Genomic DNA, 144,179 nt, shown 5'->3' with positions numbered 1-144,179 from the left:
TTCTGACGATTTCGGTACTTAGAAAAATTCTGACGATTACGGTACTTAGAAAAATTCTGTTGATACCCCCTAATTGACCTATAGGCTTATTTCTTTTTTAGAAAGCTTTTAAGCTTTTTAGAAGGCTTATTTCTTCATTTTAAGCTTTTCAGAACACTTTATTTGACATAGGCATACATAGTAAACTTTAGGGTCACGCTGTGTACCCTGTAAAATAATACCTGGTCCAATTTAAATATTATGGGTCAATATTAAGGTCTGATATCGCGCCTTGCGTTAGTTAACCATTGAAAGATGTCTTTGCATTTTTAAAGCATTTTAGAACGCTTATTTCTTCATTTTAAGCTTCTCAGAACACTTTATTTCGCATAGGCATACATAGTAAACTTCAGGGTCACGCTGTGTACCCCCTAATTGACCTAAAATTATTTCCTGTGGTAGGGTACACTATTTCCCTGTAATATAATACGTGGTCCAATTTAAAAATTATAGGTCAATATTAAGGTCCGATACCGAGCCGTTATTTAACATAGAAAAATGTCTTTGAATTTTTAAGAAGTTTGCAGTACTTAGAAAATTTCTGACGTTTTCGGTACTTAGAAAAATTCTGATAATTTCGGATCTTAGAAAATTTCTGACCTTTTCGGTACTTAGAAAATTTTTGACGCTTTCGGTACTTAGAAAAATTCTGTCGATTTCGGTACTTAGAAGAATTCTGTTGATTTCGGTACTTGGAAAATTTCTGCCTTTTTCGGTACTTTTAAAAGACTCAAAAGTTTTCGGTACTTAGAAAATTTCTGACGATTTCGGTACTTAGAAAAATTCTGCCGATTTCGGTACTTAGAAAACATTCAGAAGTTTTCGGTACTTAGAAAATTTCTGCCTTTTTCGGTACTTAGAAAACATTCAGAAGTTTTCGGTACTTAGAAAAATTCTGTCGAATTCGGTACTTAGAAAAATTCTGTTGATTTCGGTACTTGGAAAATTTCTGCCTATTTCGGTACTTTGAAAAGACTCAGAAGTTTTCAGTACTTAGAAAATTTCTGACGTTTTTGGTACTTAGAAAATTTCTGACGTTTTCGGTACTTAGAAAAATTCCGACGATTTCGGTACTTAGAAAATTTTGACGATTTCGGTACTTAGAAAAATTCTGTCGAATTCGGTACTTAGAAAAATTCTGTTGATTTCGGTACTTGGAAAATTTCTGCCTATTTCGGTACTTTGAAAAGACTCAGAAGTTTTCAGTACTTAGAAAATTTCTGACGTTTTCGGTACTTAGAAAATTTCTGACGTTTTCGGTACTTAGAAAAATTCTGACGATTTCGGTACTTAGAAAAATTCCGACGATTTCGGTACTTAGAAAATTTTGACGATTTCGGTACTTAGAAAAATTCTGATGATTTCGGTACTTAGAAAAATTCTGACGATTTCGGTACTTTGAAAATTTCTGGCCTTTTCGGTACTTGGAAAATTTCTGACCTTTACGGTACTTAGAAAAATTCTGACGATTTCGGTACTTAGAAAAATTCCGACGATTTCGGTACTTAGAAAATTTTGACGATTTCGGTACTTAGAAAAATTCTGATGATTTCGGTACTTAGAAAAATTCTGACGATTTCGGTACTTAGAAAAATTCTGACGATTACGGTACTTAGAAAAATTCTGTTGATACCCCCTAATTGACCTATAGGCTTATTTCTTTTTTAGAAAGCTTTTAAGCTTTTTAGAAGGCTTATTTCTTCATTTTAAGCTTTTCAGAACACTTTATTTGACATAGGCATACATAGTAAACTTTAGGGTCACGCTGTGTACCCTGTAAAATAATACCTGGTCCAATTTAAATATTATGGGTCAATATTAAGGTCTGATATCGCGCCTTGCGTTAGTTAACCATTGAAAGATGTCTTTGCATTTTTAAAGCATTTTAGAACGCTTATTTCTTCATTTTAAGCTTCTCAGAACACTTTATTTCGCATAGGCATACATAGTAAACTTCAGGGTCACGCTGTGTACCCCCTAATTGACCTATAATTATTTCCTGTGGTAGGGTACACTATTTCCCTGTAATATAATACGTGGTCCAATTTAAAAATTATAGGTCAATATTAAGGTCCGATACCGAGCCGTTATTTAACATAGAAAAATGTCTTTGAATTTTTAAGAAGTTTGCAGTACTTAGAAAATTTCTGACGGTTTCGGTACTTAGAAAAATTCTTTTGATTTCAGTACTTAGAAAAATTCTGACGTTTTCGGTACTTAGAAAAATTCTGACAATTTCGGTACTTAGAAAAATTCCGACGATTTCGGTACTTAGAATATTTCTGACGTTATCGGCACTTAGAAAATTTCTGATGATTTCGGAACTTAGAAAAGTTCTGATGATTTCGGTACTTAGAAAAATTCTGACGATTTCGGTACTTAGAAAATTTCTGACCTTTTCAGTACTTGGAAAATTTCTGACCTTTACGGTACTTAGAAAATTTCTGACGATTTCGGTACTTAGAAAAATTCTGCCGATTTCGGTACTTAGAAAACATTCAGAAGTTTTCGGTACTTAGAAAATTTCTGCCTTTTTCGGTACTTAGAAAACATTCAGAAGTTTTCGGTACTTAGAAAAATTCTGTCGAATTCGGTACTTAGAAAAATTCTGTTGATTTCCGTACTTGGAAAATTTCTGCCTATTTCGGTACTTTGAAAAGACTCAGAAGTTTTCAGTACTTAGAAAGTTTCTGACGTTTTCGGTACTTAGAAAATTTCTGACGTTTTCGGTACTTAGAAAAGTTCTGATGATTTCGGTACTTAGAAAAATTCTGACGATTTCGGTACTTAGAAAATTTCTGACCTTTTCAGTACTTGGAAAATTTCTGACCTTTACGGTACTTAGAAAAATTCTGACGATTTCGGTACTTAGAAAAATTCTGTTGATTTCGGTACTTGGAAAATTTCTGCCTTTTTCGGTACTTTGAAAAGACTCAGAAGTTTTCGGTACTTAGAAAATTTCTGACGTTTTCGGTACTTAGAAAATTTCTGACGTTTTCGGGACTTAGAAAAATTCTGACGATTTCGGTACTTAGAAAAATTCCGACGATTTCGGTACGAAGAAAATTTTGACGATTTCGGTACTTAGAAAAATTCTGATGATTTCGGTACTTAGAAAAATTCCGACGATTTCGGTACTTAGAAAATTTCTGACCTTTTCGGTACTTGGAAAATTTCTGATCTTTACGGTACTTATTAAACATACAGAAGTTTTCGGTACTTAGAAAAATTCTGCCGATTTCGGTACTTAGAAAATTCTGATGATTTCGGATCTTAGAAAATTTCTGACCTTTTCGATACTTAGAAAAATTCTGACGATTACGGTACTTAGAAAAATTCTGATGATACCCCCTAATTGACCTATAGGCTTATTTCTTTTTTAGAAAGCTTTTAAGCTTTTTAGAAGGCTTATTTCTTCATTTTAAGCTTTTCAGAACACTTTATTTGACATAGGCATACATAGTAAACTTTAGGGTCACGCTGTGTACCCTGTAAAATAATACCTGGTCCAATTTAAATATTATGGGTCAATATTAAGGTCTGATATCGCGCCTTGCGTTAGTTAACCATTGAAAGATGTCTTTGCATTTTTAAAGCATTTTAGAACGCTTATTTCTTCATTTTAAGCTTCTCAGAACACTTTATTTCGCATAGGCATACATAGTAAACTTCAGGGTCACGCTGTGTACCCCCTAATTGACCTATAATTATTTCCTGTGGTAGGGTACACTATTTCCCTGTAATATAATACGTGGTCCAATTTAAAAATTATAGGTCAATATTAAGGTCCGATACCGAGCCGTTATTTAACATAGAAAAATGTCTTTGAATTTTTAAGAAGTTTGCAGTACTTAGAAAATTTCTGACGTTTTCGGTACTTAGAAAAATTCTGATAATTTCGGATCTTAGAAAATTTCTGACCTTTTCGGTACTTAGAAAATTTTTGACGCTTTCGGTACTTAGAAAAATTCTGTCGATTTCGGTACTTAGAAGAATTCTGTTGATTTCGGTACTTGGAAAATTTCTGCCTTTTTCGGTACTTTTAAAAGACTCAGAAGTTTTCGGTACTTAGAAAATTTCTGACGATTTCGGTACTTAGAAAAATTCTGCCGATTTCGGTACTTAGAAAACATTCAGAAGTTTTCGGTACTTAGAAAATTTCTGCCTTTTTCGGTACTTAGAAAACATTCAGAAGTTTTCGGTACTTAGAAAAATTCTGTCGAATTCGGTACTTAGAAAAATTCTGTTGATTTCGGTACTTGGAAAATTTCTGCCTATTTCGGTACTTTGAAAAGACTCAGAAGTTTTCAGTACTTAGAAAATTTCTGACGTTTTTGGTACTTAGAAAATTTCTGACGTTTTCGGTACTTAGAAAAATTCCGACGATTTCGGTACTTAGAAAATTTTGACGATTTCGGTACTTAGAAAAATTCTGTCGAATTCGGTACTTAGAAAAATTCTGTTGATTTCGGTACTTGGAAAATTTCTGCCTATTTCGGTACTTTGAAAAGACTCAGAAGTTTTCAGTACTTAGAAAATTTCTGACGTTTTCGGTACTTAGAAAATTTCTGACGTTTTCGGTACTTAGAAAAATTCTGACGATTTCGGTACTTAGAAAAATTCCGACGATTTCGGTACTTAGAAAATTTTGACGATTTCGGTACTTAGAAAAATTCTGATGATTTCGGTACTTAGAAAAATTCTGACGATTTCGGTACTTTGAAAATTTCTGGCCTTTTCGGTACTTGGAAAATTTCTGACCTTTACGGTACTTAGAAAAATTCTGACGATTTCGGTACTTAGAAAATTTTGACGATTTCGGTACTTAGAAAAATTCTGATGATTTCGGTACTTAGAAAAATTCTGACGATTTCGGTACTTAGAAAAATTCTGACGATTACGGTACTTAGAAAAATTCTGTTGATACCCCCTAATTGACCTATAGGCTTATTTCTTTTTTAGAAAGCTTTTAAGCTTTTTAGAAGGCTTATTTCTTCATTTTAAGCTTCTCAGAACACATTATTTGACATAGGCATACATAGTATACTTTAGGGTCACGCTGTGTTCCCTGTAAAATAATACCTGGTCCAATTTAAATATTATGGGTCAATATTAAGGTCTGTTATCGCGCCTTGCGTTAGTTAAACATTGAAAGATGTCTTTGCATTTTTAAAGCATTTTAGAACGCTTATTTCTTCATTTTAAGCTTCTCAGAACACTTTATTTCGCATAGGCATACATAGTAAACTTCAGGGTCACGCTGTGTACCCCCTAATTGACCTATAATTATTTCCTGTGATAGGGTACACTACCTCTCTGTAACATAATACGTGGTCCAATATAAAAATTATGGGTCAATATTAAGGTCTGATATTGCGCCTTGCGTTAGTTAACCATTGAAAGATGTCTTTGAATTTTTAAAGCATTTTAGAACGCTTATTTCTTCATTTTAACCCACTGACGGTTCTGCACGTAAAAAGTCGCATTTTAACCTGCAGACTTCTCTGCATAGCAAAACCGGTTTTCCCATGTTAACTGATAGGGAAACTGTGTGTAGGGGAGAAACATTCTCTCAATTTTGCCCATTTCCATAACCGCCAGTGGGTTAAGCTTCTCAGAACACTTTATTTCGCATAGGCATACATAGTAAACTTCAGGGTCACGCTGTGTACCCCCTAATTGACCTATAATTATTTCCTGTGATAGGGTACACTATTTCCCTGTAATATAATACGTGGTCCAATTTAAAAATTATAGGTCAATATTAAGGTACCGATACCGAGCCGTTATTTAACATAGAAAAATGTCTTTGAATTTTTAAGAAGTTTGCAGTACTTAGAAAATTTCTGACGTTTTCGGGACTTAGAAAAATTCTTTTGATTTCAGTACTTAGAAAATTCTGACGATTTCGGTACTTAGAAAAATTCTGATAATTTCGGATCTTAGAAAATTTCTGACCTTTTCGGTACTTAGAAAATTTCTGACGCTCTCGGTACTTAGAAAAATTCTGTCGATTTCGGTACTTAGAAGAATTCTGTTGATTTCGGTACTTGGAAAATTTCTGCCTTTTTCGGTACTTTTAAAAGACTCAGAAGTTTTCGGTACTTAGAAAATTTCTGACGATTTCGGTACTTAGAAAAATTCTGCCGATTTCGGTACTTAGAAAACATTCAGAAGTTTTCGGTACTTAGAAAATTTCTGCCTTTTTCGGTAATTAGAAAACATTCAGAAGTTTTCGGTACTTAGAAAAATTCCGACGATTTCGGTACTTAGAAAATTTTGACGATTTCGGTACTTAGAAAAATTCTGTCGAATTCGGTACTTAGAAAAATTCTGTTGATTTCGGTACTTGGAAAATTTCTGCCTATTTCGGTACTTTGAAAAGACTCAGAAGTTTTCAGTACTTAGAAAAATTCTGACGATTTCGGTACTTAGAAAAATTCCGACGATTTCGGTACTTAGAAAATTTTGACGATTTCGGTACTTAGAAAAATTCTGATGATTTCGGTACTTAGAAAAATTCTGACGATTTCGGTACTTAGAAAATTTCTGACCTTTTCGGTACTTGGAAAATTTCTGACCTTTACGGTACTTAGAAAAATTCTGACGATTTCGGTACTTAGAAAAATTCCGACGATTTCGGTACTTAGAAAATTTTGACGATTTCGGTACTTAGAAAAATTCTGATGATTTCGGTACTTAGAAAAATTCTGACGATTTCGGTACTTAGAAAAATTCTGACGATTACGGTACTTAGAAAAATTCTGATGATACCCTCTAATTGACCTATAGGCTTATTTCTTTTTTAGAAAGCTTTTAAGCTTTTTAGAAGGCTTATTTCTTCATTTTAAGCTTCTCAGAACACATTATTTGACATAGGCATACATAGTATACTTTAGGGTCACGCTGTGTTCCCTGTAAAATAATACCTGGTCGGTCCAATTTAAATATTATGGGTCAATATTAAGGTCTGTTATCGCGCCTTGCGTTAGTTAACCATTGAAAGATGTCTTTGCATTTTTAAAGCATTTTAGAACGCTTATTTCTTCATTTTAAGCTTCTCAGAACACTTTATTTCGCATAGGCATACATAGTAAACTTCAGGGTCACGCTGTGTACCCCCTAATTGACCTATAATTATTTCCTGTGATAGGGTACACTACCTCTCTGTAATATAATACGTGGTCCAATTTAAAAATTATGGGTCAATATTAAGGTCTGATATTGCGCCTTGCGTTAGTTAACCATTGAAAGATGTCTTTGAATTTTTAAAGCATTTTAGAACGCTTATTTCTTCATTTTAAGCTTCTCAGAACACTTTATTTCGCATAGGCATACATAGTGAACTTCAGGGTCACGCTGTGTACCCCCTAATTGACCTATAATTATTTCCTGTGATAGGGTACACTATTTCCCTGTAATATAATACGTGGTCCAATTTAAAAATTATTGGTCAATATTAAGGTCCGATTCCGAGCCGTTATTTAACATAGAAAAATGTCTTTGAATTTTTAAGAAGTTTGCAGTACTTAGAAAATTTCTGACGTTTTCGGGACTTAGAAAAATTCTTTTGATTTCAGTACTTAGAAAATTCTGACGATTTCGGTACTTAGAAAAATTCTGATAATTTCGGATCTTAGAAAATTTCTGACCTTTTCGGTACTTAGAAAATTTCTGACGCTTTCGGTACTTAGAAAAATTCTGTCGATTTCGGTACTTAGAAGAATTCTGTTGATTTCGGTACTTGGAAAATTTCTGCCTTTTTCGGTACTTTTAAAAGACTCAGAAGTTTTCGATACTTAGAAAATTTCTGACGATTTCGGTACTTAGAAAAATTCTGTCGAATTCGGTACTTAGAAAAATTCTGTTGATTTCGGTACTTGGAAAATTTCTGCCTATTTCGGTACTTTGAAAAGACTCAGAAGTTTTCAGTACTTAGAAAAATTCTGACGATTTCGGTACTTAGAAAAATTCCGACGATTTCGGTACTTAGAAAATTTTGACGATTTCGGTACTTAGAAAAATTCTGATGATTTCGGTACTTAGAAAAATTCTGACGATTTCGGTACTTAGAAAATTTCTGACCTTTTCGGTACTTGGAAAATTTCTGACCTTTACGGTACTTAGAAAAATTCTGACGCTTTCGGTACTTAGAAAAATTCTGTCGATTTCGGTACTTAGAAGAATTTTGTTGATTTCGGTACTTGGAAAATTTCTGCCTTTTTCGGTACTTTTAAAAGACTCAGAAGTTTTCGGTACTTAGAAAATTTCTGACGATTTCGGTACTTAGAAAAATTCTGCCGATTTCGGTACTTAGAAAACATTCAGAAGTTTTCGGTACTTAAAAAATTTCTGCCTTTTTCGGTACTTAGAAAATTTCTGCCTTTTTCGGTACTTAGAAAACATTCAGAAGTTTTCGTTACTTAGAAAAATTCTGTCGAATTTGGTACTTAGAAAAATTCTGTTGATTTCGGTACTTGGAAAATTTTTGCCTTTTTCGGTACTTTGAAAAGACTCAGAAGTTTTCAGTACTTAGAAAATTTCTGACGTTTTCGGTACTTAGAAAATTTCTGACGTTTTCGGTACTTAGAAAAATTCTGACGATTTCGGTACTTAGAAAAATTCCGACGATTTCGGTTCTTAGAAAATTTTGACGATTTCGGTACTTAGAAAAATTCTGATGATTTCGGTACTTAGAAAAAATCTGACGATTTCGGTACTTAGAAAAATTCTGACGATTACGGTACTTAGAAAAATTCTGATGACACCCCCTAATTGACCTATAGGCTTATTTCTTTTTTAGAAAGCTTTTAAGCTTTTTAGAAGGCTTATTTCTTCATTTTAAGCTTCTCAGAACACTTTATTTGACATAGGCATACTTAGTATACTTTAGGGTCACGCTGTGTTCCCTGTAAAATAATACCTGTTCCAATTTAAATATTATGGGTCAATATTAAGGTCTGTTATCGCGCCTTGCGTTAGTTAACCATTGAAAGATGTCTTTGCATTTTTAAAGCATTTTAGAACGCTTATTTCTTCATTTTAAGCTTCTCAGAACACTTTATTTCGCATAGGCATACATAGTAAACTTCAGGGTCACGCTGTGCACCCCCTAATTGACCTATAATTATTTCCTGTGATAGGGTACACTACCTCTCTGTAATATAATACGTGGTCCAATTTAAAAATTATGGGTCAATATTAAGGTCTGATATTGCGCCTTGCGTTAGTTAACCATTGAAAGATGTCTTTGAATTTTTAAAGCATTTTAGAACGCTTATTTCTTCATTTTAAGCTTCTCATAACACTTTATTTCGCATAGGCATACATAGTAAAGTTCAGGGTCACGCTGTGTACCCCCTAATTGACCTATAAATATTTCCTGTGATAGGGTACACTATTTCCCTGTAATATAATACGTGGTCCAATTTAAAAATTATAGGTCAATATTAAGGTCCGATACCGAGCCGTTATTTAACATAGAAAAATGTCTTTGAATTTTTAAGAAGTTTGCAGTACTTAGAAAATTTCTGACGTTTTCGGGACTTAGAAAAATTCTTTTGATTTCAGTATTTAGAAAAATTCTGACGATTTCGGTACTTAGAAATTTCTGACGCTTTCGGTACTTAGAAAAATTCTGTCGATTTCGGTACTTAGAAAAATTCTGTTGATTTCGGTACTCGGAAAATTTCTGCCTTTTTCGGTACTTTGAAAAGACTCAGAAGTTTTCGGTACTTAGAAAATTTCTGACGATTTCGGTACTTAGAAAAATTCTGCCGATTTCGGTACTTAGAAAACATTCAGAAGTTTTCGGTACTTAGAAAATTTCTGCCTTTTTCGGTACTTAGAAAACATTCAGATGTTTTCGGTACTTAGAAAAATTCTGTCGAATTCGGTACTTAGAAAAATTCTGTTGATTTCGGAACTTGGAAAATTTCTGCCTATTTCGGTACTTTGAAAAGACTCAGAAGTTTTCAGTACTTAGAAAATTTCTGACGTTTTCGGTACTTAGAAAAATTCTGATGATTTCGGTACTTAGAAAAATTCTGACGATTTCGGTACTTAGAAAAATTCTGACGATTTCGGTACTTAGAAAAATTCTGATGATACCCCCTAATTAACCTATAGGCTTATTTCTTTTTTAGAAAGCTTTTAAGCTTTTTAGAAGGCTTATTTCTTCATTTTAAGCTTCTCAGAACACTTTATTTGACATAGGCATACATAGTAAACTTTAGGATCACGCTGTGTACCCTGTAAAATAATACCTGGTCCAATTTAAATATTATGGGTCAATATTAAGGTCTGATATCGCGCCTTGCGTTAGTTAACCATTGAAAGATGTCTTTGAATTTTTAATGCATTTTAGAACGCTTATTTCTTCATTTTAAGCTTCTCAGAACACTTTATTTCGCATAGGCATACATAGTAAAGTTCAGGGTCACGCTGTGTACCCCCTAATTGACCTATAAATATTTCCTGTGATAGGGTACACTATTTCCCTGTAATATAATACGTGGTCCAATTTAAAAATTATAGGTCAATATTAAGGTCCGATACCGAGCCGTTATTTAACATAGAAAAATGTCTTTGAATTTTTAAGAAGTTTGCAGTACTTAGAAAATTTCTGACGTTTTCGGGACTTAGAAAAATTCTTTTGATTTCAGTATTTAGAAAAATTCTGACGATTTCGGTACTTAGAAATTTCTGACGCTTTCGGTACTTAGAAAAATTCTGTCGATTTCGGTACTTAGAAAAATTCTGTTGATTTCGGTACTCGGAAAATTTCTGCCTTTTTCGGTACTTTGAAAAGACTCAGAAGTTTTCGGTACTTAGAAAATTTCTGACGATTTCGGTACTTAGAAAAATTCTGCCGATTTCGGTACTTAGAAAACATTCAGAAGTTTTCGGTACTTAGAAAATTTCTGCCTTTTTCGGTACTTAGAAAACATTCAGATGTTTTCGGTACTTAGAAAAATTCTGTCGAATTCGGTACTTAGAAAAATTCTGTTGATTTCGGAACTTGGAAAATTTCTGCCTATTTCGGTACTTTGAAAAGACTCAGAAGTTTTCAGTACTTAGAAAATTTCTGACGTTTTCGGTACTTAGAAAAATTCTGATGATTTCGGTACTTAGAAAAATTCTGACGATTTCGGTACTTAGAAAAATTCTGACGATTACGGTACTTAGAAAAATTCTGATGATACCCCCTAATTAACCTATAGGCTTATTTCTTTTTTAGAAAGCTTTTAAGCTTTTTAGAAGGCTTATTTCTTCATTTTAAGCTTCTCAGAACACTTTATTTGACATAGGCATACATAGTAAACTTTAGGATCACGCTGTGTACCCTGTAAAATAATACCTGGTCCAATTTAAATATTATGGGTCAATATTAAGGTCTGATATCGCGCCTTGCGTTAGTTAACCATTGAAAGATGTCTTTGAATTTTTAATGCATTTTAGAACGCTTATTTCTTCATTTTAAGCTTCTCAGAACACTTTATTTCGCATAGGCATACATAGTAAAGTTCAGGGTCACGCTGTGTACCCCCTAATTGACCTATAAATATTTCCTGTGATAGGGTACACTATTTCCCTGTAATATAATACGTGGTCCAATTTAAAAATTATAGGTCAATATTAAGGTCCGATACCGAGCCGTTAATTAACATAGAAAAATGTCTTTGAATTTTTAAGAAGTTTGCAGTACTTAGAAAATTTCTGACGTTTTCGGGACTTAGAAAAATTCTTTTGATTTCAGTACTTAGAAAAATTCTGACGATTTCGGTACTTAGAAAATTCTGACGATTTCGGTACTTAGAAAAATTCTGACGATTTCGGTACTTAGAAAATTCTGACCTTTTCGGTACTTAGAAAAATTCTGACGATTTCGGTTTTTAGAAAAATTCTGGTGATTTCGGATCTTTGAAAATTTCTGACCTTTTCGGTACTTAGAAAATATCTGACGTTTTCGGTACTTAGAAAAATTCTGTCGATGTCGACTTACTTAAAAAGTTTGGGCACCCCTACAATAAGTTATTGTGTTTTTTCCGGCGGAAATAATATATACTATATGTTTCCCTGAAGGACCGAAATCAAGGGAATGTTGACTTTCACTGGTGAATGTCGACGGTCTCACAGTTTCTTTGGTGAATGTCCGAAATATTTGTTATTTTGTATTTGATATAATTTATTCGTTGATATTATTATATTTATTCGATATTTTGATATCTGCTGAGAATAGATTAGGAGAAAAATCAATGTTCGAAGTATTGGTTAACTGCATGCTGGGCAGTAGTGTTTTACATTAGAAATCATCAGTGTAGTCTATACTGGGCAAATGTAGGTCGGGCAGTGCCACTGATTATCGGAATTATTATATTTAGATTAAAAAAAAAGAATTATTTTTTTAAAATAAAATAAAACATTTTTCATGCTAAAAAATTAATAAACAAATATTTTATTGAAGACTTTATGAATTCAAAATATAAAACTATACATTTTTCAGTTTAAAAAATCAAAATAGGAAATAGAATGCACTCTCGATATCTTCAAGTTGAAGGGACGCTAAAAGAATTTCGAGACAGGAAGTTTTCGAGATAACGAATTCTAATATGTTCTAAATATATGTTCTAAATATGTTGCTCAAAATATGTTCTAAAAAGCAGAAAAATAATGTTCCAAAAAATATTACTCTAAAAACTAGAGACGTGAAATATAAGAATAGCTATGAATAAGTATGTAAAGATAGTTGACAATGAGTTTAAATGCGACAGTGATAATTTTGTTTTTAAAAATAAGACAAAAGTAATTATGCATCAAGTAGAAAAGAATTGGTTTACAATAAACTTACATAGCGATTTTTTTGAAAAAATTCAATTTCTGTTTTGAAAAAAATTGGACAAAACAAGGTTTTAAGAAGAAACTTATTCGACGTAGGGATACAAATTAACATTAGGTGGATATATAGTGCCAAAGGGGAAAAATATTTGTCAGTAGACATGGTCATTTCATCGACAATGTCATTTCGTCGAAAGGGTCATTTTGTCAACGGGGTCATTTCGTCGACAGGGTCATTTCATGGACAATGACATTCGTCGAGATCATTTCCTCGACAGGTTCATTTCATCGACAGGGTTATTTCATGGATAATATCATTTCGTCGACAGGATCATTTCATCAACAGGGTCATTTCGTCGACAATGTCATTTCGTCGACAGGGTCATTTCGTTGATAGTGTCATGCGTAATTCTAAAACTATTTTAGAGATTTAATCTAAATATTTTTATTATTAATTAGAAAAATGCTATTATTTAAGTTTTATACTAAAGTAAAATTCTTTATTGTTGTGTATTGTTCCAATTGCACTAAAAGAAGTTTGCTTTGTAAATTAATTGATAAGTGATTGAGAAGCGTTTAATCGAAAACGGTTGATGTATCAAAATCTACTTTTCTATATCTAAATCGTAATAGCTCGAAACTTATTTACAGGGTAGGTAAGGTTAATTATTAATCATCAATTAAATATTTTTATTTTTAATCCGGATCGGTATAACTTCAGAACATTACCAAGCATGATATCCGGACCGTGGTCAACAGTTAATGTGGTGTGATGTTAGCAATCAAATTATTTTTAATATCAAATCAAATGAATAAAATAAGATATTCTTAGAATTAAAAGTAATAAAAGTATATTACAATGAAAATTTAGACACTATTTCAAGGAGGGAAAAGCTAAATTTATTGCTGTTAAAATTTGCAATATTTTTACATGCATTTTAACAAAAACATAGACTTCAGTCAAATTCTCACAGAAATGAACATAATCATAGACCTAATAATTAGATCTGCATTAAAAAATGAAAAAAATCTAGTTTTTTTTATGGTGGAAAAGTAATTTCTTAATGTTCACTTTAATTGCAATTTAAACTTTTTATTCAGAATCTTTAACATTAGGACAGAAATGTGCTTATTCGAACAATCGAACTCAGTCTTAGTTTCGTTACCACTATTAGAGTTTTCGAAGAACTACAGGAACGCAAACATGATGTTAGATATTTACCGAGGCGGTTGTAGACTCCTACAATATTTAGGAACACAGGTGCAAAGTTGCAAGCGTGTTAGTGTTTGCTCTTCACAAAATAATTTTTTTCTATGGATAGTGAATTTATAATAGTATTAATTATTAAATTCTAATATAATATTATTAAATTATACCATTATTATTATAATTAAGTATAATTTAATAAGAAAAACAATAGTAGTAAATAAATGATGAATTAATGCCTTTTTATTTGCTGGATTTAAATTAGACACATTTTGTTTAAAAGAAAATGAACAAATAATCAAACCTGGAATTTAAACGTAAGAATAAATAACTCTACAAGAAAGAAAAGAAAAATCTTTCAATTAAAATTTGATTAATTTTTGACTAATTCAGTTGCTCAAATTTATAACTGATTTTCTGTGCAGGATGAAAACACAATTTTCAAATGCTTTCTGATCTCTATTAGCAGAACTTATCACCAATAAAAATTTCGATTATTTTTTGCGTGAACAAGCCAGGAGACTCAAAACTAAAATGTAGAAAAAATGAAAATCAAAAATGTATATATATTCAAAATATTATGTTTGTTCAGTAGACCAAAAATGAGAAAAAAATTTCACGCATTGCAAAAACCACAAGGACAAAATTTCACAATAAACTTGTATCAATATTCAAAATTCCCCTGTTTTCGTTTTGGTGACAAAAATTAACATTTCTTTTTCAGTACACTTATCAAACATGATGTTTAAAAACATTTCCGATTACACTTTTCAAAGAACTTTCCTGAGTGCTCGCCTTTAAAATATATACTCTCACTGCAAATTTTATAAATTTAAATAAATTTTTATTCTCAGGAAAATCGAAAAGAAAAGCATTTTAATATTTGAGTAAAAAAATAGGCTTGCTAAACTTATTTTAATTTAACTTTAATGAGAATAAAGTCAGATGCATATGGATAACTCTCCTCAATTATAAACTTAAAAGTCAATTTATTTGTTATATCTTAATAAGTTGCATTTTTTTCCCAAATGTTTTATATCATAAAAACCAATTAGACAGGTTTCCTCCCCTCCTCTGATTTGGAACCATTTTTTACCCTATCATTTCGATTGCATCGCATACCGAGGATGTGCAGTCATTTTGAGTTTTTTTTTTTTTTTTTTTTTTTTTTTTTTTTTTTTTTTTGCATGAGGAAGTTCATTTTATGAGGTAGTAGAACTTATAAATGTTTGGAGAGCACATAGGATAAAATACATATTAAGCATTAAAACGTTATAAATAATTTATTAAATAAGAAATAAAATAAACTGGAAATGCGAGAACAAGATTTTTGTTTCAAATATTTCATTTAAATTTCACAAGAATTGTCAGAAACTTCCCTCTTCAGCAGCATAGCTGACAAAGACATGAGGAAGAAGGTTAGAAAAATTTTTTTTATCAACAATATTTCCCAATATGTTTTCCAAGTTGGATTTTCATTTTATTTTTGCATGAATCCACATGCATTTTTTTCAAGATTTTTATAATACTAGGAAGTTTTGCCCCTGCTCACTTCGCTCACCAACCTTTGTAATAACCACTCATACAACTTAGTTTGTTTTTTCCTATACCAATATTTTTTTTAAAGAGAAAATATATTAATATTGAAATTTTATGTACAAAAATTTTGTTAATATGTGAATAGTAACAAAATTAATGATTACTTGCGTATGAAAAAAAATCAACCGAGCTTGAAAAAATAAATATATAAACACAGGACATATATAAATTCTTGATAAAACAAGAAGTAACTTTACAAGATAACTATCTAAAAGATTTGTGTTCTTCGGTTTAAATTCTTTGTAATCACCACCATTGTCATCATCGTAAAAGCTTGCTCCTTTTCTTTTTTTTGGACAAGATTTTAAACTGTATTAATGCGTATTACTCCATGTGGGGGAACATTATATAAATATAATTTTCTTTTTATCGGCAAAGAATATTTACAGCTGAAATGGCCTCTTAACGAAAAGACCTTGTCATTGAAATTACCTATCTACCACGTGGTTTCATTATCTCATAGATTCATTATATACTGTCTTTTATTCCTTGCTAATTTAACCCGTCATTCACTCCCTACATCAAGAATCATTCACATGAATTAATCTTAGAAATAAATGTGTTAATTTATGACTAGAAAAAAATTGTGTAACATACAACTTAAATGTGTAAAATGCAATTAATGTTTCGTTTCTGCAACGTGATGTGAATAGAGGAGTAGGCAATTTTCAAATAAAAGGTTTCTTTTCTGGTAACTTCAACATACTATTAAGATTTTGCATCAGGCTAGGCTTAAAAGAAATCATCGCAAATATACTGAATTACGAAGAAGTGTCCACACACCAACATTTAACCCCTCTTGCCCTTAAAAGGGCATTTATCGGTTAAGATTGGAAGACGAGACAGATAGAAAAAAGAGAGGAAAAAATAGCAAATAGAAACAAAAAAGAGAAGAAAATAAAAAGAAATATGAAGGAAAAAAAAGAAACGATTATTCTATTTGTTAGGGCATTTGATTAAAAAGTATCCAGAGCTAATTGGCCAAGTTTAGTTGTGGTTGTTGTTCACCATTGCATAATTTTGTCATTTTTTCATGAAAATTATTTCAGGATTTCCTCGTATTCTTCTAGAAAATTAATGAGGTTGGTTGCCTTCTGTTTCAACTTTGGATTCTTATGGATGGATCTCTTCCAGGCTATGAGGAATTCTAGCTTTGGTTGTTCTAGCTTTTGTTTGGAGCCTACTCCTCCACAGGCACATGTATTGTGAGTTGCCAGGCAGAATCGCTTAAGATACGCTTTAAAGGGGCCATGTTCTGTAAAGAAGAGGATTAGCTGCCTAACAAAGAAGTGCAAGGGGCATAACGTTTAACGTAAAAAAAAATCATAAAACTGGTTTCAAAATTACGCATGACTTTGCCTACGAAATAACCTTTTCTTTGTCAACGAAATGGCCTTGTCAATGAAATGATCCCGTCGACGAAATGACCTTGACGATGAAAGGACCTAGTCGGCGTAATATCGATGAAATGACCCTGTCGACGAAATAAATGACCTTGTCGATGAATTGACCCTGTCGAGAAAGCGCCCTGACGTCGAAATGACCTAGTCGATGAATTGACCCTGTCGAGGAAACGCCCTGTCGTCGAAATGACCTAGTCGATGATGTGATTGTCGATGAAATGAATGCAACCCATATATTATAACCGTCGTTGAGGACCGGGATAGCCTGTCTGTAGGGCGCTGGGGCCATGTTCGTGGGTTCGAACCCCGCCGGTCGAAGACTCCCCGTGTAGATGATTGTGACTGATGCACGTTAAATCTGTCGAGTCTCTCGGAACCTGTTCCAGGTTCCCATAGCAAATCATACCTATGGGGGTACTGAATTGGAGATTGATCGTTCTCTGATTCAGGTCAAAATTACGATCCGTGGATGTATGAATGAGTCACACCCGCGTATGGGTGTGGCAGAAGTCGAATTCTTGGCCATAGATGGCGCCACTGGAAAACAAGACCAATCGCACCCCTCTGCCTTAACAGGCATATGCCAACAACAACAACCGTTGTTGAACAGCCGACCCAATTTTGCGTTTAATTTTGCTACTAACGTTCAACTCCGCAGCCTTTTAATTCTCAACCAATCCAGAAGACAAAGAGCCCCCTAGGTCAATGCCCCCAGAGGTATGATTCGTTATGGGAACATGGAGGACTTTGTGACCCGACAGATGTAGCGTGCATTAGTCTTTGGCAGACAGGGATCGAATCCACGACCTCTTGGTCATGGGCCCAGTGCTCTGCCAACCAGGCTATCCCGGCCCTCCTATTCTGAGTGTCAAGTTACGTACGAAGTACGTAACTTAATAAATCGCCCAATCAATAATTCCATCATAAACCATTACATTTTTGATGGTAACGAACATAAGTAACCATCACCCCAATGTAAGAATTTGGTCTGATTTATGATGTCCTGCATAAGAATAGCAACTTGTTTTGATATTTCGTTCAAGTTGAACCATCAGAAATTTCCATCATAGTTTCCTAGAAATCAAATGTTGAGACGATCATGAAAAACCATCATCTTAATGTAAGAATTCGGATTGATTTATGATGGTCTAATATAAACAAATTGTTTTGATGGTTTCCAGAGATCCATCAAGAATTCCCAATATAACATCATGGATTGATGGTTCATAAGAATCAAACTTCTCTCGATGGTAAACCATCATAGTATTAAAGTAACACTTTCCATCAGGGAATGATGGAAATTTGTTGGCATATCAAAAACCATGAACTCAAAATGAAACATGTTGGATGATGGTGTCCATCAAATGATGTTGGATCATCATAAATCGTACTGAAACCAACATAAACCATCAAAATGTTTTGTTGGAACCATCAAGAATTTCGACTTGGGTAAGCGTTCGGCACTTCGCAAAATGCAATGAAATCGTAAATTTGGCGAATGAAATTGTGTTTCGGCAAAAGTATTGACGAAGGATTTTTTCCACTAGAAAGACAAATATATATTTTACTCTATCCTCAAAACTACGTCAAAATGAATTTTTCTAAAAAAAAATCAGTATTTTTATTTGATTGCAGTCACATATTCGTTAGAAACGCTGCATAACCAATTAGGACTCATAACCAATTAGAACTGAATCTAAAATCTTGATACAAACTATCGTAAAATAGTTTGCTATGAGGAAGAAAATTAATAATAAAAAATTGTTAAGACTTGCATTTGGCGAAGACTTTCGAAAATGAGCGAATACTGTTGATATTTGGCAATTTACTGGCTAAATATTTAAAATCCTTCGCGAGGGACCTGAAGATGTACCTGGTAATTATTTGTTGCCAGGCAAGATTTTCAGATAAAAGTATTTTAATATTTGATTTCTAGTCTCGTACTCTGAGTTGACCAATTTTAGAGAGTATCCAGTGCATGGTAGCACTCATTTATGCAGGCATATTCAAAATTATAGTATTGTTAAAACTATTCCTAAAGATAATTTGTAATTTTGAAAATATTCTCCCACTTTCTAAGTGGTCAAGCTGAAATAACTGGTCTTATTTCACTTTAATGCAGAATTTTAATTCACGGAAACTTCAGCAAAGTGGACCCCCTTTGGAAAGCATATTTGCTTAAGAGATCCGCTTAGAAGAACATGCAGATCCAGAAGTCTAATACTTAAAATAATGTAAATATTAACTAAATAAAAATAGGGAATTGCATTGATATTTATTTAAAGTTGATAATGAATGAAATTAAAAGATAACTATCGAAAATTACGATGCATGTGTTTTACTCTCATGCTAAATTTTTCTTGCAAATTAGAGGTTTTTATTACCTCAGCTTAGTGTTTCATGGAAGTATAATGGATAACAGTTTATTGGATTTTCATACATTTGCAAGCTTGTGTGATCAATTTAGGCTTATAAACCTTTGTCAAAATGAAGGACAGCACGAAGATACATCCAGTGTAAAAGCGGGATTCGAACCCGCTACCTTCACGCTTTGCTCAGTGTTTGGTGGAAAATACCGATAACTTTCTATTTTCCCCCTGATCTGTTATAATTTGACCAATCTTTAACAACCAGTCTATCTAGCTCGAACCCACTATCTATATCTCTACTCGAAACCGTTATCATTTGAAAAATTTCCGATCACATTCTTTTCCGATATGTACTCGAACCCACTAACTTTTTCCTGGTGCTTAAACCAACTATACCAGTCTCTTTTGACCAATATTTGAACCCATTAACTTTTCAATCTTTCTGTCATTAAACTAATTTCGAACCTTTTTTTTTTAAATGCTCAGACCCACTATCTTTCAATCCGTAAGTGAACCAGCTGTAATTTGATGAAATTTCAAAACTAGTCTCTTTTAATCCGGTGATAGCGGATTGCTCTAATGGTTTTCTAAAACCTGGTGGACTGCGTTGCTAACTTTTAAGCCCCTTGGAGTGGTGAGCTCAAAACAACCCTTGTGACCATCCCTCTTACTTCAATCATGCAGTAAAATAATTTCTGATAAAATAGTGGTTTCGCCTATAATAATCGTCAGAAGCAAGTATGAGGTGGGAGGATATAGTGCTACTCCATTTTTGGTCAATTATGCAATTTTCATTTAATAGTAATTTTTTATGTTTTAAATAGCTTTTACTTCAGCAATTTTAAAATACAAACTATATTTAAAAGCTGAAAGAAACTTTTTGTCAATTTTAAGGTGACAAGGGATTTTTGAAGTTTTGAAAAAAGGTTTTCAATTTGCACAATGCGATTTTTTTCGAGAATATTGGGAATATTCGAGAAAAAACAAAAAAAAAGCATTTGATGCCCTCTTGTCTCTTTTTGGATAAAAAGTTAAAAAACGAATAAAAAAAAGCATCTTTGCATCTCTTGTCGCCTTAAGTTTGTTAAAAAGTGCAAGTTCTGGGTGCAATACTAAATTTTAATTAAATTGCAAGAACCTTACTTTAAAGTGGTAACATTTAAATGAATTTTAAACCAATCTATATGAACCAAACTTCTGCATATTATTTTTTCAAAAAAATATGCACAGAAAATGTTTGAATTTTTACCGTTCTTCTACTGAAAAGTTAATAATTACAACGCTCACCAGAAGCTGCGGTTTGCAAAAATCATACCTATTTGATTTATATCAGATTTTTTTTTTAAAGTTACCTTCTATAGCATCTGACAAAAGATTTTAATAAGACTTAATATTGTTTAAAAATAATGTAACTAAAACAGTTATTATTTCTTGCAAAAATGGAGGAAGTTATTATTATATACTAATCACCGAGTTGAGAAAAATCGCAGATGTATTTTTCAAGCTCAACTTGCTGACGACTGCTAAAAATTGGAAGACAATTTGTCAACTGGATACCCAAATGAAGAGTAAATTAGTTCAGATCAGAAAACATAACTGGAAAAAAATTGTCACTTTGGATTAAGCAAGTCTTAATACAGGCTAACTTCAGATTTAATAAGCTATAAAAACACTGCATTTTAAAGAACAAAAAACTAAATGGGTATAATTGAAATATGTTTCTAGTCAGAAAGTTATTTTAAATATATTTAATGGAGGATTACAATTTAAAAGTTTCATATCCATCTTATTCGCATTCACTGTAATCATAATTTACAGGCATATCCATTTCGATATTTCTTTGTTAAAAATCCTCATTATCATTAAAATCTGGTTTAAAAGAATCGCTCCCTAAATATTGTATTTATTAATTTTATAGAAGAAAAAAATATTTTATAATTAAATTTTTTTTTAATCGATATCTTTTTTAATTTGTTTAAATTATTGATTTATTTGTTTTAAAATAATAATTTAAATCAATACATTTTTTAAATTCAATGCATATGCCTTTTATTATTTCGTAGTAAAAATTAGCTCCTTAAAAATCAATGATTATCAATAATCAATGAGTATTCATAATCAATGAAATCAGACTTTTCAAAAAATCACACCTTTAAGAATGTATTTATTAATTACATTATATGAAAATATTTTAATCTTAAATAGTAATTTTTTTTACTAAGTATGTTCATATTAAATGTTATGAAAGGAAAATTAAGTTTGTTTAAGTTAATGTTTTTTTTAAAAAAAAATCGCAGCTGATTTAAATCAGTCATTTTTTTTTAAAAAATCAAACGATTTAAATCATGAATATATTCAAAATGCATTATTTTCTAGTTTTAAATCTAATCTTGACTGCAAACTCAAATTTAGTCCTGGCATATTATATTTCGATATATTTTTCGCAGTGCCCGATCACCCATTAGGCAATGGCCCCCTTAAAATGGATTTTTTTGAAAATAAATTTCAAAAAAATACGAAAAACAATGATTTAAAAAAATAAAAAATTTCAAATAAATATTAAATGAATACGATAATTTTGTTACGCAATGTTAATCATATTTATTTATTACTTATTTTAGTTATTATTTATAAGTATTATTATAGTTAATGTATCATAAGATTTATAAATATAACCTGGATGATCTGCTTGCACCTGAGAGTACACCTGACTAATTTTATCTGGTTTTATTTTTTAAACTTTTGGTTTACTGGTTTTAATTTCAATATTTGCTTTTGGTATTTTACCTCGTCACTTACCGTTTCCTTGACTATGTTCTCCCCTTGACCTGAAATCTTCATTACACGTAGGACATTCGAAATGAAATTTTGATCTTGGTGAACACCCTCTGTCTTACCTGGTATCATCTTTGAGTGTTTATCCTTTTTAGAGATACTTTGGTTTACCTTAGAACACTTTTAATCTTAGAGGCACTTAGCCTTGAATGGGGGACACTTTAACTTTTAGTCGACTATTTTAATTATTCTATTCTTATTTGCATTTAATGTGATTTTTCATATTTTTACTATTTGATGTTTTACCTAACCTTACTTATTTTATATGTTTTTACCTGTATTTTTGACACTTTTACTGTTGGTTAATTTTATTCACTTAGATGTTTTAATCACTTTAAATTTTTATTGTTTTCTTTTATCATCTTTTCGATTTTGGGATTTTTCCTATGTGTATCGATCGTTTTAGTTTCGATTTTACTTTTCTGTAGTTTGTTGTGTTTAGTTCACGTGAAGTTTGAAACCCCTATCCACAAACTCCTTTAGGGGTAGATCGTTTACTATTAGTCTTACACGAAGATGATTAATACACTATATATTTGATCTATACAAACATCATTATTTAATAAATTCTTGCAGCTACTGTTATTTGATTAGTATTATATCCCACAATTAATGAAACCAAAATAATTCTAATGGTTATCTAACCTACGACCATCAGGGTGCGTAGCCAAAACTTTCAACAAAAAATAAGCACCTTTAGAGTTAAATTTTAAGCATTAAAAGAATATTTTAAGCACTATATACATTAACCAAATTGTTTTCAAAGACTTTACATGTTCATGACAAAAATAATTAGTTTCTAACAAAGAACTCTTTTCTTAATTATATTAGCCATTATAGAAAGATCAAGAGGTTTTTCGGTTCAAATCAGAGGGTGAAAATGAAGCCTGAAATGGAGATTATCATGCGAAATGCAAAAGCTGCACATGAAAGTGCAAAAATTTCACCGATCTCAGCTTAGTAGACGCACGTGCAAACTCGCAAGTATTTCATCCAACGTGAAAAATGATTGGCTCTTTCATAAGCTATGGACCCACGGTACGCCGAAATGAATTTTGGTTGTGTGAAATGTACAAAAAAATTGAATAGAAAAAATATGAAAAACACGCTTTTGCAAATTACCTCGCGAAAGTAGACGTGGTAAAGAAAAATTCTCATTTTTGAAAAGGGAAAAATAAGCACTTTTTAATGCCACCCAATAAAAAGCACCAATAAAAACGCTACGCACCAGGATCGAATTATAAGTACTCGAAGGCACAATCAGTATTAGTACTTGATTTCATTAATACTTTATATTTATACCGGATTCCTCACTCAGGGTTTTTCAGTCTACATCACGGTTTTTATCATCTTTTATTAATTTCATTATTATTGCTGGAATTCATTTAATATTTGTTACCAGGGAGGAATTAATCAGTCTTTGAGAATGGTAACATTGTCTCATACAATATTGTTCACATTAAAATAAATGAGACATTGGTGAAATTAATTATGTTTTGTACCTACCTAAAACCTTTACCTCAGTTGTTTTAAGCATTAGAATTGTTACAGAATTTGTAATAATAAATTTTAGTACTAATCTGTTTTTAAAATTTACTAAAAACGGTGATTTAAAATTAATCTAACTTTTTTTAACAGAATATAACCAGGCTAAATAGACTCCAGTTTGCAAAACACTGATGTCTCAGTTTATTCTTCCAATATTTAGAATTAAAGCAAATTTAGTCTGCGATAACTTATTTTATATCGTATTTTTCCTTTTAATTTAGTTAATAGATTCACCATTTCTAATTTTAACTGTTGTTTTTAGCATTAGCTTGCTGATATTACATATCTTACTCCTAAGCACTCACCTCTTTTTAGCGAAGATATATTTCCACAATAAGCTGTCCCCTTTACCAATTTTTTATGAATTAAATTTTACAGTAGAGTCCAACTTCAATAAATATGTCTAAAAAGAACCCAATTACTTCCCTATTCAGCTAAAATGTTTTTCTTCTGTTGTAAAAATGAAACACACACAAAATAATTTTTTAATTACATCACTGGCTTAGCATATTCATAGTAATAAAATATAAGATCTGTTATAGTAATCAGGAGGCTTAACCTAAAGAGGCATGTTGATTTACCGTTGAGCCTTTTGTCAATAATAAGATTACTATTATACATTGATGCAGCTTATTTTTTGTGTGCATCGTATTACAAACCTATAGAGTATAAGACAGTAAAAGAAAATTTCCTAAAAGTATGGTTCAGAAGATGTCTTTAAACATGGTTTACAATCGACTAATCTTCTCTATTACCAAATGCGAGTGCTTGAGACCAAGTCCAAACTAAGCAGGATGATTCAACTACTAATAGGTTTAGTGGGCACTGTTGAAAATATTACGTCACATCATTTTCCGGAGGTTGATTTAGAACATGCACCGGTGAGGTAACTTGGCAAATAGTGGTCCACCATTCCCAATGGATTAACTCTAAAATCAGGCGCCGGGTGGACATTTTCGGAGATATCTTCTGTATCAATCGTCGTTGGCTACTGGAGTTCTTCAATAAATGTCTGAAAGCGGGAACTTTTCCAAAAATAATGGAAAATTATATAACGTGGTCGCCCTTATTGGTAAACTAAAGAGATATCTAAGATTGCCTGAATCCTATAGGCTCATCACCCTTGTCTTGGTCTGGGGCAAGATTCTAGATGATTACCAAGAGACTAGTCTATTATCTAGTATCTTCAAATTAATTGATTCGGTAGAGGACGGATGTCTTAGTAGACTTTCGTTACAGCAGCTGAACACCCATGTTGAGGAAGATGTTATCGAAGATGTCAACTTTCACCTCAAATCCATCAATTTCGCATTAGATACTACAACTTCTTCTGATCACTTCTTAAATTTTAATTTGTGTTGGCAACGTATCAAACTTTTCCACAGATTTAACTCCTTTTGTGACAGACCCTGTAACAAAAAGTATATTTTGAATAACTTTTTTAAAATATTACTACAGTTATTTAAATCAAAACTATTATCAAAAAGAATTATGACTTTTTTTCCAAATTACTTACTCTAATGTTTGAAAATAAGCAAAAAACCGACTATGCTGTTCCAACGATTTTCTATACCATTTGAAGGCTAATTTAAAACTTGTGCATTTATAGTCAAAAATTATTTACAGCTTGTTTCATCCATTACTTTTTATTAGCTGTTGAAGTTAAAAGCTTTTGGTTGAGAAGAAAACATACATTTTAAAGTAAAATTCAAACTTGTGTGATTAGAAAAAAATTCAACGTTGCTCATTAGGCTAATGGTGTCGTAATATGGATTAATGCTTGTGAAAAAAGTAAGGATTTTGGTTTGTAGCTCAGAAATTAGCTAAAATGTCTCCTAACCACAAATTTTTTAAGCGGGGTAGCTACCAAAACTTTTTGATGGGTGAATGATTTCCCAAAACGATTTAATAAATGGAGACGGAATTCAAATATCTGTTTTTTTTTGGTTATAAATTCTCTAAATTTGGTTTGGGTTATAACTTCTTTCTTATTTATTCATTTATTTCATAAATACCAGAACATGAAAAAAAAAGTCCTTGGTATCAAGATAATTTAAACTTTTGTTTATGGTAGTTAAATCTTGAAAACTTTTCTGGCATAAGATTTTTATGGAAAAAAAAGCTACAGCACCATAACAGAATCCAGTAAAGTGGTGCATTTTCAAAAACTCATATTTCTCTAATAGCATGATATATATTAACAATTCTTGCACTGTTACCAGTAACGTTAGTGAAAGGTGAAAGAATTAACGCCCCTCCCTCGTGATAACGTAAGTGAAAGAATTAACGCTGAGTAAAATTTCTTCAAAAGTATCTTTCTTCATAATTATATTATTCCACAATAATACTGGCTATCATAAATTAAGGAAAAATTACAAAAACAGCAATAACTCTCCCAAAAATAAGCCAATCCCTATAAAATTTTATTATGTTATAAAAAAATTGCTAAATAGGTAGGTGTTGTTGCTATTTCTCATCCCCACTGGTCCATGAATCCATTCACCCCCAGGAAATCAAAAAACAAGGCCGGGTCGGGCAGAAAATCCTCCTTTTCAAAATCCACACAGCTAAGGAGGTGGGCCGCGCTGGCTGCACTGGAAAAACATTTGTTGCAGGTGGGATCTGCTGCTGTTCATACCTCATGCACTTTATGTGACCGCTGATGAATCTAGTGAGCGCGGTCTGATAGCCTCTATTACCTCTGAAGGTCAAAGCACAATCCGGCTTATCCCCAGAGTACCAGATATGCACCGGGGGAGTCTTCCAGACTAGCTGGACACCTTTCTTTCTAATGGAGTGAATTTCCGAGGATGTGAGTGCCAATCTTTCCGGCAGAGGTTCATTTGTGCCAAGTTTTGCCAGCGAGTTAGCGATCTCATTCCCGTATAGACCAAATATAAATAAATAGGTAGGTACTTTACTTAAGTCGAAGTAGAGCTGCACAATGGGCTATTGGCGACGGTTTGAGAAACATCCCTGAGGAATAAGACATGTCATCGTAATTTTGATCCTCTGCATAGGGGATGGCTCCACTGATTTGATCCCCCGACGACCTGCGCGCGAAGTGGATCATTTTACGGTAGATTTGTAGTTGTAGTTCCTTTACATCGCACTAGAGCTGCACAATGGGCTATTGCCGACTGTCTGGGAAACATCCCTGAGGATGATCCGAAGACATGCCATCACAATTTTGATCCTCTGCAGAGGAGATGGCACCCTTGCATCGGTAGCCCGACGATCTGCACGTGAAGTCGAGCACTTTACGGTAGAACAGTTTAACGAGGACCCATACCGCACTCCCTCTGTCCCTACGCAGACTGATCCAAGTGGTCACGCACCCTCACTCTGACCGCAGCCAGTGATACTTGATTTCGGTGATCTGCTGGGAACCGTGTCTTAACGATCAGTCCACTGCGGGGCCATTTTACGGTAGAACAGTTTAACGAGAACCGATAAAGCGCATTTTCTGTCTCTAAGCAGGCTGATCAAAATGGTCTCTCACACTCTTACTGACCTCAGCCAGTGACGCCTGACTTCGGTGTTCTACTGGGAACCGTGTCTTCACGATCAGTTCACTGCGGGACTCAATTTGGAAGGATTAACGCATGGAAGGACAATACGCGAGACAAATATCACGCAGAGGAATTCTGAGTGACACACTCAAAATTCCTCTGCGTGATACAGTGATGGAGAAAGAGTATGAAGTCTCAGAAAGTAATACTACTTAAGACTAAAGGACTTATATAATTTTTTTTCTAATACTGTCACGGAATGTGTCGGCATGGCCGACCGGCTAAAAGCACTACCCTGGAAACGCGGAGGTCCCGAGTTCGTTTCTCCATGTTATTATTTATTACTTATAGAATGCTTTAGAATATTCACATTGTTACGTCATTTCTGTTTCCTGATTACACTGTATATAAATTCCTTAGTGTCAAGTGGAAAAGGCAGTTATACCATGTTTTGTGTATTTTGGATGTTTATTAACAAACCTATTCTACGCCAGTCGTAAATTCTATTCTTTCTACGTGGAGTCATAGATTATGACATAATAAGAACAATATAACAGAATGAAGTGAATTGCATTACACATTACTCGAGTAAGTAAGAGTAAGTTGAGTATGGAGTACCGCATTAGCCAAAAATATTGACAGCCATCTGATATATCTAAACTTTTTTTTTCATCAGAAATGACCACTTCACTCCAAAAGGTATTTCTTTGCAATATGCTAAACGAGCATTTTCGTGTCATTTAGCAATCTGAGTTTTCCTTGATATTTTTAAATTAAATGTTTGGATTATTACTTAAACCGAGCGGCTTCTGCATGGTATTTGCATTTAATTTGTACCGAGACTAGCAAGCTTCCAGATTCAAATTTCTTGCTGTGAGGATTTCCCCCCCTTCAATACACTATTTACTGCCACAGCTTTCAGGATTCCTGAGATAGCTATTTACTGTAGCCGCATTATATTCTGATTTTTTGAGATTCACTCGAGATCATTCCTTTAAAACCTAAAACTTTTTTCCAAATTGTTTTTCAATGACTATGCCAATTTCGCAAGAGCGATGGGCGCTAGGGGGTTAAAATTCATCGTAAGACTTCCGGTTTACAACTTCTGTCTTTTAAGCCCAAGCTTGAAAAAAAAGCACCATCCATTATTATCATACTTGTAGTGTTTTCAAGTATAACGGGTTCTTTCAACTCAAGTGTCAATGAAACAAATGACAAATTCGGGAAACTACTCAAGCCTGCTATGATACTATCTAAAAAATAACAAACGGTGCTATTTTACACAAATATAGTCAAATAAGGGATAACATTCACAGCACGGCTACCCTTACACTTAGAGCCATGATGGCTCTGGGGATAGAGCGTTCGCCTTTCAATGAGGTGAACCCGGGTTCGAACCCCAGCGAACCCCCATCGAACCCAGGTCGATACGAATCCGCATCCGGCTTGCACCGACCACAGAGCTGACGTGAAATATTCTCAGTGGTAGACCAATAATGGGTTTGAGTCCCTTTGCCACCAGGCTAACCGTGGGAGGCTCTCATGATATAATAAATATAATATAAAATTAATATAAAGGAGGTTCTCGTGATGTAAAACAAATGCTAGTTAGTTTCATCAAAAAGTCCTCCAAGAAGGCAAATTTCTCTAAATACTTGATCCAAGAGTTCCCTTGTCTTCTGGATTGGGTTCAAAATTACAAGGCTACGGAGTTGAACATTAGTAGTCGAAAACCGGAAAATTGGGTCGACTGCTCAGCGACGGTTATAAAATAAAATAAAAGTAACCTTGCCCTTTATTTATGCTATCATATTTTTTAAAATTTATTTTTGGCTCAAGACCTGTTTGAATTTATAAATTACAGAAAACTCTTATGAGTGGTAAAATTTACGTGTAAATTTAAACACAAATCGAAACAATTAAACTTCCTAGAATATTAAGCCTGCTCACACGTCGCCTCGTAAGCGTAACATAAGCGGAGGGATACACCGGAAGTTTCCTAAATTTCTTCCGGTTTTAAGAAGCTTTTCATTGTTTATATTCCCATCCACATGGAATAAACTTGTCATGTTAAGCAATTAGACGCTATATTTGCGAGCAGAAAATAAATTTGTATATTCAGCTATAACAGCGGTGTTTCGGTGACATTCAGCTCGACTTTATACTTGTTTTCCAGCACCATAGACAGCGTTGAATAATGTCAAGAAAGGAGAAAATTTTATTTAATGTTTGTAATGAATTTTTCCTACATAATTTTTGCTTATGAATATTTGTTACTTAACTATTGCTAATCAACGTTATTAAAAACACACCATCGCTGACTGATGAACATTTCAAAAACGTTTAACTTCTTTCACCTTTAGATTCATTATTAACCCTCGCAGAATTAGTATAGACAATATTTTAAGTTACGAGATAACCATAACCGAAGTTAGACACAAAAACGTTCATTTTTTCCCCGTCGAATTCGGATTCTTCGCGATCGAAAGTTTGGATCCCTTTATGTTAATTTAACTTTTGGCGCATATCGTTACATCTTGGGAAATTTTTAAGTGAATCGAAAACATTCCTCCTGATCCCGATCTCAGATGCGACTGGGAGAGGTGGGCGCAAATCAGTTTTAAGAAGATCTTCATCGCCTGTGCCTCTAAATGCTGTCTTTTCCTTTATACACAGATCCCGTCTCCCAACCCTTGGGAAAGTGATTTAGATTAGGTCTATGGAAGCTAGCCTTCTTCTCTAGATAAAATTTAAAAAAAAAATCTTACTTCGAATTCTAGTTGTCAAAAAGTATTGGACCCATTTTGTTCGAACTTAATTTTTGTGATATAAACTGGTGACAACACTTGATGAGACATAGTTTCCTTTCACATTAAAAAAACTGAAAAGTAGAATGAAACCAAACCTGGCCAAAATATCGTTCGACATTAGACCAATATAACAGGAAAAATGTGCAAAATCTGTACCCTAAATAACGAAACTGGTCATTTGTACAGCAAAGAAGCAGACCGACACCCTGTCAGAGAAATACATGTCTAATAGCGTGTATGATCACCTTTAACAGTTACACCACTCTCTCATTGGTTTTTCATATTGTTTACCTGGGTCCTTATCAATCACTGTGGCAACCACACCCACTCATGCACCAAGGCAGACTTGAGCTCATAGCAATTGAACTTTGATTTGCGTCGCATACGTGTTCGATGGAATCCAGATCGGGGGACATCGCAGGGCACGTCAATAGTTGTATGTCATCCGGTTAGAGGCATTCGTTCCGAACTGGGCCCCATGTGTAGGATCGTTATCGTAGATAAAGTTGAAATTTGGTTCATATACTGTGCGGAAAAGTCTCACATGGGGGGGGGGGAGGATAGCGTTCATGCATCGTTGACCTGTACTTCTATCGAACACATGAAGGTCGATATGTCTGTCCAGACCAAGGCATACATCCCACTAGTTTATTTCAAAATTGTTGAGTCACATCTCCTTAATCTCCCTTGTTAGTAGCCCGAAAGCAGTGACATCGTTCCTATTTTTCATCCACTGCGCAGTTTATGTTCTTTATGTCTGAGAACTAAATTGATCCATGCCGAGACCTTTTGTCTAGAAGTTGTTGATCTAACACGCTGAATAACGACTAACCCATGTCGTTTACTGATCATTTACTCCCTGATTTTGAAATTCCAATAATATTTTATATGAGATTGCGACGCTTGAACTTCGAATTATCATTCCGACATATTTAATTTGAGGCATTCAATAATAATTCGACGTCGTTTACTGATTATTTTTAATTAATTTTCTATAGTTTTTATCACGTTTACATTAACCTTGCCTTCGTGCATGTCTGTTCGGATGAAATTTTGTAATCGATTTTAAACTAACTTCCCGACTAGCTACAGACTTCAAATTTGGCATATAGTTCAGAATTGGATGACAATGCATGAAAATGAAGAGAAAGAAGACATACAAAGTAAAATAAAATTGAAATTAAAGAAAAATTAATATTTTCGCAATTGTCTTTTGTTGTCGATTCGATTATTTCAAATGAGTGTCACATGTCAGTTGAAAAGTTTTGTGTACAGTGAGTGAAAAGAGACCTTGGAAGTGAGAACAAAAAAGTAATAATAATATTTTTAAAAACCACGTTTTTGTAGTGAAGAATAATAGTTAAAAAATATAAATTTGAAAAACGAAAAACGTCGGGTGCATGAAATACATAACAGTACATATACTAATTTTCTTACTCATACACATGCACATCCACATACATGCATACACACAAACGTACTCTACATACACATCCACATTCAGATATAATTACAGATTTACATACACATATTCTCATAAGCACACATACACACACTAATAAAACATTACTGTTAAGTATTTCATGCGCCCCACGTTTTTCGTTTTTCAAATTTTTATTTTTTAATTATTATTCTCCACTACAAAAACGTGGTTTTTAAAAATATTATTTTTTATTTTTATTTTCTTATTATAATAAAATTCTGAAATATCCTGTTATTACGTCATGCGAATAGGAAGTTGAATTATCACTTTTTGATATTGCTAATGAAGGTCTTAATACAAATTAAAATCTGTCACTATGCATTTTTTTATGAATTTATTCATCGCTTTTCAACCATTTTCATATGATTTTTTTCGAAATCTTATATTTATATACGAGTTATATAGTTAGATATGAAGCAACTTATTAGCTTAGCAGGAATAAAAAAACATTTTAAATTTATCTTTTCATAAATTCGTATTTTTTCTGACTTATCGAGCAATTTTTTTGTTAAAATAATAGCCACCTTCTCCTCACCTGGAACTTAGTATCAAATAGTCGTATTTTTAAGGCTTTCTCTTAACTCTTAAATAAAGGCAACATCAGCAACCTGAAATTGCAAAAAAATAAATAAATTAATAACTAGAAATCAAATAGATCAAATCTAGAATTGTAATAAGTATTTACAAGAGCACAAGTTAGAAAATTCCCTAAAACAGGGAGAAGGAGAGTATCTTAAAAGAGATGAAGTTCTCAATAAATATTGATAAGAATTTTCTATTTTTGTCTGACAGGCTAACAAAAAATTAGGTGGGTCAACGATTTCCTATAAAAATTTAACGTTTGCACAGTGGGCCAGCATCCTAGGTTTCGTGGCCAAATTTAGTAATTCGATGAAATTTGTTTCAAAATTTAGGTGCCTTTATGTGCAGGTAAATTGAATTCATAGTTGAAATTTTGAAATACACTAAAAATAGCAATAAAACAAAACAAAATGGCGGCTGAAATATGGCGAGCAAAAATAAAAAATAAATAATATAGTACGTTTAAATAATTAAATATAGCATTGAAAATATAATAATTTTCGTAATTTTATATTAAAAATGAAAAGTAAATTATATTTCCGTAGTAATATTACAAAAAAAGCAATTTTTACAACGGGTTAACGTTTTAGGGCATAACCCAAACTTGTGGCGCCAAGGACAAAAATACTGCTAAATTTTTTTTAGCCATTATATTTTTTTAGCAATGACATTTAACATTTGCCAAATTAAAATTTTGATAGTTTAATATGGACTAACGATGTTTTTTGGAGGAAAATTTCAAACCTAACGGTTTTTGTTGTCAGAAATGACTTATATAGCTTGGTTTTGAAAAAATATTTTTTTACCTGTTTAAAGAAGCGATAATTTCAGATGGGTTAACACAAAAGTGACTAACACGTGCCACGAATGACACGCGAAAGCAACGAAGTAAAAAGCCAATCTAGCATTAAAATTTAAAAGAGTGTTTTTTTTTAAAAAAATATTTTGAAACTTTTAAACTTTCTTTTTACTCTTTTTTAAAGACCCAATATCGTTTATCACGGATTAATGGACTTCTTTAAAGACTAAAACTGCTGGAAACTTCAGATTCATCACCGTGTATCATATATGGCAACGTTACTTTTAAAAAGTAACGAGTAAAAGTACAAGTATTTTTAAAAAAAGTAACGAGTAAAAAGTAAAAAGTTCTTATTTTAAAAAGTAACGAGTAAATAGTACAAGTACTAAACAAAAAAAGTAACGACTTAAAAGTACATTTCTAGGAAATCGAAAATTCAAAGTAACCTAAAATTTTATTGAATAATATTCCTATGTTCTTTAATGTTTTTGCAAAATTGTTGTTATTTATTTAATTATTTTTAATTTTGAAAGTTATGGACATTAATTTATTTTTAAATTCGGAAGAATATTATAATATAATTTTATAATATAATCGTATAATATAATTTTAAAATCAAATATAATTTTAATATCAAACTTTTTATGGATTTGCACGAAAAAGAAATTTTATCTAAAATTTGAAAACTGGTTCAAAGAAAAGAAATAAACTGATTAAATATTCACGAGTAAGCAAGTCCCTCTAACTTTAAAATATGGTTGGCGCGACTTATAGTACACAATTATAATTAATAAACCTCAATATAGTTGATTAATGAGAAACGAATATCAAAATTTACGGAAACGACAGCTCTTTCTTCTTTCCCTAGTTTATATGAACTTAAAGAGAGTCTTTTTTTTTATTTAAATAAAAATTTATCTTTGCTAATTCAAAATAAATATTTGTTAACTTATTTAAATGAAAAAAAAAAGATGAAAGTGGTAGAAATCATATTATTACGGAATCAAATCTAATTCGAATGCTAAAAAGCTCCTGCAATAGTGAACATTTGAAATACCCAGGAGCCAAACCAGAAATCAAAATTATCTGTTTACATATAAAAAGGAGCTTAGATTTATGTTAATAATAGAACTATAAAAATTTTTTTTTAATTTTGTTTTTATTTTCGGAAGCTTTATTTTATAAATAAATTACCTTGTTCGACAAATTTGATAAACATTACAACTTATGTTAGAAAATAAATTTTAAAAAAATACATTCATATACAGGAAACCCCTATAAATCCAATAAACTAAAAATTATATTTTGTTTTTAACTATAAATTTTTTTTATTTTAAAATATTTCATAGTGGTAATTTTTGGATTTGTAATAACGATGTGCAAATTATGAACAAATGTTTTATTTTAAAATTTTATGAAATACATAACTAATAACTAATAATCCACGATGTGCAATACTAAATCTAAAAATTATAAACAAATGTTTCATTTTAAAATTTTATGAAATGAATAACTAATACGTTTACGTAATAGTAAATATGTTACGTTTAATATAATTAAAAAAAAAATATTTTGTTGCAAAATTAAAAAAATTATAATATTTTAGATTTTTTTTAATGCATACTACATCTCCATTAAATAAAGCATTGTTTTTATAATTTAATACTTTAACGTTAAAAAATGTAAAACTTGTGTCAAAATTTTTTGTAATAGTAATATGAAATTAGTTATTTAAATTATTTAAAAAAGCATCCAATGGGCACACATTGTTAACAAAATTTTTAATAAACATATTTAAATGAATGAAAAATGTTTCAAATAAATATAAAATGTTATTTTATAAATAGAAAATAATTAGGTATTAAAATTTATATGAAATATAAAATTTTTATGAATAATTAGATATTAAAATTTTTTAGAAAGCTTACTGAGTTTTAGAAAAAAGTAACGATTTCATTCCACATTTCCGTTACAAATACTTGTACTTTTTCCCTGAAAAAGTAACGAAAGTACAAGTAAAAGTACTAAATTTAAAAAGTAACGAAGTACAAGTAAAAGTACGTACTTTTTACTTGTACCGGCGGTACAAGTAACGAAAGTAAAAGTACTGCCATATATGCCGTGTATCTAACAAATGACCAATAGTTTTTTTTGCCTAATGGGCCACCGAAATATTCAGTGAGCTAGTTATTTTGATCAATAGACTAACATTTCGAAGCAAAGTTTAAAGTTTTGGTTTTTAGATTATATATTAATTGAAATTTCATTTTTACTACTTTTTCGAGGATAGTTAACAATGTTCAAAAATTTATTAACTTTCGAGTTAAAATTCCAGCTTGAAGTAATTTAATCAAAAACTAGATAACTGACTTTGGCCATATTTTAATGGTTGGAAAAACGGTTTGATGGGTTAACGATATCCTGTAATGGGGTTAACGTTTTGAGGCATAATACATTCGTGATTTCCAGGTCAGAAATAAACTAAAACTGATTTTGGATGTAAAACATTTTAACAGTCAGGCAAATGGTATTTATTAATGGGAAAAAGGTGCTTCCAAGGTATACTATAAATTGAAATGACGTTTAGAGGTAAAATTCAAAATTGTGGTTTCTAGGTCAAAGATTAACTTAGCCCTTCCTGCTGAATCCCGTCAAAATCAAGGCATGAGCTTTCGTCTCACATTTCTCGTGCCCGTGATATTTCCGGGATAGAGAATGCTCAAAAGTAAAGCACCGAAATGATTTAAACATATCCGTCTCTTGTGCCCCACATTTTTTAAATTATTTTTTTACATAGAAGATGGCTGCACCAGATTATTTTTAATGTAACAAGAGTTTATTTTAAATTTCAAGCTAAGAAAAAATCTCGAAAATCACATAAATATTGTACTTACATCTTTTCTATGTATATAATTTTATTGAATAAGAAATAGGCGCTTTTTTTAACATAGTAAGATTGTTAAGGGGTTTATTCCGACGTAACCATGTATTTATATGGGAGGTTTGGTAAAGAAAAGTTTAGATGGAAAAAGTATATTTCCTACTCTAGCTTTTTTGAAAAAATTGGCCAGCTTCTTCAGAAAAGGCCATTTTTATTGAAAACCTCGTAACGAATGTTTACACTGGACAAATATTTTTAAGTCTTTCTGGTTGGATAATGGTTTGCTACTATGGGCTAACATTTCAAGACAAAGTTCAAATTTATTGCTTCAAGGACAAAGAGGTTTATAGTTTGTTCTTGTTTTTCCATTTTGTCATTTATTAAAATGCACTAATAATTTTATGCACTGTTTGGAAGCAAATTATCTTCTAAGTTAATACATCGTTAAAACTTATTTAATCCTAAACATAATTTGACAAATGGGCAAACAATTATTTTACTTAGGTTAACAATGTCCGAAACTGGGTTTAAATTTGAAGGCGAAAATTAAACTTATTCGTCGAATTAGTTAGAAAAAAATTCGTCGAAAATTAGCTGAAACTTATTTTGAAGAATATTATTATTATTTATTTATTTTTTGTGGACAAATTAACAAAATTCTTATCGGGATAGCGATGATAGATTAAACTTAATACCTTCAGATTGTAAATCCAAATGTTTGCTGATTTGGTCAAAAAATCAGCTACAATTTCTGTGGGGAATTTTTTAGCGGGCAATCAAACAAAAAGTTTGATGGGCAAATGGAGATTACCGAATTTTTCTAATCTTTATTGAAATTTAAAACATTTTTAAAATACTACTAGAACATTTCTCTGTTTGTAAGGTATCATTCAAAATATTCTCAGAAAACATCATGAAAGTAAAGCAATTTTTTAATGATTGTTGACCATTTGGGTAAAAGCTCTTAAATTAATGAGAAAAAAAAATATTGTTTACATCAAAATTCAAGTTTAAAGGAGTCTGATCGCTGAATAATGAGAATTCAGATTACTGAGAGTTTAAGAGAATAGGTTTTGAAATTCACATTTTAACGAGAATAAAAAAGCCAGCAAAAGGGACAGTTAGCATCATTAAGCTGCACTAAGTGTTTTCAAAAAAACTAAAATAGTATTTCTACTGCATCTCGAATAAAAATTAAACTGTTTCGGAATCTTTATTGCGAAGTAAAAAGTGAAGAATTTAATGATTAGTCAGAACACATGGAGATTTTAAAATTAATGGAACATAAAAATGAAATCCGTATCTAAATTATGGTGCATTACATTATTAACGTCATAACTCTTCCCTATAAGGAAACCAAGGCCACACTTGTTCTGTAAAAATTGCAAAGAAAACAATAAGATATAAATGTGATAAGCATTTTCAAATCTCAAAATTAAATAAGAATTTATTAATACATTTAAGACAATTATATTCTACAAAACGAATAAGTGCACTGTGAGAAAGATCACTGGATTAGAGGAAAACGAAGAGAGGAACTTATAGAGTCTATATAAAGACTTATAGTCTACATAAAAACTAGACTAGACTTAAACTTTACCGTCTATATAAAAAACTCCCCTTAGAACAAAATCTATGGCCGTCTGCTGCCACAGAAACCAGCTAAATCCCATCTTAAATAGTGACCCAATACTCTTACTTGAAATAATTAAACCTTGTAACCATAGTCACCGCCACTGCCCTAGACATATGGCTAGGGTAATTCTTCCCATAGACAGACTGTGTAAGAGATAGCTTTATTTTTCATCGTGGTTTAGCAAGACTTGCTTGTTTATTTATTTTAAGATATATATTGATTATTAAAAACAAATTATAAAGCAATTACATGAGTATTGTTTTTGAGTTCATCCAACCCTCACACTGCATGTATCTGATTGGTTAAAAAGGTAGGCATGTAAAACCAGACAGAGATGCAGGTTGGTGTAGATTTTCTTTTGTTGAAAGGGAGAGTTCCAGACGCCGATATGTGTTCTCTTCTTTATTAGATCAAAGGCTCGCTAGGAGTGGGGAAACAAACATGTGGGGATAGTAGTTATCGACAATGTCAACCTTCATATCTATGAAAAGGTACCCCGCCATAGAATCGAGTTAACATGTCTTATATATACTAGTGAATTGGAATTATATTTTTGTAGTGGTAGACACACTACAGTACTCCCCCACCAGAATTTTATCTACGATAGTATACGATGAACGGATACCACTAGCTGATTCATTGCTGTTTTGTGAGAAGCCGGGAGAGCTGTATTAAGATCACCGTACTTTTTGCTTGCTGATTGTGAGAACTGTATAAAGTTCACGGTCGTGGTCGCTCCAGTGCTACCTTTAGCAGTCGAGTCTATACGTTGTGTGTGATCGAGACTCAGTTGCAACAGCGCGAGGTAGATATTGTAACAGTCACAAGTAGAAAATCAACTGTTCAACGGGAACCATCCATCGAAGTAGGCGTGTTCAAATCGAAGTGGGAGTTTCCGTCAAGGTAAGCGTGTTCACATCACGTCCGGGTCACCAATGTGGGGAGAGCAGTTATCGACAATGTCAACCTTCATCTATGAAAAGTTACCCCACCATAGAATCAAGTAACATGTCTTATATACTAGTGAATTGGAATTATATTTTTGTAGTGGTAGACACACTACAAAACATAATTTCTTTAAGGGTTGACTAGAGGAACAATTTAGCTGTATAACAATTTTCCTCTATGTGTTTATGTATAATAGAATGATTTCAAATGTTGTTTCAAATCAAAATTATTAATTCTCAAATTTAATCCATTTAACAGAAGTTGGGTACAAACTGTTTTGGTCGTAACTTTGTTGGCGTTTGTAACAGCAAAATTGGTTGTTGGGTTAACGATTCCCTAATAACTGTTAATATTTGGAGTAAAAACACGTGGTTGTTTAGTCGAAACTTAGTGAAAACTTTTTTTGACCATATCCCTTTTGTTAGATATGGTTAGAAAGGTTTGATTTTCAGTTTAAATTCAAACTTTTTTTTCCTAATTCATAGAGCGGTCAAAAACTGTATGGACAGAACTTTTAGTAGTGTGTGCTTACAATTTATTACAAGTGGCTTACTTTTGACGTAAAGTTCAGTATTGTGTTTTCTAGGTCAGAATCTGGCTAAAACTTGTTTTGACTATAAACGTTTTTGCCTGATGGCCTACAAAAGACTGATGAAGCAAATAATCCACCAACGTTCATTTGCATTTCCTTTAAAGATTTTTTAAAATATTTATGCAACGCATTTTAAGACGAACTTTATATCAAATTAACATAAAACCTCAAAAATCAGCCGAGGCTATGTAATCTCAATTTTTATAAGTTACACGCAATATTACTTTTATGAGCATAGAGCAGTTGTTTTGTTAATTTTTTCACAATATTTCATTTGATCCGTGAAGGCTCAGGGAGGGGGGTACAGCAATCGCCTTCCAATGAGGTGAATCGGGTTCGAATCTCGGTGATGGCTGGTCGAAACGAATTCCGCATCAGGCTTGCGCCTACCACAGTGCTAGCGTAAAATATCCTCAGACGGATCATGGGTTAGAGTCCCCTTGCCGTATGTTGTAAATATTGCGCATATCTTTTCTATTCAATTTTTTATTTATTATTATAACATTTTAATTATACTTTCCTTTATTATTTAATACCTGGAAATCAAAATTTTAATGGAGAACTAAGAAATTTTTTTTTTTTTATTAACCTTTTTTTCTTATTAATTTACTTTTCAAAATTTATTTATTCTCACTTTCTATATCCCATATAGTTTAAAAAAATTCTTGTTTAAACTATAATTGGTATTTCTGTATATTTGTAAACAAAATAATATTTCTGTATATTTATAAACCAAATTGTAACCTCCTTTCTTTTGAAATTTTAAATAATTGGTTGAGGTTGGCTGGAATAGTGGCCAGACGCGGATTATACGGGTAAGGGCTTTACTAACGTAGGTACTTATCCGCGTCTGGAAAGAAAGAAAGTCCCCTTGCCGTTAGGCTAACCGTAGGAGGTTTTCCTCTCGATGTAACACAAATGATTTAAGTTCCATCACAAGGATCTCCAAAGGCAAAATTTCTCCCAATACTTGATTCAGAAGCTCCTTTGTCTTCCTTAATGGGTTCAAAATGACAAGGCTATGGAGTTGAACATTGGTAGACGTAAACCCAAAGTTGGGTCAGCTGTTCAACGATGGTTATAAATTGAAATAAAAAATGATTGCTAAAAGGTCGATTAGTCTGAAAATAAATCCATATATGGTGTTTGATGTAAATCTTATCAAAGAAATCTAAATTTTATATTCCCTTGCAGCTTGGCTAACCGTGGGAGGTTTTCGTGGTTTTTCCCTCCATGTAACGCAAACGCGGGTTAGTTCCGTCAAAAAGTACTCCACAAATGCAAATTCCTCCCAATACTTGATCCAAGAATTCCCTTGTATTCTGGATTAGGTTCAAAATTCAAGACTGCGGAGTTTAACATTAATACTCGTAAACCCCTCCCCCCGCCCCAAATAAAAAAAAATTGGGTCGGCAGTTCAACGGCTGTTATAAAATAAAATATTTTATGAAGTTTCCATAATCCTGGTAAGCAAAACTAGTTTTAATTGATAATTTCGAAAATGGGTACATAAACTATAAGGTACTTCAAGTTCCAAATAAATTATAAAACTTACTTCAAAACAAAGTTTAAGTATAAGTTAGATGAAAAAATTAGAACAAGTTAGATGACAAAATTAGAACTTAAATTTAATATTGCAGCAAAAGTCTCTTTAAATCTCTTCGAAAATTTAAAACCATTTCAGTTGAGAATGTTAGCTTAGTATAAATACCAGATTTATTCGACCTATCCAAATTCAAGATAATTTATTAAAATTTTAAAATATATTTTTAAGGAAGGGATTTAAATCTTTCAACATTCATATGTTTCTAATAAAACGAAATGTGTATTTATATGTTTTAAAAAAATAATAGGTTCAACGTATTCACGTATAAATTAAATGTTGCCAATTTAAGATTTGAAAAATCGTAAGTTTGGTGCTAAGTAAATAAATAGATTTCGACTGAAATGAGTGTTTCAGAAGTTCTCTAACTCTTATTTTTAAACTGAACTATTTCTTTTGACTATACCGATCTTGTGCAAAAGTGCTACAAATATAGGTTCTTGGTCAGAGAGGGCAAAAATTTCGGATAGAAGTTTGAATCTTCTATTTGAACAGATACCCGAATAATCTATAAAGTAAAGTATAAACAAACTTTCTTAATGTGTTCATTTTTATATCTAACAGCAAAATTTTGAATAATTTTCAGATTCTCATAATAAGTTGCAATTGCGTTTAATACATAGATAACAAAAAGCTTGTTTAATCATTAAATGTTGTCTGAAATGCAGATTTGAAAATTCCAAAAAATGATTCATTAATCTTCAAATTTGCATTGATTTGTGTTCTATCCTAAGCGGATCATTGTTAAAACTGGTGAGAAATGTTCTGTGTAAATATAAATTCAATAGAACTAGTAAGCTGCGCCCCCTGCTCGCTAACGCTCTCCAATCCCGAAAATTGCTACGCAATCTTGTATGGTTTGCTTCGCTCGCTACTAACTTAGGTACATTGCAAATGCACAAAATTCTAAGAATTCAAAACAATCATTCAAATCTATATAGCAACTTTTTTTTTTTTTAAAAATTGCATCTTTTTAGTAAATACTAAGTCATTAAAATAAATTTGAATTCAAATAAATGACATGTATTTCGTTAAACCTATTAGAAATGTGCTATAATATAAAATCTTCAGATAAAATTTCTAAAACTGATATCTCTTTAAAAAAGGTTAAAACTTTGGCTAGAATTAAGTCTATTAAAAACTGAAATAAGTGAAATGCAATGAAAAAACCTGCATAAACAAATAAATTCTAGTTAAACAAATAAATTCGTGATATAAATAAAAAATCGTCAAATAAATTCGCAATATATAAATTCGTGAAAAAAAAGCACGAACGTAAACATGTGCAAACCGGTTTCAGTCGTGCGAAAACAAGAAAACTGTAGAGTATTCACCTGATAATTAAGATTTTACATAGAATCTTAGAGTGCCTTTATTAATTTGGGCACGGAATGTATATCGCAAATCTTTGATGTAGTTGAAAAATAAAATTCGCCAACGAAAAAAAAAATTGTTTGCAGATTTGAGTTGAATAAATATGATGCAATGTTTATTTGGATTGAGAAAATTACATGCACTGCACACGAAAAATTCACAAAGTTTTTAAGTTTTACAGGATGGTGCGAAAGTCTGTAAGGATGGGATTCCATGTGTTAATGCCTCGTGTGATAAAAATGTCTTTTACACCATATTAAAAATAAACATTAAAGCGCAAATATTTTCTAATAGGCAAATTCTAGGCTGAATTACTTGCAAGTTTAATTGAGTATGACTTCAATATATAAATGATTTCATTTTATACATCGTAAATCTACAATTTAGTTAACGTACAAAATTTATCAATGAAAAAAGGAAGTTTTCGCAGTGTTGTTTGTGTTGAATAAAGATGTAATGTTTATTTGGATTGTAAAAATCATATGCAATGCGTATAAAAAATTCACAAAATTTTAAATACTGAAATAGGGTGCAAAAGTCTGTACGCATGTATCAAATTTGATTCCATCTGTTTATGTATAGTGTGATATAAATGTCTTGTTTTAGATTATATTAAAAATGAACAATTAAGTGCAAATTCTGAGCTGAATACTTGAAAATTCTCTCATTTTTAGAATTCAAACTTTTCTGGATATTTCATTACTCCTTTATCAGGAAATAAATTTATTTTTTGATGTCTTGTGACACAAACAAGTATTAAAGAAAACACTTTATTACGTTAAAAGTTACTTGCAAAGTTTCCGAGATATGTAAAAACTACGGTGGGGGGAGGTTAATCAAACATAACTCCCTCTATGCTATGTAACTCCCTGTATCACACAGTGAAACATTTCGGTATATTAATTCCGGAAACAACGTCCTCATTTTTTTTTAAAGAAAAATCTTTTATCTATGCCAAAAGCGCAATAATAAATTTATAAATACATGACCTTGATTTTTAAAATAAACTAGAACACAATTTTGTCCGTATAAAGAGAATTAGCGCTTAGTTTTTTCCTCTGCAGTGTTACACATGATCAACCACGTGGTAAATGATTAACTAATAGATATTTAAAAGATTGGAATTACCGCTCATTTAAAAAGAACTTCAATCATAGGTAGGCGAGTCATCCCCTCAAATAGTCTTTCCAACCTGTAAGAGAATATAAAACTATTTTAAGAAATAAAAATGTTGCATTTTTGTTTTTGCATTAGAAATTAAAAATAATTCTTTTCAATCCATTTATTTATTATTATCTAAAAGTGCCTTCCGTCCAATAAGTTGATCGGAAAAAAGTGTAAAATATATTAATTCTAATTATGATATTTTACACTTTTTCCGTTTGCTGCATTGTAATAAAAAAAAAATTCAGGAAAAAGATTGAGCTTATTTTTAGTTACAAAAAGCAATGTCATTAAAATAAACTATTTCAGTAATTCATGCGAGTATCTGAACGAGTAGTTTTATCAAATAATGTACATAGGTAAACAAGTCTAGCTTTCAATGACATAATGTAAACTAGTTCCCCGATGTTAGGCATGGTCCCTGTGTGTAAGGAGAAAACAACGTTTAGGGGCACAGTAACAGAGGTTCTTGTTGTTGTTGCTAATGCTACTTGCCACACGTGCAAGCCTGCTTGGTGAAACCGGGCAAATTTGTGCAGAGTGTGCGTTTCTTGTTTTTCAGTGGCGCCATCTATGGGCAAGAATTAGACTTCTGCCACACCATACGTCGCACCAAAATATAGGGCGGACCCATTCATACATCCATTCATTCATCCGCAGATCGTAATTTTGACCTGAATCAGAGAATGATCGATCTCCAATCCTGTACCCCCAGAGGTACTGATTTGCTGCGGAAACATGTAGGACTTTGTGACCCGGTAGATTTGCACCCTCCTCTCCTCCTAACCAATACTGGGAATAGTGAAGCATTGTGGGAAAGATTTTTTTTCATTATTTTTTTCTCTCTCATTGGTTTGTTCTGTATTTTTACTTTACTGATAAACAGTACTGTACTATTAAGATTTTTCTTTGAATATGCATCTATATCACCCATGTTAATTAAGTGTACTAACACATTTTAACATTGAAATTTTAATAAAATAGCGGTTGGAGATAAGCAGCGTACCCAACTATGCATGTAGAGTTGTCCAACAACCTGAATTGCGAATCCATCCGCCTGATCACCGTTGCATCAATTAGCAGTTTTCCTTTCCTTTTGAAAATTCATCACAGAGATAAGAGAATCAAAATAATGCACCCTCATGGGTCGGAAGTAGAGCGCTACAAGTAGCGAAACTACTGTAGCCGATACTTTTTTTTCGTTGTTCGTAGTCTAGCGTGTAGTGTTATACACAAAAATAGTAGTTTGGAGTGATTTCTGGCAACTACTTTTAAAGTTTATTTCATAACCGTCGTTGAACAGCCGTCCCAATTTTTTGGGTATACGACTAATAATGTTCACCACCGTAGCTTTGAATTCTTGAGCCCAATCCAGAAGACAAGGGAACTCCTGAATCAAGTATTGGTAGAAATTTCCTTCGTGGGGGACTTTTTGGTGGAACTATACTGCATTTACGTTACATGGACAGGAAGACCACGAGAACCTCCCTCTGTTAGCCTGATGGTAAGGGGACTCTAACCTATGATCCGTCTACCAATGAGGATATTTTACGCCAGCACTGTGGTTGGTGCAAGCCGGATGCGAAATTCGTATCAATCAGCCACAGCTGAGATTCCAACCCGGGACACCTCATTGGAAGGCGAAAGCTCTATCACTGAAAAAAATTTTTTTTTCGTCTGATGCTCCAGAGCAGCAAGTTCTTTTAAATTTTTATTTGCAGCAGTTATTTTTTCATGTTCTTAATTTATTTCGTTCATTATTATTGGGAATCTTGTAAACAAAGGAATCATTGGAAATCGAACCATTAAGATGGAGTCCTAGAACGTGAAGATCAGATCATTAAAGATATTCAGGGTGTTCCATTTTTTATTTTGTGCACTTGTACTTCATTTCTAGAGGGCAATCAAAATGCATTAATTCTTAAATCCTAAATATTAGATGATTTCTTATCATTTCCATAATTAAATATTCACTGTCAAGAAGAACATAAGAGTTTAAAGGTTAATAGAATAGATTCGTAAAAAGTGCTTTAGAATAAATAACTATCTCATGTAAAGATGAATTAACATTTCTTAATAACTTCTCATGCTTAACTAAGTCAATTTTTTTATTCAAAACCATTTTGGAACATTTGTGTGAATTATTCTCTCCAGTAAAATTGCCTTTTATCATCAAGAATTTCTTGAACTACAGATGTATCAATTTTTCAGAAGCATAAAATCATTCTGTTTGTATCAGAGACAGTCTTTTAATCGATCATTGAAAAGAGCTATAATATTTCAGCTTTTTAGTGTAAAATGTAATATTTTAGTCTGAAAACTTTTTCTTAAGGAAGTTTCTTTTATTTGATTTTATTATTAAATATTTTATCTGAAACTACTTTTTTTAATCATGCGCTTTAATATCTACTTGCAATAGTTTTTATTCACATTTTACATTGATTAATTAATTAATTTTTTTTAAATACATTGTGGCGTCTCATTAGATACTTTAAAATGAATTGTTTCATTTGGAGGTAAGCATATATTTGTATCAATTCAATATTTGCATGTGATATTTACATTGGGCAACAAATTGATTTATTTAATAAATTAGACTTAAATGTACACGCATGGTTTTATTTTTAGCCCCAAATTTTTGTACTTATTTTCTATTTTAAAAATTAAACGTAAATTTTATCATTGCCTATCAAAAATGAATTATTTTTTTTTTACATTAAACAAATAGTTTCTAGAAACTAAATCATTAAGCTATTATCCGATTAAAACTTTGTTCGCTTCAAAAAATATTCAAACAAGAAATAACAGTATACATGTTTCAAGCGCTCAAAGACAAGCACCCATTTTCAAGACTCCAGCAAATTAAATTGGTAGCAAATAGGCATTGACAAATTTAAATCTTTGATCAAAACAGGTGAAGATTTCAGAATTAATAAAACATAAGAATTATTATCTTACCTGTATTTTGTTGTACTACGTTATACAGCTCAACTGACACCATAACTGTTTCCTATAAAAAAAAATAGTTGCTTTAATAAAATAATAGTTCAAAAAAAATTGAAGTGCTCAAATCAAATCTATATAAAAGAATTCTTATACCATTTGCACATGGTATTAAAAACTCAATTATTTTCAATACACTACGACATTCAGGAACGAACTTAGGGTCTTAGCGGCCCTCAATTAACTTCCTAACTCTTCCCTATTAGAGAAATAGTTACGTCAGTAGAACCATATTTTAAAAAAAGCAGTCTAAATTGTAGATCTCCAGATTTAAATCCCTTATGAGATTAAATCAAAGTATTTATTATTTAGCAGGATTACGATGAAAGGCCACATCCACTACCATTTATAGCGATATATTGTAGCAAGTGTGGGAAGAATTCGAATTCTGCCGCATCACCAAAGATTCACAAATTGAACGTTTCTTAAAAAAAGTCTATTTATCAAGTAAAATTTGTTGATAAGCCTTTCAAACACAGGATGGATTTGTTTCTCACCTTGCATATCACCTTACCATTTAATTTATGTGTTATTTCTATTATTCGAGACAACTTTGTCTTGATTAATAAAAGTAGCACATGAATTAAAAAAATTACATAAAAAGTAATAATAGGGTCCATTATTTGAAAAGTGTGTCAAGCGCTGACCAGTTTGAGCTTGGTATAAAAGATTCCCATCGTATGTTCGTTAATCTTGATTATGTTCCTTTATATACAGATGTCCCAAAACTCATGGTACTTACGTTAGGAGAGGATAGAACAGAACTAAACAGAACAGTAAATCCTAGTAGAATATATGGTTCGAACGTAAGTCGCAACTCACTAGAGCGAGCCTCCCAGCGATCCATAAGAAGGCTGTTCACAGTACTGTCATGCTGTCAAAAAAATCAAACTTAGAATTTTATGCATTTGGAATCAATGTATGGTTGTTAAGCAGAACCTTGCCATTATTATCATTACGGGAAACGTAAATGAGCTGAGATATTTCCCGCGTGCAAGATTCAGTTCTCGCGTTGATACGATGCACAATTTCGTCACCGTTACAGATGGCGTTCTTAGATACCTGCCACGTCCAGTATCCTGCATGTAACTTTATAAAACCTCTAGCCGAGTTGTTGGGGTCTTCGATAAAATATCCTTGCAACAGGAACTACATAGCATAGTAAACTTCTCATCGCCAGAACAATAGATATCAGTTTTTTGGCATTCCATTTTAGCTTTCATAGCATTGAAAATAGAAAAAAAACAGTTGTCTATCCACTTTTCTCGGAATCAATCGTTGTATTTTCAATTGCTCGGCAAAAAGCCGACATGGCTCGGGGGGTAGAGCGTTCGCTTTTCAATGATGTGAACCGGGTTCGAATCCCAGCAGTGGCTGATCGATATCAAATCCTCATCCGCGTTGCACAGACCACAGTATTGACTTAAAAAATCCTCAGTGATAAACGGATCACGGGTTAGAGTCCCTTTGCCATCACGCTAACTGTGGGAGGTTTTCGTGGTTTTCCACTTCATGTAACGCAAATGCGGGTTAGTTTCATCAAAAAGCCGTCCACGGAGACACATTTCTGCCAATACTTGCTCCGGGAAATCCCTTATCTTCTGGATTGAATTCAAAATTAAAAGGCTACTGAGTTGAACATTAGTAGTCGTGAACCCAAAAATTGGGTTGGCTGTTCAATGTCGGTTATTAAATTGCATGACAGAGTAACTATTTTTAATTGCTCTGTGGATCTCCGATCAGATGAATGCTGACTCGAATTAGGAGAAGGCAGATATTACATGTACGGAACTGCAGACGACATTGCAAGAGAAGCTCTAAGATCTGTAACGGACCCAATTGCGCATCGTATCAGTGCGAGAACTGAATCTAGCACGAGGCAAATGTCTCAGGCCGGTTATGTTTCCCGCAATACGTTGTGGCGAATACTACGAGATCAAGGAATACATCTCTACCATGCGCAGAGAGTTCAGGGCCTAGATTATCAGGCACTTATCAATTTTACCACGTGGTTTCTCCAGCAGATGTCTGTGGACCCAAGTCGTTGTGCACAAGTATTGTTCACTGAGGAATGGACATTTACATGCTATGGTATTTCAATATCTACAGCTATCATGATTGGGCAACTGAGAGCCCGCACATATTGCGTTCAAGTTTGTTCCAACAATGTTTTCAGGCTAAATGTTTGGCGGAATGGTGTACGATCATCTGATTGGGCCATACCTACTGCAAACACGCCTGGAGAGAGATTCATACCTTGTGTATTTGCGAGAGGTGTTAGCAGAACTATTTACTTGCGTTCCATTACAAATCAAACAACGCACGTGGTTTCAATACGACGGGACTCCTGATTATATTGTAGATGTGCGTAACGCCTTAGATATCATGTATTGGAGATGACGAATAGGTCGTGGTGGTCCAATCAACTGGTTGATACCTGATTTGTCATTTGCGCACTTTTTTTTCTAGCGTCATAAGAAGTGAGCCTCATCTACGACGATGGTCCCATGGATTTTGTTGAAGTCCTTGTTTCCTCTGATATCAGTAGCTGCTGACACCACAAGACAAATGCATACCCAAGTCTAAATTCTTGATGGTTCCATCAAATTTTTTTGATGGTTTATGTTGGTTTCAGTGCGACTCATGATGGTTACCATCATCCAATATTTTTCATTATGTGTTCATGGTTTTTGATATGCCCACAAGCTTCCATCAATCCATGATGAAAAATGCTACTTAAATTTATGATGGTGAACCATCAAGAGAAGTTTTATTCTCATGAAACAACAATCCATGATGATCCTCGATGGTTCCAACTGTACATTTTCAGGATAGCTTAATGGGAATTCTTGTTGGTTCTCAGGAATCAAATCAATTTGTGTTTTTTAATATTGGACCATCATAAATTAATCTGAATTCCTACATTGGGATGATAGTGGTTCATGATCGCTCTAGCATTTGATTTCTAAGACACTATGATGGAAATTGATAAACATGAACAAACGATCCAAACAAGTTGTTATTCTTATATTGGATCATCATAAATCAGTCACATTGAGATGATGGTTAATTATGTTGGTTACCATAAAAAATATGTTTCATGATGGAATTATTGATCATCAACACAAAGGCAATGTTGGTCCATCAATGGAAAACTATCAAAAATTTTGATTTAGGTGGTGTTTTCGCTAATCCCTGCGTTAATGTTGTCGGTTGCAAGTTAGAGCAGTTCTCGTGATGGGGGTCTTACCGTTTAATTTTATTTTGTTAAAAATACTTTTCTTCATTTTATAGGTTTTTTACCATTCCAGTCTCTGCCTACCTTGTTTCCCATCCTTTCGTGACACAACATGTTTCGTTCTCTAGCGATTTACGATCAAGGATTGTAGGGTGATTCGTGTTTGTATAGTTGTGTTCTATCACCTTCTTACCTATAACCCTCGCATTGTATACACATGCGTAATATAAAAAAATAATCGGACTTTTCACACCGACTCCCTGGAAAGCAATGTTTATTTTTGGTTGCTTTTTGGTTATTTCAATGCAGTTTAAGAAATTTCAGCATTTTGAATATGATGTTATGATACGCGAGTTTTGAATTATCACTTTTTTCACACACTCAAAACGCGACAGTTTCATTGAAAAACCCACTTTTTTTTTTTATCTATTTTTGGTCATTTTCAAAAATAGGTACAAAAAATAGGTTTAAGGTCAAAATATCACATTTAACAAATCACTTTTTTTTTTACCCACAATGCACCGATTCGACGCTTTCATATTTCCTTAGCAGCACATCTTGACTGTTTTTGTCCATTCTGTTTCGTTTCATTTCCGATATTTTGATGTATGATTGGATATTATTACGAGACGCAATTTGTAATTTGAGTGTTTGCTTTTCCGCCATTTCCACATGATTTTTCAAAATTTGATATCTATATATAAATTTGAGAAATAAGGGGCAAATTATTAACTTGGCAACATTTTTTCTTAAATAAATCTTTTTATAAAGTTGTAATTTTTTTAAAAATTGTCACTTTTGAGCTAATTTTTGTTTGTAAAAATAATAGCCATAGTCGCCTTACCTCGAACTTAGTAGCAAATAGTCCTATTTTAGTTGCTATCAGTGGCTTTATCTTCCCTCTTACGAAACTAAAGGCCAAAACCTGAAATAGCAAAGGAAATAGTTAGAAATCAAATATTATATTAAGTATTTCAAAGCGCACAATTTTAGAAATTCCCTAAAGAAATTGAGAAAGAGGATAACTCGAAAGAGATATAGATTAAGTTCTCACTATATTTTGATTAGAATTTTCGATTTTTGCCTGACAGGCTAACAAAAATTGGGTGGGTTAACGATTTCCTATAAAAGTCTAACGTCAGCAGGGAAAATTCTAATTCTTAGTTTTTTGATTAAAAATAAGTTTAAACTATTTCCACTTTTTTGCGGTATGGAATAACTATGAAGAAACAAAGAGCAATTGTTTAGAGGCGAATCTTAATAGTGTTTTCCAGTTAAAAAAATTAAGCTTAAACTTTATTTGGCCATAATTACTTTTTGGTGGAAAAGTTAACGATTTTTTTAGGGGGGGGGAACAAACTCTTTTTACTTGTTTTGTAGCCTATCTTGGTGGATATTTCAACGCAGGATTAAAATTTTTTTTATGGGTTAAGGTTTAGAGGGTCGAGTTCGAGCTTGTTTGCAGTTTATAAAGTAGCTAATATTTGTCTTAATAATTATTTTTTAGACGGTGGGGTAACGATTTCCGAGCATGGATTAACAGCGGTAGGATTGAAATGTTTCGTTTTTTGGTAATATTTCAGACAACTTGCGTCGTTGTAAAGTTTAAGTAGGCTAAAGATTTTCTTAATTGGGTGTATAATCGGTACTGGTTTAATATTTTAAATTAAAAAAAAATGCTTAGATTAATCAAATGTGTATAAAATGCTGGTTTGGCCATTATTGTTTTTGAATAGGTTATCCTACCGTGGACATTTACTGTCTTAATATTGACCAAACTTTAAAGGCAATATTAAAAGTTTCAGTTTTTAATCAATAATTAGCTAAAACTTATTTTAGTTTTGAAAAGTTTTGGTGATCGAAAGTGATCACGATTTCCTACAATAGGCTAACGTTTTGAGACACAAACTCTAACTTCTGATTTTTGTTGTTATTGAAAACCAGTTTTTGACGTAGCTTTCTTTTTTTTTGGGGGGGGGGAAGAGGGTTGGCTGAGAAAAACTCTTTAGTGGGTAAACATGAGAGGCTCAATAGGTTAATAATTGTAAATTAAATGTGTAAATGTGGTTGAAAAATTAGCTGTGTTAATTCGGTGACGAAACACTTTTGTGCACAAACATGGGATTACGGAATGGTACAACGAGGAGAAAGTTTAGCTTTCTTTCAAAGTGTCATATTTTTTTTAAAGAAACTAAAAGCGATTTTGGCATTAATTTTTATTCTGGTGGAAGATTTTTTATTTTTTTTATTTTTATTTTTAAAGCAATTTTATACAACGGGCTAACGTTTTAGGGCATAACTCAAACTTGTGGCGTCGTGGACAAAAATTCTGCAAGATTTTTTTAGGCATACTATTTTTTGGCGAATGGGCCAAATTAAAATTTTGGAGAAACGGTTTGATGGGTTAACGATATCCTATACTAAGCTTAACATTTTGTGGCATAATTCATTCGTGATTTCTGGGTCAAAAATGAGCTAAAACTGATTTTGGATATAAAACTTTTTAGCGGTCAGGCAAACGGTATTTTTTAATGGGATAACGTGCTTTTACGATTTACTATAAAATGGACTGATCTTTAGACCAAACTGACCTTTTGACCAAAATCCAAACTTGTGGTTTCTAGGTCAAAGCCCCTTCCCCCTCTTTCCCGTCAAAATCATGGGGTGAGCTTTCGTCTCCCATTTCTCGTGCCCGTGATACTTCCGGGATAGAGCGTTCAAAAGTAAAGCACTAAAATGGTTTAAACATATCCGTCTGTTGTGCCCGAATTTTTTTAAATTCTTTTATTACACACAAGATGGCTGCACCAGATTATCTTCAATGTAACAGCTTATTTTAAACGTGATTTCAGCACTAACCATAGTATTTCGTTCACTTAGCTCCTGCATCTGATTGATTAAAAAAGGAAAACACGTAAAAAGATGACATACAGGATTGTGTAGATTTTCTTTTGTTGTTAGGTATAGTTTCAGATGTGTAATATGTTCTCTGGTTTATTTGATCAAAAGTTCTCTAGAACTTGCTACAACCGTAACTTTTTTCTAAGGGTTAACTGAGGAAAAAGTTTAGCTGGATAAAGATTTTCCTCGGTGTGCTTACATATCGCAGAATGATTTCAAATGTTGCTTCAAATCAAAATTTTTAATTCTCAAACATAATCCATTTATCTGAAGTTGGATACAGAATGTTTTGCCGTAACTTTTTGGCATTTGCAACAACAAAAATTGTTAGGTTAATGATTTCCTACTAACTGTAATGTTTGGAGAAAAATTTAAACACGTGGTTGTTTGGTCGAAAATGAGTGAAAACCTTTTATGACCTTCTCTTTTTGTTAGATATAGTCGAAACGGTTTGATTTTGAGTTCAAATTCAAACTTTTATCTTTCTAAATCATAAAGCGGTCAAAACATGTACAGACCGAAATTTTTGTAGCGTGTGCTAACAATTTCTCTCTTGTGTTTTCTAGAATTTAGCTAAAACTTGTTTTGACTATAACCATTATTTTGAACGGTGGCCAACAAAAAGCTGATGAAGCAAAAAACCCACCAACGTTCATCTGCTTCCTTTAAAGATTTTATAAAATATTTTTGCAACACATTTTAAGACGAACTTTATATCAAATTAACATAATACCTTAAAAAATTAGCCGAGACTATGTAATCTCAATTTTTATAAGTTGCGCGTAATATAACTTTTTAAAGCACAGAGCAGTTGCTTTTTAAAAATTCTCATAATACTTTATTTCAGCCGTGATGGCTTAGGGGATTGAGCGATCGCCTTCCAATGAGGTAAATCGGGTTCGAATCCCAGCGACAGCTGGTCGATACGAATTCCGCATCCGGCTTGCGCAGACCGGTTAGTTTGCACCGATATTTTATGCCGCAGGTCTGGCGTAAATTATCTTCGGTGATAGTCGGATCATGGGTTAGAGTCCCCTTGCCGTCAAGCTAACCGTGGGAGCTTTTCGTGTTTTTCCTCCCCATGTAACGTACATGCGAGTTAGTTCCATCAAAAAGACCTCCATCAAGGCAAATTTCTCCCAATACTTGATCCAGAAGTTCCTTTGTCTTCTGGATTGTGCTCAAAATTACAAGGCTACGAAGCTGAGCATTAGTAAACGTAAAGTTAAAATTAGGTCTGCTGTTCAAAGAAGGTTATAAAGTGAAATAAAAAATATTGCTAAGGGATCGATTATTCTGAAATTAAATCGCTATATGGTATTTGATATAAATTTCATTAAGGAAATATAAATGTTATATCAGTCAGGCTAACCGTGCAGTCAGGCTAACCGTGAGAGGTTTTCTTGGATTTTCTCTCAATGTAGCGCAAATGCTGGTTAGTTTCACCAAAAAAGCCCTCCAAGATAGTACATTTTCTCCCAATACTTTATACAGGAGTTCCCTTGTCTTCTGTATTAGTTTCAAAATTACAAGGCTACGGAGTTGAATATTAGTAGTTGTAACCCCCCCCCCCCATAAAAAAAGAAAAAAAAACTGGTTGGCTGTTCAACAACGGTTATAAGTTATTAATTAAAATGTGCAGGACCAGTGCGTTTACCGATCACGAATATTTTCGTGACTTTTACCTCACATTCGATGATTTTCAAGGATATTTGGAGTAAATAATTTCCAAGATTCAATTTCTCTAACGGATCTGATGTATCGAATAATAATAATTAGTTTTTATAAAGAGGTTGCAATTAATATATCCACTGTAAAAGAGATTTTTGCTTGTTACGCAAGAAAGTCTGAGGACAGATATAGCAACGCCTGCTTGAGAAAAATCCTAACAACTGATTTTCTCCGTAGCTGTGACGTAGGAACTATAGGAGGCGATGAGGGTCGGGCTTTACTACTCAATCCTTCCAGAATTCTGTTAATTCCCTAGCACAATCTTTCTTTTTAATACAATGAATTGCCTTGATAAATTTGGTTATTCCTTTTATTTCATTTTATCAATCTCAAATCTGTAATTTAGTTTCAGAACAAAATTTACCAATGAAGAAAAGAAAAAGTTTTTGAAGTGTTGCTTGTGTTGAATAAATAAGATGTAATGCTTATTTGGAGAGTCATATGCACTACGATAAAAAGTTCTCAAACTTTCAAGTATTGAAGTATGGTGCAAAAGTCTGTACGCATGCATCAAATTTGTTAATGTCTCGTGTGATAAAAATTTCTTTTTATATTACATTCAAAATAAGCAGTTAAGGTGACAAGGAACTTTCAAATAAGCAAAAATTTGCCAAGAAAATTTATTTTTCACTTTTTATATTTTCGAAACCTAGGCATTTAACTGAACATTAGGAAAAAAAAATCTTGAATTAGAGCAAAATTGACGAAGTCATGGCCATTTCTGGTTTGACCACGCCCCTTTGGCGCCTTGCAATGAAAAAGTAGTAAAAGTCATTTTTCTCAAAATGTCCTTTTTGACAAATTTACAAATTTCAAACTCCTCCAGCGAAATGAATTTTTATTCTATTAACCTGAGAATTTGATGCTATACATTTATGAATATTATTAACATTTCGCTGGAAAAGTTTCTTGAATTAAGTAAATAGTATTATTTTTATACATGATATTTTATAGCGGTAAGATGATTTTTTTTTAAAAATGATGTTCTTTTTATTGCTTTTTTTCTGTTATTTGTTTCAATAATAAAATTAAAAAAAAGTACTCCCAACAATTTTTTATATTACCTAATATGTAATATTTTAAAGGAATTTTGTCATTTTAACAAAATTTCAGACGTGTTTTTTTTTAATTTCGGAAATTTTGAAATATTTTTTTGAAATTTTGTATATAAATTGTTTTTACAATATAGATATATACTGAGAATTTCAATATACTAAAAATTTCAAATTCCCTTGAGAATTTCTAAAAATTTTTTTGAAAGTCCATTGTCGCTTTAAGTGCAGATATTTTCTAATATGCAAATTCTGGGCCAAATACTTGTGAATTTTCCTCTCATTTTTAGCATTCAAACTTTCGTGAATATTTCATTACTCCTTTATCAGGAAATTAAAAAAAAAATGTTATCTTATGACCTTACACCAACATGTTTAAAAGAAAACACTTTATTATGTTAAAAATTACTTCCGAGATATGTTAACACTACCGAGGGTGAGGGTTACTAAACGTAACTCCCTCTATGCTATGTAACTCCCTGTACTATCACTATAACACAGTTAAAAATTTCGATATACTACTTGCAAAAATTGCGTCCTTATTTCTTAAAGAAAAATCTTTTATCCTCGACAAAAATGCAAATAATAATTTTAGAAATATATGTCGTTGATTTTTTAGATGAATTAAAACTCAATTTTGTCTGTAAAAAGAAAAGTACCGCGTAGTTTTTCATCAACAGTGTCACACGATCAACCAAGTGGTAAATGATAAACTAATGGTTATTTAAGGAGCCAAGAATATTGGAATTACCGCTCATTTAGAAAGAACTCCAATCATTGGTATGTGTGGACATGGAATCATCCTCTCATATAGTCTTTCTAAACTTCTGTTGATAACCTGTAAAAAAATTAAAAACTATTTAAAAAAAATAAAAATTTTGATTTTTTTCTCTCTTTTTTGCATTAGAAATTAAAAATAATTTTTTAAAATCCATTTATTTATTATTATATAAAAGTATCTTCCGTCCAATAAGTCAATCGGTAAAAGTGTAAAGTATCACAATAAATTTAAAAAAAAACATTTAGGAAAAAGATTGAGTTCATTTTTAGTAATTTAAATTATATAAAACAATGTCATGAAAATGAACTATTTCAATAATCTGAACGAGTAGTTGTATCAAAGAATATACATAGGGAAAGAACTCTAGCTTTCATTGACATGATGTAAACAAGTTCCCCAATGTTAGGTGCCTTCTTGTGTATAAAGGAGAAAACAACATTTAGGGGGTAGAGCAGCAGAGGTTTTTGAAACGAGTTTGGACCATCCTCTCCTCTTAACCAATACTAGGAATATAGTTCACTCTTCAGGAGTTGACACTTGGCTCCACCATCTCGGAAGCAGAGTTCATTTCAGCGCGGGAGTAAGAAGAGAAGCATCTCCGTGCTTGAAATTGAGACAACCTTTAATGCAAGTCAAACACAAACAGTTCATTCTTTTTCAGTCACTTACTTCGCTTTATCATCTGCTATTACAGCTTTCGTTTCTCTAGCTAATTAAAATATATTTTAAATTTAAAAACTGCTGTTTTCACAGAAAAATGTCTCAAAAAAAGACAAACTATTCACTCAAAAGAGAGAAATATCGTTAAAATAATGGCGCGAAATATCAAATTTAGGAAATATTTAATGTTAAAAAAAATGAACATAAAGTTTGAGAAATAAATATTTTTGCCGTAACGCGCCAAATAGCAACCCTGAGCAGCGATGGTTCAGGGGATAGAGCGTTCGCCTTCCAATGAGGCGAACCGGGTTCAAATCCCAGTCGATACGAATTCCGCATCCGGCTTGCACTGACCACAGTGCTGACGTGAAATATCCTCAATGGTAGACTGATCATGGGTTAGAGTCCTTTTGCGTCATGCTAACCGTGGGAGGTTTTCGTGGTTTCTCTCTCCATGTAATGCAAATGCGAGATAGTTCCACCAAAACGTCCTCCACGAAGCCTCCAGTACTTGATCCAGCAGTTCCCTTGTCTTCTGGATTGGATTCAAGATTACAAGACTACAGAGTTGAACATTAATAGTCGTAAACCCATAGAATTGGGTCGGCTGTTCAAAGCCGATTATAAAATTAAATAGCAACCTTGTTCAGGATTGCTCATAAACTTTTCTCAAAAATAGCAAAAAAGTATCATTGCATACCACGTGATGAAGGTGGAGACAAGTGCCAACTCTCGGTGAATGAGCTATAGTGAAGCATTGTGGAACAGAAGTTTTTTTTTAAATTTTTTTTTTTATCGTTGGTTTGTTCTGTATTTTTACACAATTAATAAGCAGTACTCTACTGTTAATATTTTTCGTTGAAAATACATTTATATCTCCCATGTTAGTTAAATCTGCTAACACATTTTAACATTGAAATTTTAACATGGTAGTTCAAAAGAAAGAAAGAATAAAATAGCGGTTGGAAATAAGCAGCGTACCCAACTATGTATGTTTACAACCTGAATTGCGAATCCATTCATTTGATCACCGTTGCATCAATCAGCAGTTTTTCTTTTCCTTTGAAAATTCATCAAAGAGGTAAGAAAATCAAAATAATGCACCCTCGGTGGTCGGAAAAAGTGAGCTACAGGTAGCGAAACTACTGTAGTCGATACTTTATTTTCGTAGTTTGTAGTGTAGTGCACTACTTCTTAAATACGGAAGTTGTAGCGTGAAGTGCGATAGAGAAAAAAAGAAGAGGAAAAAAACAGTTTGTAGCGATTTCTGGCAAAAGTATTTTTAAGTTTATTTTACATTCGTCGTTGAACAGCCAAATCAATTTTTTTTGGGTTTACTAATGCTCAATACCGTAGCTTTTCTAATTTTGAACCCGATCCAAAAGGCAAGGGAACTCTTGTAGGGTGGAAATTTTCATCATGGGGGACTTTTTGGTGGAACTGACCCGCATTTGCGTTACATAAAGCAGAAAAACCACGAAAATCTCCCACGGTTAGCCTGACGGCAAGGGGACTCTAACCCATGATCCGTCTACCATTGCTGATATTTTACATCAGCCTTGTGGTCAGTGCAAGCCGGATACAGAATTCGCATCAACCAGCCATCGCTGGGATTCCAACCCTGTTCATCTCATTGAAAAGGTGAACGCTCTATCCCCTGAAAATTGCTTCTTTTGATGTTCCAAAGCAAGTTTCTTTTTTTATTTTTGTGGGCAGAAGTTATTTTCTCTTGTTCTTAAATTATTTCGTTCATTATCATTGTAAATCTTGTAAGCAAAGGAATAATTGGAAATCAAATTATTAAGATTGAGTCCTAGAACGTGAAGATCCGATCATTAGATATAAAGTTATTCAGGGTGTTCCATTTCACGATATTTCACGATTTCTTATCATTTCCTTAATTAAATATTCACTGTCAAGAAGAACTTAGAGTTCAAAGGCTAAAAAAAATAAATTCGTCAAAAGTACTGTAGAATAAAAAATTATCTCATGTAATAGATGAATCACCATTTCATAATAACTTCTCATGCTGGCCAATTTTTTATTCCAAAACATTTTAAACATTTATGGGAATTATGCTAATCAGTAACGTACGTATGTCTGCGAAAAGTATTGAAGTAGTAACTATATTTTTAAGAAAAGTAGTTAGAGTTAACTACAATTGTAATAAAGTAGTTGTAATTAACTACAAAGAAAATGTAATTTTATCGACCACTGTGCACCCTTTTATTCAGAAGCCTGCCCATATTACATTATCTTGTTTACTTCGATAAATTGTCACAGTTATTGTCAATATTGCTTTGGATTAGCTTTTTTTTACTGCCATCTATGGCCTTTCAAAATTTAGGAGGAATTAATTCTTTGCTCGATTTACGCTAATAATTTGATCTGATTGATAATCATCTAGAATTTCTAGAACTACAGATCTATTAACTTTTTAAAAACATAAAACTATTCTGTCCGTATTTTTTTCTGTCATTGAAAAGAGATAATTTATTTTTACCTTTTCAATGTAAACTTTAACATTTCCAATTCAAATCTTTAGTTTGAAATCTTTTTCTTATGGGAGTTTCCTTCATTTGATTTTTTTTATTAAATATTTCAACTGAAACTGTTTTTTTCATTATGCGTTTTAATATTTACCTGTAATAGTTATTATTCACATTATATATTTTGATTAATATATCTTTTTCTTTAATAAATGTGACATCTCATCAGATACTAAACATTTAAAATGAGTTGATTCATTTGGAGGTAAAAAATATATTTTATTAATTCAGTATTTGTATTTATACTTTGCATGTAATATTTGCATTGGGAAGCAAATTGATTTATCAAATAAAATATAATTGAATATACATGCATGATTTCATTTCTAATCCCAAAATTTACTTATTTTCGATTTTAAAAATTAAACGTAAATTTTTATCATTGTCTATCAAAAAATTAAACATTTTTTATTACATTAAATAAATAATCTCAAGAAACTAAAGCATTAACCTATTATCCGATTGAAAACTTTGTTCGTTTCAAAAAATACTCAAACAAGAAAAAACAGTATACAGGTTTCAAGCGCTCATAAACAGGCGCCCATTTCCAAGACGTGAATCAGAAGAAACAAATATGGTTTGAAATGTAAAACTAAGAGCTCCTATTTAAAAATGAAATAAATAAAGGGAAGATACAAAACTAGAAAAAAAAACCACAGTAGCCAAAAGAGAACAAAAAAGATAGCATGATCATTTTTCCACCTCTGGTTAAGAGTTTTAACATCTCATATTAATTCTAATCACCCTAATTGTCAAAATATTTCTGCGTTTCATACTTCCGATTTGCACACACTTAACTTTTACAATCTTCTAACTTTACTTAACCTAAGAAATTAACATCTAACTAAGTAACATAACAACTAAGATTTTAAAGTCCTTTTTAGGTAACAAATACCAAATTTAGGTCTCTTAAAGATCCTATTAGCTTTAATGATCACTGGGGGCATAGACTACATTCATTGTCAGCGTGACATTGGCTACATCGGAACCAGACGCCCTAATAAATTTAGACTTAAGGAATACCATAGTCCGTTATCAAAAAATCACCAATTGCTGCAAAGTGTGGAAATTATGGGAATAAATTCAATTTCGATGTCAAAATTATTTCCACTGTCACATCAGCTCATCTTGATGCCCTGAAATCTTGTTTTATTCAGGTGAATGCTTGAGCCGCGATCGCTCAACACCTTCCTATGGACGTGAGCAGAGTTCGAATTCCAGCGATGACTGGTCGATACGAATTAATCATCTGGCTTCCACCGACCACAGCGCTGATGTGAAATATCTTCAGTGGTAGACGGTCCCCTTGCTGTCAGGCTAACAGTGGGAGGTTCTTGGTGGTCTTCCTCTCCATGTAACGCAAACGAGGGTTAGTAGCCTCACAAAGTCCTGCATGATGGCAAGTTTCTCCCAATACTTTATCCAGGAGTTCTCGTTTTCTGTATTGGGTTTAAAATACCAAGTCTACGTAGTTGAACATTAGTAGTCGTAAACCCAAAAATTGGGTCCGCTGTTCAACGATGGCTATAGAATAAAATAAAAATTAATACTTATTCCCTTGTTAAAGATCCTCACCACCTCTCCATAACGAGTGGAAATGCATTTTACCTTGATTTGCTCTTCTCGGCCACTATGGTTTTTCTTGTTCTGTGGATTTTTTTACCTCTTTCGGCTGGAGTGATTTTTTTTCTTGTTTTATTTCTCATCTTTATTTTTTCATTTCTCGTTGGCAACTTTTCGTTTCATATTTCAAATCACTTTTGTTTCTTTTCATACACGTTTGGCATGTCTAGAAAATGGCTCCTGTTTTGAGCGCTTGAAACATTTTCCTATTAATATGGTTTTCGAAGCGAATGAAACTTTTAATCTTGTAAAATCTTTGTTGCAATTCAAAAATGGAGCGTTTACGTTACTTTCAACTAAATAATGCTTAATAATGTTTGTTAAATAATTAGCCGAAAATACGTCCTCACTCAATTTATTTTATAACAAACGAGCATCTTTAAATTATATTTAGTAGGGGTGCACAACCTTTTTGAGTGAAGGGCCCCATAGACAGCAGATTAACCAACGAAGGGTCGCAAGCCGAAGTACTTAGACAAACTTGTTTATTAATTGTAAGTAGTGTTTTCTATATAATCATTGTTCAAGGCACTAAATTCTCATCAGATAACCTTGTATTATGTTGGCATAAAATCAAATATTTTTGAACGTTTAAAATAAAAAACTTCAAAACTGATTACTTTAAAAATATAAGACAATCAGAATCAATTTTTCAGGAAAAAAATTAGACAAATTAAAATAATTAAAAACAGTGTGAAAATTCATGTTTTTTATATCACATTACATAATACAAAAGTGCATTTGTTCATAAAATTAAATTCAAGAAAATAAATATTCTAGTTATTAAAATAAATGCAAGTTAAATACTTTAATTTAAAGAAAGTTCATAAGGTTAAAAATGATTAAAATTAAAATAAAAACCCCTTTTAGCTCAAAATAAGATTCAACGTTTATTAAGGAATATATTTAAATTTTAAAATATTTATTTTAACTAAATTATTAGAGGCGAGGGTTGAGAAAGGAAAAAAAAAAGAAAGAAAACATTAATTTTGAAGGAACTATTTTCCTTAATAGTAAAAAACTAACGAGATACTTGTTTACAACTTTTTGGGACCAATGCTTTTACATAACACTATTTAGAATTAATACTCATGTATTAACAATAAATTAAAATTTACATTACTTCATGTTACTTATCTTGATTACATTTTTTTACAGTTAAAATTTAATGATATACAAATCGTTTCCCAGCACATCATCATAATTGGCATAAAATGGCCGACGTAGGTAAAAAAATGGTTTAAAAAATTTCTGAATGCTTATCCTGCAAAATTTTAAAACTGTGTGATGGTTTTATCTACTTGATCATGTGATAGCTTTTTCGGACCATTAAGTGAAAATTTAATGATTTTGTTAAAAGACTTTTCCTTAGTTTTGAACAAGCCAAATTCATTTTGGAAAACAGTCTTTCGACAGATAATGAGCAGTATTAAACTTAAGGCAAATAATTTAACGAGTTTGGGAACAGCGTATGGTTTTGTAAACGCCAAAATATGAATCGCGATTTTAAATCTCGTGAATACAAATCGCAAGGGATAATTTTTAGATCTCGTTAATGTGAATGCGATTTTTAGATCGTGTGAATACGAATTGCGGTGTGTGACTTTTATATTAGTTCCGATTCATGTGGCTTTTAGAATTGATGGCCAAAAAAATAAAAGTTCGAAAAAGTTCTTATTTTTTTGTTGAAATCGACACAGAGCAGTTAAGTTATTATTTCAATGAACGATTCAAAACTCGCGCGCCTTGAAACAATAGTAATAAAAATATCAGGATTTTTTTAAACCGTGGTGAGTATCGTAGAAAGAACTTCCCTAAAAACTATAAAAATCCCTATATATTTACTATGAAATCGGCATAAATATAGCGCGTCAAAAAGAGATGTATTTAAATGCTTGATTCGAAAATTAAAGTGTCGCAGTAGCGTATAAAAATATTGGGACTTTCTGAACCTTGAAGAAATGTGTAGCAATAATTGCCAAAGTAAAGATTCGTAAATAATTTGATTCGTGATAAAATCGTCATAAATAAACCATGTTAAAAATGATTATCTAAAAGAGCGATTCGTTATTCGCTGTTCATAATAATATATCGTGCTAAAAATATCCAAAGTTTAAAAACCATGCGAAATGTGTCGCGATAATTTCAGAAAAAAGGATTAAAAATCATTCAGATTTGAGATGAAGTTTGCGCAAATAAAGCATTTCATTATAAAGCATTTAATAATAGACAATAATCGATAATAAAGCATATTTAGCTTTAATAAAGCATTTTCATTACTTTCAAGACATTAGTACTTAGTTCGATTTCATAAAAAAAATTGCGGTTTCCGTAACTGCGTGAAAATGGGTAGCAATAATTACGAAAAGTCATTGGATTTACGGCGAAAACTATGCGTAAATCCGCAGCATTAACCATCGGAAAAAAAAAACGATCGAAGAGCTACACTGGTTGAGATTGGGTACACCAAAAACTTTATTGCGCAATAAAAATACAATTTAAAAAAAAAAAAACTATAAATATTTTTTTTTCATTTTGCTCAGACTGCTGCCGCGGGTCGCACATAGAGAGCATGTTGTACCCCATACTTCAGACAATTGAAATTAAATTTTGTTAAACGAGTGTATTATACAATTGCTCAATATATCCTTCAATGATGTTTTTTCGAAAGATGCTTAGCATACATTTGCCCGGTATTCCCTACAAAGCTCGTAAAGTAACTACATAGACCCATTTGGGCAATAATTTCAAAATTAAAAAAACGTAAATATTTATAATTTAAAAGTTTATCAAATAATATAAAATTAAGAAGAGTTTTTAAGCAGCAATAAAAAAATGCATTAACAAAAAAATAATTGTGAAAATTTGCCTTTGAAATAAATGGAAAAGTATGCATTAAGCGTTTACTTGTGTGATTATTTAACAAATGCAGTTTTCTTGTAAATGAATGAGGCATCTTTCTTATCCTACCAAACACCACATTCAATTCAATTAACCCATTTTAGGCCAAGCATGGAAATTTTATAATATGTAGTATTATTTTCATTGAAATATACTTACATTGCATTCATTAAGACACAAAAAAAAATGTCGTGTATAAATTTTTGTTATTTTATTTAAGAAATAAAATGGGGGGGGGGGGGTATGAGCAATATTTACCAAATCAATGAACAAACCATTTAGTTGAATGCTTGTTTTTTTATGAATTTCTTTTATTTTATTTACTGACTTGCAACTTTAATCCGTCAGTAAAACATAATGATAAATTTTAAAAGGAATAATATACATTTTCAAAAAATTTCATTCGTCAATAACAGTTTTAAGTTTTAAAAAGAACTTTAAAAGTTTAAAAATTTCTCAACAGAAAGTATTTACTCCAATTGAATTACTGTTAATTTTAGGAAGTCTTAAGAACCCTTGACAATAGCAGAAAAATGAAATTAGTGAAAAAAAAATACGTCGCAATGTTAATAAAAAATATTTATTGAAATGGTGCGTTTGCGCAACTTTGGCCGAAAATGGGTTGAAATCAACTAAATCTTGAGCCCACGAAATTTAAATCAAAATTAAAAACAAAATTAAGACGATTAAAAGTGATAAAAAAATTGAAAAGCGAATTAAGGCAAATGAGAAGGATTGCGCTAGACTTATGAATGAACTGGTGCTTAGGACTTAAAGCGTTTTAACCAAAAATAGGTACCTATCAAAAATATTAAATATCTACTCTAAGATATAGCCGAACAGTAAATATTTTATGATAAAAAAATACCATTGTTTTTGAATCAGTAATAATTTCATAAACTATTAAAACCAAAATATCCCGATTAGCTGTCATTTCAATCAAGGGATTCATATTAATCAAGGGATTCATTTTGATCAGATTCATATTAATCAGTGGGATTTAATATGAAACAAAACTTCTTTTTTTCTTAATACTACACAGACATTCATAACTCTGACTGTGTAATTTAAAATACCATCATTATCACAGACACCTCTATACTGTAAGCAGTGCACACAAAAAATGAACTCCTTTAATAACTCTTGATTTAATGATCGGTTATTCGCCTTCAAAGATTCAATATTAATGGTTCGAAAGTCTACCTTTAAATTAGCTGATTATGTAGAGAACCCGATATTTTAAGTTACAAAATCAGATGCGAAAACGCACTTTCTTACCTAACGTAGTATTCTTACGTAGAGCAGAGGTATTTTTTAAAAAGAAATTTGGATTTTTGACTGCCAAAATATGTGGGTAGCCGTACTCTATTCCAGTTAATTTCGCAGGGGAACAATCAAAATTTAAGACTCATTAATATAAATTCACTTCTTTGTATAATTCGCTAAATCTCGATAATTTTTTAAGCATAATGCACATAAATATAAAACTCATTTATCCGTAAATAATTACATGTAAAGAATAATTTTAAATACCTTTTTATTATATTATTTAACAGCAGTTTGAAAATGTTTGAATTGTAAGGAATCTGGATTTTTACATAATTTTGAAGTATTTAATTTCAAATGACAAAATGCAAAATTTAAAGGAAATCGGTTGGAAAGTTATAGGGAAATAAAGTTCAACTATACATTTTTAAATGGATATCTCAAAAGTTTTTTCACCGATTTTATTCAAATATTTTTGCTATTTGAAATAATGTAAAATTGTAAAATGATTTGCATACCGTACAACTCAAAATTATTATTTTTAAATAAATTTATAATAAAAATAACCGATGAAATATATACGAATAGTTATTAATGCGAGAATTAAAATGAATAGTTATTAATACGATGCATACATCAAAATTTTTAAATTTCATGAAAATATGAAAATTTTGTTTCGTGGCCTCCCCACCCCAATGAAAAATTCCTGTGCCAACCTAAGATTTAATGGATCATCTTTATTTTTTAGAATATTAAATGTGATATACTATGGCCATTATTAGTCTTAGTGTCACTTGAAATTAAATCATAGTTGATTTGAAAGTCTCAAAAATTCATTTAAATTTGTACTGTCTTAGAAGTTATGATTAATCTATGATTAATCAGGGAACCTATGATTAATCAGGATCAATCATGTTTTTGCTCTTAGTTAGTTCTCTTCCATTTATAGTGCAAATACATTTATTTAATTTACGTTATGAATCACATAATAAATAGAAAATAAAATATTTTCTGACAATTATTTACCTTCTTTATTCATAATTTTATTTAAAATTAAAATTCTATCTTTAAGTCAAAAATTAAGATTTCGTAATACCTTATCAAGTTATCGATATCAATTAAGAAATGTCATGTGTTAGAATCGATTTAAGATTATTGGAAACAAAAAATGTGAATAGGAAATATTAGGTTCGAATCCCAGCGATGGCTGGTCGATATGAATTCCGCACCCGGCTCGCGCCGACCACAGTGCTGACGTAAAATATCCTCAGCGGTAGATGGATCATGGGTTAGAATTCTCTTGCTGTCACGCTAATCGTGTGGGGTTCTCGTGGTTTTCCTTTCCATGTAACGCTATTGCGGGTTAGTTCCATTAAAATGTCCTCCACGAAGGCAAATTTCTCCCAATACTCGATCCAGGAGATCCTTGTTAACTGGATTGGGTTCAATATTACAAGGCTACGGAGTTTAATATTAGTAGACTTAAGCCCATAATTGAGTCTTCTGTTCAAAGACAGTTATAAAATAACATAAAATATTAAAAAGAAATCTTATAGAATATGTATGACAAAATTACTGTACAGAAGTTTGCTTAAGGGTTTTTTTTAAAAGCATTTTCTTTTATTTATGTCAAATAATTTGTTTGTATGCCTGTACTTTATTCAAGTTATTTTGCTATTAAATGAAGTCGGAAAAATAATTTTTTTTACACGAGTGTGAAGTACTAACAGCCAATTTACACTGGATTTCGTACATTGATTGGTAAATGAAGTATTTTGTATCAAATGTCAATTTTGCATTCTTAATTTTATTTTAAGCAATTGGAATTGATTTACAATAAAAGCATGGTTGAAATTCTATTTAAACAATATTAGCAACAACCATGTAAGCATTAAAAATAATTCAACCGGAAAAAAATCTTTCAAAAATCATGTTTCAAATTTATTTTCGTAATTTTTGAAGTTTTAAAAAACAATTTCAATTACATAATCCTTGTCAATAAACCAGCAAATTTAAAACATAAATTACAATTTCAACAATATTCAAACTTTAAAAAAGTAAAATATAAAAATCATACTTTGTTTTTTTTTACTACTTTAGTAGTAATACTTTTTTTTTACGCCGCACTTTAAATAGTTTAAACTACCTATGATATAAACACACACAAAAAACTGCTATTGTGATTGTATATTTATTTTTAAAAAAAATTGTATGAATTTTATTTTGCAAAATGCATTTTTGGTTACATATTTTAGCTAATAATAGCATAAAATTTAAAAATGCAACTTTCGTGTTCAGTTTATTATCCTGAATTAATTCAATATTATGCTTAAGAAAATTTTTTATAAATGAATAAGTATTTATTTTTTGCTGTTTTTCAGAGAGAAGGTTGAAAAATAAGGAAAAAGGTAAGCAAAAGTAAATAAATGAAGGGTTAAGAATTATTTGCATCTCTAGTAAAAAACTTAAGATTCTGTTGTTGTTGTTGTTCCCGTCAAGTAACATTTTTTCTCTTTCTCACTCTGGTTGAACGTAGAAGTAACGACGCGCATGCGCACTGCTTAAAACAAAAAAGAAAAAGAACTGAATTTTAATCGTCAGTCGATATGTAGAATTTCATGTAGCTGTTGAGCTTTAATTTGAAATGTAAACACTTTCTTTTCTTTTATTAAATATTCAAAATATTCTTAGATTTGACTGTTGAATTAGAATTGCGTCGATTTCCTCTTAATAGAATTTTTAGACCTACATTGATCACTTCTTAATAAAATTTCTAGAATTAGATTTATAGATGAACCACCGTTAGCAGTTGTTTCTTATGCCACTTGCCAATACCAGCAAGCCTGCTTGGTGAAAGTATGTGAATTTAGGGCAAAAGTGCGTCTCTTGTGCTTCTGTGGCGCCATCTATGGCCAAAAATACGAAGTCAGTCACACGCACGTCATAGCCCATTTACAGGGCGGACCCATTCATATATCCATTTATTCATCCACAGATCGTATTTTTGACCAGAACCAGAGAACGATCAATCTCCAATTCATTTTTTGTATTTTGTAACCGTCGTTGAACAGCCAATCCAGTTTTTTGATTTACAACTACTAATGTTCAACTCCGTAGCCTTGTAATTTTGAACCAATCCAGTGAAAAGGAAACTCCCGGATCAGTACTTCCAGAGGTATGATTTGTTTTTTGAATATAAAAGACTTTGTGACCCGAGAGATAAAACGAGCACCAGTCACCATTTACTATATGGGAAGTCTTCGGCAGGTGGCGATTTAACCCACGACCTCTTGGACATGGGCCCAACGCCTTATTAACCAGACTAACCTGGCTTTACTTAAAATTATCTTAAATATTCCCATTTCCTATTTCGGATCAAAATTTCAGGTGAAAGAATACCAAAAAAGATTTTACGTATGTATACATATTTCTTATATATAAACCAGTATACTTTTAATAAAAAATGACATTGAATAAAAATAGCAATTTTTGAATAAAAATTCTCAAACCAAATGTCCTTCTCTGTTTGCATTATATCAAAAAGTTTACCCATTTTTGTCAAAAATAAGATTAGAATAAAACAACTTTGTGAACAACATCGCTTAACCTTATGACAAATTTTGGTTCAGCTAAATCCTCTTATCCAGAAAGTGGATTTTGACGTCATAATCAATCCCGCCTCTTTTTGAGTCACGTGAAGACATTTTAAGCTAATTTTGAGTTCTAATTTTAATAAATTCAGATTAATTTTGAAGAATGATCAGTTGATTTTTGAAAGTTTTTAGTTATAGACTAGTTAAAATAATCAACATTACTCGATTACCCTACGCATGCAGGTTGCTCGTTCGTAATATTAATTTTACCTCTTTGAGTATTCCGCTATATCACAAGAACTTTTAACGAAAATTAAAAAGTTTTTGTGCAAAATTATAAATTTTTTTATCAATAGATAAATCCAAGTCAAAATTTTAATAATTATTTATTATAAACTTTATAGTTATTTTATTCCATAAAAATTAATTAAAAATTATAATAAAAATTTATTTTATTTAATAAAAGCCGAAAAAAATTGAATTGTAAGGTTTACATTTTAGCATCGTTTTCATTAATCCAAATTAAAATGGCGAAATACAAAACTTGGTAAAATCAGACAAATAGTTTCTGAGAAATTGAATTTTGAAAAAGTCGTTTTTTTCAAAACTGCGTAAGTCTTATGTTTAAGAATTAATTTCTCAGTAAGTATTCGGACGATATCTTTCAAATTTCGTATTTCACCATTTAAAATTGCAAATTGATGCAAAACTTGTATACGAATTCAATTTTCTTTACTACTACTAAATAAAATAATAAAAGATAAGTATTTACTGAGAGTTTTATTTTGCTTGAAATTATTTCTGGATAAACGAAGCTCGTGTGAAGCTTTGTGTGAAAAATCTTTCAATTCGCTTAAAAAGTTCAAGCTATGATGAAATACGCAAAAAGTAAAGTTAATATTAAGGGGTCCATATTCAGGACCACTCTCCTGTTCTAACCACTAAAATCTTATTTCTCAGATTGCGGCTACCTCCTACTCGAATCCGCCAAGAAAATGATATGTCTATTCAGAGAAAGTACGCTTTTGTGTCTGATTTCGTAACTTAAAATATAGTTTGCACAAATTAATAAGCACATATAACCCCTTCGAAGCATTCAGATTGAGCCCTAGAACGTGAAGATCTAATCATTAGATCAAAAATTATTTATGTTAATCCATTAATATATATATATATATATATATATATATATATATATATATATATATATATATATATATATATATATATATATATTTGTGTACTGCAAATCAAAATTCTTGTTTACACAACAGAAGTTTCCATTTGTGTTGCATTTTTGAAAGAAAAAAAAAATCCAGCAAATGAAACAGGTAGCAACAGGTATTAAAAAATTTACATTTTTGGACAAAACACGTGGAAGATTTCAAAATTGAAAAGACAAGAGAATTATAATGTTACCTGTATTTTGTTGTACTAGCTCAATTGACATTATAACTCTTTCCTGCAAGAAAAACAGTTGCTTTAGCAAAACCATAGTTCAAAAAAAAGAAATAAAAAAACAGCAGTATAAATAGTACAATCAAAAAGGCAGGACATGTAATGACTCCTTCCAGGGTTGAGAAAAATTTAGACCAGACGTAACCCCCTATGTGTTTTTCAAATTCCGATACTTTGATTAAGACATTATATAAGATATTATAAAACACATACTCCATATTTATCAAATTACACTCTCACTGCGTAAAATTTTAATCGAAAAACCATATAGTTTTTCATTTGCTTTTACAACCCTTTTATTGACAATTTTTTTCTTTCGGTTTTTCATACTTCAAATATCACATTTAAGTAATCGCTCATTTTTCATTGTACCAACTTCATCGCAGAATTCATTACAATTTCAAATTTAATTTGGCAACTAATTTTTTTCAGAAATGGTTAAGTTTTAATTCAGAAATTTTGATGTGATGATGATGATGATGTGACGCTTCGAAATTGAGTGCTGACCATATTCTGACGTGCTAAAAACACGAAAGGAATCTGAGAAAGAATCTTTAAAGAATGTTAAAGAATCTTTTGACCATTTTCACATGGTAATAAAACTTAAATATTTCAAACTTATTATGACACTCAGGGACATACTTAAGGTCTTAAGCGACTCCGGGCGAAACGTTGAGGCATTTTATCATGGTTAATAAATATCAGATTTCGTTTAACAAGGTATAAATTAAGCGTAAGAATTTTTTATTCCAATTATTTTTTTTTACTTTTTAAAACTGTTTTCGTATTTAACGGTCAAAAATCTGACAAAATGCATAAATAGTTTTTAATATTATTTAACTAAAATTCGTAACTGTAATAATAATAAAAAAAGTTTATTATTTATTCTCTACAAACTAATTACTGAATAAATAAGCTTACTTAGCCAGTTAAACATTAAACTGGATGCGTAGCCAGATTTTCCACCAAAAAACAAGCACCTTCCAAGTTCTTTTTAAGCACACAAAGAACATTTTTTATGACTTTCCAAAAAAAGAAAATCATAGTTAGGATCTGTGCAGGAATATTTTTTTCCCTATCGTTTTAAGTTCTTAATTTATAAACATAAAATTAATAAAATTCAAAAACATTTTCAAAGACTTTACATAATCATAATAAAATAACTAGTTTCTGATAAATATTGCAGAGAAAATTGTGAAAATCATGCAGTTTTTGTAATTTAGAACGACAATCGACACATCAAAGGGAAAAAAAATCTTTATAAAAGATAGAAAATTAAGCACTTATCACAAATCCTGAATAAAAAAAGCACCTTTAAGGGCTTTTACAATACTCAATTCAAAAATAAGCACCTTTAAGCACTTTTTAAAAACGCTACACCCCCTGTTAAAGAATGACAAAGACAGAGAACCAACTTGTCGAATAAAAAGTTAATTAATTTAGATGAGAAAACATTTTTAAATACAAATTATTCTTTTAGAACACGTATTCTTTATTTACAAGCAGTGATAGTCTAACTAAGCATTCTATAAATTTTATAATTAATTAATCATTTTAAATAAATGTATATAAAATGAAATGGACATAAATGAAATATATTTATTGCTAATGAAGCGGCAAATTAGTTTTCACACTGCAATGAGTGCTTTAAAATATGAAATGAATAATGAAAATTTATAATTTAAAAGTTACATTCTTATCCACTTTTAAGCTTTTAAGCAAAACAGAAAAAATTTTGTTTTTTAATTTATTAACTTATTCCTTTGGGGTGCTCGGCACGATCTCCAGTTTAAGCCTGTAATAATGCTTATTCTTTTCTTAAAGTTACAGTCCCAGGAAAGCACTGTAGTGTTTTAATAATTACATGTCTTGCACGAGTTTGTATGCAATAATTATATATTTAAATTTACATATGATGAGTTTTTATTCCGGAAATCTTTATATACACCGATTGATACACGGCCGTAAACAAGTGCAAACTAGAGTGCCTTCAGTGAAGGCACTCTAGTTTGCACTTGTTTATTTGTTCACCTGTTTACTTGTTTATTTTGTTCACTGAAGGCACTCTAGTGCAAACCGGTTTCAGTCGTGTTATCGCTTGCGTCAGTTGCGGTTGTGTTTCTGTGACTTTATGTGCTGTACTTATAGGATTTACAGTTTTGTAATACGCAGTTATTTGCTTATTTTGTGCAGTGTTTATATAATAAATCGAAAAACTTCAATCACGTGTAAAGAAAAAAAAAGGCCGAGATAGCCTGTAGGTAGGGCACTGGGCCCACGTCCAAGAGTTCGTGGGTTCGATCCCGACCTGCCGAACATTCCTTGTGCTGTAAATGGCGACCGATGCACGTTAAATCTGTGGAGTCGCAAAGTCCTCCATGTTCCCATAACAAATCAATACCTCTGGGGGTTCTGATCCAGGAGTTTCCTTGTCTTCTGGATTGGGTTCAAAATGACAGGGCTACGGAGTTAAATGTTAGCAATGGTTAACCCAAAATCGGGTCTGCTGTTCAACGACGGATATAAAATAAAATAAAGTCACTCGTGGAAAAAAAAGGCGATGTAAAAAAGCTAAAGTAAAGGCCCTCGTGAATGCTAAAATATTTTCAAGCCTCGAAATATCACGAAGATTGAAGGTTTCTGAAGTTAGCGAACGACGCATAGAAAAGAAAATTGAGTCAGGAGACCATTTGAGGCCGAAAAGAAAGAAAAGATGCGGCAGAATCTTATAGTGCGTCGAATAATTTAGCTAAAGACTGTATACTAATATTTTGAATAAATTGTTCCGATGGAATTTAAGCTTTTATATTCTCTTCAGTGGCTCGCTTAAAGCAATCTTTTTGGGAAAATTATTCGAATTATTAGATTGTATAATACGTGGCGACGATTCAAGTTGGTTTTAATGGTCTTTCGTTTCGTTTAAATATGCAATTTGTTCCCCTTAATAACTAGGTTTTTCGTTGTTAGTATTAATTGTAATAGAAATTTATTTCTAAAATTAAAATACGTGTCAAAATTGCGTTAGCACATGAATTAGTTTAATTTGCTTAAACTTTTTATTATTTTAAGTTGAACATGGCAAACGAAATTGAGCAGACTCTTTCTGAATCTCTATTTGCATGTATACTTTTTAAACTACCACTAACATGGAAGAATAATATCAAACTTTGGTTTGTTAAGGAATTTCGATTTATCAGGAATTACTAACGACTAAACGAAATATAGCAATATTATAGCAGCTATAGACACAGACTTAAACGGCAGTTTCAGATATTTTGTTTCATCTTCCAGCTGCTAACAAATATAATACTCTTATAGGAAGTCTTATTGCGGAATTTATAGACTCTGAAAATAAACAAATTCTCAAACTTCTTTCTGCATTATAATTATCGGACGAAAAACCGTCACAAATGCAAACGCTGAATGGTACGGTGCGAAAAAAAAACGGATCATCCTGAATAATATTTGATGTAAAAATCGATTTTCCCGATTGTGATTTGTAATTGCGACAATATCTTTCTCGTGTTGTTGCTACCCAGTCTCGATCACACGCAACGTGACGCTGCACACACTGATAAAAGCAACCGAGGAGTGATCAAACACACTACCATGATATTAAAACATCTCTCATAAGCAGCGCTCAAAATATGGTTATCTTAATACAGCGCTCCCGGCCTCTCATAAAAACAGCAATGAATCATACAGCGATATCCATTGATAGAATTCTATCCAAAATGACATTCTGGTGTAAGAGTAATGAAGCACTACGATTATTCAATACCAATTTACTAGTATATAACACCGTTCATCAACCTTCTTCGGTCCGGTCTAAGTTTGACAATTTTACCAGGGCCCACTAAAGGAGGGAGTAGCTGCAGTTCGTTCACCAGGAACTGGCACTTGGCTCCACCGATTCTGACGAAGAGTTTATTCCGGCGCAGGCATAAGAGGAGAAAAGTCTCCGCGCTTGGAATTGAGACAACCCTTAATGCATGCTAAACGTAAAGGGTGAATTCTTTTTCAGTCACTTACTTCGCTTCATCATCTATAATTCTACCTTTCGTTACTCTAATGAAATATATTACAGCAAAATGTCTCAAAAAGGACAAACTATAGACTCAAAAGAGAGAAATATCATGAAATTTATGAAATATTTAATGTTAATAAAATGCACGTAAAGATTGCTAAATAAATATTTTTGTCATCCGATTGCCAAATAGCAAGCTTGGTCAGGATTGTTCACTTCCTTCTCCCAAAGATAGAGAAATAGTATCGTCGGATACCACGTGATGAAGGCGGTAACAACTGCCAACTCCTGGTGAATGATCTATTATCCGGATATAATATCTAATATCTAATTAGAATATCTAATAAGTTTTAGTTCATAAAACAGTTAGCTCCTAGCATTACAATCTTATGAAACTTTCTTTTTCCTCTCGAAAAGATAAATTATAAAAACACAATTGTTTCATAATCAGCATTCATATAAAATAAATGAAACAGTCTTGCTCTAGCGCCTTCTTAAAAGATTGTAAAAATTTCCATTATTCGGAATTATTTTGCGTAAGCAAAGTAGTTCTATCAATTATAATATATTAATAATAAGAATATTTAATACATAATATAATACATTTTTTTAATCATGCGTTTTAATATTTACTTGCAATAGTTTTTATTCGCATTTTGCATTGATTATTTAATCTTTTTTAAAAATAAGTTGTGACATTTTGTTCGATACTAAACATTTAAAATGAATTGATTCATTTGGTGGTAAGCAAATATTTGCATCAATTCAATATTTGTATTTATACTTTGCATGTAATCTTCGCATTGGGCAACAAATTGATTTATTTAATAAATTAGAGTTAAATTATGCACGCATGGTTTTATTTTTAGTCCCAGAATTTTGTACTTATTTTTCATTTTAAAAATTAAACGTAAATTTTTATCATTGCATATTGAAAATTTAAACAATTTTGTTACATTAAATAAATAATCTCAGGAAACTAAAGCGGCAAAATATTACTCGATTAAAAACTTTGTTCGCTTCGAAAAATACTCAAACAAGAAATAACAGTATACATGTTTCAAACACTCAAAAACAGGCGCCCATTTTCAAAACTTGCCAGATGTGAATCGGAAGAAACAAAAGGGATTTGAATTATAAAACGAAGAGCTGCTTATGAAAAATGGAATGAATAGCAGGAAGATACAAAAGTTAAAAAAAACCACAGAAGCCAAAAGAAAAAGAAAGAAATAAAAAAAGATACCCTGACCATTTTTCCACCACTGTTTCTCATAAGCGTATAGCCGTGTTTTTGCCACCTCATATTAATTTTATTCACCATAATTGTCATAACATTTCTGCATTCTATATTTCCGTTTTGCACACATTTAACATTTACAACCTTCTAACTTTACTTAACTTACCATCTTCCGCTCGTTTGATGTTGACAGTGGATTTAATCGCTTCTATAGTGGGTTCATCTTGGCTAAACTAACTAGACTCAAACCTCTTCAAATCCTTACAGAGATCTTTCTTTAAGAACTTAACAGTTTTTTCCCCGTTCGTTATAAAATTAGGCCTTTTAACAAAAACCAAATTTAGATCTCTTACAGATTCTATTAGCTTTAATGATCACTGTGGTATTTACTACATTCATTGTCAGTGAGAGATCGGCTATATCGGATAAACTAGACGCGCTTTAAAATTTAGACTTAAAGAAACATAATTGCCTGCTATCAAAACATCCATTGCAGCAAACTGTTGGAATTATGGGCATAAATTCAATTTCGACGATGTCGAAATTATTTCCATCACTGCCACATAAGCTCATCTTGGAATCTTATTTTATTCAAATAAATGCTTATTCCCCTCTCAACAATATCAGATCCTCACCACTTCTCCATAACGAGGGGAAATGCATTTTACCTTGATTTGTCTCTCACGGTCACTGTGGTTTCTCTTGTTCTGTGGATCTTTTATCTCTCTCGAGTACTGTGGTTTTTTTCTAGCTCTGTTTCTCACTTTTATTTTTTCCATTTTTCGTGGACAACTTTTTGTTTTATTTTAAACTTACGTTTCTTATCATTCACGTTCGGCTTGTCTTGAAAACGGGCGCCTGCTTTGAGCGCTTGAAACATGCCGACTGTTATTTCCCATTAATATGTTTTTTGAAGCGAACGAAATTTTTAATCTTGTAAAATCTTTGTTATAATTCAAAAATGGAAAGTTCACATTACTTTTAACTATATAATAATGCATAAAAAAAGTTTGATAAATAATTAGCCGAAAATACGTCTTCACTCAATTTATTTTATAACAAATGAGCATCTTCAAATTATATTAGTAGGGGTGCACAATCTTTTTGAACGAAGGGCCACATGGACAGCAGATTAACCAACGAAGAGCTGCAAGCCAAAGTACTTAGACAAACATGTTTAGTAATTGTAAGTAGTGATTACTATATAAACATCACTGTTCAAGGCACTAAATTATTTTTATCAGTTAACCGTGTAATAATACGTTGGTATAAAATTAAATATTTTTAAACGTTTAAAATAAAAATAAAAACATTGAAATTGATTACTTAGAAAATAAAATACAATCAGAATAAACTTATCAGGAAAAAAATTCAGATTAAATTAAAATAATTAAAAACAATGGGAATATTCATGTTTGTTTTAATCACATTATATAATACTTAAGTCCATTTAATCATAAATTTTAACATAAAAAATTTGTTCAGTGAATTAAATTTAAAAAAAATTAATATTCTAGTTATCAACATTAATGAAAATTAAATACTTTGATTTAAAGAAAGTTCTTAGCGTTAAAAATGATTAAAATTGAAACCCTTGCAGCTTAAAATAAGATTCAACATTTATTAAGGAATATACTTAAACTTTGAAAGATTTATTTTTGGCTGAGAAAGGGGCAAAGGGCTGAGAAAGGAGAGAAAGGAAAGAAAGAAAACATTAATTTTGAAGGAACTATTTCCTTAATAAATAAAAAAACTATAAGATACTTGCTTACAATTCCTTATGACCCATACTTTTTAAACATAACAATATTAACAATTAATTCACGTGTGTTAGCAATAAATTAAAATTTGCATTACTTTATGATACTTAAATTTATTATTTTTTTTTACAGTTAAAATTTAATGATATACAAATCGTTTTTCTGTATATAATTATAAATGATGTAAAATGGTTAAAAAATTTTCTTAATGGCATATTCCACAATTTGAAACATTTTAAAATATTGTGATGGTTTGATCTACTTGATCATGTGATAGCTTTTTCGGGTTATTAAATGAAAATTTAATGATTTTGTTTAAAGACTGCTCCTTAACCTTGAACATGACAAATTCATTTATACAGAAGCTGTTGTGGTCAGTATTAATTTTAGGGCATATAACTTAATTAGTTTGGGAATTTGTCCCATATGGAGCTCTTCCTTTCCAGATTTTTAAATTGCGAGAATACGAATCGAGATATGTGATTTTCAAATTGCGAGAAGACTCACAATGTATATTTTTTAAAACGTGTAAACATGAGTAGCGATATGTGGTTTTTAAATCACGTGAATATAAATCGTGGTGTGTGATTTTTGAATTGCGAGAAGAGTAATAACGTATGATTTTTTAAACGCTAAAATATGAATCGCGATTTGTGATTTTAAATCTCAAGAATACGAATCGCGATAGATGATTTTTAATGTTAGTATAAAATCTCGTTAATGTTAATATGAAATGCAATTTTCAGACCGCGAGAATACGAATTACGATGTGTGACTTTTAAATTGCGACTGTCAAAAAATAAACGTGCGAAAAAATACTTATATTTGGGTTGATATCGACACAGAGCAAGTGAGTGATTAATTTAATGCGCGATTCAAAACTCGCATGCCGTGAAAATATAGTGATAAAGATATGAGGATGTTTTGAACCGTGGGGAAAGGCGTAGGTTCCCATCGTAAATAAAAAGGGATTTTAATAGTTATAACTACCGAAAAAAACTATTAAAATCCTTTTATATTTACGATGAAATCGGCATAACTAGCGTCAAAAAGTAATGTATTTAAATGCCCGGGATTCGCGTAAAAAATATTAGGACGTTCGAAACCTTGTTGAAATGTGTAGCAATAATAATTGCCAAAATAACGATTCATAAATAATTTGATTTGCGATAAAATCGTCACAAATAAACCACTTCAAAAAATGGTTAGCTCAATGAGTGAATCGTTACTCGCAATTCACAATAATGTCGTGCTAAAAATATCGCGATTTTGAAAACTAGCAATAACTGCCGAAAAAATGATCAAAAGTCATTTAGATTTACGATGCTGTTTACTCAATTAAAGCGTCTCATAACTTTCAAAACGTTCGAACATATTTCGATTTCATAAAAAAAAAAAATATCGAGATTTCAGAAACTACGTGAAAATGGGTAGCAATAATTATCGAAAAGTCATTGAATTTTCGACGAAATCACCACACACGAAGAGGGTCAATAATAATGTCGAATTAAAATATTGGGATTTACAAAACTATGCGTATATCCGTAGCATTAACCATTGAGAAACTACATTGGTTGAGATTTTGTGCATCAGAAATTTGATTGCGCAATATTATTTAATTTTAAATTCGTCGTAGAACATCCGACCCAGTTTTTTGGGTTCACGACTACTAATCTTCAACTCCTAATTTCGAACCAATCCAGAAGACAAGGAAACTCCTGGATCAGTACCCCCAGAGGTATGATTTGTTATGGGAACATGAAGGATTTTGTGACTCGACAGATTTAATGTGCATCAGTAACCATTGTAGGCTGGGATCGAACCCAAGAACTCTTTGAAATGGGCCCAGTGCCCTACCAACCAGGCTATCCCAGCCTGATTGCGCAGTTTAAAATTTCCGAACTTTTCTTTATTTTTTAAAATTGCTAATTTTTTAAATTATGTTTAGGTTGCTGCCGCAGGCTATACATACGGCTTCGTATGCTGTGCCCCTCTACTTAAAACAATTAAAAATAATTTTTTTTAAATGATTTGGTCAGACATTTGCTCAATATATCCTTCAATGATGTTTATTTTTAAAGATCAAGTGCCATTGCCTGGATTACATTTGTCCGGTATACCATTACAATGCACGTAAAGTAACTACATAGCCCCGTTTGGGCAATACTTTCAAAATTAAAAAAAAATGAAATATTTATAATTTCAACGCTCAATAAATATAAATTTATGAAGAGTTTTTAAGCAGCAATAAAAAAATACATTGCCAAAAAAGTATTATGTTTTCCCAATTGTGACAATTTTCTTTTGAAATAAATTGAAAAGTATGCATCAAAGTTTGCTTGTGTGATTATTTAACAAATGAAGATTTCTTTTAACTGAATGAGACATTTCTTCTTATCCTACCACAAACACCACATTCGATTCTCCTATTTTAGGCCAAGCATAGAAATTCTATAAAATGTGGTGTTATTTTCATTGAACTATGCTTACATTACATTCATTAAGACACAAAAAAATTTCATGCATGAATTTTTTTTTAAGAAATAGAATGGGGCGTATAGGCACCCATTCACCAAAACAATGAACAAACCATTTAGCTGAATGCTTGTTTTTTATGAATTTTTTTTATTTTATTTACTGACTTGCAACTTTAATCCATCATAAAAACATAATGATAAATCTCAAATGGAATAATTATGCATTTTCAAAAAATTTCATTTGTCATTTAACGTTTTAAGTTAAAAGAAAACTTCAATAGCATAAAAAATTTTCTCAGCAGAAAGTGTTCACTCCAATTGAATTATTGTTAGTTTTTGGGTGTCTTAACAGCCTTTGACAATTGCAGAAAAATAAAATTAGTGAAAAAAATACCCCACAATGTTAATAAAAAAATATTTATTGAAATGGCGCGTATGCTCAACTTTGGCCGAAAATGGGTTAAAATGAAGTGAATCTAAAATTAGACCACACGAAATTTTAGATAAGAGTAAAAACAAAATTAAGACGATTAAAAGTGATAAAAAAAATTGAAAAGCGAATTAAGGCAAATAAGAAGGACTGCGTTAGACTTTAGAATGAACTGGCCCTTAGTACTTAAAACTTTTTTACCAATAAAATAGGTCCCTATCAAATATAATATTAAACTTCCACTTTAAGATATACACGAAAAGTGAATAATTTATGATAAATATAAAAATACCGTTGTTTTTGAATCAGTAATAATTTCATAAGATATTGAAACTGAAATATCTAGATTAGTTGTAATATTAATGAAGGGATTCATATTAATCAAGGGATTCATATTAATCAGATTCATATTAATCAAATGCTTCATATTCATCAGATTCATATTAAGATAATTTTATTTTAGTCTGGGCAAATATGAATTTCAAAATGCCGTTTAAAAGCAAAAGTAGAATAATTTATATCTTTCTTTTCAGCACTAGTCACTTTATATTTTAGTTAACTAATCACTTATGCTTTCTTGGGCGCTTTCTGAGAACAGCTTTATTTAAATAAAGGATTTAAAACTTCTAACACTGGATTAAATGAATCAAAACTCCGACCCAAATCGGCTCAGATACGACCTATAATAACGAGAAATATATGAACAAAGTGCTATTATTTTTTTTTATAATTATAATATACTTCCGATATTATTATGTTATAAAAGGATACGAATTCCACTTTTGTATGCATCAAAATTACTAAGTATTTAAATTATTAAATCAGAATACATATTAACTATTTTTTCGTTACATAAATTTACTTTAAAATAATTAGTATAACAATGAATTAGTATAGTTATGTGGTGACTAGTGCACGCTAAATCTGTTGGGTGACAAAGTCCTCCATGTTCCGTTAACAAATTATGCCTTTGAGGATTGGAGATTGATCGTTCTCTAGTTCAGGTCAAAATTACGTCCTGTAGATGATTGATTGAATGGATGGATGTATGAATGGGTTCGCTCTATAAGTGGGTGTGACGTATGGGTGTGGCAGTTGTCGAATTCTTGGCCATAGATGCCGAAACTGGAGAACAAGATCACACCCCCAGTGCCTTAATGGCTACGACAATAACAAAAATAATAGTTATCTATAAAAATGAAATTGAAATGCCTGCTCTATGGTAAATAATGGCTACATGATAAATAATGCTATATGATAAATAATGGCTGCCATATGCTATATCTCATGCCACTTACCAATGTCAGCAAGCCTGCTTAGTGTAACTAAGCTAATGTAAGGAAGAAGTGCTTCAGTGACGCCATCTCTGGCCAAAACTGTGAATTCAATGACACACACGTCACAGCCTATTACAGGGCGGACACATTCATATATCCACTTATTCATCCACAGATCATAATTTCAAGCTGAACCCGAGAACAATCAATCTCTAATTCAGTACCCCAGAGGTATGATTTGTTTTGTGAACATAGAAGACTTTGTGACCCGACAGAATTAACGTGCACCACTCACCATTTACTACACGGGGAGTTTTCGGTCGGCGGTGATAGAACTCACGACCTCTTGGACATGGACCCAACGCATTATTTACCAGGCTATACAGGCCCTACTTAAAATTCCAAATCTTACATATTTCTATTTCCTATTTGGGACCAAACCTTTTTGTGAAAAAAATTTCAAAAAAGTTCTTATAGATACTATAGATATTTCTTATGTATAAACCAGTTTACTTATAATGCAAAATGATATAAAATTGTAATTTTTGAATAAAATGTAATGAATGAATTGTAAGGCATACAATTTTTGCATCGTTAAAAAAAAATGCAATTTAAAATGACGAAATGCAAAATTTAGGAAAATCATTCGAATTCCTGAGAATTTTTTTAAAAATGCATAAGTCGTATTGTTTGAAAAAGTCTTATGTTTAAAAATTAAGGGAAGCTGTCGAACGCTTACATTACATTCATTAGGATATCTTAATTATATTTTATTTAAGAAATAAAATGGTGCGTATAGACACTATACACCAAACCAATGAACGAACCATTTGTTGAACGCTTGTTTTCTTATGAATTTTTTTATTTTGTAATATTTCTTTCATTTACTGATTTGCAACTTTAATCCATCATAAAATCATAATAATTTATCTCAAAAGTAATAATTAGACATTTTCAAAAAACTTAATTTGTCAATAACCATTTTATGTTTAAAAAAACTTTAATAGTTTAAAAATTTCCCAACAGAAAGAGTTCACTCCAATTGAATTACAATTAATTTTTGGGGTTTTTAAGAATCCTTGATAATAGCAGAAAAATAAAATTAGTGAGAAATATACGTCATAGTAATAATAAAAAATATTTATTAAAACGGTGCGTTTGCACAACTTTGGCAGAAAATGGGTAAAAATTAATTGAATATAAGTGTAGACCACACGAAACTTTAGGGAAAAGAAAAAACAAAATTAAGAGGATTAAAAGTGATAAAAAAATTTAAAAGCGAATTAAGGCAAATAAGAAGGATTGCGCTAGAATTTGCAATGAACGGGTCCTTAGTACTTAAAACTTTATAGGTATTTTTTAAAACAAATTTGGATTTTTGACGTCCAAAATATGGGGGTAGTAGTACACTGCTCCTAATAATTTCACAGGGGAACAATAAAAACTTAAGACTCATTAATACAGATTCACTTCTTAGCATAATTCGATAAATCACGATAATTTTTTTAAGCATATTGCACATTTTCGCACATATAAAACGAATTTATCCGTAAATAATTGCATGTAAAGAATAATTTTAAGTATTTTTTATCATATTATTTAATAGGAGTTTAAACACGTTCGAATAGCAAGGTATACTGATTTTCACATAATTTTGAAGTATTTAATTTTAAATGTTAGAATACAAAATTTAAGAAATTTCAACGAGGCATTTTTAAAGATTGGATTTTGCAGAAACTATTCAACCGATTTTATTCCATTTTTTTTTCATTTGAAATTACTTTAAAATAAAGTAAATTTGTAAAATGATTTGCATACTTTAAAACTCAAAATTTATTAATTATTTTAAAATAAATTTAGAAAAAAAATAACTTTTATAAAAACATTTATAAAAGCTTAAAATAGATTTCTCTTATTAATTTTAAGACAGGGTCACACAAAGAGACATAAGTATTTAAGAATCCAATTGAAAGATTATTTTCTGAAGTTAATAGGTAATATTTTTTTAGAAATATACGCATTGAGATAACTCCCGAAATTCATCATAGTCTAAATGTTTTTGAACAAATCATTATTTCTAAATTTTTCTGCTTTAATGACTTTTGATTAAATTTCAGAAATTTCAGTTAAGTAGTGGGAGCAATATAAAATACATTTTTTTTAATACATAAATACATAGCTTTCTTATTACTGTAAAGCCATGAATGTGAAATGCAGAAACATCCAAAGTTAGCTGTTACATCCCCGAAATTCCTCTTAATCTAAAGGTTTTGGAACAATACTAGAGTTTTAAAAGTGGAAGTAGAACAATTTATGTCTTCCTTTTCAGCGCTAGTCAATTTATATTTTAGTTAACTAATCAATTATGCTTTCTTAGGCTCTTTCTGAGAACAGCACCATCTAAATAAAGTTTTTTAAACTTCTAACACGGGATCAAATGAATAAAAATTGTGTAAGAAATCAGCTCAGATATGACTCATAATAACGTGAAAAATATGAACAAAGTGGTTTATTATTATTATTTTTTGGTTTATTATCATAATACTTCCGATATTATTCGATAAAAAAAGATACGAATTCTACTTTTTGTATGTATAAACATTACTAAGTATTAAAAATTTATTTATTAATTCAGAATATATATTCTATTTTTTTTTATTTTCAAGTCATTAGTATAACAACGAATTTGTATAGTTATATGATGACCAGTGCACGTTAAATATGTCGTATCACAAAGTCCTTCCAGTTCCTATAACAAATTATGCCTCAAGGGTACTGGATTGTATATTGATCGTTCTGTGGTTCAGATCAAAATTACTGTATGTGAATGAATGAATGTATGAATAGGTCCGCTCCATAAACGGGTGTGACGTATGGATGGGGTAGAAGTTGAATTCGTGGCCACTGATGACTCTTTCTCTCAATACTCGATCTAGGGGCTCCCTCGTCTTCTGGATTGGGTTCAAAATTACAAGACTAAGGAGTTCAACATTAGTAGTCGTAAGCTCATAAAATTTGGTCGGCTGTTCAACGACGGTTATAAATTAAAATATAGTCATGTAGGAACGAAACGAAATTGAAATCGCTGCTATATGATAAATATATTTCTATTTATGAGGTCAAGCGGGTTTCCTTTATCAGTTTAAAGTATGTCGATCTTTTGAAGTTAGTTTATTATTAGTCTTAGTGTCGCTTGAATTTAATTCATAGTTGATTTTCAAATCCCATTAAATTAGTATTGTTTTAGATTAATTGCAAACCTATGCGTTATTAAAATAAATCATGTTTTGCTCTTAGTTGGTGTTTTCCATTTATGGTGCAAATATAGTTATTTAATTCATGTTATATATCATATAATAAATAGTAAATAAACTATTTTCTGTTAAATATTTCTTTTCTGCATTTCCAATATTAATTTAGAATTATCATTCAATAATTAAGTCTAAAATTAAGATTCCGTTATTCCTTATTAAATGGCCGGTATCAATTAAGAAAATGTCAGACAAGCGCGCGTTAGAATCAATTTAAGTTTAATGTTGCTAAAATACAAAATTGATTTCTTTTTATGTAAAAAACTGTGAATATTAAATGTTGCAAAATCTTGGATAGCCGTGGTGGTTGAGGGGATAGAGCGCTCACCCTCATATGAAGTGGCTGGTTGAATTCTGCACCCGGCTTGCACCGACAGCAGTGCTAACGTAAAAATATCCTTAGTGGTAGACGGATAATGGGTTCAAGGGATCTTGAAAGGCTTTCGTTTTTTTCCGCTCCATGTAGCGCAAATGCGGGTTAGTTTCATCGAGAAGTCTTCCACGAAGGTGAATTTCTCCCTATACATGATCCAGGAGTTTCCTTGTCTTCTGGATGGGGTTCAATATTACAAGGCTACGGAGTTGAATATTAGTACTCGTAAACCCGAAATTGGGTCAACTTTTCAATGACGGTTATAAAAAAATTACAAATTTTGTAGAATATGCATAAAAAAATAACCATAAAGAAGTATTGCTTCTGGGTTTTTTTAAAAGCATTTTTTAAAATTTGTATTAAATAATTTGTTTTGATACTTTTACTTCATTCAAGTTATTTTGGTATTGAACTAAATTGGTAAAATATTTTCGAAACGAGTGTGATATACTAATAACCAATTTTACGGTGCATTTCGTATATTGATTGGTAAATGAAATATTTTCTATCAAATGTCAATTTATTTTAAGTTATTGGAATTGATTTACAATAAACATATAGTTGATAAATTCCGCTTAAACAATATTAGTAACAATCATGTAAGCATTAAAAATTATTCAACTGGAAAAAATCTTTCAAAAACCATGTTTCAAATTTGTTTCCATAATTTTAGAAATTTTACAAAATCAAATTCAATGATATATTCTTTGTGGATAAACCAGCGAATTTCAAAACAAAATTTGCAATTTTAACAATATTTAAATTTTGAAAAAGGAAAATTTAAAAATCATACTTTATTTTAATTCTACAAGACGTAGTATTTTTTTTTAAGTCACTCTTTAAATTCTTTAAACTATCTATGATATAAACACAGATAAAAAATTGCTATTGTATTTTTATATTTATTAAAAAAAAACTTTTTCGTGAATTTTATTTCGCAAAATGCAATTTGCTAACATATTTTAGCTAATAATAGCATGAAATTTATAAATACAACTTTCTTTTTCAGTTTACTGCCCGAATAGATTCAATATTATACATAAGAAAAGTTTATTATAAATCAATAAGTATTCATTTCTTGGCAGTTTTTTAGTGGGAAAGGTTTAAAAAAATAAAAAAAAAAATATCTTTGCAAAAATGAATAAATAAAGGGTTAATAATTATTTGCATCTCCAGTAAAAAACTTAAAATTCTGTTGTTGTTTCTAATGCCACCTGACAATACCAGCAAGCCTGCTTGGTGAAACTAAGCGAATTAAAGGCAAAAGTGCGTTTCTTGTGCTTCAGTGGCGCCATCTATGGCCAAAAATGCTAATTCAGTCACGCGTACGTCGCAGTTCATTTACACGGTGGACACATTCATATATTCAATTATTCATTCACAGATCGTGATTTTAACCTGAAACTGAGAACGATCAATCTTTAATTCAGTACCCCAGAGATATGATTTGTTTTGTGAACATAGATGACTTTGTGACCCGACAGGTTCAACGTGCACCATTCACCATTTACTACACGTGGATTCTTCGGTCAGCGATGATCGAACTTATGATCACTTGGACATGGGTCCATCACCATAACAAGCAGGCTATCCTGGCAATACTTAATATTCTATATCTTAAATACTTCCATTTCCCATTTGGAATCAAACCTTTATGTGAAGAAAATTTCAAAAAATTTCTTATGCATGTATAGATATTTCTTATGTATGAACCAGTTTACTTATAGTGCAAAACAACGTAACAAAATTGTAATTTTTGAATAAAAAATATTAATTCTCAAACCAAGTGTCCTTCTGTGTTTGCATTATATCAAAAAGGTAACACAGTTTTGTCAAAAACAGGAATAGAATAAAAGACCTCTGTAAACAGCATCACTTTACCGTGAGACAAGTTTCGGTTTGGCATAATCCGTTTATCAATTAAAAATTAGATAGCGATATTAAAAAGCAACAAATATTAGAAAATTTAAATTTTTGGACAAAACACGTAATGATTTCAAAATTGATAAGAATGAGAATTTTAATCTTACCTGTATTTTGTTGTACTACGTTATACAGCTCATATCACATCATAGCTCTTTCCTATAAGAAAAATTGTTGCTGTAGTAAAACCATAGTTAAAAAATAAGAGCAGTCTAAATAGTACAATTAAAAATTCAGGGTATGCTACTACTCCCTATGGGGGTTGGAAAAGATTGGGTTCCGTCTCCAGACATAGCTCCCTCATGTTTTTCAAATTCCAATACCAAGATATTATAACGAGCATACTATGAATTTAAATTATAACTTTACAAGCTCAATGAGTGACAATTTAATGGAAAAACCACATCGTTTTTCTGCTGCTTTTATAACCTTTTTATAGATAATATTCTCCCATTCGGGTTTTCATACTCAAAATATCATATTTAGGTAATCGCTTTTTTTATCAGTGTACCAAATTCATCGTGAAATCCATTACTGTTTGAAATTTATTTTGTCAGCGAGTTTTTTTCAGCCAGGATTAAGTTTTAATTCCGACATTTTGATGTGATGTTAGTACCAGTTGCCTCTTCTCACATCACGTTACGTAAATCTATATAGTTTAAATAATTTTCAGACCATGTTTGCATGGTATTTAAAACTCAAATATTTTCAATATATTACGACATTCTGAAACGTACTAAAACATTTTAGCGGCTCTGAGAGAAACATTGAGGCATTTTATCATGGTTAATAAAAATCAGAATTTGTTTAACAAAGTATAAATCAAACAAAAGTCTTTTTTTAATTCCAATTATATTTTTTCATTTTTTTACAAAGGTTTTCACATTTAGCGATCAGAGAACGCTGACAAAATGTAAAAATAACTTTCAATATTATTTAACAATGGTACTGCAACTAAAACTCTTAATAGTATTACCAATAAAAAAATTTATTATTTATTCACTGCAAACTAATTATGGAATATATAAGTTTAATCAGTTATTTTTTTTTAATCAAACTCAAAGCAATAATGAATGGCAAAGACAGAGAACCAACTTGTCGAATGAAAAGTAAATTAATTTAGAAGAGTAAACCTTTTTAAAATAAAAACTCTTCTTGGTAGAACAAGTCTTTATTCCTTATTTACAAGTAGATAACTACAGATTTAATAAATTTTAAAATTACTTTTATTTAAATGAATATAGATAAAATTAAATGGGCATAAAATAATGAAATATATTTATTGCTGAATAAATATATTTCTTGCCGAATAAATATATTTCTTGCCGAATAAATATATTTCTTGCCGAAGAAATATATTTCTTGCCGAAGAAATATATTTCTTGCCGAAGAAATATATTTCTTGCCGAAGAAATATATTTCTTGCCGAAGAAATATATTTAGTGCTAATTAAACATCAAATTATTTTATACACTGCATTGAGTACTTTATGAAAATTATATATGACTAGGAGGCTTCGCCCCCTGCTCGCTGGCGCTCACCAACCCCCGGAACTGCTTTCACAGTTCATTTTGGATTGCTTTGCAATCCAATGCTCGCTTTGCTCGCTCATTGGATACGTTCTTAACGTCTAGTTTTTGTGTACTTTTTTGAATACTGAAGTTCCGAAAACTTTTCACTGTAGAAAATTCTAAACCTGTACATTTCAATTTTCATTTGAAATTGCAAACAGTTCAGATATTTTTCTTAATCACATTATTCTAAATTTCAGTTGTTGAGAAAAGTAACTGTTGTAAGTTTTGTTTTAAAGTCTTTCCCACCAGAGGGCTAAAGCCTTGTGTTGTAAAACAATATGAAATCGTAGTCTGCCACTGAACGCCGGATGTAAAGCATCGGCTTTGATGAAGATAATTTTGTATTTTTAATTCTCTAAAGGGCGCCACCATAATAATATGGAATTTGTAAAATAAATGTAGATATTTTTGATTGTTGATGAAGCCCATCATTTTGTGTTTTCATCAGTGTTCAGAAGCAGAACAACTATAAGTTTTTTATTTTATCACAAAAAAATAAAATGTATGAAAAACAAAGAAAAGAGTAAGAAAATGAGTATAGTCATAGAAAAAGTTAAAATTATAATATAGTATTTGTCAGTTAAAATAAAACCTTTTGTTTAAGTCATTGCTAACAATTCAAATTTCTCCGAGGCAATTCTAAAGTATAAATTAAGGCAGTATTGTTAAGTTGAAACACAATATTTTTAGTTTTGATGTCAACAATACAATTCAATTTTTCACAAAAACGATTGTTTCCATTGTTAAGTTCAATGTCAACAATTCAAATTTTTCTGAGGCAACTCTTAACCTCTAAATGTTATTTTTTATGTACACATTTCTAAATGTCAGTATTCAACCACAAAACAACTTAAGATCCTCAAATTTAGCATGAAGTTGTAAAATGTAATGAAAGAGGGTCATAGCAATAATGAAAGTAGAAGTAAAGTTAGTACTGTAAAATTAAAACAATATTTTTAATCAATGAGCCAAGTTCTTCAAGAAGCAGTTGTAAAAGTAGATTGTTTATTTAAAACTTTTTATAGAATTTCTTTAAGAACACAATTGTTAATTTGGGCATTTGGCGATACAACACTTAGAATTGAAGGATTTGTTACGTCAAGCGCTCAGGTATCATAATTTTGATCTAGTTGCACTTCTATGTCATTTTGATTTATGTTGCTAAGTTAACTTTCAAAAAATTCTATGGCTGGCAACAGCATTTTTATTTTTTAAGTTGTTTATTTTTATTTCTTTTAGAATTCGTTATTTTTTTAGCGAAATGTTTTTTAACCTAACAGAATTCTTTGCCGACTGTTTTATCTATGAATGAAGAAAATAAAGTAAATATTTAACTGTTGTAAAAAGAATCTTATTTAGTTGTACAAAGTACTTCAGCCAAAATTTTGGAGCCACGTAAGAGAATTATATATATTAGATCAGAAACACATCATTGAAAGGTAGAATGCTTTGGTGTTTTCAAAACAAAGCAAACGTTGCCACCGGCGGAATAGAAATAAAGCCAAAATTTGGGAGCCACGTGAGAGAATTATATATAATAGATATGAATAATGAAAATTTATAATTTAAAAGTTACATTAGCTACTTTAAAGCTCAGAAGAAAATATTGTTTCTTTATTTATTTACTTATTCCTTTGATGTACTCGCCACTCTCACCAGTTTTAACCAGTTTCTCACTAATATTTTCATTCCCGCAAGCTTGGCGAGAAAAAGTTTCATTTTATTTTATAACCATCGTTGAACAGCTGACCCAATTTTGGGTTTACGACAACTAATGTTCAACTCTGTAGCCCTGCAATTTCGAACCTAATCCAGAAGACAAGGGAGCTCCTGGATCAAGTAGTGGGAGAAATTTGTACTTTTCGACGGAACTAATCCACATTTACGTTACATGGAGAGGAAGACTACGAGAACCTTCTACTGTCAGCCTGGTGGCAAGGGGACTCTAACTCATGATCCATCAGCCCTGTGGCCGGTGCAAGCCGGATACGGAATTCGTATTGCCCAGCCGTGGCTGGGATTCGAACCCGGTTCACCTTACGTTTTATCCCCAGAGCCATTGCGGCTCATTAATAAAGATTTTGAAGAAAAGGTAACCCCTGATAAACATCCTCAGTCTCAGGGAAGTTAATAACTGGCACTTACCTTCGTCGCATAACGAACGCAAAATGTTTAAGTTTGTTAAAAATGTTTATTCCTCTGATAAAGTTACACTATTATTTTGAATAAATTGTTCTGAGAAAGTTTAACCTTTTATATTCTCTCCAGTGGTGACCGCGTTCATCGCAGCACGCTAAAAGCAACCTTCTTGGAAAAATAATTAGATTATACTACGTGAGTTATTGGATTGCATACTACGTGGCGACGATTCAAGTTTGTTTTTAAGGTCATTCGTTTGGTTTAATTATGCAATTTTTCCCCCTTAGAAATTCTTTTTTCGTTGTTAGTATTAATTTTAATATAAATTTAATTCTGAAATGAAAATACGTATGAAAATTGCGTTAGTGCGTGAATTCGTTTAATTTGTTTAAACTTGTTATTAAAGTTGAACATGGCAAACGAAATTGAGCAGAATCTTACTGAATCTCTATTTGCAAGTATAGTTTTTAAACTACCACTAAGCATGGCAGAATAATATCACACTTTGATTCACAGACTCTGAAAATAAACAAATTCGCAAACTTCTTTCTGCATCGCAGTTAGGGGACGACAATAACCGTCACAAATGCAAACGCTTGCAGGCACAGAAGGCCAATAAATAAAAAATAAAAAACGGACAACCCTGAATAATTTTTGATAATAATGTAATAATTGATCTTAATAGTTATTATAGTAATAAATATAGTATAGTTTTAATAGTAATTGATCTTCACATTCTAGAACTCAATCTTGATGATTCGAGGGGGTGACCTTAAACATGCTAATTAATAAGTGCAGACGATATTTTAAGATACTAAATCGGACACAAATACGTACTTTCTCTGAATAAACATACTTTTTTCCCGACGGAATTGAATTTCTGATCCCCGAAATATAGGAGGCCCATAGCTTGGTCAGGAGAACACTCCAAGGTATGGACCAATTAATGTTAATTTTACTTGTTGTGGATTTCACTATACATACGGAAACGAATTTCATAATTGTATTCAAAGAAAATTTCAGTTAGCTTAAAAAGTTTTCGAGATATAGCGAAATACGCTAAAAGTAAAAGGACCATTAAGGGGTTCAAACTTTGGAGCGCTCCCCTGACCAAATTATTGGGACCATATGACAAAAATTGCGTCTATATTTTGGGGGTCAGAAATCTGAATCCGTCGTTAACAAGGTATGTTTATTCATTGAAAGTACGTTTTTTGTATCTGATTTCGTAACTAAAAATATCGTCTGCACTTACTAAATACCATGTTTGATGTCACCTCATCGAACCATGAAGATTGAGTGCTAGAACGTGAAAATCCGATCATTAGATCAAAAGTTATTCAGGGTGGTCCTTTTTTTGTGCACTGTACATCTTTAAATGAACATTTTTTGAAAACCTTACGGCTACAACGTTTGCCAGCAGAAATACAATACCAACAAATCTTTCCGTTAGCTTAGCGCAACTCGAAAATTTAGCTCAACTAGCTGATAAAATAGCCAAATTTAGAACAGATCCCCTACTAAATGTTTGTGTAATAAATAAATCCACGAAAAGATTTTTCAACAACCTGGGATATCAACACTTCGTATCGATGATAACGATAACAGGTAACACCTGGTATCGATGTAATAACACTTCGTCAGCAAATAACAGCACTTAGCCAGCAATTTGAAAGATTTTCTCGTGAGAGATCGCGCAATCGATCTCGAACAAGATATAATAATTTTCTTAGAGATAGATCCAGCTATAGGGAAAAGAAGAAACGTCTAAATTCAGTTTTTATCATTCAAAATTTTGTCAAAAAGCTAGGTTTCTCGTGTTCTTACAACAATAGCCAGAAGAACTAAAAACGGTTGTCGCTGGGACGGCGACAAGTGATCTAAATGCCGAATGATGTTCGTGTCGTTTATTTGTATTTGATAAAAAGACGAATTAAAATTTTTCAGTGGATTCAGGTTTGGACGTGAGTAACTTGCCCGTCTTGAAAGTGATTAGAAATTTGTAACCATTAGAATTTTTTAAAGCTAATAATTCAAAAATGTTGAACTACGGAAGTAAGTTATTGAACAGCATTAATCGTTCTTCGTAATTCAGAATTACGAAAGGACTGCAAATAAAAAAATTTAATTACTCCGTTGCCTATTCCAATTATTTTCAGAGGCACTTAAGGCTGTTGATTGACCAAAAATGGCGTAAATTAATTGTTCCTTTTCTTTATTTGGCATAACTACCGAAATGGATACTTTTTAAATGAAATAAATTTTAGGTGAGGCATATTTTTTATTTTATAACCGGCGTTGAACAGCCAACCCAATTTTTTTTTTGACTTACGACTACTCATGTCCGTAGCATTGTCATTTTGAACCCAATCCAGAAGACAAGGGAACTACTGGATGAAGTATTGGGAGAAATTTTGCCTTCGTGGCAGACTTATTTTGACGGAACTACCTCGTATTTGCGTTACAAGGAGAAGAAAACCACGAAAACCTGCCCTGGTAAGATGGATGGCAAGGGAACTCTATAATCCGTCTACCACTGAGGATATTTTACGTCAGCACTATGGTCGATCGCGCCGCGTGCAAAATTCGAATCAACCAGTTGTTGCGGGGATCTAACCTGGGTCACCTCGTTGAAAGGCGAGTGCTCTATTCCCTAAGCCACCATGGCTCAGGAGACACGTATTAAATTTTCTGGGAATAAGTAAATTAACCTCAAAAACTAAGCAGGCATATCATAATACTGCACATTACATCAATGCAACTGGTCCGCCTACGCAGAGTAAACCTAGTCCAAAAATATAGGATGTTGTAAAACAAGAATTTCAGTTTATGCTAGAGCAGGGTATTCGCCTGCCCTCGGTGTCTCTATGGTCGTCTCTACTACTTAAAGCTTAGGAAATATTCAACCAGTTGAGGACTAGAGGAAATTAAACACAGCAACAACAAGACGGTACTCGATTCCCCAACAATAAGATTTCACCCACGCGTTTCATAACAAATATTTTTTTAAAGATTGTTTTCATATTCCAGTACACTCCAGACGACAAACAAAAAGTTGAGAACACTTTTTGGCTTTTCGAGTTTTGGTCGCAAACTTTTCAGAGGTTCATTAATAAATGCAAAATTTATTAGATCTGCGTTTTTGGAGATTTGCCTTATCGCTACGTTAACCTCGGTGATATCTTTATTTTTTTAGTGAATCAGAGGAACAGCCAGGGTACGTAGCCAAATCTCTCAACAAAAAATAAGCACCTTTTATGTACTTATCAAGCACTCAAAAAATATTTTTAAGCACTCTATACTTTAAGAAAATGCAAAATAATTTTCAAAGACATGATGAAGATAAAATAACTAGTTTCTGACTCTTTTCTTGATTATATTAGACACCATAAACAGATAAATAGATTTCGGTTCGATATCAGAAGGTGGAAAATGTCTGAAATGGGGAATATTTTGCAAAATGTTGCAGATTTGCACATAAGAGTGCAATAATCTTACCGAACCCAGCTCAGTAGACGCACATGCGGATTCGCAAGTATTACATCAAACATGTAAAATGATTGGCGCTTTCATACGCTATGGACCGACGGTACGTCACAAGAGATTGTGGCTGAATGATTTGTGAGAATGTTGAATAGAACAATGTGAAAAACACGGCTTTGCATAATATGCTGCGAAATCGACATGGTAAAGAAAAAATCTCATTTTCGAAAGGAAAAATGAAGCACTTTTTAAAAATATCCAATGAAAAAAGCACCTTTAAGGGCTTTTAAAAAACGAAAATAAGTACCTTTAACCACTTTTTAAAAACGCTACGCACCTTGACAGCACAAAACGCATGTTCGAGCCGTATTTCAAAAATTAAACGAATATGCTTTAACGGTAAGCGTATCAAAATGTCCGTTTGGAGTGTCAGAAATTTCGCTTTTTGGAGAATTAATAACTAAAGATAGCAACAAACCACAACCTGATAAAATATACACTATTTTAAGTTACCCGCAGACAAAAGCAATTAAGAATTGCGAAGATTTCTCTGATTTCTTAATTTTTTGTGTTCTACCTGAACTTATTTAAATGATTTTTTGGAAGGCTCAAAGAGCGGAATGATAATCGTGTGATTAACTGATCAGAACAGGCCATGAGCGAATTTCAAAATTGCAAAACCCTTTCAGCAAACGCTAAGCAGCTTGCGCATCCTAACCTCGATGCAAATTTAGAATTGCCGCGCGTATGCCTCGGATTTTGCAACGGAAAAATCTTTATTTCAAACAGAAAATGTACTTCTTCAACTGTTAGCATTTTTTGCACTAACTATACGAAACTGAAAAACGCTATAGCGCTTATCATAGGGAGTTGTAATCAAGCAATTCAGTTAAGTGCTCGAAATTTTGTTTTGTTCACAGAAAACAAACCACTCACCTATGCATTTAAGCAAAAGTGAGATAAATGTTCACCCTCGGCAAGCTCGTCAATTAGATTTTTTATCTCGGTTTACAACTGATATAGGATACCCAAATGGTTCCGATAATATAACAGCAGATGCGTTATCAAAAATAGCTTCTATAAACAATACCAAATCCTATAGATTATAGCAAAATCGCAGAAGCTCAGGAAAATGATAAAGAATTTAATCGTTTAATCAATATTTCCCAAGATTTAGATTTTCAAAACGTAAATATGGCTGATACAAACACTTTTTTTTTATACTGCGACATTTCTACTAAAAATGTTAGACCTTTTATTCCAAGACAATTGCGTACACAAATATTTGATAGCATTCATTACTAATCACACTCCAGTACGAAAGCAATTAATAAATTGATTGCTAATGGATTTATTTAGCCTAACTTAAGTTGAGATTTCAATATGCGGTCTAGTTACTGCATGCCATGTCAAAAATCATAAGACATACTAAATCCCCCATTTTTTTTTCTTTTCCAATAAAGTCCAACCGCTTTGACCTTATTCATCTTGATATCGTTGGCCCATTGCCACCATCCAAAGGATTTTCATACTGCTTAACGATGATCGACAGACTTACTAGATGGGTGGTACCTGTTTCGATTACAGAAGAGACGGTAGCTGAGGCTTTATTTAAAAGCTGTATTGCTCGCTTTGGTAGGTAGGTACTTTATTTACCTCTTACTAGAGCTACACAATGAGTTATTGGCGACGGTCTGGAAAACTTCTCTGAGGGTGATCCGAAGACATGCCATCACAAATTTGATGGCTCTCCTGTTTGGCAGCCCTGCTCTCGAACTAGAGCACTTAACGGTAGAACAGTTTAACGAGGACCGATACCGCACAGTCTCGGTCCCTACGCAGGCTGGTCAAACGGGTCACCCACCCGCTTACTGAACGCAGCGAGTGATGCTTGAGTTCGGTGTTCTACTGGGAAACGTATCTTTATGATCAGTCCACTGCGGGACTGCCCGGTTTAGGTCACCTTCAGTGATAACGATCGACCAGGGTCACCAGTTCGAGAGTAGACTCTTCAAAACTCTAGCACATCTCCTGGGCATCATCTGGGATCCTCACCTTACCATCCTCAAAGTAATGGAATGATAGAACAATGGCACCGACCCTTGAGAGCTGCCCTCAACGCCTACAATGCAGACTGTGGGGAGAGTAGAAATCGACAATGCCAACCTATATTTATCAAAAGGTACCTCAAGATTGGATCGAGTTAGCAGGTCTTATATACTAATGAATTGATGTTTGATAATCGCAATGATAGTTAAGCCATACTACTCCGCCACCAGACTTTTATCAGGGATACAATTCATTGAATGGATACTACTAGGACAGTGTTAAGTTTACCGGATTTTGAGCATTTGAGGTGAGAGTTGTATTAAGTTCATGGTAGTGTATGTGGTCTCTCCTGTGTTGCTATTAAAAGTCTAGAGCAGGGGTTTACAACTTGCATGAGACCGGGGGCCACAATTAAAAACAAAAATCAAATGGTGGGCAGCAACTTTATCAAAATTTTATGCAGGACTCTTTTACGTTTGAAGGAACATTAAATATTACTGTCAGATTTTTACCAAGTTGCACAAAACAAAAGTATTGAATTACAAATTAAAATAAGAAGTAGATTTTTAAAAATATTTAATTGTTATTAATAATATTTTTAAAAATATTAAATAAATCATAAAAATTCGGGCTACACTAACTTTAATGTGCACCTATGTATTAAACAATTTATGTGCAACAGATATCTAATTGCTAAGATATAAAACTTTAAAAAGGTTAGTATTAAAACTTACATAGTAGCACACAAAATGTTCAATGAGAAAATTGAGGTTTGTCTGCTGCAACCACCAGAGAATAGATATTTACATCTAAAATTTACAAATGTGTGTGTAAATATTTTCGTCCTAAATCAGTGGTTTCAAAAAGTTAAATCGGAGAATTTCTTCACGAAAATTTCTGATACACGCATGCTAAATTATATTCACAAAATACGAAAAAATAAATAAATAAGTAAATAAAAAAGAGCAACATACACAATTATTTTTGTATTTGAATAAATATTTTCTTGGATGCAAAACCTGAGAAATAAATTTTTTTTGCTCCATTGGTATGTTAAATTTCACAGAAGCAAAGAAATTAGGTTCTTATTAACGAGAAAAGTATTTTAAACCCATATAGATTTCTTACGAAAATTGTCCGTAAAAAATGACAACTAATATATTTTAGTTTGAGGGCCATAAAAAAAGGCTTTGTGGGCCTGATGCGGCCCCCGGGCCGCCAGTTGGAAACCCCTGGTCTAGAGTGCGCAGGATCACGTTGTGTGTAAATGAAACTGAGAAGCTGAAAAGTTTTGGAAAAGGAATGGTCTACGAGGAGAAAATTTGAGCTTCCCCTTAGGAAAATTTGCCATAGGGAAGCCTATGGTAATCTATGGCAATCTATGGCTACCATAGAAATTTGTATGGCAAGATGCCATACGCCTATGGTTACCATAGAGATTCGTATGGCAAAACCCCAAAAGCCTATGGCTACCATAAAGATTTGTATGGCAGTATACCATGGACCAATGGTAACCATAAGGATTTGTATGGCACGTCACCATTGGTCTATGGCAACCACAGAAATTCGTATGGCAGTATACCATAGAGAAAAGCTGATCTAGATCTCCACCAACGAAACAACAACTTCTATGGAGTCTTCAAAAACATCTTCTAAAAGAAATAAATATCCATTATTTCACCCCGAAGTTAATTAAATTCAACATGTAATCCCGCAACGCATTCCTGGTGAGTCTTTTCCGGCTTCCGGGTGGCCAATTTTGCTATTTTTGAGTGTTTGAAATCCGATGTTCCATTCTTTTAGGCTTAGAGTATCAGACCGCCATGTTAACGTGTCATCCACTTCAAGTGGAATCTTTCGCTAACTTTGGCGACTTATTTTAATATTTTTTCAATCTCATTCTTGGTCAAAAACATTTTATTGCAAACGTCTATGCGTTTGCAATAAATGCGTTTGCAATTCTGCTGATGCGTTTGCAATTCTTCTGAATTTATTAAGTTTTTAATTTCCGGCAGTCTGGTACTTTTATTATCTGTATCTTTTTAAAATATGTCGCGATTGGGTATAGGTTTTCGCTATGTTAAATTTTGCCATTTGTTGACTTTGTACACTTTAATTAATATCTTGCTGTTTATATTTTTATCTAAATTTTTTATATTTCTTTCCCCCAACTGTTTCTGATTAAACGACGTCTTTCTTTTTATTTTATCACCCTCCCTCTGATTTTATATAAATTTTTAAAGTCACATCACTTTTCCATTATTAATGGTGTTCTATTCCCCATAGCAATTTATAAACTATCTTCATGATGAAAAACGCGGTTAAGTGCTTATGATCAAGCCAGATCATCATTTCTTTAATAATTAAAATTTTTTAATTCTTTTAACTTGTTCGGTGATAATTTCATTTTATTGCTGTCATATATCAATATCAAAGTCAGTGTTTACATTCTTATTAGTTTTTGATTTTAATTCCACTTAGGTTCTTGCAATGCTTTTTTACATTATCTTACATACGTTAGGGCTTTATATTTTTATTTTGGGTTCAATTTTTGCTTGCCATTAAATTGTTTTTATCATGTATCTGTGTTTTACTATCTTACAACTAATATTTCTTAACTATCCACATACATTTGTACAATGTTCTGTTACATATTTATACATAGCTTAGGGTCATCACTTAACTAGATTTGCTGGATTACTGGTTGAAAATTATTTTGCTACAATATTATCAACGGGACAGTCCCAGGCCATATCATCTGCTGCTGTTACCAAAAATGCTTTTAACAATTTAATCTTTCCTTAAGTTTACAACTTTTTCGTCATAGCGATGTCCTATACTCAATTAATTTTTATTTACTATCCCTGACCAAGTGTCAATTTGTCAATAGCAATTATTAATTTTACCAATTTTAATCATGTCTTAAACATGTTTTGTATTTACCAATGTTTCTATATTGCGTTCTCTTTTCTAACTGTGCTTAACACATCTCAACATAAATTTTCTGAGTTTTATATCCCTCACTAGTAGGGGATCAACTAATTTAGCCTGTTTTCTATTCTTAGCCTTTCATAGTCTAATACCATCTTTTTTATAGATAAAATTTTGTTCACATGCCACCACTGGTAGCACCGTTACATATTCGGCTTTTGTCCCGTTTGGTCTATTTTAAACTAATTTCGCTTCGACCACCGGCCCCACTCTTTATCTTTTGAGTTTTCATAGTATTTTATTGTTTTAGTAGTCTGTTTAATTTTTAGCTTAGTATCACATATCAAAATTTAAAAAAACCTCATACTCGCTCCGACCATCGGACCATTATTTAAATTTGCTTTCTTTTAGGTTCCTATAATATCTGACGCTTATCTAACTAATTATGATACCAATCAACCAAATTAACGTTTTTTATACTCGCTCCGACCTCCAGACTCAATTTCTATTTTCTTGTTTTTTACGGTTTTAACAAATATTGGTTGCCTGTACTCAATATATTTTGTTCCTAATCAACATAACCAATACTTTCCCCACTCGCTCCGACGGCCGGACCCATTTTCTAACGGTTAGTACTAACCATTTAAAATTTATTTGAATAAGAACAGCATTCAGAAAGGATGCTGCATGTGAAACAGGAGAAGTTTATCAAAGAAATGTTTTTAAAAAAAAGCTTTCTGGATATATATTTATTCTACAATTATTAAGTTTTGCATTTTTAATATCCATTGCGAAAGATTCTTGTAAGTAACTATTTTTTGATGTATGATAAAATATCAACGAGAAATGTTGCCATAGCTGTATGGCAAAGGTGTACTATGCCTATGCCTATGGAAGAATAGTGCCTATGGAAAAATATTTCGTCATAAGCTGTAGCACATCTTAGTTTTATGGCAGAAATTTGCCATATAAAAAATTTGCCATAGGATATTCCTATGGGGTTTTGCCTACGGTAAAATTTTGCCACACACTTTTGCCATATACGTATGGCAAAAGTGTATGGCAAAATTTCGCCTTAGGCAAAACCCCATAGGAAAATCCTATGGCATTTCTTATGGCAAACCTATGGCAAATTTTCCTAAGGGCAAAGTGTCATATTTTTTTAAAAAAAACTAAAAGCTATTTTGGCTCTAATTTTTATTCTGGTGGAAGTTATTTTTTCTTTGAAGCAATTTTATACAACGGGCTAACGTTTTAGGGCATAACTCAAACTTGTGGTGCCGTGGACAAAAATTCTGTAAGATTTTTTTAGGCATACAATTTTTCGGCGCATGGCCCAAATTAAAATTTTGGAGAAACGGTTTGATGGGTTAACGATATCTTATACTAAGCTTAACATTTTGAGGAGTAATTCATTCGTGATTTCTGGGTCAGAAATGAGCTAAAACTAATTTTGGATATAAAACTTTTTAGCGGTCAGGCAAATAGTATTTATTAATGAGATAACGTGCTTTTACGATTTACTATAAAATGGACTGACCTTTAGAGGCAAAATCCAAACTTGTGGTTCCTAGGTCAAAAATTAGCTTAGCCCCTTCCCTCTCTTTCCCGTCAAAATCAAGGGATCAGCTTTCGTCTCCCACTTCTCGTGCCCGTGATACTTACGGGTTATACTATACTTATTTATTTTTTGTAGTTTTTCAGGCAGAAGGGATAAAAAAAAGATAAGCAAAAATAAATAAAGTTTTTAGTATTTTTTGCATCGCCAGTAAAAAAACATAAAATTCTGTTGTTGTTGTTTCTAATGCTACTGGCTAATACCAACAGGCCGGCGTGGTGAAACTAAGCGAATTTTAGGCAGAGGTGCGTTTCTTGTGCTTCAGTGACGCCATTTATGGCCAAACATACGAATTCAATCACACGCACACATCACACCCCAATTACAGAGTGGACGCATTTATTCATCCACAGGTCGTAGATTTGACCTGAACCAGAGAACGATCAATCTCCAATTCAGCACTTCCAGAGGTATGATTTGTTTTGGGAACATAGAAGACTTTGTGACCCGACAGATTTACCGTGCGATAGTCACCATTTACTACACGGGGAGTCTTCTGCTTGCGGTGCTCGAACTCATGACCACTTGGACATTTGCCCAACGTCCTAACAACCAGGATATCCTGGCCCTCCTTAAAATTCTAAATGTTAAATATTTTCAATTCCTACTTACCATTTAGAATCAAACTTTCACGTGAAAGAATTTCAAAAAAGTTCTTATGTATGTATACGTATTAACCAGTTTACTTACAGCGCAAAATGACAAAACAAAATTTTAATTTTTGAATAAAAAATATTAATTCTCAAACCAAATTTTCTTCTGTGTTTGCAATATATCACAAATGTAACACAGTTTAGTCAAAAACAGGAATAGATAGAATTAAATAGGATTAGATAGATAAAATTAAATGGGCATAAAATAATGAAATATATTTATTGCTGAAGAAGTATATTTAATGCTAATTAAACATCAAATTATTTTATACACTGCATTGAGTACTTTATCAAAATTATGTATGATGTGAATAATGAAAATTTATAATCTAAAAGTTACATTATCTAACTTTAAGCTCAGAAGAAAATATTGTTTCTTAATTTATTTACTTATTCCTTTGATGTACTCGCCACAGTTTTAACCAGTTTCTCATCAATATTTTTACTTCCGCAAGGTTGGCGAGAAAAAGTTTTATTTTATTTTACAACCGTCGTTGAACAGCCGACCCAATTTTGGGTTTACGACAACTAATGTTCAACTCCGTAGCCCTGTAATTTCGAACCTACTCCAGAAGACAAAGGAGCTCCTGGATCAAGTAGTGGGAGAAATTTGCACTTTTCGACGGAACTAATCCACATTTACGTTTCATGGAGAGGAAGACCACGAGAACCTTCTACTGTTAGCCTGACTACAAGGGGACTCTAACTCATGATCGATCAGCCCCGTGGTCGGTGCAAGCCGGATGCAGAGTTCGTATTACCCAGCCCTGGCTGTGATTCTAACGCGGTTCACCTCATTGGAAGGCGAACACTCTGAACCATCGCGGCGCATGAGTAAAGGTTTTGAAGAAAAGGTAACCCTGTGATAAACATCCTCAGTCTAAGGCTGATTACAGAAGAGACGGTAGCTGAGGTTTTCTTTAAAAGCTGTATTGCTCGCTTTGGTAGGTAGGTACTTTATTTACCTCTCACTAGAGCTACACAACGAGCTATTGGCGACGATCTGGAAAACTTCTCTGAGGGTGATCCGAAGACATTCCATCACAAATTGGATGGCTCTCCTGCTTTGGCAGCCCGACGACCTGCTCTCGAACTAGAGCACTTAAGGGTAGAACAGTTTAACGAGGACCGATACCGCACACCCTCGGTCCCTACGCAGGCAGGTCAAATGGGTCGCCCACCCGCTTACTGAACGCAGCGAGTGATGCTTGAGTTCGGTGTTGTACTGGTATCTTTACGATCTGCGGGACTGCCCGGTTTAGGTGACCTTCAGTGATAACGATCGACCAGGGTCACCAGTTCGAGAGTAGACTCTTCAAAACTCTAGTATATCTCGTGGACATGAAAAGAGTTGTTCCATCCTCAAAGTAATGGAATGATACAACAATGGCACCGACCCTCGACAGCTGCTCTCAAGGCCTACAATAAAGACTGTGGGGAGAGTAGAAATCGACAATGCCAACCCATATTTATCAAAAGGTATCTCAAGATTGGATCTATTGAATTGATGTTCGATAATCGCAATGATAGTTAAGCCATACTACTCCGCCACCAGACTTTTATCAGGGATACAATTCATTGAATGGATACTACTAGGACAGTGTTAAGTTTCCCGGATTTTGAGCATTTGTGGTGAGAGTTGTATTAAGTTCATGGTAGTGTATGTGGTCTCTCCTGTGTTGCTATTAAAAGTCTAGAGCAGGGATTTCCAACTTACATGAAAACCGGGGGCCACAATTAAAAGCAAAAATCAATTGGCGGGCCGCAACATAATTTTATGCAGGACTCTTTTATGTTTGAAGGAAGATTAAATATTACTGTCAGATTTTTATCAAGTTGTACAAAACAAAAGTATTGAATTACAAATTAAAATGAGAAGTAGATTTTTAAAAATATTTAATTGTTATTAATAATATTTTTTAAAATATTAAATAAATAATAAAAATTCGGGCTACAATAACTTTAATGTGCACCTATGTATTAAACAATTTATGTGCAACAGGTATCTAATTGTTAAGATATAAAACTTAAAAAAGGTTAGTATTAAAACTTACATAGTAGCACACAAAATATTCAATGAGAAAATTGAGGTTTGTCTGCTGCAACCACCAGAGAATAGATATTTACATTTAAAATTTACAAATGTGTGTGTAAATATTTTCGTCCTAAATCAGTGGTTTCAAAAAGTTAAATCGGAGAATTTCTTCAAGAAAATTTCTGATACACGCATGCTAAATTATATTCACAAAATACAAAAAAAAAAAAAAAAGAAATTAAATAAAAAAGAGCAACATACACAATTATTGAATAAATATTTATATTGCATTTGAATAAATATTTTCTTGGATGCAAAACCTGAGAAATAAATTTTTTTGCACCGTTGGTATGTTAAATTTCACAGAAACGAAGAAATAAGTTTTTTATTAACAAGAAAAGTATTTTAAACCCACATAGATTTCTTACGAAAATTGTCCGTAAAAAATGACAACTAATATATTTTAGTTCGAGGGCCACGAAAAAAGGCCCCGCAGGCCGGATGCGGCCCAGTTGGAAACCCCTGGTCTAGAGCGTGTAGGATCACGTTGTGTGTGTAAATGAAACTGAGAAGCAACAGCGCGAGGAGGACGATGACTCAGTCATAAATAGAAAGTCAACTTTTTAATGCGTACCATACTTAAAGGTATGCTTCTTCATAGCACGTCAGCAGGTCACAAATATGGGAAATGCAGAAATCGACAATGTCAGCTTTCATCTATCAAAAGTACCTCAAGATTCAATCGAGTTAATATGTCTTACAGTGAATTGATGCTTAATAAACGTAGTTATAGTTATGCCACAAGACCATTGGTCAGCCTTCTTACCGGCTATTCTCTTGGGCTTTCGAGCTGTATATATGGAAGATTTACCTCCATTTCAAATCAGACGATATGATCGTTCAAAAAAAGTACGTTTTTGTGTCTGATCTCGTAACTTAAAATGGATGAATTATTGTTTGAACAAATTAGCATGTTTGAAATGACCCCCTTGAATCATTCATATTGAGACCAAGAGAGTGAAGATCCAATCATCAGATCAAAAATTATTCAGAGTGGTCCATTTATTATTTTTTTGTACACTGTAAATCCGAATTCTTGTTAATAGCTGCAGTAGTTATCCATTTGTGTTGTAGTTTAAAAAAAAAAATATTGAAAAATTTTAATTTTTGGTCAAAACACGTAAAGGTATCAAAATAAATAAAACATGAAAATTATATTCTTACCTATATTTTGTTGCTCTACGTTATTCAGCTCAATCGACATCATAACTCTTTCCTATAACAAAAATAGGTGCTATAGTAGAACCATACTTCAAAAAAAGCAGTCTATATCGCACACTAAAAAATGCATGGTGTGTCACAATTCCATTTATAATTTAAAAGTTGCATTCTTATGTGCTTTTATAATCTTAAACAAAAAAATATTTAGTTTCTTAATTTATTCCTTTGCAGTGCTCGCCACTCTCATCAGTATTTTTACTCCCGCCAGCTTGGCGAATAAAGGTTTTTTTTAAATTAATTTTATTTTATAACCATCGTTGAACAGCCCACCCAATTTTATGGGTTTACGACAACTAATGTTCAACTCCGTAGCCTTGTCATTTTGAACCAAATTCAGAAGACAAGGAAACTCCTGGATCAAGTATAGGAAGAAATTTGCTTTCGCGGAGGACTTTCTGATGGAATTAATCCGCATTTACGTTACATGGAGAAGGAAACCACGAGAACCTCCCACGGTTAGTCTGACGGCAAGGGGACTCTAACCCGATCTGTCAGCACTGTGGTCGGTACAATACAAACCGGATAAGTAATTCGTATCGACTGGGATTCGAACCCGGTTCGCCGAATTGGAAGGCAAACGCTCTATTCCCTGAATCATCGCGGCGACTCAGGGAATAACTTTTGAGGGAAAGGCAACTCTGTGTTAAACATCCTCCGTCAGGTGAAGAACTAGCACTTATTGTTTGACTATAGAAAGAACTCCCCTCGGCACGAAGTTTACAGCAGTCTGCTACTTTGGTAACAAGAAATAGTGCACCTGGAATAAAGGAGCTCCTTTTCTCCCTGGTTCTCTTTCTCTCTCATTTACCCGAGTCACCCAACACCCATACTTGAAATAGTTAAACGTTCGTTCCAACATTTGATTTCTTAGGAACTATGGTAGAAACTATGATGAACAAACCATCAAAACAAGTTGCTATTCTTGTGTTGGACCATCATAGATCGATCAGAATTTCTACAATGGGGTTATTGTTACTTATGTTGGTTACCAACAAAAAATATAATGGAATTATTGATGGTTATTGATGATGGAATTATCGTTGGTTACCATCATGATTATGTTGGTCCATCAAGGGAAAAGTATCAAAAATTTTGACTTGGGTAATCTTTTTGGGTAAAAAGTTTTGTTTGGTTAGAGTAGGCCATGGCTCGCCAAACTTTTTTGATCATGGAATTTGCATTTATATGCATTTATTTGCATTTATATAATTTTCCGAAATCTCCATCGACCCCCATAAAAGTGATTTTCTGTTAATTAAAATAAAACTCTATTAGATACGGTGTTTGTACATTTATTTTATGAATTTAAACATTTATTAAAGTAATAGTACATTGTGTAACAATAGTTTTATGAGAAAATAAGTAAAGTTACTACAGATTTATTGCTCCTTAATCAATGAGATGGGTGTGCCTAGTGTTTTTTTGCAAGGTTCGCTATAGTGGGTTCAAAATTGGTCAATTTTAATCTTAAATTCCCTCAAAACTCCACATATATTTCTGTACTTAGTTAAGATTGAATTTGCGTAACTGAAACCGGCTTCAACCTTATAGGAACTTGTAAATTCTAGCATAAATGGCTGAGCTATTTCGTAAAGTTTTACATATTTTTGCATTATATTTATATTTGTTCAAAACTTGCTTATTGTTAAATTTTAAAAAAGCGTCTTTGCTTCAAGATCCGATAATTATTCATCAAGCTGCTCTTGTAGAATGATTTTCACGTTTTCAATTTGAGCAGAAAATGGCACAATAATCCATTCAGGGATGTCAATGTTTTCCAAATCAACAAAGCGCAGTTTAAATTCGTCGCTCAATTTTTGGAGATGACCTGTATATATGTAAAAGTTTTAATAATGACACTGCAAATATTCAACACAGTTTGCAAAGATAACTGAAACTGCGTATGATATTTGCGTTTGTAACGTCAATGCTCGTCACACGTGGCATTTGGACAAGCGCACATTGACTTATAAACCAAAAGTGCAGAGTTCGTGTCACTGGTACGTAAATACTTGTTTCACCCGAATAAATATACGTTTATTAATTTATGTTCTATAAAGAAACTGATATTAAGTCAATTATAAAAAATTCGCAAATTTTACATACTCAATTAGGTATGTGTGATTCGCGTATTAAGAACTGTTTTTTCTTCGACCCCCAATCGATCTTTCCGATTCGGATCGACCCCCCGGCTCAGATCGATCCCCTCTTTTGTTACAAAGACCCCTAGGGGTCTATATAGACCACTTTGGCGACCTCTGGAATAGGCTAATATTTTCTCGTAGTGAACTAACACTAGGAGGTAAGACTTAGTTTTGTGGTAGCCAATTTCACAATTAAGCCCTAATTTTTTCAAGACGAATCTTGTTTCGGATCATTGGCTAACGAAAACGTTTGGATGATTACTAACCATTTTCTATAAAGAGCTTAAACTAAGAGGAAAAAATCCCCTTGTACCCCTAGCCATCAGGCTAACCGTGGGTGGTTTTCCTCTCTATGTAACGCAAATGCGGTTCAGTTCCATTTAAAAGCCCTCCACAAAGGCAAAATTTTCCCCAAAAACTTGACCCAGTAGTTCTCTTGTCTTCTGGATTGGGTTCAAAACTACAAGGCTAAGAAGTTGAACATTGGTAGTCGTGATGGATAGCCCAACAAATTGGCTCGGCTGTTCAACGCCGGTTATAAAATAAAATTAAAAAAATTAGTTTACCTAGCAAAGAAGTGTTTTCGATAAAAAAAAAACAAATAGCAGGTTTTCTATTTTTTTAAAAAAATACTTTTTAGCGGGATGGGTAATGAAAAGCTTTTGTGCGCAAGCATAGGCTTCCTATATCCTCATGTAAAGCTAACTCGGTATTGTAAAATCTGAAATATATTTTGCTCTAAAAATCTTAAATTTTTAATAAGTAAACAAAAAAATTTTAATAAGAAATTTAAGAGGCAAATTTTTTTTTCTTCTTGCTACTGAATTTAGTTGAACTCTGATAATTAAAATATAATTAAGTTTTGAAATCATTTACAATCAGCGAAAAAAATTGCGTTTCATAGAAGCTTTTTTTTCTAACACAATTTTTTTTTTAAAAATTGTACCAATAATTTTCCGTGTACAAATTTTAACGTTAAAAAACTTTGTAGACTAACTGCCACTACAATTTTTCAATTCCTATTCTCAAGTATATAAAACATGTTAACTCGATTCTATCCTGAGGTTCGTTTCGATAGATAACTCTGAAACTTTCGTTAACATACTACTCGCATTGGACGCCTTCGGACATGAACTGAACACGCCTATCTTGATAGTCGCATTCACTTTGATTTGAATACGTCTAGTTTGATGGATGGAACACAGTGAACAGTTGTGATTGCAACGTTATCCTTCTCGTGCTTTTGCTGCTTGGTGTAGATTGCGCACAACGGGGAGCTGCAAACACTGATAATAGCAGCAGATGAGTGATCACGCACACAACTGTGATCTTAACACAGCTCTTTAAATCACAGATCAAAATCTGGCGATCTTAATACAGCACTCCCGGCCTCTCTTAAAAACAGCAATAAATCGTACACTGATATCTATTCATAGAATTCCATCCCAAATAAAATTCTGGCGGGAGAGTAATGTAGCGTAGCTACCACTACATTTATTCAATACCAATTAACTAGTATATAGCAGTGTTTCTCAACCTTTTTATCATCACGGTTCTGTCAACGTTTGATAATTTTACTACGGCCCACGGAAGAAGGGAGCAGCTAATCCAGATATGTCAAATTAGAATGTTTAATTAGTTTTAGTTCATAAAACAGATAGCTCTCAGCATTATAATCTTCGGAAACTTTTTTTTCCTCTCAAAAAGATAAATGATAAAAACAAAATTGTTTCATTATCAGCATTTATATAAAATAAATGAAGCAGTCTTACGCACCGTAATGTATTAATGAATATAGGTATTTATGATTAGAACTGCAGTATTACATTCTGAAAATAAAAGTTTAAATTATTTTCATAAGATCAGCTAAAAGAATCTTAACTTTCTATTTTATTTCATTTATCTCTAATCTTGTCAAACGTATTAACTCATTCCTGCCCTAGCGTCTTCTTAAAAGACAGTAAAAAAGTGAAAAAAAAATCATTATTCGAATTTATTTTTCTAATCATGAAAGTTGTAGCATTTGTTTTCACGTAAATCTGAAAGATACAAATAAATTTATTACCACTTTTTTAAATTCGGTATTTTCCATACGTTAGTTTCTTTTTGTGGGCAAACTCAAAAAAGGAAAGGCAAAGTTAAAAGGAAAATGGGACAAAGTTAGAAGGAAACCATTCAGGCATGCTTAGTTTTTATACAGCTTTTATATTGCACAAAAAATTGCAATTGTGATTTCAGAAGTCAAAATATTAAATTTAGAAGTTGTGACAATGTTATTTATAAGAATCTCTTCGTTTAGAGCCTGTCCAACATTGAGCCTCAACACCTTTCGAGTTTACGAACGCTTTATTTCTTTTAGTGTGCCTTTTCTTAAGTCAGATAAGCACTTTTCAGATTTAAAAAATAATCTGAATGCTTTTAAAACCAACCTGTTTTCGAAATAATCCATTTGATATATTTTAAGAGCTTGAAAAAGAGTGTGTTTTCAAAGTTTTCATTTATAATTAAATAATAATTTTAGTTCATATTTTTATTCTTATTTTCCCCTTCATATTTTATCGCTTAGCTTGAAAAAAATTTATAAATAAATAAATATGAGTCTCATTTGATTTGTCAGAATGAAGGTAAAACCTTTCCTGTTTCTCACCGAGAAGACTGTGTACATACCTTCGTATATAGTAAAACAGAAAAGTACATACCTTTATTATCTGGTAAATATACCTTTATTATCAGGTAAATATACCTTTATTATACGGTATATACCTTTATATATGGATAAATACTATTAATATTGAATTTATACTAAGAGGATGTTTTCTTCAGTAAGCATGAAATTTAGCTTTTTAAAAAAAAGAAAGACAATGACCTAATTTCTATTGAATTAGAACTACACTCGGACTTCTATTTAACGAACTTCCATTACGAATTTCTGTATTTTGCGAATTTTTTCGAGGAACCAAGAACATTTTGGAAATTTCTTCGAAAAATAACTTCCAAACAGCGAAGTGAATTTTCTGTTTAACGAACTTTTCTTCGAGATCCACTTTCCCAATTTACCAAAATATTTCAGAACATTTTAAACTTGTTAACGCATTTTATAGGGGAAATTACCTTGAATTGATTTTTGAATCCGCTTAACTTTTAGAGAAAGCAATGAAATCCTTTTTTGTTTGCATTTCAAACGAAAAACGCAGATAAAATTAACTGATTTTATCAGTAGCCATTAAACTTATATGAACGCATGTGGTAATGTATGTTTAAAATTACTCTTTAATAAATGCAGCTATAGTTTTATACATAAATTTAGCTTTTTTTTTAGTTGAAAATGTATGCAGAATGATTGTATAACACTGGATTATGTTTTGCTATATTCTTGCTTTCCATGCAGATTTATTTTACGGTTAAGATTTATGAAAAAAACAGTAGATACTAGTTTACCAGATAAAAATGTATCAATTGCTTTTTTAATTATGCCTAGTGTTTATGAATTTAAAATGCGTTTTGAGTCGTTTAAGTATTTCAAAAGGTGATTTTTCTATTTAACGAATTTTCCTTATAACGAACTCATTATCGGGATTCAGCGACCTCGTTAAATAGAGGTCCGACTGCATATGTTTTATTCTAGGGAGTTTCTTACTAATTATGAGGAATAATTTTCTGACAGAATATGAGTGATTTTTTATCACTTTGAGTTCGTTAAAAAACAAATATGTTGAAATAGTATTTACAACGATATTATTTTTAAGACACATTTAATTATAAATTAAATGTGTCTTAAGCGGATATCACACAAGGGAAAAATAAGAGCAACCATAAGCGGAACCTCAACTCTTAAGGCAATTTCGCAGAGTTGTTGATAGGGTTGCTGAATTGCCAAAACATTTGTTGGTAGCGGTTATCATATTTTGTTGCATATCTTAACTTTTAAATTACATTTTATTTTTTTCATGTGATCCTATCATCTCATTCTTTTTCAATTTCTTTTTTTAAAAGGAGGAAAATGAAATCACAGACGCTGTAGAATATTGATTGATATTCGTTTAAATTTGTGCATTTTAAAAGTCTTTATTCAGCTACAAATAAATATTCTGAACACTACACTCCCATATTAGTGGAGCAGCATAGTATAAAAAGGATTATGATTTCTTGCTCATTATATGAAAATGACATTAAGATGTAAATAAATTCCATGTTGCATCTCTAAAGGGATAAGGGGGTAAAAGGAGGATAGAATTAAATACTATCTAGTATTTTTTTATATGTTGAATCGAGTGACTAATATTCTAGAAGTTATTTATGTTTTATCTATTAACGTAAAGTTTATTTATCCATATTTACGTATCTAGCATTGCTAGCTAGGCAAGTGAGGTATCGTGTACGTTAAATCGAATAAAACCAAGCTGTCTGACTTAATACTTTAGCAATTCAAAAATTTATAAAAGTTTCCAGCGTAGAAAGAACAATTTTTTTACTTTGACTTATACCACTTTATGCAACTGACATTGCTATCTAGACAAGTGAGGCTTTTCTTCCAATTTAAATGTTTATGCTTAATCTCATAAAATAGTCCTTTGAAGCAATTGTTTAGAAGAAATGAGGATTTAATGTATGAAATATGCAATTGTGACTTACCTTTTAGTCACAAAATATTTATAACATCAGAACCATTAGATCTATCAAATCAATTCTAATTTTTTTTTTAAATTTAGCCTAAAAAATATATAATAAATAATGTCTGACTTGTCTATACAATAATGTCTCGGAATTTTATTGTCATTAACTACAAATATTATCATGAATATCACTTTCATGAAATAAAAATTTTTTTTTAAAAATTGCTTTTTAAAAATACAAGATTTTCAATGTCATACTTACAATTTATTATTGTAAAATTTGAAACATTCATTATTTATGTAAGATAATTTAATTAAAATTTACACGATTTATTTTAGGACAAATTTGTTGTATGTTAGTTTACACACTAAATAAATTCAAATTTATTAGTAACTAGAAGGGAAAAAAAACAATATTTTATTAATAGCATACTTTTTATGTACCCTGTTATTTTTGCTATAGGCTCTTTAAACGTGTTTTGCATTTTAAATAATACAAGAATCAGTTTAAAAAATGAAACTTTTAATATCAATACTTAAACTTCATTCATTTACATTTTTTATTTTATTTTTCAATTTCAATCATGAAAACAATATTACTTCTCTTCCCTTCTACACTAGACAAATCTTATATGGTTTCACAAAATATCGGAAATAAAAGAAAGAAATTACTATCATGATAAAATTTTACCCACATATTATTAGAATGAGGGAGATTATAAATACCATTAATTTGAAATCAGTTAAGCCTTCAGGTATCCGTTAAAAACTAATTTTAAGTTTGATAGATATTTTGATTATAGATATTTATTTAGATAAATATTTTGATTTGAACGAAGGGAGGTATATTTGGTTTTGTAGTTTTTATGTTTGGACTGAAATTTCTTTTAAAAAATGAATTGTGTTTGTAAGTTAAGACTATTGAAAAGAAAAGTACTATATTGAAAAACTAGTAAGGTAAACTTACGTACTAACTGCCATTGTGGAAAAGTAAAGTATCAATAGATAAATGTAAAGTATAAATAAAAAGTAAAGTATCAATAGTTAACTTTGAATAATAAGATAAAACCATTATTCAAATTTGCTTCATTAGTATGATGTAATAATTATTTATTCGCTTTAAACTAATAACATTAAGAGTTATTATTATAATTTGTTCCAATCAAAATTTTCATTACTTTGGATAGAAATAATTCCTAAATTAATATAGATGAATTTTTCTGGCATTTCACATTAAAATATTCGCCAAGCAACTAGCCAAACTTTGTTGCATTATTATTTTAACATATAAAACATAAGAGATTGCATTTCTTAATTTTAACTTTTAATCTTTATTTCTGTTGATTAAAGAAACATGTGTTCCATTGCTTGAATTTTTTAAATTTTATTTGTGTATTAATTTTATTTTTCCCTAAGAATTCCTTAATTTTTCAATCGCTTATTTTAAAGCTAGTTAGAAAATTCAGAAAACATGTTTAGTAAACATTTACCTTGTCCCCCACAAAGTTACTATATTTTACGGTAATTATTGAAAAGGTTTTTTAAAAAAGGTAGTAATATATTATATAAAAATAATTTTTAAAATAAAAGATTCCACACTTCAAACTGCTCTATATTCCACAATCCCTTTCCTCTTTATTTTCTTATCTGTTTCTACATTCATCCCCTCTTTATTTTGGTATATTTTGATTAGCATAATATTTTGTTTAATATTATTCAAAGTTAACATACATTTATCTATAGACACTTTACTTTTCTACAATGGTAGCAAGTATATAAGTTTACCTTACTAATTTTTCAATATAGTTTCATTTAGCATTTCAATAGAACGAAAAATGTTTTATAAATACAAACTTTTGTTGCATTGTTATAACGTATAAAATATAACGAAGATTGTATTTTTTATTTTTAGAATTTTAATATTTGTTTTTAATTTTGGTACCTGTTGAATGTAAAAGCATGTGTTTGATTATTTGAAAAAGCTTAATTTTTTTAATTTGTGAAATAATTATTTATTTTTTCCTACGAATTACTTTAATTTTAGAAAAGCTTATTTTAAAACAAGTTAGAAAACTCAGGAAACATGTGTGGCAAATATTTACCTACTCTCTCACAAAGTTACCCCATTTTTCAGTAATTTTTAAAAATACAAATTCCCAAAACCCCTATCTATTTTTACATTCATAACCCTCTTTTAATTGGTGTATGATGATTTGCTTAATATTTTGTTCATTATTATTCAAAGTTAACTATTCATATTTTAATTTTTATTTATACTTTACATTTATCTATTGATCCTTTACTTTTCTACAATGTAAGAATGTAAGTTTAAATTACTAATTTTTCAATATAGTTTCATTTTCAATAGTCTTCATTTATAAATACCATTTATTTTTTAAAATAAAATAAATTTCTGTCCTATCATAAAAACTATAAAACCAATAATACCAATCTTTCATTAGTGCATAGAATAATCTTAGAACTATCATCAAAATATCTATCAAACTTAAAATAAGTTTCTGAGTGATACCTGAAGGCTTAACTGATTTCAAATTAGTGCTATTTAATCTCACTTATTCTAATAATGTGTTGGTAAAATTTTATCATGATAGTAATTTCTTTTATTTCAGGTATTTTGTGGAACTCTGTAAAGTTTGTCTGGTGTAAAAGGAAAGAGATGCAATATTGTTTTTATAATTGAAGTTAAAAAAGAATAATTCAAAATTGAAAATAAATACACTTGATAGTAAATGTTTTATTTTTACACTGATTTTTGTGTTATTTAAAATGTAAAATGCGCTTAAAGCCTATAAGAAAAATAATAGGGTACATAAAAAAAATTCTCTTAATACAACATATTTTTGTCTAGTTATTAATAAATTTGAATTTATATAGTATATGTTACAATAAATTTGTCGCAAAATATATCCTGTAATTTTTTATTAAATCATCTCATACCAATAATTAATGTCTTAAATTTTGCAATAATAAGTTGAAAGTATGACATTGAATTCATGAAAACCAATCCTCTTTTATTTAAAAAATATTTCTTTTTTAAAAATTGGTCTTTTGTAAATGTGATATTTTTGATAATAATCAGAGCTAATGCAATGTAAATTAATTTTATTACAATTACGTAACAATGAAAATTTGAGTCATTTTTGTACAATCAAGTCCAGCATTATATAATATGTATTTTTTAGACAAATTAAAAAACAAAATTAGAATTGATTTGATAGATCTAATAGTTTTAATGCTTTAAATATTTCATGAGTAAAATGTAAGTCAAAAATTTTATATTTCACGCATTAAACCCTCATTTCTTCTAAAAAATTATATCAAAGGACTATTTTACTGGATTAAGAGTAAAAAATTAAATTTGAAGTAATGTCTCACTTGTCTAGATAGCAGTGTTCGTTGCATAAAGTGGTGTAAGTCAAAGTAGAAAAATTGTACTTTCTACACATAAAACCTTAATAAATTTTCAAACTTCTAAACTATTAAATCAATCAGCTTGGTTTCATTCTAATTCGATTTAGCGTAATGATATGCATAGGTAACGATATCTTATTTGCCTAATTAGCTATGTTAGATACGTACATAGGTATAAATAAAAAACTGTACTTTTATACATAAAACATAAATAACTTCGATAATATTAGTCTCTTCGTTCAAGGTAAAAAAATCGTAAAAATACTAGATAGTATTTCAGTCTAATTCTATTTTTATCCCCTTAGCCTTTTAGAAATGCAACATGAAATACATTGTTAATATCAATTCCATATTATGAGCTAGAAATTATAATTCTTTTCATACTATGGGGCTCCACTAACGTGGAAGTGAAATTTTCAAAATCTTTATTTGCAGCTGAATAAAGATTTTTAAAATGCAAAAAATTAAACGGATATCAATTCAGCGTCTTTTCAAGCCTCTTATTCAAGCTCTTAAAATACATTAAACGTATTATTTTAAAAACAGGTTGGTCTTTGAAAGCATTGGGTTTATTTCTTAAATCTTAACAGTGCTTACCCCACATACGGAAAGACACATTAAAAAAATAAAGCGTTCGCAAACGCGAAAGATGTTAAGGCTCTATGTTGGGCAGGCTCTCAAACGAAGAGATTTTAATAAATAAAATTGTCACTACTTCTAAATTTAATATTTTTACTACTTAAATCGCAATTACCATCTTTTAATTCATGTAATTTTGAAGCTGTTTACAAACCAAGCATGCCTGAATGTTTTTAATTTTATCTGTTTTTGAGAGATTAATTGGCTGTTGCGAAAGTTTCCATGTTTTCCGAAAGCTATCCAAATTGTTCAGTTGTAGCAAAATACTTATTATAAAAGATGTTTCTTGCTTTTTGAAATTTATCACCAGATGTTCTAGATCACCACAATAGTTGAGGAAGTCTTTTCATATAAAAAGAAATCTGATAAGTACGCCAAGAAATTTATGTAAATTTAGGTCGTTACAAATTTAGAAATATTTCCACGTACTTTGATTAATAAATTACTACACTCATTTTTGACCGACCTTTTGGAACACTGTGTTCCTCATTTTGAGCATTCTGCACGTTAAATCAACGCGTGAAAACTACAGAATTTAAAAAAGTTATAGTAAATTTATTTGTACCGTTCATTTTAACGTTAAAATAAATGTTACAACTTTCATGATTACAAAGCCAAACATAAATATTTACATTATTAATACAGGGTGAATAGCCACATTTTTCCAACAAAAAATAAGCACTTTTAAAGAACTCAAAAGATATTTTTAAGCACCTTATAAAAAATATCTAATTATTAGGATAGGTGCACTAATAATTTTTCTCCTTCATATTGCTGAAAGTTTTTTATATTTATGTCAACAAAATGCAAAATAATTTTGAAAGCTACATGATCACGATAAAATAACTAGTTTCTGACAAGGAATTCTTTCCTTGATTACATTGGCCACCATAAAAACAATTTGCGCGCAATTTTAATTATATTCAATATTGAGTGAATCATTCTACTTTTTAAATTAATAATTATTTTACACAATTATGTAAAAAAAATAATTATTCAAAATTAGAATTAATTTAACCATTAAAAAGGTTATCAAGTGTATTTTTTAGATTTAAATAAAAGATATTTCACTGTCTTACCAGCAAATAAGGAAAAAGAATTAATAATGTAATAATGATAAAAAGAAAGGTCACGTACCTTTTCTTTCCCATCTCTGAAGCGAGTCAGGTCACCCAGTCACTGGTTGAGCTCTAATTCTCGGGACAAATCACCAACGGAATGTCCAGCAGCAGTCAGTTGGCTCCTAACCAAGCTGCAGGTCTTCTTGTTCGGCAAAATATAATAGCTTGATCGATTGATATGGAACCACAGACATTGGACACTTCTGAATATTTACCTTCGTAGGTGTGACATTTCTGGCCTCCATTGTTCCGTCTTCAGCTGCAATATTATGAGTTCTGTTATAATCATTTTTGCAAAACACATTAGGTGAGTAATTGGCAGAAAACAGCATCATTTGACAACTTTTAGACACCATGTGGTGATTACGCGAACATTGATTATGATGCCTCTAAGTCGAAATCATGACTTCAGCTTTACCCAAAACGAACATTCACAGTTTTTCCAAATCGAAAAATCACTTTTAACCAGTCCAATGAAACACTCTTCCAGGCGTTCAGATCACAAAATGCTCCATCATCGTGGAACCTCTTGGCAAGTTCTCGCCTGTAACAGCCATTCGGAATTCAATCTCTTCACAAATGTTTCATCATTTTTTTCGCCACCTCAACAATCTGCAGGGCAACTCATAAGTGGTGATGCAAGTCCGGATCTATTCTTGCTTAACTAGACAAAAGAGCCGTGATGGTTCAGGGAATAAAGCGTTTGTCTTCCACTGAGGTTAATCGGGCTCGAACCCCGGCGATTGCCGGTCGATATGAAATCCGCATCTGGCTTGCACTGACCACAGTGCTGACGTGAAATATACTCCGTGGTAGATGGATCATGGGTTAGAGTCCCCTTGTTGTCAAGCTAACCATGGCGTGGTCTTTCTCTCCATGTAACGCAAATGCGGTTTAGTTCCACCAAAAAGTCCTCCAAGAAGGCAAATTTCTCCCAATAGTTTTATAGCAAATTTCTCCAAATTTCTCCCAATCCAGGAGTTTCCTTGTCTTCTGGATTGAGTTATACATTACAAGGCTATGTAATTGAACATTCGTAGTTGTGAACCCGAAAATTGGGTAGCCCGTTCAACGACGGCCATAAAATATAAAATAAAAATAGACAAAGCGAAAGATGTAGTTTAACCAGTCCGATTATGTTGACTGGGAGATCAGCTAGCAAAGATGCAAGAGTTTTTTCTTGACTCTTGGAAGGAACATTAAAGGCCATTGCATGTTATTTTTAACAGGGGCAGATGGAGAGAACGATTTCACCGAATACAGAGCAGAGTTCTTTCGCAAAACTTCAACTTCATGGGATGAAACTAACAGATGGGTCGTTAGAATCCTTCTCATAATGGATATTTCAGCCGCCGATAAACGAATTTCATCATAATCATCATTTGGTAAGATTTGCATCAACTTGAACATCGTTTTTGTTGGTGTCAGTTGGAGAAAGGTATATCGACACTAGGCCTCTTAAATGCACGCTTTTTGTGTCTGCAGACCTTTCTGGAGCTGTTGATCGAGATAGTGGAGAGCTACCAGCTTCTTATGGCGTTAAAACAAGCTTAGAAGAAAGTCTAGAATAATCTAAAAGCTGGCGCAAGTCTGTCATTTAGGCTGTCATATCTGAAATCGAAAAAAAAAATTTCATAAGAAAAATAAGGTCGTTGCAAAAACTAGTTAAATAAAATAGTTATTAAATTCAAAGAACAACAATATTTACTATATATATTTAACATAGAAAACTTCAACCAATCTTTTTTTGTTTTTCTTTTCTGTAAATCTCTTTCTTAATTTTCTAATGAAAACAAACTCTCTTTCTCAGACTTTAAAACTCACATGCTGTCTTTTAATCTATTTTTAGTTCAAGTATGCATTAATTAACCTTGACATTTTTCCCTTTGATAACTCGTGAGAAAGCTAAATTTCCCTAGACCAATTAGTACAATGATTTCCTTTATTCCCTATAATGAAGCATTTTACTGATTTACTTCGGAAGATTTTCCCTAATTTTTATTGAGGAGCACGACGAGTATGTGACTTGAATGCTCGCTCCTTAGGTATATGTCATGCCTCCATGTTGTGATGGCGCTGTCATCAAGGTAGATGTTGTAAGAAGACAGAGGAGGGAACGCTCTGATGGAGAGCGGAAGCGAATTGTTTAGATGTCTTGGTCATATTAATTTTCTAATCTTTTATCATTATTAATAAATGTTTCTTTTGTGTTGTTAATTGGTTACCATTTATTTCGCCAATTGTGATTTTGGAAAGTATCTGAGTGAAGAAGGGAAAAGGAAGGAAAAATTATACATAATATCACAGTATGTGTCTCAAATGATATTCAGGTATAGCCTGGTGCCTGAAACCTGCTTAATTCCACCTCTCGGCTATTTGATATTCATAATCAATAACTGATAAGACAAAAATACAGTCTGTAATTAAATTTTGAATACAAATCTCAGTCATTTCTTTTACCCAAATAATCACGGTGATATAAACAAAATGTAAGAAATATTTCTTGTAAAAGTTTTTTTGCCTTCACACCATTAGCTTACGCTTAAATAGCAGTACACAGGAAAAGGAGAGATCTTTTTCAACTGCAAATTGTTATCAAAGGACGCAATTTAACTTGGTGAAAAGCAATTCAAAGAAAGCATTCAAATTTGAGTGAACGCAAAGCAAGAATATCGCTCAAATTAAAGCGTATTTCACTCAAGTTGAGTTAAAAAATTTTTTACTCTTTTTTGAGTAGGGGAAATCACTCTTTCATTTTAAGAGAGCACATGGTGTCAAAAATTCTAAAATTTTAACATAATACTATTACAACTCACAAAAATAGATTCCGTTTAAATTATTTGTAGCTTAGAAATTTCTTTAAAAATATTTAAGCGATGTAAAACCTCTTATAATTTACTTAATAAAAATATCTTAAAATTGAAATATATTTTTCACTAAATGTTGAGACTTATTTTGCACTACAATGATTTGGTTCTAAAATTAATAATTTTAAGCCCTAAAAACTATCCTAGGTAAATTAAAGAATTTAACACGCATTTACTTTTGCTTACTAACATATTAATTTTAAGTTTAATTTTATAAGGTGTAAAGTTTTTTTATTGTTAAAATTATATGGAAAATTTTTATTATGTAAAGCAATTAAAAACATCCTATGGGTTTTAGTTATTTCGATTGATCTGTACTTTATTTTAATAAAGGAATATTTTTTAAAATTAGTTTTTAATTTTTTAATTTTAAATGAAATATCTAGTAGTTAAAAGTATTTAATTTTGCGCAAACATAATTCTAAGATAATTGTTAAAAATAATTCAGTGCTGTTCGCATTAATTTTATATAAAAATTACTACGATTAATGTCAGCATGCCTGTCTAAATACTTGGGCAAAGGTCAATCTGCCTTTCATTGGTCAATCTACTGTGCAAGGGACACTTCGCGCAAACCGCTACTATAAACTAATTATGGTAAGAACTCAGAAAGAATAACAGTTTAAAACTAGTATTCTATTAATTTCTTATTTTAATATTCAAGAATTTCTTCCAAGAACTTTAAAATTCTCCGTCTTCTTTAATAGGCATGAAATAAATAATTTATCCTTTAATTTAAATAAGCATTTTTAGGAGTCAGTTTGTTAATCGTAGAATACAAGAGTCAAAATTTTTGATGGCGTTCCATTGATGGACCCACATAATCTTGACGGTAACCATCAATAATTTTATCATGAACCATTATAATTTTTGGTAACCTACATAAGTAACCATCAAACATGTAAAATGATTGCCGCTTTCATATGCTATGGACAGACAGTACGCCGAGATGGATTGTGGTTGAATGAATTGGAAAACCACGCTTTTACATAATAAGTTGCGAAAATCGACATGGTAAAGAAGAAAAAAAATCGCATTTTCGAAGAGGGAAAATTAAGAACTTTTTAAAAATACCCTATGAAAAAGGCAGCTATAAGGGATCTTAAAATACTAAAGTAAAAAAAAGCACATTATGCACTTTTTAAAAACGCTACGCACCATGTTAATATATTTGATAACCATTGTTGAACAGCCGACCCAATTTTTGGGTCTACGACTACTAATAATTTTGTAATAAAATCCGAACACTTATAATTTTGAACCAATCCAGAAGACAAGGAAACTCCAGGATCAGTACCCAAAGAGGTATGATTTGTTATGGGAACATTAAGGATATTGTGATCGACAGATTTAAAATGCATCAGTCACCATTTACTACATGGGGAGTCATCGGCTGGTGGGAATCGAATCTACGACCTCTTAAACATTGGCTCAATGCCCTTCCAACCAGAGTATCCCGGTCCTCATGTAATATATTGCAGTTGATAGAACTACTTCGTGCAAAATAAATCCGAATAATGAAAAAATTCTCACTTTTTTACTGTCTTTTAAGAAGACGCTAAGGAAGGAATGGGTTAATACGTTCGACAAAATTAGAGATAAATGGATTAAAATAAAAAGTTGAGATTCTGTTAACTGATCTTATGAAAATAATTTAAATATTTATTTTCAGAATGTAATACTAGGAGGTTACAGTTCTAATCATAAATACCTACATAAATTAATAAATTACGGTGCTTAAGACTGTTTCATTTATTTTAAATAAATCCTGATAATGAAATAATTGTGTTTTTTTTATCATTTATCGTTTCGGGAGGAAAAATAAAGTTTCCTAAGATTGTAACTGTTTTATGAACTAAAACTAATTAGACATTCTAATTAGATATATTTGGATTAGCTGCAATCGCTCACACTCGTTTAGAAATCAATATATAAATTAATTCATTATCGGGATTTAATTGATATTTTAATGGGGATTTTGGTGCTGTTCCCGTAATGGTTAGTTTTCTATATTTCCTTATATTTTAATATGCATTAATGAGTTTTTTCATTTTACGCTTAATTTTTATTTATATGAATAGAAAGATGACGGATTTTTTCATATCACATGATCCGTCATGTGGGTTAACAGGGGGTGCTGCAGATAGACTTGATCAAGGGTCTACTGTGGTTAATTAGCTATACCCGATCAATTGTTTTGTTATATTAAACACTTTAAAAATTATAGCTGAGACAAATTTTAGTTAGTTTTGCTTCCAAATATAAGCTCGGTTTTCGTCCGCAACCTCCTGTCCGTGGATCAAATAGTACTCCCCATATGGAACATAAAATTGCTTCCACTTTTTTATTGTGTATTTCTCTCAGATTAGTGTGACTTTCTGTGAACTTAAGGTTGACTAGGCGGTGAGATCAAACTAATCTGTATTAAACTCAAAACTAAGATCAGTCACCTATGCCACACCCATACCGCAAATGTAGTTGTTTTGAAGGATGTTTAAAAGCAATTAAATTAAAATTATTAAATCAAAACCATCTAAAATATAACACACAACGTTCGCTTCCTCCTTCAGTGGGTAAAATTATCAAACGTTGACCTAACCTTGGTGATAACCAGGGCTAAAGAGAATACAAGGGCTAGTTCACTCCGCTCTTAGAACTGAAGCTACGATTTCCCTCCTCATGACGTCACTGTGTCCACAGATCTCGGAGATCGCAAGCAAAGATATGATAACTTTGCATCTTTCTCTTTGTAAAAATAAGTTAGACTTTTTCTGGTTATTAGCCTTCAAACTTTACGTAATTAACACATTATTTCCGTTCATAAACATAGTTCAAAAAAAAAAACTTTCTTGGTTATTATATTAAAAAAATACCATTTTAAACTTATAAAAATGTTTTGCTACTTGGTGAAAATGACACGATAAATACTTTATTTTAAAAAGTTCAGTTTTAACTTTAACTATTAAGAAAAATGAAGGCATATATCGACGCTTTTTTTATCTACATATTCTTTTATAAAAATAAGTTAAGTTAAATTTAGAATCCCTGATTTTAAAATATGTCGTTAATAGCAATTTGTTCATACTTCATCATTAGGAAACATCAACCTTAAACGCTAATTACTGAAACAAAATAATAATTTAGGTTCATAATGACATTAGAAATTTTACAATTGTTTATAGACATTTAAATTTACGATGATATAATTTATAGATATTTAATTTGAAGAGAATATAATTTTTAAAAAAAATCATAAATATTTAGAATAACTACATTAAAAAATATGTTATGAAATTAGGAGAATTTCAACTATATACTATATATTTTGTTTATACTTTTTACTTACATTTTAATTTTCTTTGACTTTATCTATTTTTTAATTCTTTTCACCTGCCTTTCTTTATGAAGTAACGAGGCGGTTTCTATTCAGATAATGAATTTTTATAAAAGTTCTTTATGACAGAATAAACGTATTGCTGTTTTATATTAACTGTGTCATTTCGGAATCCATTCCTTACATAGTTGTTCATTTACTTCAGGGAACACGCGAAAAATTATACTTTTTCCTTTTGTTTTTATATCAGAATTTTTGCAAGTTGCAATCGCGCAAACTGGCATTTCGATAATAGTTTTAAATTCTTGTAAATTCACTGCAAAAACTGAGGAAAGTCATTATAGAAAATAACAAATGTCTTAGAATATCTCGCAAAAAGAAATGATCCAATATTAGTTAGAGCTAGTAAGGCCAAACGCTCCGTTCTTGAAGTAAAAGTGCGAGCTTTGCGCCAAAGTGACGTCACTAGAGTGACGTCGGAGGATCGTGGCGGCAAGAGATACTTCAAAGGAGTGAACCAGCCCTTCTATTCTCTTTAGCCCTGGGTGATAACACTGAAACAAAAGGTTGGGAAGCACTGTTCTATACTAGTAAATTGGTATGAATAATTGTAGTGGTAGCTACGCTACAATACTCCCCAACCAGAATTTTATTTGTCATACAATTCGATGAATGGATATCGCTATTTGATTTATTGCAGTTTTTATGAGAGGCCAGAAGAACTGTATTAAGATCACAAGATTTTGAGCGCTGATTGTAAGAGCTGTAATAAGATTACTGTTGTGTGCGTGATTGCTCCTCTCTTGCTATTAGGAGTGTGTACGGATCCCCGTTGCGTGTGATCGAGACTGAGCAGCAACAGACCGAGGAGGATAATGTCGCAATCACAAATAAAAAGTGAACTGTTCATTGTCTTCTATCCATCACTCTAGATGTATTCAAATCGTTTCAGTGAGAGGTAGACGTGTTGTTCCAAGCAGGCGTGTTTAGATCGTTGCTGACAAGATAGGCATGTTAAGTTCACGTCCGGAGGTCTTCAATGCGATGAGTTTTTTTTTCCTCCAATGCCCACTTGGAGAATGACTTACCTCATACAGGTATCTGAAGGGCAGATTTGTGGGCCACTATTTAAGGGGCAACACATTAAGTGGACCAACGTTGCCCACAGTAAGTACAGATAGTACAGAGAAGGAAAGGCCTTGCCCGGGATTCGTACCCAGAACCTTTCTGGTGCAAGGACAGTTACCTAACCCCTACGCAGGTCGGTTGGCCTATGCGAGGAGTACGTTAACGAAAATCTCAACCATTATCTATCAAAACGAACCTCAAAATAGAATAGAGTTAACATGCTTATATACTAATGAATGAGAGTTGAATAATTGCAGTGGTAGTTACGCTACAAAGTTTTTCAACATTAACATTTGTACACGGAAAGTATTTGGTAAAATATTTCTTAAAAATTTGTGTTTGAAAAATAAATTTCTGACCAACACATTTTTTTCACTCATTGTAAATGATTTCGATACTTATTATATTTTAATTACCAGAGTTCAACTCAGAATTCTCTAATAAGATAAAAATTGGTCCTTTTCAAATTTAAAAAATAAATTATTTTTGAGTTAGTAACTCATATTATTTCCTTTAATTTTTGACAGTGTTGAACTTTATCAATTTTTTTTTTGTTGTGAATTTTATTTCAAATGATTTTAGTGTTTAAAACGAAGAGGCTCATTCAAAGACGAATTTCGATGGAAAAATTCAAACTAGAAGATTTTTGACAAAGATTAATTAAAATCTGTTTTGACTATTACTTTTCAGTTGGTAGGCTAACGAAAATTTTTGGTGGGTTTAAAATTTCCTACATTTTTGCTTAAATTTTAAGGTAAAACTCGTGGCTTGTAAAATAAAATTTGCTGTATAAGTCATTATCATAATTTTTCGACGGGATAGCTAGAGAAACAATTAGGGCCTCACATTTCTTTTATAAACATAGATTTCATTGTAAAATTCGAAATTCCGATTAAAAAACTTATTAGATTTATTAAAAATTAGCAAAAGGTAGTTTTGGTCCACACTTTTTTCGGTAGGGTGTCTATCGCAATAACTATCTGTAGTGGACTTTTAGAAGCAAAATTCAAATGCTTAGTTTTTGGTTTTTAAAATTGTTATTTCTGAACTGTAACTATTTTCTACAATTATCTAACGTTCGGAAAAAAATCAAAACTTGTGGTTTCTAAGTCAATAAAAAACTGCAACAATTTTCTTTTTCGTAGACGAGAAATTAGGGTAGGTCATTTCTTGTTAACGTTTCGAGTAGGATAACGTTCGTTCAAATCTTCAAATATTAGCTGTCGTGGCAAACTTCTTTTGGTGGGTTTCTCTGGAGTATCAAAATTTCTTTCCGCAAGAAAGTAACATTTTGTGGTCTCATTCAATATTGTGGTTTTTGAGTCAAAGAGTAATTAAAACTTGTTTTTGACCATTTTTGAAAGGCATGTTATGTAAATCATAAAATAAGCAAAACCAATTTTCGTCTTAGCTATGTTACCGTGCATGACCTAAATCAATAGAATTTCTATTTTACCGGTGAATGTCAACAATCACATAGTCGCTTTGGTGAATGTCCGAAATATTTGTTATGTCTGATTTGATATTAATTTATTCGTTGCTATTATTATATTTATTCGATGTTTTAATATCTGCTGAGGTTAGATTGGGAGAAACACCAGTATTCGGAGTGCCGGTAAAATGCATACCGAGCAGTGGCACTTAACTAGACCTAGTATACATTTTGGACATTGTGAATGTCAACATTCACCGGTGGAAGTCAACCAATTTCTGTCATTCAAAGTAACAACTACACTTGAGTAAGTGATCTAACGAATGCATAAGAGCGAGCATTTTGATTTATGGAAAGATTCTGGTGGCTTACTACTAATGTTTGAAGGCAAAATTCGAATTTAAGGTTGCAAGAACAGCAATTATTTATAGCTTGTTTTTGCCATGCCATACTCTTTAACAATATTTTTAATTTGCATTAGAATGTACTAGTAATTCCCTACACTATGCTAGCGTTTGGAGGTAAAGTTCAAACTGATGTTGTTGTTTTTTTAAACAGAAATATGCTAAAACTTGTTTAGAGGAAAATTTCAAACTTGCGGTTTCCAAGACAAAGATTCGTATTAACTTGCCTGAGCCATATTTTTTTGACGGTTAGGTTAAACGAAAAGCTTAAGAGTGATAAAAATGAACTTGTTTCTAGGTCAAATTATATTTAAAGTTTATCAATTCAAAACATTTTCCTTTGACAAATTTAAAGCGAATAACTTATAAGGATTATTTTGTCACACAAAGAACTTATGTTTGAAGGCTAAACTGATATTGTGGTTACTTTTGTCAATAAAGCTCTAAAACTTGTATATTAATATAACTTATAATATGCATTGTATTATTATCATTATTTTTGTGGTGAGATTAACGAAAGTATTTATTGAAGTACTGATTTTCTAAATAAGGATAACATAAAGACATTAAATTCAAATTTTCAGTTATTTGTCCAGAAATTTTTTTAGCAGTAGGGTAAATAAAAATTTCTGGGGGCTAACAATTTCTTACAACATTTACTGTAATTTAAAACTTATTTTATAAACTATCAAGAAAATATTTGTATGTTTGCTATGAAAATTGTTATGTTTCCTAGCAATCAGTAGACACTTTTCATGAATTTAACGAGAGAAAATATTGATTCAAATACTTTTAGAAAATATTTACAGATCATATCACTCGAGAAGCGTCATAAAATCAACGCGATTTTCTCAGTACTTTTTTTTAATAACTGCTCGAGTCATTTCTCTTTAAATTAATGAAAATTAAAAAAAAGATTATGTTTATCAAAATTTAAGTTTATTGGAGTAGAAGTTAAAGACAAAGTGTTTGTCTGTTGAAATTGGCAGTTTAGAGAAGAAAATGTTTTAGCGATGTTGACAATTTGCTCCAAAAGTTTTTAAAGAAGCATAAAAAATACCTCTACTGGAATTACAATAAAAACTAAAAGGTAAAAGTTAAAACATTTTGTTTTGGGGTCATAACGCGTGGAAATCTTATTTTATAGAAAGAGAAAATAAAATTCTTACCAGAACCATGTTGCAACAATGCATACTGCTCAATTAACGTCATAACTCTGTCCTATCTTGCAAACGAAAGCCACATCTTTTCCTGCATACACTGCAAAGAAAAAAAAATAATCATAAGCAATGTTTTAATGAGCATTTTAAATCATAAAATTATCACAACTCACAACATTTTTTCTCAACAAAATAAATGTGTGCATGATGCTAAAGATCATCGGAACAGGCAAACAAGTGAGTAACGTAAAAGAAACGACTAAAGATTTTAATATGTTTTAATTAGACTTGCTAGATTATTTTTAAAACACGATCTGAACATTAAAAACAAGTTATGTAAAAAAATTAAAGTCAATTAATGCAATATAACAAATTTTTATTTTATTTTAGTTACTTTATTATATAATTACAATTTTTTTCTCCCATAACACAAAAATTTATTAATTACATTTAATTAATTAATATTTAAAAAAATGAATTAACATGAAGTGGCTTCCACTACAAAAAATGTATTTGAACCTGAATGGATGATTAAAAAGTATTTTATTAATGAGATATATAAATATATATATATGTAGGGAGAGTGTGTACTAATAAGTAGGAATCGGAAAAGTGATATCAGACAACTATAAAAGTATAAATTTGGTGACACGTAATGTTCTTTATTGAATTTATCTGACACAGTGAATATAAATAAATTAAATATTTAAATGTGCGCAATAAACTGTTCAAATAGAGCTATAAGTTAAAAAATTATCCCTGATGTTATTTTTAAAATATGTGAAAAACTGAATAGTAGCCCTTGATTCCCACATTGGATCTGAATGAGACTGGATCATTCCATTTATTTCAAAGGTGGGGAAAGTAGAATTTACTTTTATACGTAGTATTTTTAATAATATGAATGGCAAGTATTGTTTAACTTAAAATAGGGATGTGGTATTTTTCGTAGTATTTTTTTAAAGTGTTGTACTTATGCTTTTGTTTTTTAAATCAATTTTTATATCTGTTACCGACAAAGTATGATATCCGGCATTATATATAATGCCTAAAACTAGCCGGCAAAGTATGAAATTATTAATATTTCACACATTGCCTAGGCATTATATATAATGTCAGATGTTATTTAGGCAAAGTATGAAATAAACGTCCTGATAAGGTTATTATGTGAATGATGTGCATGTTACTGTGAATGACCGAAATCGGTGGTTGTTGACAATCACATAGTCGCTTTGGTGAATGTCCAAAATATTTATTACATCCGATTTGATACTAATTTATTCCAGGGTATAATAACATTTATTCGATATTTTAATACTTACTGACGATAGATTAGAAGAAACATCAGTGTAGGGTATACCGGGCAAATGTATACCGGGCAGTGGCCATTGACCTTAAAAAAACATCAGTGTAGGGTATATCGGGCAAATGTATACCGGGCAGGGCAATTCTATACTATGATTAGTCTTTCTAGATTTTACTTAGATTTTCTTACCTCAACTTCATAAAAATACATAAAGAGATATAAAAAAATATTTCAGACACTATATGAAATCAGTTACGATTTAAAAAAATTTAATCAGAGTGTAAAAAATATTATCTTTAAAAACATCTGATTAATTTAAAAATTATTAGAAATGTATAAGTTAATGTATATATAAATCCAAATTGGTAAATGGCGCCATAGTTTTAATTTTAAAAATCTGCTTGCAGAAAGAATAGGAGCTTATGTGTATCTTCAAAGAAAATATTGCAATCGGATTCACTGTATAGTTCCTGCGCCGAAATGATGCGCAGTAAATTCTACTTTCCCCACCTTTGAAATAAATGAAATGATCCAGTCTCATTCAGATCCAATGTGGGAATCAAGGGCTACTAAAACTGAATCGCTTATACTAAAATTTAAAACAATAACTAATCCATCAGAAAATTCCATTTCGATTTTTGCTGATTCCTATTTAATGAATGAATTAATATTTGAAAAAGCTGTCAAGTCTAACCCACTACAAGTTTATGGTTCTTCTTTCTCTAGCGATTTCTTATTCAATATAGCCATGTAAAGGCAAGCTTACGCATAGGTTTGTATGGAAGTTCCTTTTTATTGAAAGCTCCAGTTGTCGATATGTGTAACATGTTCTCTTGTTCTAAAAATTTGGTGAAATTTGATATTTTATTCGCAAAATAGCTAAAATGTATATTTATTTCTAAAAGTTGACTGGGAAAAAAAGTTTATCTGGATCACAATTTTCAACGATGAGCTAACGTATCGTAGAATAATTTCAAATACTTATTAAAATCAAAATTCTTATCAAAATTAATCAAATTATCAGAAGTTGGATACAGGATAATTAGTCCATAACTTTTTTAGCGTAAGGAGATAAGGAATTTTGGCTAATGATTCAATACAAACAGTTAATGTTTGGAACAAAATTAAAACACGTGGTTGTGTGGTAAAAAATGCGTTTTTTAGTTTTTTTTTTTTTCGAACCATATCTTAAGAAAATTTTTGTTGTCTTAACATAAGTAGGTTAAATAATAACACCGGCACGCAATCCTGTAATTTCGGATTCTATCAGTTAACAGCTACAGCCAAAAATTTTATTTCGAAGGGAAAAATTATAGGGAAGTTGAATTCAAGCTACATTCCTTCTAGCTCAAAAATCGTTTAAACCTTGTTTTAAACAGAAATTTTTGTCAAGTGAGCTAAGGATTTCCTACATTTTGCCTCTTTTTGTAGGTCACAATTCAGCTAACGCGTGTTTTGAATGTAACGCTCTCTTTTGTGCGTTGCACTTTTCTAGTGCGCATGCGTCAGTTCTGTTGAAATGCGCATGAGCCCATGAAAAATATAAAACTTACGTAAGTGAAAATAAGAGATTTTGCAAAAATCCATTAGTTAAAAACGCTAACGTAGTGGAATATCATTTAAACTTTGACCACAAATTCAAAAGAAATATTTACAATGGATGTATAGTTTGTATAAGGTAAGAAATTCCCCACCATAAAGTCTGAGGCGTTCTGCTGCTAATGGAAACAAGAATAGCTCATTTCAGGGAGGGTAGCTCCTCTTCCCTCTAGCGATAACACATTAGACCGAAAAAAAAAAGATTATCGCTTTCTCTCACCGATTTGAGCCATAACCTGTCCTAAACAATGTCCACACACCCCTACTTGACATAGTTATACCTCGTTACCATAGTCACCGCCACAAGTTCAGACGAATGGCTAAGGGAGTTCTTACTTTAGACAAACTATACACTATTTGTTCCGTATTCGTAAGTTACGCTCTTGGCGTTCGAGCATCTCCCCTTGGCACACTGTAAATACGCCAACTTGGCAAGCTGTCTATGTTTGTACGCCATTACAGTCAACGCTCTACACCCGAAAGGGAAACGCAAATAAATTCCTTTTATACAAACGCTTCTCTTCATTTTTACGCCACCCCTCCGCACACTATTTCTTTAAAGCTGTAGCATACGACTCAAGATGCTTTGCTCAACGTAAAACTTTGGATCTGTGAGCAGAAAAATTTGGTAAATTATAGATTTTGATGAATAATTCGGCGATGAATAATGCCGCTTATTATTAATATTTAAAAAATATTATAATTCTATTACTTATTGAATTTATTTTAATTAAATTACATACTTAAAATAAATATAATTTTGAAATAGCGAAAATATATCTAGATCCTTGTGGAATTAATGCAATTAGACAACCATAATTTTTTACCATAAACAAAAACCAATAAAATTATATTTTTATTGAATGAACCAACGTTTGTGAGAATACAGGATTCATTTCTAAATTTTATCAATGTATTTCTTCATATTCGTATTCTAGGTTCACGCTCTTAGTTCGAAGACAGGCTTAAACAGATAACATTTAACAGCTATAAACAGCGTGTTTGCAGCTTTGTCAAGTCAACAAAACTTAAATCATGCCAACATAAAGATAGGTATCATATAAAATAAATACGAGCATGCGCGAATGCTTCAATCTTATTTACAGGAGCGAACGAAAGCTAACTTAAAAGTGCGAAATCTCCCTATAAGGGTACCTCATAATTTTGAAGAAACTATAATAAAAATGCTTATTTCTCTATTAAGAAAGTTGCATAAACAACTAATCGGATCTTCACATTCTAGGATTATCTTAATGGAGTGATATCAAATAGGCTGACTAATGCTGACGATATTTTAAACTGCGAAATCCGAAACAAAAATGTACTTTCTCTTAATAATCATACCTTTTTTACGGATTCCTCACCCTTATAATAAAAACAGTAACTGCATTATGGCCGCAATTGCTTGGTCAGAAAAGCGGTTGATGGTACGAGCCTCTTAATGCTAATTTTACTATTTTCTTCAATGAAAGTCGATTTTTTTAAATAAAATACGGATTTAGATTTATGACACTCAATCTGGGAAATAGGGTCCCCATAGTTTGATCAGGACAGCAATCCGAAGTTTGGACCCCTAAATATTAATTTTAGCATATTTCCTCATATTTCGGGAACTTTTTAGGTGAAATGAGAAATTTCACACAATTATAAAATTTGGTTACCTAAAGATAGTTTCATGCGAAAATTAACTTTGAGTAAGCATTTATTATTTTTTATTATCCTAGTTGAAAGAATTTTGAACTATAAGGCATACAACTTTTTACACCTTGTAATTTAATTTTACATGGCATATTTTCCATGTTACAGTGAAATCGGTCAATTACAAAATTGCAGTGATTTCAATTTACGAAATCAAATTAGTGAATCAAATTACAGTGATTTGATACAAAATTACAGTAAAATCGGTCGAATAGAACCTGAGAAATCGAATTTTTATATACGATTTTTTTTAAATAAGATTTCTCAGGAATTATTCGACCGATTTCGCACAAATTTTGCATTTTGCAATGCAAAATTGTTTTTTTTTTAAAAAAATAAGGACTTGTATATCCTACAGTTCAAAAACCTCAGACTATTTTTAAATAGAACAATAAAAAATAACAAATCTTTAAAAATAATATTTTTGCACAGAATTATCCTTGGATAAACGAAATTTATAATTGTGGGTAAAAATGTTTCATTTTGCTTAAAAAAATCTGGCGATATGTTGAAATACGCAAAAAGTAAAACTAATATGAAGAGGTCAAAACTTTGAAGAGTTTTCCTGGCCAAACTATGGGGAGCAAATTTCCCAAATTGCGCCTTCCTCCTATATCTTGGGTGCCAGAATTCTGAATCCGTCGAAAAAACCATACATTTTTTCAGAGAAAGTACGTTTTTGTGTCTAATTTCCTAGCTTAAAATATCGTCTACGCTAATTAATTTGCCCCTCGTTTTCCCAATGGTTTCCCTAATGGTTCGTATTAAGACTGAGTCTCAGAAAGTAAAGATTAGGGGTGACTCGTTTCTTTTTTTTTCGAACTGCAAAATGTATAAATTATTTTTTTTGGAATAATTTTTAACTTTAAAATCTATATAGTTGCATCATAAAAACTAGCGTGAAATTTGCGATCATATTTAAAATTAAAAGCAAGATTTGTAATAGTTGACATAATAGATTAAAAATTAAACTGTACTTACAGCTGAAGATTCAATTATCAAAAAATCAGCCTTCTTTTTAGCTTCATCATTTCATAGTAGGCAATTTAAAAGAAAATGGATTCATCTCAGTCCGGCAGATTCCAAACATCAAACATCTCACTTTGTCAGGTTATTCCCGATTTGTCAGACTATTTGAGCAGAAATTAACCTACAAAGCTTAGTAACATTGGATTATAATAAACTAGAGACAGGATTAATATCAAACAATTTAAAGTTCCAAAAAGAGCATAGAAAAATTAAAATTGGAGAAAGTAAACGTTAACGACATTAAAAGCAATTGAAACACAGTACAAGAATAATGACTGAAAATAATCACTCAAGTTACACAGAGAGGAGGAGAAAAAAAACTAAAACATACATGGGGTGAAAAACTAATTTACATTGGATAAGAACCTGAAAAGAGCAGAACTTTAAAAGAAAAATTCTGGAAAAATCTATCAGATACATTAGAACAAAATTTTTTAAGAGAAAAAAAATTTAAATACATATAAAAATCTGCAAACATAAAAAAAAACATGAAAAGAATTTGAAACTATAAAAAATTGGAACAAAACAGAAAACGAGGAAGAATTAAGGAGAAATGAAGTACAAAAAAATAAAAAGGTTGAAAAAATTATTTAAAAAAAAGCTAAACCTGTGAAAAATTCAAATCAAACGTAAGCAAGGAAGGGTAATGCGAAACACGTTGTTGGGTCAATTAAAACAAATGAATTTGATCAGATGCACACACACACAAATTTTACCAATCAAAATCAACTAGAGTACACAATGGAAAAATATATGAAACATTGGAAAAAATGTGATACACCATTTGGAGAAACAAAACACTCATTCAAGAAGCTAAAAAAACTCAGAAAGAAGAAAAACATTGAGAAAAAAAACAATAAAAAACATGGGCAAAAAAACTAATACACATTGAAAAAACAAGAACTTTCATCTGAAATGAAAAGAGAAGACATATTGGAATTCAATAAGTAATAGTAAATTAATAACCAATGAAAAAAAAAAACTCGACTAATCGAAAAACGAAAATATGAAAAATGAAAGCAATTAAATAAAAATTTTTAAAATAAATTTCCTAAAAAAAACTGAAAATATGGAACATCGAAAACAAAGTGATTCACGTATATAAACAGAGATGGAAGCTAAAAAAAATAAAATATGGCGATAAAACATTGGTGAGTTTTCTTTCAATGAAAGTATAACCCATCGAAAAACACACTGAAAAAGCTACAGAAGAAAGTAAAAAAAATGCAAAACAAACTTTAAGCATACATTGAAGAAAATAAAGCACACACACATTGGAAGAAACAAATTGGAACACAAACAGGGGAAGAAAAAGTAGGAGCACGAACATTAAATGAAAAAGTTTGGAAAATGAACACGGGTAAAAAAAGAAAATTGGAATGCAAATACTTGGTAAAATAATTTTGAATATCAACACAAGAGGAAAAAATTTGGATAACATACACTGGATGAAAATATTTTAAGCACAAACACTGGATAAAAAGTTTGAAGTACAAACACTGGGTGAAAAAAAGTGAAATGAATACAAGAGGTAAAAAACTTGTAACACAAAAATTTGGTGAAAAAATTTGGAACACAACCACAGGATTGAAAAAAAAATTGCGTAAGATACTGGAAAAAGTTTGAAACACAAATTGGAAAAAAAATTAAACCAAACATTGAAAGCAGAAAAAATTTAAACACACATTGAAAGAAAAATAAAATGAAATACACATTGAAAGGAAAAAAAAATTGAAACTTACAATTCTAAACTTACGTAAGTTTAGAATTGTAAGTTTAATTAAAAGTTGGAAAAAACATATTGGAAAATAAAATTTGAAACACACACCGGAAATAAATCAGAACCCAAACTGGGAATACAAAAAATAACCCACTGAGAATATAAGTTACACATATTGGAACATATTGGAAATAAAAACAGATATATTGAAAAAAATAACAGAATCTATATTAAAAAAAAATCGAATGAAAATCTGGAACTCAATGGATAACATGGGAAAAATAATTAAAGAACAGGGAATCCTAGAAAAAATTAAAAAAAAAAACAACAATTGGAAAATTCGAAAACAAAATTGAAGAAAATGAGAAAATTGAATACAAAAAATTAAAAATATGGAAAAAAGGAATACGTAAAAACCATTCATAAAGAACTGCTTAAACAAGGCGATAAAACAAATTGCGAATTGGATCGAATGTATTTGAAAAAAATGTTAGCGATCTGAAAATATTGAAAAAATTCAAAACACAAATATGGCACACTTTGAAAATACACATGCATGCACAACTAATTGGAGCTAACTAATTCGAAGCAACTAATTGGAACACCAACACTGGATAAAAAGAAATAAAAACATTTGAAACACAAACACTGGAAGTAAAAAAATTGGATCAGAGATATTGTATGGAAAAATTTGGAACACAAATTCTGGAATATTTGGATCACAAACACTGGATGGAAAAATTTGAAACGCAAGCATAGGATCAAAATATTTGGAGCACAAACACCAGATGAAAAAGTTGAGAACACAAACAGATGAAAAGTAGAAATTGGAAAAATTTTAAGAAATTGGTTGCAAAAAATGTAAAATTTAAGGAAAAACTGAACACGTAACAAATACATAAAGGGGGAGTAATTCAAAATACAAGAGGATAAAACGAAGAGGGAATTTGATGAAATGTACTTGAACGAAAATGTTACCATTCGAAAAACGCTTTAGGGGCCGTTCAAAAAGTACGTACACAAAAATGGAGAAATTTTAAACCCCTCCCCCCCCTTCGTACATTACCGTACATAAGGTCTTACTCCCCCCCCTTAGAGTACGTACATTTTATTAGTCTACCCCCCTTTTTCATAAAAATTAAAATAATTATGTTTTAAATAAAATTAAATATTTACTTAAGGAGTGTGTAGGATAAAGTCAAATTTAAATTTGGTGTATGTTTATAAAGTACGTACTTTGTATAATACCACCCCCCCTCCCCATCGTACAAAACCGTACAAAATAGCGAATCCCCTCCCCCCCCTTCGGGATGTACGTACTTTTTGAACGGCCCCTTAGAAAAGCTGCAGAAAAACATTGAAAAAATGCAAAACACACTTAAAGCACACATTGAAAGAAACTAATTGCAAAAAAAGAAACACCGAACGAAAAAATATGGAACACAAACACAAGACGAAAATATTTGGGACACAAGCACTAGATAAAAAATTTTGGGAATACAAATGGGTGAAAAAATCTGGAACATTGACACAGGGTAAAGAATATTTAGAACACAGAATGAAAAAAATTGGAGCATAAACACAGAAGGAAAAATTTAGGAGCATGAACACTGGCTAATAAAAAATTGGAACACAAACATTGGAAGAAAAAAAGTGAAATGCACTCGGAAAATGAAATTGGGAACACATATTAGAAAATAAAATTTGTAACAAACACTGAAAATAAAAATCGAACTCAGAGTGAAAATAAAACTTACCCAGGAAATAAAAATTTTATATCTTTGAAATAAAAACAGATCATACTATATTGAAAAAAATGGAGCAAAAAAAGAAAGATAAAAGCAACGAAAAGCGAAAGGCAATGAATAAACCAGCAAAACAATTAAAAACAGTAAATGGTAGAAAATATTGAAAAACGAGAATGAAAAACTGGAATGATCTAAAGCAGAAATTGGAAAAATGAAAAAGATTGAATATATCTGGAAAAACTGAACACTTAACAAATGTATAAAGAGGGAGACGTTCAAGAAACAAGGCGATAAAACAAAGGGGGAAACATTCGAAAAACACCTTGGAAAAAGCTGCAGAAAAACATTGAAAAAATGCCAATCACACTTAAAGCACACATTGAAGGAAACTAATTTCAAAACAAGAACGAACGAAAAACTATGGAACAAAAACATAAGACGAAAATATTTGGGACACAAACACAGGATAAAAATTATTAGAACACAAATACAGGATAGAAAAGGATTGTTACAAAAAACATTGGAAAACAGTTTGAAGCATACATTGGAAAATAAAAATTGGGCCAAACATTGAAAGCAGAAAAATTTAAACACACAGTGAAACAAAAATATTGAAACACAAATTGAAAGAAAATAAAACGAAATACACATCGAAAGAAAAATTTGAAACGTACATTGAAAATTGAAAGTTGGAAAATAAAATTTGGAAATGAAGCCGGAAATGGATCAGAATACATATGGAAATAAAAACGGATCATGTATTGAAAAAAAAAATCAGAATACTATGACAAAAACTATACTATACTAAATACTATACTATACTATTTACTATACTAAATACTATACTATACTATACTATACTACATACTATACTATATACTGTAATATACTATACTATACTAAATGTTAAAAAAAATCGATGAAAAGCTGAAACGCAATGCATAACGCAGAAAAATAATAAAAGAACAGGAAATCGTAGAAAGTTTTTTAAAAAAACTGGACAATTCAAAAACAAAATTTAGAAAAGTGAATAAAATTGGAAATATGGAAAAAATGAACACGCAAAAACCACACACAAAGCTGTTCAATAAACAAAAAAGGATGATTAAATAAATTGCGAATTAGATTGAATGCATTTGAACATAAATGTTAGTAATCGGAAAATCTGAAAAAAAAAATTGCAGGAAAATATTGAAAAAAATTCAAAACACACATACGGAATATTTTGGAAAGCACACACCACACTGAAAGCATCTAATTAGAACACCAACACTGGGTCTAAAAGGTTAAAACACAAACACTGGGAGAAATAATTTGGAACGCCAACACCGGATAAAAGGAAACACATCAGGTAAAAAATAATCGAATAAAATTGTTTCTAGTTTCAATCCAAAAAAAAAAAAAAAAAAAAAAAAAAAGTCATTAAAAAAAGCCACTCTACCTTCTTGCAATAATAAATGAGTGCTTGCTTCCAGTATAGCACCATTCAGAACTTAAGGATAAATAAGTGTCTTACCTTACAAGTGAGAGTTTACTTACTAACATTGCTAAGCACGTAACTATTTTCTGAACCTCAAGTAAGAAATCTTTTAAAGTGAATTAAAACTTACCGACAATATTCATTTACTCTACACTGATTTCATTCATGTACGTCAGACGGGTACTTACTGGAGTTCTTAGAAATTTTCTTCAGATTCTAGGGAGGAAAAATTAAAAAAATTAAACTCTATTGATAATGGGCAATCGAAAGAGTACTGTTGTCATGTATTAATACTCGCTAATTTTTTCCCATCTTTAAGAAGAATAGTTCGTTTCTTAAGCATAACATTTTTTGATTAAATGTACACTGCTGTCAGTCATTAATACTCATTAGTGTTTCCATTTTTAAGAAAAATAGTTAGTTCCTTAAGCATAACATGCTTTATTTAAACAAGATATATTTAAAAATAGAAGAGAAAAAGCATTTCTGCAGTTTTCAAAAATACGTTGAATTGTGTAGTCTAATGCTGTGGATTTTTATAGTCGTGAAACTGTTCAAGACTATAAAAATTAGTTTTCAGTTGTATCCTTAATACTAAAGTGCAAAATGAAACATTTAAGTAATCTTTCATTAATTCTGCAATTTACTCCCAATACTTGATCCATTTGAGGCGAACCGGGTTCGAATCCCAGTCGATACGAATGCCGCATCCGTCTTGCACCGACCACAGTGCTGGTGTGAAATATCCTCAGTGGTAGACGGATCCTGGGTCAAAGTTTCCTGGCCATCAGGCCAACCGTGGGAGGTTCTCGTGGTCTTCCCCTTTATGTAACGCAAATGCGTGTTAGCTCCATCAGAAAGTCCTCCACGAAGGCAAATTTCATCCAATACTCGATCAAGGAGTTTCCTTGTCTTCAGGATTGGGTTCAAAGTTACAAGGCTGTGGAATTAAACATTAGTAGTCATAAAACCAAAATTTGGGTCTGCTAATTAACGACGGTTGTAAAAAATATATCCGTAAGAATTACAGTGATCGCTTATATTAACTTGTATTCTCATGGCAGAGTTACCAACATAATTAAGACAGAGAAAAAATAGCCATCTTATAGTTGAAAATAGAAATACTCATATTCAAAATAAATAAATTAGTAATCACCACAATAAATCGTATAGTGAAGTTAATTTTTTTAAAATTAAATTATTAGTTAAACAGAATGAGTTTACAAGGGAAGGGATCGGCTTGGAAAATTCACTTTGGAAGGAAACTTGGATTATTAGAAACATAGCTTACGGTTGTTCTTGTTGTAGTTGTAGTTCATTTTACGTCGCACTAGAACTGCACAATGGGCTATTGGCGACGGTCTGGGAAACATCCCTGAGGATGATCCGGAGACATGCCATCACAATTTTGATCCTCTGCAGAGGGGATGGCACCCCCACTTCGGTTAGCCAGACGACCTGCACGTGAAGTCTAGCACTTTACAGTAGAACAGTTTAACGAGGACCCATACCGCACACCCTTAGTCCCTACGCAGACTAATCCAAGTGGTCACCCACCCGCACACTGACCGCAGCCAGTGATGCTCGACTTCGGTGATCTGCTGGGAACCACGTAGCTTACGGGTGGAGTGAGATTGGCTTATAAAAAGAAATTAATTTAGCTTATTACCTGAAGTTTATTTGACTTTTAAAAAAACTTTTTTGGGGGAGAAGGTGGAACGCGCCCTACTGTAAAAAATTGATTACAAACTTTAATTTCTGCACTTATGAATAACCAAATTTATTAATTCTGTGCTCATAACTACAAATAAATCGATAATACGGAATGGAAAAACGCACAATTCACCTTATCTGTAGGCGGAGCTTATTTTCGCTTGCAGACGTTATGGTCCGTATAAACTTCCGGAGCAACCGGAACTTATTTCTTTTCTAATGTTTTTCCTTAGGCTGATTCAATCATCGTTGATTAATATGAAAAATTCATTTTTAGAAAAAATACATAAAAGTTAAATAAAGATTCTTTGAATACATAAAAGTTAAAAAAGAAATAAAGGTTCTTTGAAGTGTGTTTGTTTTTAAAGTCTCTAAATAACTCAATATAAAGATCTATACGCAAACATTACCTGGAATTATTACAGTATAAAGCTCTACACTATTTTTTTTAACACTGACTATATTTATTTCTACTTGGTGATGAAGCCAAGGGCCCGTGTTGTCCTTCTCTGAAATTTTGAGTTTAAAAGATATATATAATCTCGAAAAAATTCTTTAAATTTCAAGATTTCATCAAACGTAATTTAAAATAAAATTGGTACTTTCCCATAATGCAATGTAAAATTTAGGGTAATATCTAAATATAGAAACATGACTTTTAACACTAAATAATTCAGATTTGTGTGTGCTATATATTTGACATACAAAAAATAAAGTTACTTTGAACCAGAGGTGGCATTTTGTGGGGCACACAAATTCAATTTAAATTGAAGAAAAAAAGTTTTTTAAACAAATTTTTAATATAAAAGAATTTGTTAAAATTAAAACAATACAGAAATCACATTAGTGTTTGTATCCTTGTAAGTTTGCTCCTTATTATTTGTAATTGTAAAATTGTTTCTTTAAAAAAAAAAAAAGTGATTACATGTAATTTTCTGTTCATTATTTTCTTGCTCATTTAAATATATAAAAATGATGAGCAAAAAATTGTGATTGGTTAAATGTTAGCCATTGTTTAAATTTCACTAGAAACAATTTCATTTTTTCAAGATTTTAAAGGTAACATCTGTGATATTTACTAACTTATAGCTTAATTTGATCTAGAAAAAAGAGTTACTGTACGTGTAATAATTCAATGAACAACATTAACACACTAACACTTATTGACTTGATATAAAATTTATATTAATAATTGCCATGTTCAAGATTTTTTACTCTAAAAGTGGTGCACAAGATGCTCAGTGATGACCAAATCTGCTCAAAACAATTAAACTTCCTAAAGAAAAAGAAATTAAATGCATTTTAAGAAAATTTAATGAAGTACATATCTTTTGTTTTTGTGTTTGCGGGCGGGAATTGAAGATATTGCTTTTATTTAAGAAAGAAAAAAAATATCTCCATTATGAAATTTAATTTTTTGAAGAAAATAAAATTTCTGCTGCAAATTGACAATAAAGCCACATTTTGTACTTCTCTTAATGTCATATCTAAAAGTTACAAGTTTTAAGCTGTGCATGTTTTTAGAATACCATGAATAAGTAGTATATCTGCGAGGTGAATATATCTTAACTTAATATTTAGCTGCTAGAGACCAGTGTCTTTTAAAAACTTAATTGCATTTCATATTTTAATCTTTAAAATAACTCTCCAGAAAAAGGATCAGACAACTGAATATTATTATATGACAATTTTTTATTGCCATCATCATTCAACTTGTGATAATAGGAAAGCTCATATCGAACTAATAAAACAAATTTTTATTTCCAAACAACAAACGCTGTCAAGAAAAGAGAAAACGCCAACAATCTAATGCAAAACGTAATAATAAGAAGGCTATAGCGATGTACCGGAAGTTCGCACGGACCGGGGGAGGTTACTTCCGCTGAACTAGCTGTTTGTTTGTTTATTTAGAAAACGAGGTGAATACGCAGAGGAGACAATATCTTCCGAGCAATCACCTCTCTTCCTGATCCGACGCTAACCGTTACTGTTACATAGATTTATGAAAACAAATGTCTTCATTGTTTTTTTTCTCCTCTTGTATTTTTTGAAGTTATCAACGTCTGTGATTTTATAACCATCATTGAACAGCAGACCCAATTAACGGTTAACGGCTACTAATGTTCAACTCCGTAGCCTTGTAATTTTGAACCCAATGCAGTAGACAAGAGAACTCCTGGATTTCTGGCAGAGATTTAGCCTTCGTGGAGGACTTATTGATAGAACTAACCAGCATTTGCGTTTCATGGAGTGGAAAACAAAGATAGCCACCCATATTTAGCCTGATGGTAAGGGCACTGTAACCCATGATTCGTTTATCATTGAGGATATTTTACCTTAGCACTATAGTCGATGCGAGCCGAGTGCGGAATTCGAATCAACCAGTTATTGCTGGGATGGGATCGAACCTGGGTCACCTCATCGGGAATCGAGTGCTCTATGCCCTGAGCCACCACGGCTCAACCCCTATGATTTCTTAAGGCCGCAAAAATTGTCGGCGAGAAAATATATCCCCACCGACATCAACAATTTTATGAATTTGGTTTTAATTATATTTACCACGACATTATAAGAGATTAAAAAAATTTAACTGATTTTGAAATGTTACTCCAATTTGAAGATTTAGACTTAAGGTATTTAGTTAAAATATAAAATTGAGTGAAGGAGATGTTGAGTTCCTTAATTAAATAATAATAAATAAAAAAAAAACGTTTTAGGGAATTAAAGTTAAAACAATTGAAGATCAAAATGAGAGAATGCTTTTTGCCTATTTTTCGCAAAAATGATGACTGACTCTCAGTCTGTAACAATTTGAGTATTAGATAAATCAATAACAGGGAAAACCAATGCTCCCCGAGAGGAATTATGGTGTGAAAATTGGCCATGCTGTGGATAAACGATTAGTGTCCGCGTGAATTCGTTTTTTTTATTTATTTATTTGTTATTTTTTTTGAGAATCAGCTTTTATGAACCATAACCGTTCTTGCCACTAATCTCCAATTATCAAAAGTACATTCAGCAACTTTCCAAATCTTTGGTTATAGAGTTTTTAATTTCAAATGTTTTTTAATAAAATCATTAAGAGATTAATTAAATTTTTTGAAATGATAAATCTAAATCTTAAAATTTCTAACCGCATACTCTAATAACGAGAAACCACCTATTACTACAAGTTTCCAAGCAAGCAACAAAAAGACAAAAAAAAAAATTTGCTCTCGTAAAAAGTAAAAACTACCACTATCCTTTCCTCTATTGCAAAAAAGAAAGAAAAGAGGAAAACTCGTTTTTGCTGCTGTTTTAGTGAGTAATGAAAAAAAAAGCAAAAATGAAGAAATAAAGGCATTATTATTTATTTCTGATATCTTTGTGCTGGAAAGTTAGAAATCAACATCATTTCATTTTTCATTATTCTTACTATCTTCACCCGTTCACCCGATCGCTCAAAAATTGACATTTTTATTACTCAACCGTAATTCTTATTACGAAACAGTAATAATTACGGATAAATGGTAATGGTCGTCGTCTCTTTAAATCGAAGAATAAATAGAAAGTTTCAAAATCGAAAGCTCTTTCGCTTCATTAATGTGTCAAAGAATTATTTTTTAACATTCTAAAAACAAAAATGTAGATTTTCTTAATTATCAGGAAATTTTCAGAATGTTTTATTTAAGACCAATTAAAATTAAAATAAAATTGGAAAATAGGTATTTGTGAGCTTGCTCAGCCTTTCTTGCCTTTATACATAAATTATTATTCGTAAAAACTGAAAATGTTAAAAAGCAGCAACATTGCATTTCCCTAAGCTCTAATAACAAGAAACCATAAATTGATGTGTTAAAAATCAATGTTTAGAAGTGAAAATTATCACTAACATTTTTCATAATTGAAATAATTACTCACAGAAAAAGCTATCATTTACATAAATAAATCCTTACATTAAACAAATTTGGGCTTAATACCAAATTACCACTTGCAAAAAAAAAAAAAAAAAAAAAACTTTTATTTTGTATTTCTGCCACACACTTCAAAATAACCGCTTTTTGCTGGTTACATTGCTCTACATTAATTTATCTTCGCGGTTTGCAATACAAGTCAGTGGTATGAATGACGTCACACTATTTCAGTCGGATGGGCTAAGGCTCCTATACTATCAGAGCTGACCTATCAAGCAATATTGGAGCAAAAAAGTTCGCAAGTTAACGTTATGTTAGTATTGTGCTTATGTTAGCTCTTTGGAGCAAAAATAGATGATGAGTCGGCCTGTCTAATTCAGGGGCTCTAGGATGGGTAAACTACACCCTGCAGGAAGGTTTTATCCTGCCCGCGGATAGAATTTTAATTTTTAACTAACTTCCGTAGCGAATATAAACAATATACAAACATCTTCTTGTCTACTGTGTTTAAAGCAATTTTCGCTCTTTCTTTTTTTAACAAAGTACTGATAACCTTTTTACTTTCGATATTTTTTTTTCTCTATAAAACAAAAATTGATGGAAATAGCTAGTAAAGACAGCTTCAATTGCTAAAATGTTGAAAGCAGAAGTTCTTTATAGAATAGCCGTAGATAGGCTCCAACGAGCGTTTGTCTTTCTCGAGGAGCAGGCATACTGAATCTAATATAGGTGAATAGTACTTCACGTGTGGCAGACTGCGCATTTTAAGCTCTAACAAGGAGATTTCTCTGCCGGGACGAGTTCCAACATAATTTATTGCATATTGAAAGATTGCACACATATAACGTTATTGTAAATAATGGAAGTTATAAAATGTATAAAATAGCTAGTACTTGTTTGAGTTATTTGAAATATTTTTTAACCCCAAAATGGCTACTAAAAACGCAAAGTTGATTCAGAGTGCGGTTCGTTCAATGATGAATGAACTTAGAAATATTTTTTGACAGATGTAAATGATAAACCAGTATGTCTTATCTGCAATGAAGCTGTAGCAGTTTTTAAAGAACACAACATTAACCGACATTTTACTGTCAAGCACAAGAATGTAAACTGCGAAGCGATGCCTGAATGTGAAAGAAGACAAAATGCAAAAAGTCTTCCTAT

At 31.6% G+C, this 144,179-nt stretch overlaps 1 long non-coding RNA gene across 2 annotated transcripts; it reads right to left on the bottom strand.

The window, feature by feature from the left end:
• Positions 1-24,305: 24,305 nt before the first annotated feature.
• Positions 24,306-132,776, bottom strand: LOC147816704 (uncharacterized). 2 transcript variants are annotated; one of them, XR_015428761.1, is made up of 12 exons: positions 132,414-132,776; positions 126,839-126,929; positions 116,521-118,115; positions 104,499-104,550; positions 86,900-86,951; positions 69,939-69,981; positions 55,898-55,984; positions 50,307-50,387; positions 46,180-46,231; positions 43,186-43,249; positions 32,178-32,250; positions 24,306-25,246 (listed from the first exon to the last, which is right to left on the bottom strand). It is a non-coding gene; the product is annotated as an uncharacterized LOC147816704 (long non-coding RNA). The 2 variants fall into 2 exon arrangements; XR_015428760.1 differs by lacking the exons at positions 24,306-25,246; positions 32,178-32,250 and adding an exon at positions 37,208-37,277.
• Positions 132,777-144,179: the final 11,403 nt, after the last annotated feature.

The sequence above is a fragment of the Parasteatoda tepidariorum genome, chromosome 1 (genome assembly GCF_982258835.1).
Source record: "Parasteatoda tepidariorum strain Cologne lab strain chromosome 1, Ptep-v5.0, whole genome shotgun sequence".
Lineage (NCBI taxonomy): Eukaryota > Metazoa > Arthropoda > Arachnida > Araneae > Theridiidae > Parasteatoda > Parasteatoda tepidariorum.
Note: the sequence above shows the minus strand (reverse complement) of the source record. Positions and strands in the feature narration are given on the sequence as shown.